Raw genomic sequence first — 109230 nt, forward strand, 5'->3', positions numbered from 1 at the left:
AGCCTTCAAAGTAATGATTGACGACTTTCATCTTCTCTTTTGGGTAAAAACTGCAAAAAGAAGACCGAGAAATTTTTATCATGAACTATTTAAGTCTATAATGTTGGCGAGTTAATATTGTTTAAGATGCACACAGATCTAGATGAATGGCACGTGCTCGTTCTAGCATCTTATTTTTTTTTAGCTATCAATGTTATGTATTTCCAAAACTGTTTTGCTATTTTCTTTGATATCTAGCTCCTACTCCATTGTCAAAATAATTGTTGTGTGATTTCATTTATACTTAAGTCGTTATTTATTTCCGTAGTTCTTTGCATTTCCCCTCTTATATTCCGTCCATATAAATAGTTCTTTCTGTTTCCGTTTCCGCCGTTTAGCAGCACCCCCCCCCCCCTTTTCTAAATGGCTGGATCCGCCCCTGGAACCCATATACTTAACTCCAAATCAATGTGTGATCAAATGACCTGAATGGAGTATTTGTATCTGTATAATACTGGAAATGAACTCAAAATACTGAGTAAAACTTATCCGGGAAATGTGTGTGCGCCACTGACTGTAACTAGTCGCGCGATATAACTGCCTTAAAACTTTCCACAGTTTTACAGTTCACGACAGTATTTGGTAGTAAGTTCTAATCACTGCAATGATAGTTTGGGGGAAAAAGAATGTTTATAAATGTCAGTATTTGCTGATAAAAGTTTTATTTGTTAGACGTTAGAAGTTCTGGATGGTCCAATCTAATTAAAAACCGATCTCCAGTGGCGTAGCTAGGTGTTTGTTACGTGTACGCCCGAACCTCGGCGAGGGGTCTAGCTGAGGGCCTAAGTCATAGCATCTGTTGGTAGTTGGTTCAACGTGGCGAAGTCCCCGTAAGCTAACAGGTTATCAAGAATGAGATACCGTTCCCGTTATTGAAAATTCTCATCAATAGCAACATACTTAAAGAATCTAAATGGTTTATTTTTAATGTTTTAAATTAGTTTATTCATCGTGTTGATTTGGAATCGAATGGTCATTGGATATAGAGAAAAGTCTTGAACAGTTTCTTTAAAATATGTTCAAAAGTATTTTTACTTTTCTTGGAATATCGACTCAACCCAATTTTAACGAAAATCTATTAAGGTTTATAAAATCATGTGAAAAAGTCCGAGATCGTTAAATTGAATAAAGATACCGTAAGTCCTTCTGTCAGATTAATACTGAAACAATGGAGGAAAAAATATACTTTCAAAATTTTGATTCAGACATTAATCAGAAAAAAGCTTCTTCCATCATAAAATCCAAAAAAGGTTTGACAAAGTAATTGATCTATAACAAACTTTTATCCCAGATCTACTTGTGCAACAATTTTTTTTTAATTCTAACAAGTGTGGACACAGATAAGTGTGGATAGTATATTTGGATGTTTGACAGTGTTTTACTGTATGACAAAAGGAGTTCTATGTTTTTCATATGGTGTTATTAACTGTGTTGCACGATGACAACCAATCTGAGCATTTGGAGTGTTATTTATTTAATATCCTTTTTTATGAGGCATGGAGGAAACAGTAATTGCATTAGTTACCAAATGATTATGATAGAATATGTTCTACATCTTTGATTTTGGATACATTTTGTAGCTAGGAGAGCAACATATAATAGGTGTATTTGTTCACGTTTTTTTATTTTTTCTAAATGGGAGATGATATCTAGATTTGAGAACATGATATAAGGAGCCTGTAATTCAGTGGTTGTCGTTTATTTATGTGTTACATATTCGTTTTTTGTTTATTTTTTTAACATAAATAATGCCATTATTTTTCTTGTTTGAATTGTTTTACATTTGTCATTTCCGGGCCCTTTTTATATAGCTGATTATGCGGTATTGGCTTTGATCATTGTTGATGGCCGTACGGTGACCTGTAGTTGTTAATTTCTGTGTCGATTTGGTCTCTTTGGTCTCTTGTGGAGAATTTTCTCATTGGCAATCATACCAATCATTTTATATGTTTTTGCTTACTATTTGTATGGTTCTATTTATATTACTTTGTGGTGGATCGTCAGTGTCATTAGTACATTTTTTTGTTAAAATGTCAAAATTGTTCCTCAGATTAGAATACATTTATTGGTTTTTAATATTAAATGACAATGTCTGACATGTTGCTTGGGGCTAATTGAGCAAGGAAGTAAACTTCTGTGCTGATTTTTATCAATTTTTTTTATTATATCTCCTCCAAACCTGGTCGAAGCAAAGTAACATTTTGACCAATATGAAAATGATTTCACCAAAAGAATCTTTGTGATCATGCTTCAAAGACCCATAACTGCTCCAAGAGTAATCTGATAGAATTTCAAGCATGTCAAGTGGATATTATCAACATCTACTTAAAAAGTCTTAATATGTTTAAATATCTAACAAGTTTAATTATTCAAAAGGTATTGCAAAATTATTCCTTTTCATTTTTTTTGGTTATATGGATACAAATATAAGTGATACATGTACCAATACAGAATTTGTTTGTATGAAAGTGTAGTAATTAACATTTACTGTAACAATGTTAATTCACACAAATTAACAAATTAACAAATGAATGAAAAATGTTGAACATGTATGATGAAATCAATTAGGCTAGATAGGCCTTATAATATTTTTTTAACATATTTGAAGGACCATTTACACTCAGGACCGAGTCATCAGTAGGCAGTACAGATGTATTAGAACAATCTAGTTTTTAATTCTAAATATGGCAAAATTAAACAGATAATTTCATCATTATGCTCTGGATAATCTTTTTGTCATGCACAGTTTCTGTCCAACTTCCATACAAAGGTTTGCTTACGGTATTGATATTTAAAATAAACACCTTTTAACCACATACTAATCCTAAAGAGGAAAGGGGGTCAAGAGTGACACCACCGACGAAATTTAGAATCGCATATGTCTTGCTTTTTCGACATATAGAAGTCACAGGCTCGACAAAAATGCAAACCACATATCGAATCACAGATTATAATGAATTCATTTAAATAGAATAAAAGTTGGTAGAATTCTCTGAAGATTCACAACTAGTAGATTCAGACTTTGAGAAACAAATCTATATAATATGATACCTTTTGTTGGAAAAGTAAAATTCGTCACTTTTATTCGCAATTGAAAAAAGATTTACAGGGCTGACGTACTATTTATATGTAATTTGTATCTTATTTAGATTAAAATATATTTTTTTCAAAATTCAAGTTTTCGCCCGGGCGTTTTGACGTAGGCGTAGCTACGCGCATGATCTCTTACTGCTCCCGTTTTCTGATATGTCGCGTGGGAGATCTAACGAAACCCGCTTTGAGGTCACATGTGAGTATATATATATATATGGAAGTGTTTAACGACCTTGACTGGCTATACAGCCCTCGCACGGTCGGCAATATGTGAGTGAACTAGAAGTTATGAATTTATAATGATATGCAAATGATTTGACGACCTATTAATAAGCCAATCAAAAAAGTTTATGAATTATTTTGACTGACGATTTCGTCGTATATAAAATGAGTTACATCCCTTTACCTTACGATAAACTTTCAAGATCGTGGAAGACTCAATTTCATTGGTCGAAAAAGACATATCTACGAGGTCACTCACATGTGACCTCAAAGCGGGTTTCGTTAGATCTCCCACGCGATATATCAGAAAACGGGAGCGATGAGAGATCGGTTTTTAATTAGATTGTGGATGGTCTAGTATTAAATTGAATATGATGTTCAGTGGGGATGGCTACCAGCTAGGTCGTTCACTATTTAGTACAGTAATACCAGTCGTTGTTCCACAAGAGGTTTCCATCCAAGGTCCTTCATCATGGAGGTGACACTGCTGGTACGTCTATAGTCTTTAAAAACAAATTTAGCTGCTCTTCCGTGTATGTTCTCTATGCGGTTAATGTCTTTTTGTAGATATTGGTCTCATGCAGTGCCCGAGTAATGTAAGACTGGGCGAACAAACGAGATGTAGGCAGTTTCCTTAAAATGTTTGTTGCAGTGTTCAACACGGTCCCGTCTGATAAATCCCAGTGTAGAATTGGCTTTGTTGTAGAATTTGTTAATGTGTGATGACCATTTCAAATTATCGCTAATAATTACACCTAAGTATGGATTTTGAATTTCATTGACTTGCTCAAATATGTGGTTACTTAGTGTATATAACTGTATGTGACCGGCTTGCCCAGTTGTCAAGTGAGGTCGATCTTTCTGTATTTGGAGTTGGTCCTTTTGTGTGTTGATGGTATTTTACAGTCCCGAGGCAGTCGTCGGCAACCATACGTACTTGTGATTTTACACAGAGCGGCAAGTCATTAATATGACATAGAGTATCCACAATATTAAACCGGCAACATAGATCAACATAAGCAAGACAGCCAGCGCAACCTTGAGCTTTCATAAAAGGTACTTGAATCATGACATATCCCTAATACGATCTGCAATGTAGTATGGTACATCAATCTGGAACACATGTATGAATCAATCGGGAAACCATATATGAAATGGGATGAAGACAAATTGGAACGTACTAGTATTCAAAACAGATTCATACGGCGATTTATTAAGAAAAACTACAACAGTCAAGAAACAGGGTCAGTTGCTAACATGAGACACCAGCTCGAAATGGAGACTGAAGCGCCAACCGTTATTGTAAATGGTTGGCAGATATTATATAAATATCAATTTTAAAGTCGAAGGTATAAAACTGTTTTGAAGTCCAAACTTTGATTAATCAAGAATAAGATTTGTTGGAATTAAATAAAAGCAGCTTTATTAAAAGCTAATATCATAAATAATAATTATGAATCAATTACAATATATCTAAATAGAATTGCAGTGTGCTACAATAGTGAAAATACATGAATAGTAAAATCTAGGTCACTTACTAAAAACAGTCGATCTGTCTGCGATCTAATTTGAAATGTATGAAGGTTACTATTAAAAGAATAATGCAAATAATCCTGGCACAACAGAGACGCAAAAGGAATTCAGAAGACACACGTCTGATCCTGATACACAATGTGGTTGAGGGTCTGGTGCTGGCTTTAACAGTCGACAATTTTGTCACACTAGCAAGACCAAAAAAAACCGATCAAACCCAAAAAATATTCAAATTGTGAAACAAATAATATCACTGAGCGACAAGTAACAATAACTCCAGAGGGCTTAAAATGCAAGACAGCAATAAGTCACAATACAAACACTCATTCTTTGAGGAAACAACCATTTACTAAAACAAATAATCCGCAATGCTTTTCAACATTAAAATGGTAGCATGCACTATAAATTTATTACATTGGGATACTATACGGCATATTTTGTTTTAAACAATGAACAAAAAGGCAAATATGTTACACATAGAAACAAGCAGTATGCTGGAGTTTCTTATTAACAACATAATTATTTGTTAAATTTGGAGGTAGAGTAAGAAATTGTCGGCCTTCCTATCGGGAAACGAACTGTGACAAGTGTGTCTCTTCTTGCCGACTTCTTCTTATTTTCATATGAATCGGTTTCTTCAGACACAAAACGAGAAGATATATTGAAGATGTTCTTTCCATTACAAAATCCAAACTTTTCTGATTTGGTTCAATTAATATGTACCCCAGAGTTAGAAATTAATGATACAACAGACACTGCTTCCACTGTCTCATTTTTAGACTAATACCTCGAATTTGACTTACACGGTCATCTCAGTACCAGAATCTATGATAAACGAGACGATTTTAATTCTGAAATTATCAATTTCACCCAACTTATTAGCAGTACACTAACTTTACCTGCATATGGGATATGCATTGTCCAACTGATTCGGTAATCAAGAGCATACAGCAACTTCTCAGACTTTAAAAATTCACCCGTGTCTGAACAGAAAGTTAATGAACCAGGGGTATGTCAAAGAACGTATCATCCTTTTTCTAACAAAACGTTCATCGGAAGCTACCAAAAACTTTTTGATAAATATTCATTATCAACTTCACAAATAATACAAGATGATGGTCCCCTGAATTATAGATTCTTGGTATACTAACGTTGTTTATCATCTTAATAAAGTGCTGTATTAGTAGTATTTTTTTATTTGCCTTTATGAATATTACTTTTCCTGTTTAGTCTGTTCTTTTGGTGGTATCCATTTGACGTGGCTCTGTACTTATACACTCCGTCATTCTGTTATTGTTCTATGCGTTTGTGTTTTTGTTTTCTGATCTTTCATTTTTGCTAATATACTTTTCCCCATTTCCATTCTCATTTTTATTTTTCTGTATATCTTTTTGTGTTTCTTGGTTACATATGACGTGGCTCTGTACTTACATTCAATCATTGTGTTATTTTTCAATGATCATTTCCGTATTCGTGTCTTTCGTTTTTGCTTATATGCTTTGAATGAGTGCCATATTTTGAATTTCTTTCTTCAAGTGACGTGGCTCTGTACTTGTACATCCCTTCATTGTGTCATGGTAAACGTTTGTTTATATATCTGGGTTTTTTTTATAGTGATTAAGATAATAACACAACGTTGACCTTATGTTTGCTTTTTTAACCTAATTTGTCTGTTTGTTGTTGTCAGTATAATTGAATTTTATACGGACTGTGATAAAAGTGAGAGCTTTAGCTAACTATAAAACAAGGTTTAATTCACCGTTTTCCACATAAGCAAATGCCTGTACCAAGCCAGCAATATGACAGTTGTTGTCAATTCGTTTGGTGTCTTTGGGCTTTTGTTTATGCCGTTTAATTAGAGACTTTCCGATTTGAGTTTCAGTATCTTTGTGATTTTATTTTTTACTGGAACCAACTGCCAGATACAGTTGTGCATGCATATTATGTAGAGACATCCGAGACCGCTAGAAAACCGCCAATAACAACGTCGCTATTCTCCGCCGTGTATTAAAGCCTAATAGGATTCTACACGTACCAATACAGATACAGATTAAGCAAATGTTACAAATTCTACATAAAAACAAACAAATGTACTGGGGAAACTAAAATTTCCATTTCCAATAAAAAAAAATGATTATCAAATATCTATGTGACTTTTAAAAGACCACTATGGAAAAATTGGGTACGAAGTATAGGATAGTTGTTTTGAATATAAATATAATAAACCAGAAAAATACAACTAGAAGCTGCAAGGATAGTAACAGTGCTTACAAAACTAAAAGTTTAGAATCCTTATATTTTAAAACGGGGAAACTCAAGCAGAACTATGCAAAATCTTTTAAAATCAATAAACCATGATAAGGATGTGCATACGGTCCAGTATGATTTAAATGGAAATGAGACATACACAAACTAATATAACTGCTAATTATCATTAAGGTTACCATTGGTAATTCATCTTAAACTAATACAATCACAAAGCTTAACATTTAAACTCACCAAAAATTTCAAAGTCAATAGACTATCACTAGAGGCGAGTTTAGGTGTGGGTGGGTGGAGACATGGTCCCGCCCGCCCTTTTCTGGACAAAAATCGGTTGATTATATATAGGGAATCACTGAAGAATGACCGGAGTGGGCCCCCACTTATGATCCGCCACTGATTACCGAGACATGGGGACAAATTCATCTTCATGGAAATGATATATATCAAAATGGTAATACAACTGCATAACACTTTTTATTGACCTACCACAAGTTGTTGCCCTTAAACTTAACTTGACAAACACTAATACAGTGTTGACGCCACTGCTGGTGGAGATTTATTTCCCCGAGGGTATAACCAACCCAATAGTCAGCTTTTTTGTGCTGACATGAATTATCATTGATATGGTTATATTTATAAATTAACCCAGGCATATATTACCTTAGCTGCATTTGGCAAAACTTTTAGGAATTTTGGTCCTCAATGATCTTCAACTTCGTACTTTATTTGGCATTTTTAACTTGTTTCGGATTCGAGCGTCACTGATGAGTCTTGTGTAGACGCAACGCGTGTCTGGCGTATATACAAAATTTAGTCCTGGTATCTATGATGAGTTTATTGTTACCTTCCGATACAGCACATACAAGTCAGGCTTATTCAACTTCGCCGAGGCGAGACAAAAAAATCCAAGCGTTTTAAAGTACACATAACAGGTTAGCAAAGAATTATAGAAATATAATTTTGTTTCCTCCAAAATATTTGGTAAAAAAGAATTGAGCATACTGAATTTACTTGGTACTTTTGGTGAATTTCACTTTCAAAAAGAAAAAGAAAAAAGAGTTACTTTCTGAGAAAGAAAAACATCGCTTTGAATTGTCTATCTTTCTGGCTAATCTTCTTTTAGTCAATTTTTACTTCTCGTTTTGAAATTTCTAGGATTTCGGTGTTTTTGTTATTTTACTTAATAGTTCTGTCTAATTCTGTAAGTCAATAAAATACACTTTCATTTATCTATAAGGAAGAGAGTTGTTTTCCTACTTTTTGGACCGGAGGGGGTAATAAAATTATTCTTTTCGCAAAGCTGGAACAAAACTTATAATATATATATGTATATATATTTGTTTAATTTGAGTGAAATCTTTTATTACTTCTATTATAATTTACTTCCTTCTGTCTTGTATTTGACAGTAAACTCGTCTTTCGGAAGGGATGTATCCCATTTATTTTTCATTATCAACAATGCAGCAAGTCGACCTATTTCATCGCAGGACTTTGCTGCATATCCGTTCCCGCCAACAGCTACGCCTAACTGTGAGTGAATGTGATCAATGTAGGGTCTACCTGTTGGAGTTTTCACTATAACACAACAATCACCGACATAAGATGACAGCTTTGGTCCTGAAAGTAAAACAGAACAACTTGTAGTTTACAGGAGGGTTACTTGAAATACGCTTCATATAATATACTAGAACACACCCGTGATATCACGGGTCCGTGACTGAATTAAAGTATATAACTATGCGCAAGCCTTATTTTAGTATTAGTATTGTCATCTGATAAAGTCATGCCGATTATAAGATACACAGTTTTTCTCTGCTTTCAAGTCTTTCTGTTTGAACCCGTCAAACTGAAACAATAATATAAATTATTTGGAAAATAAAAGGTCCTGGAATGGAGTATTTTTTAATCAACAGCATTGTCCTATATAAGTTATAAATAAAGTTGAATTCTTTGCTTCGCTGTTTTACGTCATGCCCACTAACAAATTGAAAACTGTACCTATACGCCTTATTTTTAGTCCAGATTTTTAGTATTCGTATGGTTATCTTAGAAAGTCTTACTGATTAAAATACTACAATAGGTAACAATTTGACAATTTAGTAGTGTCAACCCTGTGGTTATGACCCGTGTATATAGCATATTAATCCTGAATACAACGTTTGGTGGTGCGCCTGTCAGATGCGGAACGTACAGATACTATTGGTATCGGTAGCGGACTCGACCCGGAACTTCTTAATTATTGGTAATATTAATTACGTGGAAAACAAAAGGGCCTGGAGTGGTGTAATTTTTAATTTACACCTTTGTACTATATTAGTTATATATAAAGTTGAATTCTGTGATTCGTCGTTTTTACGTGATGACGGCTGACAAATTGAACCTCGTAATTTTAGTATTATAGATGTACAATGGTTAAACTTCTTTAATTACTCACAAATAATACAACTCATTGGAGTTCGATAAAACCAATATTCCCGTTATGAATTTTAAATGTTAAAAAAAGAGGGACGAAATGTCTCGTTTATAAGTATAAGTATAATTTGCAGATTTTTTTCTTTCAATTTTATTTTCTAAGATTTAAATTACTACCAATGATCATCATTCGCTTCCAAGTATTTCAAAAAATACCTAAATGAAATTTAAAATTGCAACAACCGGTTATTTTTTTTTTATATGAAGGCTGAATATGGTTCTTTCGAGTTTATCAAGCAATTATGTTCAAAGCAACATACGAATCGATAATGGATAAATTTCGTGACCGGCAATATTTGAGTTCCTAATAGTTTATAACACATGAAGTAAAAACTACAGGTCAAGTTAAAAGATGTCAGTCAATATCTTGTGTTTACACAGTAAAAGGTTAAGATTTAGTAGGACCAATCAGCATCAACAATTTAAGAAGGATCACATGAAAACCATAAAACTAACGCGATGTTGACCATGCCATACGGTTCAATATCTGGACCGTTGTGCTATATAGATACGTATCTATGATTATTCTGTGTAGGTCGTGGTGCTGTCTCATTGTGATTTCAAGAGGACCCATGGTTAATAGACGAAACAGGAGCGGATTTTTTTCGATTTCTGCTTCGATTTTTGCATTGAAGAGTTTATGCATATAACCAGAATTTCTACCAATCACAAATTGGCGTACGCTCTGTTTGAATCTTTGAACCTGTCACTGCGTTTTCCCCAACCCTCCTTTTTACCTTTAACAATATCTTTGATAATGGTAACTATGTCTTCGATCATTTTTTTATCACCTCTACTGCAGTACCAATGTTTTACTTCTGTTGCTGTCCTCAATATCTTAGGATAATCTGCACTGTCGTGACCTAACTTGATGTAATACTTTCCTGAGAAGATAATATACGTCTTGAATTTAAACTAACTTATAAAAGTTAAGATCACTTACATGGTGTATGTGTATTTGTGTCTCTGATGTATTGTTAGTGCATGCCCCGGAAATGGTAAAGGTTCCTTGATTCGAAGCTGTTACTGAATTTACCATCATCTGATTGTCTTAGAGAACATGATTTGAAAAAAAGTACAACGAAACACAGAAATGGGGAATGTGGCCATGGGACACAGATGATGCCCCCGCTAGCATACAACGCTTTATAGGAAATTAATAGTTATCAAAGGTACCAGGATTATAAAGCCAAACAAGTACAAAGTTGAAAAGCAGTGGTGATAAAAAAATTAATGAAGAACGGTAAAAGTGACACTACCCAAATTTGTACTTTATCCATCAAACAGGAAAACCAACGGTCTAATCTCCAAGAAAGGAAAAACGAGAAACACTTATGAAGCTCACCAACAAACATCAACTACTGACCATCAGGTTCCTGACTTAGTACAACCTTTATGGAAAGCCGTAGCTGCCTTATGTGTACTTGTTTTTAGATACGCTTATACTTTTCAATATATGCACATAGTTTTTCTATATATGCACATACTTTTTCTCTATATGCACATAGTTTACTTTATATGCACATAGTTTACTTTATATGCACATAGTTTTTCTCTATACGCACATACTTGTTCTCTATATGCACATAGTTTACTTTATATGCACATAGTTTTTCTCTATATGCACATCTGTTACTTATTCGTTTTTAATGCGCGTAGTATACGGTTGCACTTTAAATTAAATCGTTTTTCAATTGTGTTCATGTCTCTGGTGGTAACAATGTGTTCTTACAGATGAAATGACCCTATAAGCGCGATTGCAACCGTTCCAGTGCTCGGTAAATACCCTGTTACTTATTCACTTATACTACGTTTGTTGTACGTTGCACCTTTTAAAAAAAAATTCAATTGTGCCCATGTCTCTTGGTGTAACAATGTGTTCTTAGAGATGAAATGACCCTATTAGCGCGCATGTACCCGTTCCAGCTCTCGGTAATTAACCTGTTACCTATTCGTTACCTCTTCACTGATAATGCGTTTGTTGTACGTTGCACCTTTTAGAAAAGGATTTTCAATTGTGTCCGTGTCTTTGATGGTAACAATGTGTTTTAAAAAATGAAATTACCCTATTAGCGCGCATGTACCCGTTCCAGCGCTCGGTTAATACCCTGTTACCTATTCACTTATAATACGTTTGTTGTACGTAGAACCTTTTAGAAAAGGATTTTCAATTAAGTTTATATCTCTGGTGGTAATAATGTTTTCTAAGAGATGAAATGACCCTATTAGCGCGCATGCACCAGTTCCAGCGCTCTGTTAATACCGTGTTACCTATTCACTTTTAATACGTTTGTTGTACGTTGCACCTTTTAGAAAAGGATTTTCAATTTTGTCCATGTCTCTTGTGGTAACAATGTGTTCTTAGAGATGAAATTACCCTATTAGCACGCATGTACCCGTTCCAGCGCTCGGTAAATAACCTGTTACCTGTTATATAAAATTAAAGTATTTACATGTTTCTGCTTTTGCACATATTTTCCTTGGAGAACCCTGACAAATATGGTTGAAAATCAAATATGATGAATAAAAGATAAAAATTTGCTCTTCTTAATGAACATTTATCATTGTCATAGAAAATTGTAGATTAAAGCAATGTCCCTATTTTTTGGTGGCAGCTTTGTGACAAGTACAACTTTCTCTTAAATGTTAAATTTACTATTCTAATAAATTCAAACTCTGAATGTTTACACTGCCATTACACATGGAATATTTAAACAAAATCATCCAAAACGTACAAACAAAAATAAGTCTGAACATACTACACTACACATAAAAAGTATTACAAACGTGTTATAAGCGAATAAGTAACGAATAGGTAACAGGGTATTAACCGAGCGCTGGAACGGGTACATACGCGCTAATAGGGTCATTCAATCTCTAAGATCACATTGTTACCACCAGAGACATGAACACAATTGAAAATCCTTTTCTAAAAGGTGCAACGTACCACAAACGTATTATCAGTGAATAGGTAACGAATAGATAACAGGGTGTCAACCGAGCGCTGGAACGGGTACATGCGCGCTAATAGGGTCATTTCATCTCTAAGAACACATTGTTACACCAAGAGACATGGGCACAATTGAATATTTTTTTTAAAAGGTGCAACGTACAACAAACGTAGTATAAGTGAATAAGTAACAGAGTATTAACCGAGCACTGGAACGGTTGCAATCGCGCTTATAGGGTCATTTCATCTGTAAGAACACATTGTTACCACCAGAGACATGAACACAATTGAAAAACGATTTAATTCAAAGTGCAACCGTATACTCCGCGCATTAAAAACGAATAAGTAACAGATGTGCATATAGAGAAAAACTATGTGCATATAAAGTAAACTATGTGCATATAGAGAACAAGTATGTGCGTATAGAGAAAAAGTATGTGCATATATAGTAAAACTATGTGCATATGTAGAAAAACTATGTGCATATATAGAAAAACTATGTGCATATAAAGTAAACTATGTGCATATAAAGTAAACTATGCGCATATAGAGAAAAAGTATGTGCATATATAGAAAAACTATGTGCATATATTGAAAAGTATAAGCGTATCTAAAAACAAGTACACATAAGGCAGCTACGGCGTTCCATAAACCTTTATCTGGGCATTTAACATACATACATACATAGACTTCATACCTCAAAATATCAGAAACATAACTTTTAAAGTCGTATGACGGTCATGATTATATGCAACACACCGTCGTATGATTGAACACCTGCCACCCAAAGATGATATAATTTTGACCAGGACAAAAGAAGAAGTTTTTCCTTGATGGGAAGTTTTAAGATAAAGCAAACAGTACATTTATTTTTGCTGGGGCAAATTACAAAAAAATCTATGTATGTCTTTAGATACACAAAAAAAATAAATCACTATATTCTAATGAAATACCATCAGGATATTTAACAGGTGGCAGCATATAAAATCGCACTGTGTTATCTGGTCGTCGAATAAATTTTGTCTTCCAATCTGCAGCTCCAGTTCCACAATAAGAAATTGATGGCATATTGCTAAAAATGATTCAATTTTTATATAGAAATGTTTCAACATTCACAATATCCAAAAGGAAAATTTCAAAAGTTTGTTTACAAAAAAATAACAAAAGCTGCCTGAGATGGCCCTCATCCCTCATTTCCACGATTTAAAGGCGACATTTAAAGTGAACCGATTAACTTAGTTGAACATTTGTTTTACTATCGAATATGTCCTGATTTATAACGTGAATTATGCGAGGACCTATGATGCAAAATATCTGCCTGTTTGGTAATAAATGTGTCCTTTCTCATATCAGACGTTTCTCGTTAACATAACCTACCGAATTCAATTAGTGTTCTGCTCCATGCACCGCTCAGTTATAATACATAATTCATGTATCAGAGAAGTATAGAGAGTTGATATAAGATTTTTTTTGTAATGTTGTGCACATCATATGTGATGCCCATTTCTGGCTCCAAGACAGGAGGATATGCTTTTATCCATCTGGCCTTGGACCATATCCAGCATTGTTTCTAACAAATCTTTTTTTTCTTATTTGAGCACAAAACAAATAATGTTGGGGCTCTACAATATAAACAAATCATTTAATCGACCCGGAACTGACATCCAGTCCACATTTTGATGGGATTGGACTCCTTATGAGTCGGTGGATATTAAATAAACAGTATGAATTTTGAAGATAAAATCTAAGAAAAAACAGATCCCGTTCTGGCAAGTTAACTGTGATTTTTATAATTTACCTTTATATTGTCAGTTATTTTATGTTCCTCATATAACGGACTAACACCATACAATAATATGACAGTTCTCGTCCATTCGTTTTTGATGTGATGTGTTTTGTTATTTGATTTTGCCATGTGATTATGGACTTTCCGATTAAATTTCCTCTAAGTTCAGTATTTTTTGTGATTTTACTTTTAACATCAATTTTGTCAATCGTTTTATTTTACCAGTATTCAATTTTATTAAATAATCTTTGAATGTACATTACTACTTATTCTATAAATGCAGTTTTAATATACAACTATACCTAATGTTTTGGTAATCGTCTGGACTGATTTCGACTCTAGCTACAGTGATAGGACGCAAACATACATCAATGTTGACGTATTTCGGCAGGAGTTTCCTGAATGAAGTAAAAGCACCCGTTGCAAGTAATACTTTCTTTGCATAAATCTTTTGACCACTCTCTGTCGTAACACACATTATATATTCGCCATCAATAACACATCTCTCTACTTCGTTTGCTACCTCTTCAATCACGCGACAACCTTGTCTCTTGGCAATTGTAATTTGTGCTTCTATAAGACGTCGTGGACTTATATATCCAGAATTATTATTTTCGTAAATAGTTTCATCAGATTCGGAGAAATTCAAGTATGGGAAATGTTCTTTCAGTTCTTTGCTTGACCATAATTTCGCATTTATTCCATGGTTCTTGGCACATACCTTGTTGGTCCTCATATACTCTTTACCAGCAGAACCACATATAATATATCCAGCTTCATCATAAAAATTTATGCCTACAAAGTATAATTAAGTTAATATACAACGAAGACACAAATGTACCATATTTATAACAGGGTTTAAAGTAAAGTAACAAAAATACCAAACTTCAAGGAAAATTCAAAACGGACAGTCCCTAATCAAATGGCAAAATCAAAAGCTAAAGCACATCAAACTAATGTTCAAGGGTTTTTACCTGGAATGTGTGTGTTATACCATATGTGTAGTAAATTTTAAAATTATTTTTAAAAAGTCAGAAGAAAATTAAATGAATTGATTGTGAGAATTAACTCAAAGACAGCACACAAAGGTTATGTAGAGTTGATGAACAGGACATTTAATAGATATGAAAAAAAGTTGTGATGGGACGAACAAAGGAAAAACAACTTTTAAATACTATCAGAAATACCTGAAAAGTTCCGAAAACTAAGCATCAGAAATTATAACTTTCATGTACAACAAAGAGATAAAAAATAAATTAAAAAAATACCGAACTCCAAAGAACATTCAAAACGGAGTTCCTTATCTAATAAGTTAATAACAAAGTCAAAATGCATTAACCGAATGGAAACAACTATCAATCATATGCTGTACTTTATAAAGCCAGGCAGTTCCTTGTGTAGAAAAAGGTGGATTAAACCTGGTTGTATATCTAGCTAAACCTCTCACTTGTATGGCAGTCACATAATACTACATTGTATTGTCAACATGTCGGAACAAAACAAAAAGAAGGATGGACGTAGGTTTATCTTTATTCATTCAACAAAGGGAAACTAATTCAAACTTATTTGATTAAAGCATTTTTAATCATATGAAACTGAATGCACTAATTACTATACCTGATGAATGTTCTATTTCCCGATACCTGGCAATAGATTCTTTGGCAAGACTAGACCAAACAAAATCCGTGTCAGAAGACCTTGTAATTCGCCCCTCATCATAATGGGCACCAAATATATCTCTTTCAACTGATTCACTTGGGTCCTTGAAAAGTAAAAAAAAAAAAACAATCATTTGATGGATATTTAGAAGTTGTTGTGAAAAAGGAATTTTTGTATGTCAAAACTGGTACTATGACACTAACATTAACATAATCTGCTTGTTGTAATAGTGAAATTACGTTTGTCTGTTGTGTAGGCAAGACTATCATTAATATATTTAGCTTGTGAAATTTACTGTTTATTAAAAGTTGAAACATTCAAGACACTGAGGTTTTTTTCTACCCCCAGGTTTATATTCATTGCAATAGCCTTATTGGACACATTTTTTTGAAAGTTTCAGCGATTAATGCTCTTCAAATTTGTATTTGATCTGGACTGTTTTGATTCGAGCGGCTCTTAGTCGCATAAACTAAGACGAAATGCACGTCTAGCTTCAATATTATAAGACTGGTATCTTTGTTAAATTTTGGCTGTCATGGGCATGTCAATCTTGGAGTATTATTGAATGATAAGTTTGACCCTCATATATTGGTTGTAGGCTATAAGCGCAATCGACTTCGCTCGACCGGCGACTGGCCGTATCTATAGATGACATAAATTGCCTGTGATACAAGCAATCAAGCCCTTGATGAATGAGGCACAGGGACTAGTACTCTGTTAGCAGATTAAAATTTTGTTAATCAATGTGTTTTTATATTTTTTTATCGATAGCATCGTCAAATACGTTAATAAAGTAATACAAATAGACAGGAAAAACTAAAAAAAAAATATAAAAAACATTGATTAACAAAATTTTAATCTGCTAACCGAGTTCCTGTGGAATGAGGCACACTTTTAGCTATGATTCAGTTAATAATTCGGTGTGAGACAAAACTATGTTACCTCTGGTTCTTTAACTCCGATGAGGCATACTGTCCCTATATTGGTCCCATATCTTGCAGCTGCTGACCCAATACATCCAGCACCAACAATACAAAGGTCAAATACCATCACAACAACGACAGCCTAGATATTAAACTTATACTGTGTTTATCATAATCACGTGATGTTGTATACATAATTACATTTATGTACCAGCAATATATCATATCATCATTTATTGTTTTAACGTATTGAAAGGACAGAGTCCTTTAAATTGATAGTGGTATTTTAATTACTTTACTGAGCATGTAAACGAAGCGGCAGGCTCTGTATTTCAACCAAATTGTCTTTTTCTCTGTAAATAACAACATAGTATCGTAGGCAGTCTATTTATAATTCGCTTATATATATATATATATATATTTATTAACTTGTACAAATTATTAACACGTACTAGACATATATCCTGAATATGGTATTAGTATAGATACATATATGTGGGGGAAAAGACTCGACTCGTACCTGAAATTTAAACAAACCATTGATGATATGTACTTCAAGTATGTATTGTCTATTTCTTTCTAGTCTTATACATTTTAAATTATTTACCTAAACAAAAATTAGTATAATGAATTGGACATAAGTAAATCCTGATTAATATTAAATCAGCTCCGAAAAACATTACATAAAAATAAAATGTTAACATAAACATGCAATATTATACAACTTTAACCTTTGCATGAGGTCAATAGGAGAATATATCGACTTTAAAAAGTATATCATCTGAGGACAAAGTATGAGGTCGATACGATAATATATCGACCTAAAATTGGTATATCTACTGTAGTTTCAGACGAATGTACTTATAATACTAATTGAGTCAATGTTGTTGTGCAAAAAAGAAAAGACGAAAGATGGAACAAATACAAGTAAATATCATTTATCATACAATAGAAGTTTTTACTGTTCTAACAGCAACTGACCAACTAAAAGTACTGGTATCAAATAAATTAAGCCTTAGAAGTTGCTCACACAAACACGGTGACAACAGACACTGCTGCTATGAAATGACCTTTTAAATGCACTAAGAGTTATATTGAATACACGCTTTTCTTAGAAATAATATCCGGCTGACATAAAAACATCGTATCTAGTATATAAATATTTCAAACGCTTTCAATCTTCGGATCAAGTTATAGAAACATAGTAAAAGTAGTAAATTTAGTAAGTGAAACCTGTAAAAAAAACCACGTAATAAATTTCATGCGTACGAGGTGCTTTTCTGAATCTCCCTTCATCATGAACGCCTCAAAGCCGAATATTTGAAAGTCAATTGTTCGATTTGTTTCTGCGGACAAAGCTTCAAATACTATAATATTGTGTTTGTATGTAAATCGTATTGCAAAGAGTGTCTTGTAAAATTGTTGGGAATAAATTACACTCAGATAATCCTATATACAAAGATATATCGTTTGACAAGGAATCATACGTCCTTTGTTGTTCAAAGAAAATTGTATTGAACAGGACGTACCTTGTTTGTATTAAATATATAAGCCTCATTACATTCCGTGTATAAGCAACGGTTCAATACTGGCTCATCAGCATGTTCTAAGGACTCGTTCATAAGATTGACAAACACTATGTCCGCAGTCAAAGAAGGTCTTCAGAAATACGGCGAAACCGTTGACTCATGTAGTGGAATAACCATGATGGATTCTAAAAGACTGTTCAACTGTATAACTTTAAAACTAAATATTTCTCTGAAATTAGTTCCATAAAAGCCCTTGATAATCAACCCTTTATTTCACCAATTGAAAAATCGTCTTAAGGAAATAATCCACAATGTTTTTCAATATAAAAATGGTAGCATATGCTAATTATATAAATGTACTGTTCTTTGATACCATACGGCAAATTGTATTTCAATCTAATTAAAAACCGATCTCTCATCGCTCCTGTTCCTGATATGTCGCGTCGGAGATCTAAAGAAACCCGCTTTGAGGTCACATGTGAGTGACCTCGAAGGTGTGTCTTTTTCGACCAATGAAATTGAGACTTCCACGATCTTGAAAGTTTAACGTAAGGTCAAGGGATGTAACTCATTTTATTTACGAAATCGTCAGTCAAAATAGTTCATAAACTTTTTTGATTGGCTTATTAATAGGTCGTCAACTCATTTGCATATCACTATATATTCATAACTTTTAGTTCACTCACATGTGACCTCAAAGCCGGTTTCGTTACATCTCCCACGCGACATATCAGAAAACGGGAGCGATGAGAGATCGGTTTTTAATTAGATTGATTGTATTTATTATTTACATAAGATTTATGAGATCAATCAGACAATTATCAAAAATAAGAAAATCAAAGAAGCCAGATAATTTGATTCACATGTATTGATGATGTTCTTTCCATTAAAAAATCTTAATTTTTCTGATTGGTTTCCATTAACATATCCCCCAGAGTTAGAAATTAAGGATACAACAGACACTGCTTCTGCTGTCTCATTTTTAGACTTATACCTCGAATTTGACACAAGCGATCATCTCAGTACTAGAATCTATAACAAACAAAGCGATTTTAATTTTAAAATTATAATTTTTCCACATGCTATTAACTTCACCTACATATGGGATATACATTTCCAAACTCATTCGGTATTCTAGAGCCTGCAGCTACTACTCAAGACATTATAAAACGTCAACAATGTCTGAGCAGAAAGTTGACGAGACAGAGTTTTGTCAAAAAGAGTCCCATCCTTTTTCTAAAAAAAATTCAAAAGAACATAGCAAGACCGTGTTGATAAAGATTCAGTATAACTGTTCTGAACTTTTACTGTTGAATAATGTTTTGGTTATATTTTTTTTGCGTGGCTCGGCATTAATGAATTTGCTATTGTGTAATTTTTTGTATTCTTGTTTTTTAATTTTTGCGTATGTGCCGAGTCTACAGGTAGCGTGTCTATACGCAATTTTGTTTTTTGTTGACATAGTTGTTTGTTAGTTATAAGTTACAACACAATGTTGCCTGCTGTACCCCATTTATTTTGGAATTTATCCATAATACGACGTTTTGTTTTGCTCACACATTGTTGTCAATATAATGGAATTCTATGCGACTGTCATACAAGGGAGAGGTCTTGCTAGCTTTATATAAACCATGGTTTAATCCACAATTTTCTACATCGGGAAATGCCTGTAACAGATTTAGGAATATGACAGTTGTTTTTCGTTCGTTTGATGTGCTTGAGCTATTGATTTTGACATTTGGTAAGGGACTTTCCGTTTTTGAATTTTCCTTTCAGTTCAGTATTTTTGCTATTTTACTTTTTGCTTATATACTCCTTGGTGACATTACATCTTATCATTAGGCAATACTATACTCTGTAATGCATATTTACAAGGGGCATCGTGCTTTATACAGAGTACCATATTAACAAAGAGAGTAGTTCAAGTTCAGCATGTTAATTATTGTCAACTAAAGACGACCATTATTGGAGAACAATCAACTTCAAGTTTAATTTGGTACACATGAACACTCATTTTAATTATTTGACTACTAAGATGAAAAGAAAAATAAAAATGTTGTCAGGTGCAACCAAAAATAAGAACGATAACCAATTGTATCTTAAGACCATGAAGACAACAATAGTAATTTGAAAGTATCACTCACTTTCAGTAATTGTCATGCAAATAAGCCTTATTCATTGGATGTTAATCATAAAGCCACACACATTGAAAGCAGTATAGTATGTCTCCCACAATTACTTCACATTAAGAACTCGTTGAACTTCATTTAGATATCGACTAAATGATATATTAAGTATTTATAATACTAGAGATACTTTCCTTAACAGTCTGTGAAATAGATACCTAATGTATAGAGTGTACGCTATTATAGATATAAATATAAACACGAAATGTGCATTTTTGTCACTTTGAACTGAGCTTTCTTGGAAATACCTTGACATGATATATGTTATTGGTTGAAACATTTCCGCGTTCATATTTTACGAAGCTACATGTAAGAAGCGAAGTAAACATTGTAATAGGATTTGCAGTTACAGGAAGTTTTCATGAAGAAATGAGGATACATGCTTAATTAATTGATCGATAACTGTTTGACGAGGATACGTGTGGATTTTAGACAAATGGTGTTTATCAAAGAAAAGACTATCATTGTCAACCAAAAAAGACGAATGAACAAACGCGTTACAAACAGCAGTACAAAAAACATCACAAAAAGCAAGTTTTAGATTAAGTAAACAAAAGGCATACTAAATTACCGGGTGTTCTGGTAGGCTTCACAGTTCCTGCTAGGATATTCCTAGGCAGTACTTTTACTTAAATCTGGTGTAATTCGACGAACGCAGAAAGTTTTCATTTAGATGTGTTCTATTTGTTTGGTAATGGGTTATATTTGTTCAGTTATAATTCCTGGAAGAGCGGTTATTATATCTTATTTACCGTTGAAGGCATTTGTTTGTGGACATATATGCTGCATATTGTCGTGAATGCTATTTTATCCTCAACTGAAGAAAAGAGTCGTTTTGATTAAGACATTTCAATACTCAGATATTTGGCCCTGTCTCTAGTACTAGGTATAAACACAAAAATAGTGATTTTTTGGTTTTTAATTTTCCATTTATAATATTAATATTTAAGCAGATAACTATGCATTGTTAAAACCATATAGAGACATTTCATACTATAATTTACATGATTCTTTTCTGAACTTCACTTGAAAAACATTTTTGGGAATAGTAGAATCCCATATGTTTTTCATCATCATAGTTGCTGCGATTCTTCCAATTTCGTCGCTCGATTTTGCTGCGTAGCCATTTCCTCCAATAGATACACCAAGCTGAGAATGGATTGTATCAATGTACGGTCTTCCTGTTTGAGTCTCAGTTATAACACACCAATCACCGTGGTATCTGTCTAGCTTAACGCCTAGAAGGAAAACACAAATATAATTCCTATTAGTAATAAGACACCAATCATCGTGCTATCTGGTCCACTTAACGCCTCTAAGAAAAACCAAAAGATTTCTCACATGGTTAAAAAAAAAACCACCTCAATTCGCTGTTTATTGCGATCTGCCTTATTGATGCAAATTTCAGAGGTTAAAATAGATATGCCCTCGAATTGTGAAAACAAACCAGTTATCTGAACTACGTTTCTGTTATATGATCCGTATACGACTAAACAGAACTAAAACAACAATCAGAAATATAGAATTATTCCAAAAGTTTAGCAAAAAATGCAAACACAAGTTAGATAACACAAATTTTGAGCAACTCTAACCCTACAATGACCCAGGGATCAACTCCAGTAGTGTGCGAATTACAGATGGGGAAAATAGTTATATAACGTTACCCTAAATTACAAAACTTTGATATTTTGAATACTAATGCTTGTCTACCTTGGGAAGAGATTACCTTAGCTGTATTAGACAAAACTTTTAGAAATCTTTGGTCCTCAATGCTCTTCAACTTCGTACTTTATTTTGACTTTTTAACTTTTTTTTTATTCGAGCGTCGCTGATAAGTCTTTGGTAGACGAAACGCGCGTCTGGTACAAATACAAAATTTTTATCGTGGTATCTATGATGAGTTTATTACAAACAGTTTTAATTTCTCTTTCGCTGCCTTGTTTCATCAAGAATTAAATCTTAAGAATGGATGAGAATAACAGACCCTTTACAATATTCCTGATCAGCTCTGCTGTAGCATCAACTAATCTGTTATCTCCTCCGTGACAAAACCATTCTTTTACTTCCTTGGTGGTGGTAAAATGTTTAAAACTGGTATCGTGAAAGTGTCCCAACTTGATATAATATTTACCTAAAAAAACGCAAAATGCATTAAGATCAAGTTGTAAAAAGTAACCCAATTGGCCATTTGGAATGTTTCTGCAAGTAACTTTTAACACCGTTTTTGTTAGATCTAAACTGCTTTTGAGGTCACAATATATATCTAGTTAACCGAAAAAAAGAATTGACCTCTTGGTGTCTTTCTTTGGACTGAACATGATTATCGTTTATATATGATGTGGTATTTGTCGTCGATGAAATATATCTGTGTTCGTTCTGCAGTTTGCATGTTGTGTCTACTATTATATTATTTGTGCGTTTCTATGTGATGAACAGTCTTGTGTGTGTCTGTGCTGTATTTCTTTAACGTAGTTTTGTCATTTCATCGATATATTTTTAACATTGTCATAAAAGGAAACTTTAGCCATAAAAACAGGTCCAACCCACACTCGTTTCTTAAAATGTTCGGTACCAAGTAATGAATATGGTAGTTGTTATCAAATAGCTCGTTTCTATGTATATTGACGTTTGTTTTTGTTGCATTTCAATCTTCCTGTTGTTCCTTTGTTTTTCTCAGATAGTTTATGTGTTTTCCTTGGTTTTAGTTTGTAATCCGTATTTTTTTTTCATCGATTTGTGTCCTAAGTTTAGAGAACCCCAACACATCAATTGGAACCATAACTTCAAAATAATTATGGATTCCATTGAGGACTACGCCAGAGTATGGGCTAAGCGAGAAGAAGTTGAACTGGGCACTTTGTCAGAATGGGTTAAAACTATCAGGTCTCTGATAAAACGTCGCATTCACAAGTTGAAAAACTGTGTGAACGATCGACCAAAGTCCGTTTTCAGAGACAAAGAGGCCATGAAATGTCTATCATCTCTTCATGATAAGTATGTTGTTGTTCCTGTGGACAAAGCTTCAAATAATATTGTCTTTGTATGTAAATCGTATTACTACGAATGTCTTGTAAAAGAATTCGGTATAAAGGAGCACTCAGGTAATTCCACATACAAAGACATATCATTTGACAAGGATGAGATTTTAGCAAATCATAAGTCCTTCATGGCTTCAATAAACATTACATTGAACACCAAATCGGAGGACTTATCTTGTTTGTATTGGATACCAAAGCTTCATAAAATTCCGTACAAACAACGGTATATTGCTGGCTCATCTTCATAAAGAATTGTCCATTAGATTGACTAAAATTCTATCCGCAGTGAAAGGGGGTCTTCAGAAATACTATGAAACTGTTTACTCGCGTAGTGGTATTAACCATATGTGGACTCTTAAAAATTCTAAAGAACTTCTAGACAATTTTAAATCTCGGTCTTTTTCTGAAGTTAGTTCTATCAAAACTTTTGATTTTTCAACCCTGTATACCACAATTCCTCATGTGAAATTGACAAATCGCCTAAAAGAAATAATCCACAATGCCTTTCAACATAAAAATGGTAGCATACGCTATCAATTTATTACTTTGGGATTTCATAAGGCATATTTCGTTAATAGTGACAAACAAAAAGGTAAAACATGCTACACAGAAGAACAAGTGGTCAGTATGCTGGAGTTTCTTATCGACAACATATTTGTTGAGTTTGGAGGTAGACTTTTTCAACAAATTGTCGGCATTCCTATGGGAACGAACTGCGCGCCTCTCCTTGCTGACCTTTTCTTATTTTCATATGAATCGGAGTTCCTTCAGACACTTGTCAAAAACAAGAAGATCAAAGAAGCCAGGTTATTTAATTTCACTTTCAGATATATTGATGATGTTCTTTCCATTAACAATCCGAATTTTTCTGATTGGGTTCCATTAATATATCCACCAGAACTAGAAATTAAAGAGACAACAGACATGGCTTCCTCTGTCTCATTTTTAGACTTATACCTCGAATTTGACATACACATGCAGTCATCTCAGTACCAGAATCTATGACAAACGAGACGATTTTGATTTGGAAATTATCAATTTCCCCCACCTTAGTAGCAATATACCAACTTCACCTGCATATGGAATATAAATTTCCCAACTTACTCAGACTTTGTAAAACGTCACCAGCGTCTGAGCAGAAAGTTGATGAACCAGGGGTATGTCAAAGAACGTCTCGTCCATTTTCTAAAAAAGTTCATCGGAAGGTACCAAGAACTTGTTGATAAATATTCCGTATCAACTTCACAAATAATACACGATGGTCTTGAAGTATAGATTTTGCGTACTGACGTTGTTTATCATCTTAATAACGTGTTATATTATTGTTTAATTTGTCTTTATTAATATTACTTTTACTGTTAAGTCTGTTTGTTTTAGATATCCTTTTGACGTAACTCTGTGCTTATGTATCCCATCATACTTTGAACAACAAAATTATTTTATGATGTGACTCTGTACCTATGTATCTTGTCATACTTTGAATGACAAAATTATTTTATTTATTAATATTACTTTTACTGTTAACCCACTTTTTGTGATATACATTTGACGTGACTCTGTACTTATGTATCCCGTCATACTTTGAACCACACTATTATTTTATTTATTGTTATTACTTTAACTGTTAAGTATCTATTTTGCGTGACTGTATTTATGTATCCCGTCATACTTTGAACGACAAAATTATTTCATGTCTACCTGTGCGAATTTCAAACGCGCAATTTTACACCATTACTCAAAACCCTCCATCCTTGATGGGTGCATTTTACATAGACAAATAAAATCGTATAATATAAGCAAAATGAGGATGTTATTTGATGAATGCCTTTTTGTGCTTCTTCGTTACATTTGTTGTTTTTATAGTGATTAAGATGATAACACAATGTTGACTGCTGTACCCCTATTTTTGACATTTTTACCTATTGTGTCTGTTTGTTTTGTTCACGCATCGGTGACAATATAATGGAATTGTTGCGACTGTCATACAAGTGAGAGGTTTAGCTAGCTATAAAACCAGGTTCAATCCACCATTTTCTACATTTGAAAATGCCTGTACCAAGTCAGGAATATGACAGTTCTTGTCTATGCGTTTTTGATGCGTTTTGTTATTTGATTTTGCCATGTGATTATGGACTTTCCGAATTGATTTTCCTCTGAGTTCAGTATTTTTGTGATTTTACTTTTGAACACCAGTATACTATTGTTGCCTTTATTTGTAGGTTCAAATTTGTGGCATGACTGTTAAACAAACATTCAGCAACAGATGCAAAGTGATGAATTGAGGCCTACATAACATGTAAGCACATTGCAGACGGCAAATGCCATGTAACTCCCTAAAACACATTCCATTTTCTTTGAACCATTACAAAATTTACCACTGGTTAGTTTATCTTTTCATCCCCAAGTGATTAACTGTTTTTCCTCTCTCCGCCGTCAATTCAACTCCTTTTCGTAGTGCCTTATTTACTACCACTGGGTCGATGCCACTGCTGGTGGAGATTTATTTCCCCGAGCACAGTAGTCAGCACTTTTTGTGCTGACATGAATTATCATTGATATGGTTATATTTATAAATTATATGTTTACAAAATTTAGAATTTTTGAAATATTAAGGCTTTTCTACCTCAGGCATGGATTACCTTAGCTGGATTTGGCAAAACTTTTAGGAATTTTGGTCCTCAATGCTCTTCAACTTCGTACTTTATTTGACTTTTTTTTTTTTTTTTTAACTTTTTTGGATTCGAGCGTCACTGATGAGTCTTTTGTAGACGAAACGCGCGTCTGGCGTATATACAAAATTTAGTCCTGGTACCTATGATGAGTTCATTTGCTACGATATGAATAAAAATAAAAATCACAAAAATACTGAACTCCGAGTAAAATTCAAAACGGAAAGTCCCTAATCAAATGGCAAACAAAGGATAAAATACATCAAACGAATGAAAAACAACTGTCATATAACTGACTTGGTACAGGCATTTTCAAATGTAGAAAATGGTGGATTAAACCTGGTTTTATAGCGCTAAACATCTCACTTTCATGACAGTCGCATCAAATTCAGTTATTTTTACAACGATGCGTGTACAAAACAGAAATCATCGGTAAAATAGTCAAAATATGGTTACAATAGTCATCACTGTGTTACAATCTCAAGACAAAAAACATATACAAAAACACATCGCTTCATCCTCTTTTGGAATCGTCTGCGTTCCAGATGATATGCTGAGTGTTTCCGCCACTTGACTGCCCATTATACGAAGACATAGTGTCGTCGGGTCGTTTCCCAGTTGAGATTCTGACTCACAATGGGAAAACTTATATAATATAATAAAAGTCAAATTGTTTCCAGTATATTATCACATATTTTGTACTGATATGTACGTTTTTGTATGGCCAAAAATAGCCGGAAGTCACTTGGTTATCAGCCCTCGAAATCCATATCGAGCCCCCGAATTCAACTTCCGGTAACCTGTCAATCATGTAAACAAGTTGTCATTCGAAGCAGCTAAACGATCAGGAGAGACTTCTCACAGATCAAATGACGATGCATGTACATTCATACAAATGAACTCGAGAACACAATTGAAAAGAAATTAAGAAAGTTACGAATCTGCTGTAGTAGAAAAAAATTATAAAAATCAACAGCGGAAATCACAAAAGTTCCCGTAAAATTTTGACGTCATAAAGAATTTAGAAAATATATGACGCCACAATGGAAAAGTGAGTGTTGTATGACATCGAAAGTTCAAGTGGAACATATTTCCTCATCTAAGTAGCGATATGATGTATTCTTCCTCTGTATTAATTCGAAATGTAACACTTTAAGTCGTTTAATATTTACAATTCTGAGAATTAATATATTTATTGTTAATTATTTGTTAAACTTTTCACAAAACTTTGTTTACTCACTATGATGTTACTTTGTTAACTCACTGAGATGCGAACTTTGTTAACTCACTGTCAGTGATGCATTTTTTTATTTTTTTCGTTAAATGTTTTTTTGAATTTTTGTTGAAAATATCAAACATAATTTGGTAGATGCTATCTTTTTTTCTCATGCGTGAAAATATGTGATAAATAGATTATTACATGTCATTTTTAATATGGACCGTGGTATCAACCCACGACCCATATCAAGCCCTCGGGCTAAAGCCCTCTGGCTTGATATGGGAGTCTAGGGCTGATACCAGGGCCAATGTGGAAAATGTTATGTAATAATCTATAATTATCAACAGCCTTATCAAACTATTTAGAATATTTAATTTTGTGTCAGCCTAATCTGGATTTTATATGGTCAATAATTTCCGTTCTTTCACGTTTAATGGGTTTTTATCGAAATTCAGTCCACTTTAAAATGAATATTATACAGCTGTCATTTTTTTTAAGTGATATACCAAGTAAATATTACTTCGGCATAGAAATGAAAAACAAAAATTGTATTTTCGTTAGCGATTTAGTAGTTGGACTTATCTTTGAAGCAGTTATTTATTTCTTTTTCAGTCATTTCCAAGCTAGACGTAAACACATTTAAATACATTACCATCTGGATATTTCACTGGGGGTAGCATGTACCAACTAATATGGTCACCTTCAGAACGAGGGAATGATTTGGTCCAATCTTTCGCTCCTTTACCAGAATATAAGACGCTTGGCATTTTCCTGAAAAATGAAGTGTTTTGGTATATTCCAATAGTACAATTTTAGGACACAGCAATATCTATTTTTCATTTCGGCTTCCCAAGACTAAAAAATATGAAACAATTCAATTCAGAAAGCTAACGGATTAATGTATAGCAAAACCATTTACGAAAAACTAAAATGACAGACATGAACTAACGACAATCACTGACAATCAGTCCCGCACGCAGAAGATGGGGTTTTTAATTATAATGTCTGTTTGTTTTGTTCACACAATGTTGTCAATATTATGAAATTTTATGCGACTGTCATACAGGTGAGCGGTTTGGCGTCCTGCAAAACCGGGTTGAATCCGCATTTTTTTTCTTGAAAAATGGCAGTTTTATAAAAATAGTCCGTTTACAAGTATGTTGGCATTTGCTTTTTGTATACATATATAGCAGTTCAGTGTTTCTGATATTCTATTGTTTCCCTCTCATAGTTGATGTGTTTCTCTCGGTTTTGGTTTTTGACACGGATTTGATTTCGCTGAATCTATTTACTCTTGAACAGCGGTATACTACTGTTGTCATGGTATACTAATATATTCATTCTGTTTCTTTAAGCTCTCTTAAAGTTTCAAAGGTTTGAGTTATGTAACATGTCTATAGCTTGGGCCGTACCCGAATTTATCAGATTTATTTCTCGGTTATTACGCTGTTGTCATATTCTCGAGCAAATATGATTTGTTGTTTTAAGTCTCTTTAAACTTTTCTATCTCAATAGGTCTACAATATGTATAACTATAATCAACGGGTTCGTTATAATGTGGCTCGCTACGCTCTCGTAAGATTTCAAAGGTTTCGACTCCTTACTTTGAGTTTTAACGACTTTGACTCAGGGGTAAGCCTCGCACGGACGGTATGACCTCAACTGACTACATACAGAAGGCTGCTTATATATCATCGTTGAGGATTAGATCATACCGTTAAATCGGGCAATACTATATTCATTATTTGTTAGTAACAAGCGGTATTCAAACTCTCAGCGATTACCTTTGATGTTTGTTAGTTCTCTGATTATAAGGGGCGGAACTTCATATGGACCTGACACGATTTACTTAATCCATTCTTATATGTATTCGTTTCCTTCGAATCCGTCACAGAACTAACGAATGAACATACAACCCAACCACTGTATAACGCCAACTTAAAGAAGTTGGATATCATAAGAAAACTGCAAAAATATCAATTCTAGAGGTAGAGTTGTCAAACTGAATTTTTATGGAGCAATTTAATATTCGTTATTTTACCTTATTCTTCCCAAATCAGATTCTGACAGTTCAACCTTTGCAACAGTCAAAGGACAGAGGTTAACATCTAGTTGTAATTCATCTGGAAGAAGTTCTCTAAACGCGGTGAATGCACCGGTTGCTAATAAAACTTTCTTCGCCAAAATCTGTGAAGCGTCCGTTGAAATACACATAATGTATTCACCGTTTCTCTCAATGCGCCTTACGCGATTTGCTACCTCTGGTAAAAGAGTACAACCTTGGGCTGTTGCTTTAGTGATCTGGGCACGGATCAAACTTCGAGGACTAATATTCCCAGCGTCTTTGAATTCATAAACTGCATCGTCTGATAGAGAAACATGAAGAAAGGAAAATTTTTCTTTCAATGCTGCATTTGTTAAGTACGTGGCATCCATTTTCTGTGTCTTCACTACATCTGTTACTTGGTTAAGAAATTTGGACTCCTTCTCTCCTATCATTAAACATCCAATTTCATCATAGAAGGGAATTCCTGTAAATAATAAGCATAACTACGTCATTCTCCATTTATAGAAATGATTTTATTACCATTCTGATTTTCTTCTCGTACTTCACTTTATTGTTAGACTTTTGATAACTAATTTCTTAATTATCTTCAAAATAAGCGTGTCAATTTTAGGACGCATGAATTGAGTGCACAAGATTTATCATAATAATAAGATAATGTAACAAATAAACCGAAGGTTGCCGATTCCTCTGAAAAAGTCAACCTTTTTCTGTGCTGTTTCTGTATTGTTTTTTATGCTTCCAAAATGTTTATTTTATGGTAACCCTGATCTCTCATGTCGAACTTCGCTAACATGATGTGCTCCATGAATTCAGATTCAAACGTTGATATCATATCACAATATTCAAGCTAAGTACGTTTTTGTTTATCTTAATGGTGTCTTCTCCCTTAAAATTCATTCACAATTTTAGGTCTTCTGAAAATAAGTCATGTAATCACATCTTTATTAAGAAATTACAAAAGAAATTTTTAACTTTAACTGATTTGAAATGTTCTAGTATTAATCAAGTTACCTGTGTCTCTTTCTAGTTGTCTGTACATAGCTATTGATTTCTGTGCTAACATTGCCCACACTGGATCTGGGTCTGTGCATCGTGTTATTCTTCCCTCGTCATAATGGCAGCCAAATATATCTCTGTTATCATTCACATTTCTACTCTATAAAACAAGTTATTGATTACTGAACACTGTATATATTTTGTTATGTTTGTTGAAGAGCGAAAACTATGTGATTTGTTGGAGAGAGAAATAAAGGCAACAGTAGTATACCGGTGTTCAAAAGTCACAAATCGATCGAGGGAAAACAATTACGGGTTACAAACTAAAACCGAGGGAAACACATCAATTATAAGAGTAAAACAAAGGAACAACAGGAACACTGACGTTCAACAAAAACAAACGCCAATATATATATAGAAACAAACTATTTCATAACAACTACCATACTACATTTGAAAATGCCTGTTCCAAGTCAGGATTAGGGACTTTCCGTTTTGAATTTTCCTCGGAGTTCAGTATTATAGTGATTTTACTTTTTGTTACAGAACATTTTAAGAAAAATGGTGGGTTGTTGAACCTGATGTAATGGCTAGCCAAACCACCCAGTTTATGACAATGTTAAAAATATCGCTAAAATGACAACACTACATGATAGAAATACAGCACAATCACACACAAGAAAATTCATCACAGAAACGCACAAACAAATAGTATAATAGACGACACAACATGTAAACCGCAAAATAACAACGAACATATTCCATCAACGACAAATACCACATGATATAAGAAACAGTGGATATGATATTTTTTTATCTGAAAACAGGTCAATTATTTTTTTAAACATAAATGCCTGTATAGTGATTCTACCTGAGACTATTATAACACATAGTTCCAAATTTAATTGCACTTTAAACTGGACATTGGAAGAGGTCATGGTAAATCAAAGGAACTGTTCGTATTGCCAGTTATTACTTTTTCATATCATTTTTGTAATACAGAAAATATTATCAATTAACTCTACATTAGATATCGCATTCGTGTGAAATTTGAGAAATATTACAGATCATGAGTATCCACCCTTTAAAATGTTGTCATTTTAAAGAGAAAGTGAAGCATCTAATAAGTGTGTTTTGAGTATAAAAGTAACTTATATTCATATTCGAACCTTTGGTTCTTCCGGTCCAACCAAACAAACGCTTCCCCATTTCGATGCATGACTTGCAGCTGCAGTTCCAATCAAACCTGCTCCTACAATACACAGATCATATATCCGTTCTCCGTTCATCACTGTGTATTTAGGTAAATAATGATAATGCATCTATGACGTATTAGTTTAAATAATATAAAATATACTAGTCATCAAAAGAAACTTTACAACATTATGTGTATTATATATCAGATTATTTTTAATTTAATATGATATCTGATTAGTAATCATATGTCTGTTCTATGTTTCATTGGAATTTCAAACAAAGACGAAGAACAGGATATTCAATGGCTGTATTGGATAGCTAAACTACTAAGTGTCTTTACAAACAACGGTATATTTTTTGGTCCTCCAAATGCTAGATACAAAACCTTTTTCAAAATTATTACCATCAATCTTATCAGCAATCAAAGGCGGGCTTCAAACTTATTGTAACCCCACCTATTCTAGTGTTGGCGTGAATCAGATATAGATACTACAAATTTCAAAAGATCTTTTAGAGTACATACAATATAAGACTCTATCGTCTTGCAATAGTATATTTAAACATTTGACTTTTCTATTCTTTACTCAAATATTCCCCATTCTAAACTAAAATACAAATTGAAAGAGTTGGTCCTGCTTTGTTTCATAAAAAAATGGCCAACGTAGAAACAAGTATCTTATCTTAGGGAGGAATACATCCTACTTTGTAAAAACTCACTCTGATTCTAACAAAACAAAACTCTGAAACTTACATTATCAAGATGCTTGATTTTTTTCTTGCCAACAATTTGTTTCGTTTGGAAGACGTGTTTTTCGATAAACAATCGGCATTCCCATGGGAACCAACTGTGTCCCTCTTCTTGTCGACTCTTACCTTTGTTCAAACATGAACACCTTGGAGAAAAAGAAAAAGAAGTTACCAGTATTCTTTACTTGTAAGCAGTATTCTTTAACTTGACTTTCCGCTACATAGATGATGTTCTCTCACTAAATACGGGTAATTCAATATTTGGTGACCATGTTGAGCGCATCTATCTAATCGAAATAGAGATAAATGATACAACGGATACAGTTAAGTCTGCCTCATATTTTGACTTACATCCAGAAATTGACAATGAGGGTCGGTTGAAAACAAAACTTTAAGACAAAAAAGATAATTTCAACCTCCCAATTGTGAACTTTTCGTTTGTATGTACAAACATTCAAGCAGCGCCTGCATACGGAGTTTATATCTCCCAGTTAATACGATACTCCAGGTTTTGCATTTCCTATATTTTTTCCCTTGATATATGGTTAATATTCACATGGAAACTATTAAACCAAGATTCCCAAGTGGTGAAGTTGAAATCATCCCTTCGTAAATTATAAGAGTTGTTTTGGCCGTTACGAAATATCCGTTTCACAGATGATAGCGGATCTGTTTCTGAATTCGTAACTACATAATCCTGTCCCCTTTTCCCGAATGCGACATTCCTAATTAGACCGTGGCTTATGACCGGGTGTGTATTAAAATGAGCAACACGACGGGTGTCACATGTGGAGAGGATCTGCTTACCCATCCGGAGCACTTGAGATCACCCCAAGGTTTTGATGGGGTTCGCGTGGCTTAGTCTTTAGTTTGTTATGTTATGTGTGTGCACTATATGTATTATTCCAACCCAGAACCTTTGATGTGCAGCCTGACATAGAATCATATGTATTATTCCAACCAAGGACCCTTGATGTGCAGCATGACATGTACAAATAAAACAATACATTGTGATTTGTAACAGAAAAACATTTTTGTTGTACATTGAAATGAAATATTAAAAGTTCAGACAGATGTTATTATGATAGCGCTACACACGTTTCTTGTCTTTATTTTATATAAGTCCTTTAATTTAATTGTTTTCTGTTAAAATTATTTCAAACTCTACATCTTTTCAGTTGACGAGTATATATGTTTAATGTAAACGTTATAGTTTAATGAAACATGTCAGTTTAACCTATTTAATACTTATGGATATGGGGTAAATACATGTATGTAGATATATACGCTGTATCAACCTGAAAATGTAAACAAAGGATTTAATAGTTAAATACATGTGTGCACCGTATATATATATATATATATATATATACGGTGCACACATGTATGCTTTGTTAATGTTAACCATTGATTTATATAAGTTGAAAGTTGTGAAAGCAAACCTGTTTGAAGGATTGGTTATGGAAATTTTGACTAATAGACAATCAGTGTTGTAAGATGCTGTGCGTTATGACTTCATTTACCCTGTAATAATTTAAGAGTTATAACTTTTTCCTATAGCGTTGTCACTGCTTCAGTTGACTACAAATCGAATTTGTAGAAAATCTTACAAAAAAGTATCGGTCCTAATATTAACAGGGTGCATATTTTTTTGAATCGACTGAATCATTGTTTCATTTGGTGCATTTGGTATTCCCATTGGGAAAAGTGTGATGAACCGTTTTTCGTCAACTTGTTCCAGTTTTTGCATAAAGAAAACATAAAAATAACTCGGAAAGGGGGGGGGATAAATTAAGCTAGCATCGTTCATTAACGTTTCACGATATACAAGAAGAATTTGTGGCCCTGAATGCTCCTTAACTTCGTACTTAATTTGGTCTTTTTTTAAACTGTTATGGAATCGAGCGTTACTGATGAGTTTTTTGTAGACGAAACGAGCGTCTGGCGCAAATACACAATTTCAATCCTGGTATATATGAGGAGTTTATTTCCTACCTGATTCAAAGTTCAACTACGCTGGTCGCATCTATGTCATTGGACTTGAAAATAAAAGTTACCACAAATACAGTTAGATGTATCATGACTTACAGACAGGTAGAAAGAAATCGGCAAGGAGAATTTTTTGATAACCGAAATGCGAAATGATGCAAATGAGCTTTCAATTTTATGAAACAACAATCTAGCAACACGTGTACAGGATACATATTTTCAAGTTGACACGGTATAGCATGGCATTAATTTTAGTTCCTATTAAAAAAGTCAGCGAAAGACGATGGCTACTGTTTTGATGGACGTTTTTTAACCTTGAAGAAATTACTTAGAAAGTTAACAGTTTATATGAGATGCCCCTCAATTTCTTTCCCAAAAATGTCTGTCTTCTCTTTTTAGATAGAAATATTTTTTAATTCCGGATTAGGAATAAAAAAAAAATCCTCCGATCAGAACAAATTGAGAATTTTGTTAAGAACCTTCAATACAATATTTGTAAAACAGTTTAGTGCGTCCAGAGTGATTTTCTATGTTTACTTTCATCGGATCGTTCAAGGATTCGGAAAGGAATCCAGAGTTGATTGTTCAAAGGAGTTGCAATCATGTCATACACTGAAGTAAAAAGTCGAATGTTATAGGCGCATGTTTGATTATTCGATTGATTGTTCTCTGCTGACTGTCAAGCGACAAGTTGAAATTATAAAAAAATATCTCGGGTTTTGTTTCAGGTAGATGACGGATTGACAATAATCAAATAAATAGGTTCTGCAGAATAGGTTGACCAGAATGAAGGGCTCGAATTTCCACTTAAACTGGGGAAGAAGGGTATAGACATGGACTGAAATTTTCTAACATTAAGGATAACAGAAAGAGTCGTTGCATGGGTTACTAGTAATATATCAAAGATAATTCAATACACCAGACGCGTGTTTCGTCTACATAAGAATCATCAGTGACGCTCAGATCAAAATTGTTATATAGCCAAACAGTACAAAGTTCAAGAGCATTGATGACCCACGTGAAGAGGGTGTAGCACTCTCCCAACACTGGACATCTTATTAAACGTCCACATTCCAATCGAATGATTCTGTGAACTTGTGCATCCGACGATAACCAAACTAACGCCCTTCTTAAGCATATGTTTACTGCTATATCATGGAGGTCACACATGTCCATACCCAAGTCAACCTCTGAGGTTTATTCAAACAAATAAATAAATCCAACCTCAACTTAGGTTCAGAAAAACAGGTCGATCGATGGAACGAAGGATAGTCTATTTAGACTACAACTTTGTAAAGGGGATACTTAAATTACGTTATTGGATCCTATAGTATTGAGTGACATGCTGCATAATCAAACGAACACTAGACACCCCTTCTGTGCGAGTTTTACGGTTGGCGATATAGGTCTCGATGGTCACATTTATATAATTGGTGAGGCAGTAAATCACGGTCTCACTGCAATAATGGAGCCACGCCAAATTCAAGATATGCTTGTCAGTCACTGTCTATATCAGCCACTGTCGAAATAAGAAGATATGTCTTTTACTCCACGTCGATAAAAGATATGTCTATCAATCGCCAACAAAAGACTATAATCGTGGCTAAAAGTTTATTGTATTTTTGTTTTACTGGTATATATGATGAATTTTCCGTTGCGTATTTAGATTAAGAGTGTCGGATATTGTGAGCAGTAGAAACGAAACGTTCAGTGCTTTGATTCTGAAGGTCAGCATGATAACATGATTTGAAATGATTATCACCTTTCGGTTACAGCCGTCCAAAGTGTTTTAAAATCGTCAAGAACTGCACACATTCCGGGCAAAAAATGAAAAGCAGTTAAATGATGACAGACCCTTCACCGTGAACATGTTCCTGACTGGCCTCGGACTGTTATAAGGATATGACCTATCGGTATTCTGCCGATATTGGGTGGTGTTTTCGGTAGGATCATTTATTTATATCTATTGCTAAGCATTTTTTTTTTTTGCGTTTTAGTTGGCAGATATTTATCATTTCGCTTTTTTACAATATATTATTTGTCAAAATAAGCTAAGAAATTTCGCTGATAACTTATTCACTTGCAAGTGAACAATTCGACCTCATTGGATCCGTATTCATGTGACCTTTAATTAAATCCCTCAGCTAGAGATTGGTTACGCATGTATTAAATGGGTGTTTAGCCACTATAAATCAGTCCACTCGGGAAATGCATATGAGTGTCAGCATTGCGAAATGTTGAAAGTGAAACTGCGTTTCTTTAGTATATTTCAGGACCTCCACAATTCGATATTAGAACATTATTTAATCGATAAACAATATGAACAAAATATGGCAGAAACAAACTTGAAATGCAGCCAAGACGTCTATGCCTTTGTAACCTAACGGCTAGTGGACGAACTGGCAGTGTGGCCGAAACGTCTCGATAGCTGTAATCTTAGATTGTATGATAACATTAAATATAAATGAGTTCGAGATTTTAAATCTTTATATATCATTAATGTGACTGAATTTTTAACTGTTAAAGCCTTTTATTGTTACTGATTTTCTTTTAAATTATGAAAATTCAGCATTATATAGATTAGCAGGTGCTTGTTGTGCTGCCACCTATCAAAGATCACATGTATTACACGGATGGATTTGATTGGATAACAATAGATTAGGCCCCCTGCGAAGTCAAAATCATAACAAGCTTGTCCTTTTCTGCCATCATGGCGAATCCACGGAAGTTCAGTGAAAAAATAGCTTTACACAATCAAAAACAAGCAGAAGAAACTGCTGCTTTCGAGGCAATAATGCGGGATGTTACGCCTGTTACGAAGGTTTGTTATTATAGTCGCTTGAAACGCCTTATCGGTAGCATTCTAATTATGTCGACTAATGAATCGTGTTTTGTCAACATGAAACTAATTTTCGCTGTTATTTATTTATATGTAGGTCCCGTCGATGCAAAAGCAGCATCTTCAACTCCAACAAAACATAAGTACACAGTACAGAGCCGGGTCCTTACCAAATGTCAACCAGATGGTGGCAAATTCCGGTATAGATCTACAGGTGAGATATTTACGATGTTGACATAACTGTCGTCTCGTGTGATTATTGTTTACATTTTATAGATTATGTTAATGAAATATTATTGTTATGAAACATTATTTGAATTGTTATCTTTTATTTGATAGAGTGCATTTCAACATTTGGATGATTTGAGACAGATGCCAAACCGGATGGACAGTAGATTCCATGCAGTCAGAGACAAGGGGAGACCACTCGGTCCACACAGACGAGGATTTCCAATTGATAAAGCTAGGGTACACACAGTTTATTAACTTTAACTTATATGTTTTTTCACATCTAGCTAACAGGTTCTTTTGGTAAAATGTCTTGTTTGACTCAGGTTGATGTCACACTGACATAATTTTGAACACAAGTTGTATATGAAAACTTCTTTGATATTTTAGTCTGGGAAACAGTGATCTGGAAGGATTTTTTCTCTATGGGCCCAGGGCCCCTCAAAATTCAATTCAAGGGGCCATTTTAAAAAATAATGGGCCATTTGAATTGACTACAGTGGAAAAAAACAAGCATTAGCCTTTCAAAAAGGCGTAGTCGACTCTTAGCTGATGAAAATGGAAAGTGTTCTTGCTTTGTAGATTTATTCATTTACTAGAATAGCCACGTGCATCAATCAACAAATTTTACCACACACGTGAGGTCACACGTTATGAAGTAGTATATATCGTTTAACGTTGTTGTTTACAAAACTCCAGAGATTTGACTATTTATAGATAAAAGTTACCTGTGTACCAATATCATGAATATACATAATTAATGACCAGGCAAAATCTAATTGCTAAAATAGAGAGGACAAATCCGATACTCTACGGGATTGAAGGACATTTACTAGGTTTGGATTGTCCTAACCAATCAATGAACTTTGATTATTCACGTCTCGTAATATCTTCCAATCAGGTAGCAAGAAAAATTCACGCACTGACTGTCCATCGTTCAATTCTTAATATCGACTCCTAGGAGTCGATAATAAAAAGTGTATATTTCGGCAAAGAGATGGTGGTACTTACCTATATGATTCTAAATAATATCATGAATATTGTGCCTGTGGTTTTGTTATTTCAATTTCAAAGAATGTAAAATAACTTCTTCCAAACCAGACAATATTTAAGATAACCTTTATTTACAATGTTTCTACTGGTACTGTTGTCTTGTTCATGTTCACGTTTTTTTTTTACATTAAATTTGGGTCTTCGTCGATACCATAATTATTCCAGACGTTCCATATGAGAGGACGTATCTGGCATTTCCTCTGCACTTATTGTATTATTACTACTTCATCATGATGACAACAATAACAGTAGAGTATCATTAATTGATAAAACAAAACAACAATTCGCTGAAGGCATGTTTACAAAATGTCAAAACAAGACAAAGCCCAAAAAGTGACAAGGACAGTTAGTCGCCTTTTATGGAGACAAAAACTACATTCATAAAAAGGTTTTGGAGTTTTTCAATCGAAATAATAGCCAGCTGAACTAACTTTAAAGATAATAATAAGAGACAAATCTCGTCTGTACTAGCCAAATTTCACAAATTTAAACTTGTAAAAAATCATATCATGAATGATGGTTAATTACGTTTTGTGGGTAATCAGTTACACCCCATGTTTCTATTATTTCCATAGGAAAACACCCGAGATGTCCCAAAAATATATAGGTGCTCCTATCATTAGAGGAACATTACACAATTGTGTACACACACATGGCGGCACGGAACACGATCGGAAATCCATTTGACGATATCTAAACGAAGTGAAAAATATCGTGCGTCACATGGTCGCTTACATAAGTCACTCTATGTGCCATTTCTGGTCGATGTGCGCTATAGGCGCAGGGCGCACGTCCTTCCCGATCACTGGGGAAAATATCTTTAGTTTCTCAATTCATTATTGAGTCCAGTAAGTCAGTTATTTTTAATAAGCACAATGTTGATTGGATAAAGTTAACTGGGTAAATGCATATTGCTGCTCAGTATCATAATAAATTAGGACTTTCAACTAGTTTTCAGTAATGTAGGTACTGAGTATTGAAGTTATTTGAACAAATCACAATATAGTGTATTGCTGATTTTGGTGCAAATGGTATGTCTATTTCTGTCTGATTTATTTAAAGATGGCTGTGACTTAGGTTGGATAACTGTTTGACATACATTCACATTGCATACACATGCATATACATGTACATGTGTACCATGTACACTCCGACAAGATGATTCCAGCAATAGTTCCAGGGCATTAGTTATTATAATTTGCTGCAATTTGTTTTACTTGGCATAAATGATTTTGCACAACATTACTCAAGATAGAATTATAAGATAAAAAAGTTACTGGAAACTACAATATCTGACATGCTTGAATTTATGGCCAAATTGTAACAAGACAATTATAAAAATGAACTTCATGTAGGTCACATTAAGGGAAGCAGTGCCAGTAATGCCACTTCAATGACTTTTATATACATGTATAAGATTTCTTTAAATGGTGTGATTGTCAGATTAAGTTTTTATTAAATCATGGCAAAATGTTGTGTCTTTTTTTGGGGTCTCAAACTTGATACAAATTCATTGTTATTGTCCTTTTAGGTAAAATTTCTACTGGACAAATAAATCTCAACAAACATTGTTAGAATTAATAGTACTTTTTATTTGATCACTAATTGCACCATTTGAATACACCTTTGTAAACATTGATTTTCTATAGCTATCATGTATCTGGTTCTAGAAAAAGGGCACCACTCCTGAACAGAATGATTTAAATTAAGCTAACTTAGCCTTCTTATTTTATTCCCATGTCACTTAATTTTTGCATACAAATTTCCTAAGTGGCATTGAAGGACCTCTTCTGAAGTGATAAACAGTTGTAACAGAAAGATTTTTTTTTTCAGACAAATTGTTCCCCTTATGGATCAGCTTACTTGTCACCACCCCCAGACACCAGTTGGAGGAGGTAAGCAACAATCATTTTCTGTTTTATCAGTTGCTTTAATTTAACTATATACCAGTTTTATAATACTAATTATTGAGTGATCACACACTATATATGCTTGTAAAGTATTTGAATATAATAAGGTTTGACCTACATATAACACAATCAAATGAATGTTGTTTTTTTTGCTTTTGTGGTATTGCAATGGAATTTTAAGGCACACTTATCTTTTATACTTCATTTCGCATGTAAAATCAATGGTAAAGCGAAATCTGGGTTTTATTCAAATGTAAATTTTTTATTTTAATGGGGTAAGAGGTTCTTTTGTAAAATAATTATTGTTCATTTGCCTTAAAGTCATCATTCCTCTTAGAAGGGTCAATACTGTAACCATCAAATATTAATTTAAACTGAAAAAAAAGTTTTAAATGGCTTGACCAACCAGACTAGAAATACTAAATATAACATAAATTCAAAACATACAAATGTACCAATGTTACCCAAAATTAGTTCAAAACCAATAACAACCAATATACATTTGTAAAGAATTCATGCTCTCTAAGACTAAAGATTTAATCAATTTACATCCGAATTTGGTGTTGAGAAGTCATAGACAGTCTGAAAAAAACATAGCCTAGTGTGATTCTGAATTATAAGTACATAATATTGACAGGATGTAGGACCATAAATTTTCATAAACGAAAACCATTATACATACATAGTTTAATTTATGTTTTAATTAACAAAAGCAAAATCAATGTTTGTACCCATAAAAATCATATTCAGTGATCTTGCTAGTGTTTAATTGATATCTGTTAGGAATAAGTTTATTCAAAGGATCAATAAGTTTGCACGAATCAATTTTTAATTTAGGTGCTATATATATTATAAACAGCATATTGCAAAATTAATTCAAAACAATATACAGTGTATATCTTTTGAGCAAGATCTTTAGCAATATTTGTAGATAATTGTGGCTTCAAAAGGGATAACACTCTTCTGATTTTAGTAAAAGTAAGTCAAGTTCTGGCTAGAAACTTAAGGCAGTCTTAGAAAAAGTGCACTCTACTTTTCAGTATTTTTTTTACAGCAGCTTATCATTTACATTGACAAAAATTAATATCCCCTTTATTATGTTTTTGTTAACCTGTACTTAACTTTATTCTGGCTTAAAAAAAAATTGAAAACCTCAGTGCCTTTTCTTTTTAAGTTTAGATATAAAAAAAAAAGTATGATTTTTTTTATGAATAGTTGGGGGATGTCTATCCTGCTTCATATTGACTAATTATTATAAGAGGATATATTATATGTTGATTCTAAACAAAATTCATTGTCATCATAAATTTGTCTAGAATTTAACAAAGGAAGCTAATATAGACAATTCAATGCAAGTTGTGAGAATAAGAAGTTGAAGATCTGGAATATATAAAAAAGGCCCTGGCATGGGTATTTTCATATATATCTGTAACTTACAAAATTAATTTTAACCATAGCTAAAGCCAGTACCTGTAAACATGGGTTACTGTAAGGAATGAATACATTGTAATTTGAAGATTATCTCCCTTTGAAAGTTTGAAATTTGCTGTGTGGTCACTCATAATTTAATTAATGTTGTTTATTTGCTAATTTTATCTTTTGTCTTTTCACTCCTTTTTTATCCATAGATAGTCCAAGCTTTTAACAAACATTTGTATTATAGTTATTATTTAATTTTAGTTTAAATATTTTAGTTCTTTACTCCTCAAGTACATGTAGTGTTAATGTACACATAGCTTTTTATGTTGTTAAACATTCTTTTGTCTTGATATGTAAAACAAAACTATCATCATTAATCATTTTAATTACATAAGCCTGATTTAATGTCTGAAATTGTTTACTATTAAAGATAAGTAATGTTCATGCAATAAGCATAAACAATTAACATGTCTATACAAAATGAGTGAAAAAGAAATAAAGTTAAAATATTATGAATTTGAAAAAGTAAAGATCTATGCACTACATGATTGAGGTTAATTTAATTTTGTTTTTCCTGTAATCTGCCATTTTTTTTCTGGGAAACATAATAGACTTCTGTCCTTGACCTTTAACCTGCCATCCCCTTTTCAGATTATTCAGACACCTAAATGGTGCAAATCTTCCACGGTGAGTTTGAAGTTTCGCTTCATTTTCAAGCTATCCTGACTCAAACTACTTACAAAATAATCCTAACATCATACTAACAAAATATGAGGTATGAACATCTTTAAATTCTTCAGTGGTAACGATTGCTTCGTCAGATATGTATATAATTTCACTTTTTCAAGTACAAACTGTAAGGCTAATTTTTTATTTATTTGAGAATGATATGTGAATTAAAGCTTAACTTGAACTTGTTTTGAAATGTGATCAAATAAAAAAATATCCAAAAATTGATATTAAAATATCTGCTTTTCCAATGAATCTACCAGTACTTTATATACATTGAAATTTATTATTGATGAATTTTATAAAAGAACTAAAGAGTATACAGTATTCTGCTTTAATGAAAGGACTATTAAAAAAAGCTGCAACTCTGAAGAACAAAGAAGTTCATACCACATGCCATGTAATAGTCCTTTCTGTCTGATTATACTGCAATGTGTACATACATGTAGGAATGATGTTTATATGCAGCTTAGAATTACCTGCAGGGAGGTATACGATTAGAGCGCTCGTGCTGGTACTAATGTTTACTGTATCATGTGATCAAGTCATCCTAAGCTTCAGCTTCAGTGCTATATATGTCGATTTGTGAGAAATGCTTGATCATATTAGGATATTAACTTATAAATATTAATTGTTAAAAATTCATTTACTCTTATTACATATGTCACTTAGTGAGATCCGAGAAAAATCACTATTTCTTCTGTTGTTTCATATATAGTGAATGCTGGGGATAAAAGGTGATTCACTCTAATATATCTCTCTGTACACCATATATTTTATATGGCTAGGTGTTAAATCAGAGTGTAATCACCTAGTTTTCACTGGAATTAACTCAACACCAGTATGGCCTGAATCACTTTGTGTGTACTGTATTTCATGTATATAATCTAATGTAAAGAATGGTCAGTAAATAAGTCTTCAAAGGACATTGTTATTTCCACTGAAAAAAATGGCAGTGCCTTTATTATAATTTATTATATTTGTTTGGTACAAATTAAGATTCCCTTTGTCCTTGGATCCTCTGGTCCATGGTTAATATACAATTCAGAAATTGCTTTTGGATCAGTAAAGTGGCTAAAGTTTTCCAAGTTTGTGGGTTTGTCTGAATACGATACTACTTTACTGAAACATATATAAATTATTGCCCTTAATCACCAAGCATTTTACAAATTTATAGTTTAATTTGCATTTGCAAATTTAGTCACATGAACATGTATAACTGTCATGTATTTGTACATCTGGTGAAAAAAGGTAGTCAAAAGTATGTGTCAAGTAGAAATTAATTTACTAAGATACATTTCATACATGTGATACATGTTCATATAAACATTTATTTTCAAGTATCAATTTCTGATATGTTAAAGACTGGACTTTTTTTTATATGTACAGTAAATAGACCTGATACATTAATGTTATAGTATATAACCATCCACATGTATTAAGTGGTTAACTTTCATGTTTAAAGTTTCTATCATGTATTCAGTGCAGGTTAAATGTATAGTCCTCCATTGTTATTTTTCTCAGTGTACATATTGATAAACATGTCCCTTCAGGCTCTACAAATATTAAGTTTGATCTACATGTAGGTTTGAAATAGTGTCGTCATTTTGAAACATATGTATGTTTGTTTGCAATAAGTTCTGGTTTTCTGATGTACAAATGTAGAACGTATAAAAAGTTGATGATTTACATATTCATTGTACAAATTAAGGTAATCCAATGGTTTGGATTGTTGTTTTGCCATAGCTTATGATACTAGTTGTCCACCAAGGAACTTTCACATCATATAAATGTTTAGAATAAATTAATAGGTAAAAATTGTCCAAACTTGGTAGAAAGATAGGAAGATGTGTTATGAGTGCCTATGAGACATCTCTGCATCCAAGTCACAATTTATAAAGGTAAACCATTATAGGTCAGTCTTGTACTAATGTTTAACCATTAAAATGGAAAAAAACGATCCAACTATATAAAAAACAAGTACCGAGAAACACTTATGAACCACATCAACAAATGACAACTACTAAACATCAGATTCCTGACTTAGATTCGGAAAAAATGGATGGAAGGTCATCACTTTTGCTGTTTATCATGTAAAATGGTGCATATTTCTTTTCTTGATTGAGTTAAATGATTCCAGGGGGATACATGTTTATCATTGATATACTCTTTGACATAGTCTTAATACAGTAGATCACATCTCTGTTATTATTTAGCCAGTCTTAAAGACTGACATGTTTAAAAGTTTCCAGTGCAATTGCCAAATCTTTAATAATAAACCTAAGTTTGTACTAACATTCAAATTCACTGCTACTTGATCAAGTAGTAGACTATGCATAAACCCATGGTACAAGTAGTATAACACATGTTTCACTGCTGCATTATTATGTAGTAGACTAAGTCACTATGCATAAACCCATAGTACAAGTAGTATTACAAATGTACATATGTTTCACTGCTGCATTATTATGTAGTCGACTATGCATAAACCCTTGGTACAAGTAGTATAACATATGGTTCACTGCTGCATTATTATGTAGTAGACTATCATGACTATGCATAAACCCATAGTACATGTAGCATTACACATGTTTCACTGCTGCAATATTATGCAGTAGACTAAGTCACTATGCATAAACCCATAGTACAAGTAGTATTACAAATGTACATATGTTTTACTGCTGCTGCATTATGTAGTCGACTATGCATAAACCAATGGTACAAGTAGTATTACATATTATGTTTCACTACTGCATTATTATGTAGTAGACTACTGTATGCATAAACCCATGGTATAAGTAGTATTACATATTATGTTTCACTACTGCATGATTATGTAGTAGACTACTGTATGCATAAACCCATAGTAATATGAAAAATATGTTTTACTGCTACATGATGTTCATGTTCTAGTTTGTATTTAATTGTACTGATAACACTAGAAAATGTCACCATGTGTTAACCAACAATCATATGACATGTAATTAGCACTGTTCCACCACACCAAGCTTCGACCTAATGAAGGTATGATAAACTTAAGTTCAAGGCCTAGTTGAACAATGGGTGCAGAAAAACATCTGTCGAAAGAAAAATCTCTGTTGGTGAAACCTCCATTGTAAAGGTGAAGCCCGGTTAATTTGCAAGTGTTAATTAATATTTTACCTGATGATATCTATATTATAAACACATATACTTCAATATATGGAAATAAGAAGCTGATCATGTGACGACTGTATATTTATAGATTGTCGTTGGTCATCTCAACAAGAATGATTTACTTGCTTGAGCCTGTAAGGGAAAATGAGAAAATCAATCTAATTGAGATGACCAATGATAATTTGTTTATTGCTATTTTGCCTATGACGATGGTGCTTAATTTCATTGACAAAGGCAAGTGCGCCCCTAGTTTCTAGTGAGAATTTTCTTATGACTCTACTGTGCTGGGAAAGGAGTTTGATTATTAGTCAGTAAGATCAAAGGAAAATTTTGTAAAATAATGATAACCATGCTTATATGTTGATACACATAGGTTAGAATGAGTATTTATATTGGAGTAATGGGTAGATTATTAATATGAATAACAGAGCTAATAGTAAAGCATGTTGATGGTATTGGTAGACGACAGGTGTAGCATGTAGAATGACAGTTATCTCCCTTGCATGATGTGGTCCGATAACTCTGTGATGGGGCGAATTGGTTTAATTGGTCTCCCCAAATTGAGTTTACATTTACATTTTATACATGTGCCAGCTAGATTAATATGTGTACTATTAAATTTAGATTCCACCACTGCATCAAATGTGATTTCGTATTTTTCCTCTTGAGGCAGATAAAATTTAAAATTATTTAAACTTAACTGGGGAGAAATATTGTATAACACAAGATATGGTGGCGGAACCTATTTACTTTGTAATTTTTGAAGATAAGAAGATGAAGTTCTTCAGACAATATTTTCCATTGATTTTGATTTTTGTTTTGTATCATCTGTGAGACATAAGGCACAGTAAATTATCAAAATATTTTAAACATTGTATAAGGCTATGACCAACTGAAGAACAAACTACAGTTTCATTAAAGAAATATAATTAACTTGTGATTTATCAAAACCAAATTCATGAATTTTTATATGACCGCAAAAAATTTTTTGCGTCGTATAATGGTATCATGTCGTTTGCGTTGTCGTCCAAAGACGCATTTAGTTTCCAGACAATTACTTTTGTTTTAGTGAATGGTTCTCTATAAATTTTTACCAGAGGGTTGAATAGCGCTAAAGGAAGGTTGGGGTTGATTTTGGAGTTTATGGTCCCAATAGTGTAGGAATTAGGGGCCAAAAAGGGGCCCAAAATAAGCATTTTTGTAGTTTTCAAACAATAACTTGTGTTAAGTGTATGAATCTCTTTGAAATTATACCACAAGTTTCCATACCATGAAGGGATGGGTAGTATTAACTGGGGTTTGTTGCTAATTTTTTTTTGGAATTAGGGGCAAAAGGGCCAAAAAAGGGGGAAATCTAGGTTTTTCTAAGTCAATTTAAAAGCAGTGCACGGGAGATAATTCAAAAATATTTAACATAGAATGTTGGTTATGTTCTGATTTACCTTCCTTACATTTCTTGTAAATTATGTATAAAGAAATGTCAGGTTTTGGTCTAATTGCCAAAAAAAAAAGGGGGTGGTAGCAATTTTCATTATTTTTTTTTTTCAAATTTCTCAAATTCCAAATTTTTTAAAAGTTTGAAGAAGAAATCTTTTATTGCATAATATTGCACATTATATTTGTAAGATCTTGACATTGTTTTGTGTCAGAAACTCGTATTATGTCAAAAATTTGATCACAATCCAAATTCAGAGCTGTATCAAGCGGTCATATAAAGCTGCGCCCTGCGGAGCACCTGGTTATTATATTGCTATTTTTATACCCATATCCTAAGAATTGAAGATATACACTATTCACCATGTCTGCCTGTTTCTCTAAAAATATTTCTGTCACACACTTCTAAGGTACTACGTACAGAACAGAATGACTTCATATTTGGTAGGCAAGTTGACAGTGTAAAATTGTACTGTGAGAGCACTTTTTGAACTCCTAATGCAATTTGCTGATTCTTTAAAATTTTTTAATTTTTTTAATTATTTGATAAATTAATTGTGACACGTTTCTCCATCAAAAGTTGATCAGAATATAAATTTCATATATGATCATCAGCTTGACTGAAAATTAATGGTCCATAAGTTCTCACAGGTGGAAGTTATTCAGGTTACTTCAAAAACTAGTTATATATATCTAGCTTCAGGACACATACATTTGGTCTATAATTAGGTGGTGCCTTGTTACATATTGTCCTGATTCCATAACCTTATCCTTTGACCTACATTTTGTACACTAGGTAAATGTATTTTTAAATTTATTGGTTACTTGTAATGTATGATAGTCATATGGTTCATAATGGTTGTCAAATAAATTTCTAGTCCTAAACTTTGAAGCTCTCTTCCATCTAAATAGCAACAGTGAAAATACATGTACTTGTATATATGTGCATTTATGTGTTTATAAATAAATGTACATGTAGATAATGTATTTTGTAAACACTGCATAATTGATACACCATCAGATGAGAAGTGAATTATTATAAATTATTTATTGTTAGGAATGAAGTGCAATCCAATTTATACAAAAGAACATCAATGATTTTGCACATTCAATTATTTGCATAGTTGTTTAAATATTCTGTATTTTGAAACCTTCTGGTTATAAATTTACTAGAACTGTGTGTGTATCTATAGTTTTGATCAGTGGTGTAATATTTATTAATGGGTGGTGAAAAGAAGAAATTTAAAAGATTTTAAAGATTTTATTCAACCATAACATTCTTTGATAAAGTTATCTATCAATAGAGCCATCTGCATGTAAACCTAGCAGTTCATTTACATGTTCCATTTTGATAGAATAACTCAAAACAAAACAGCCTTCAATTTAAGCCATTGGTATAGGTCTGGTTTCAGAGGTCTTCATGTTTAGGTATATGCTTGGAATAAATCTTCTCATGATATAAAATGGATAACTTTGGAATGGCAGAATACGATCTGTGCAATGTGAAAAGTCGGTTAAAATCAGTGCAAACTTCTTGGTATTCTAATTACCACTTTGTAGTTGAATTGTGCCATCAAGATGAAGTTAAACCTTTTTTTATTGAGGCGTATTTCATTCATAAATCTCCTTGACATGTGTTTTTGAATGTTTGTAATCTGTGAATTTTTTACCATGTCATTAGGACAATTTACACCCACACTCTGTGGTGACAGATCAATACTCTATAAAACGACCAAGTCAACTGATTATAAAATTACATTCTTTCTTCATCCTTTCAATGTTCAGTTCATTTATATGTGATCTAGGCATGTGAGATATATTTTGATGTAAATTTCTGGCAGCTTGAATATATTTTTGGAGGGCAGGCTGTCATAAAAATAGGCTTAAATATTTATGAATTGAAAAAAAAATATATCGGTGAAATTGCACAGTGGTTGATTAAAGTACATTGATTATTGTCATACATCTGTTACGATGGTTTATCTTGGTCATTGACCTATGACATGAAATAACTAAATTTAATTATGAATTTTATGGCAATACACAATGAACCTTCATTTATTTGTATTCCATGATTATTAAAATAAAATTATCCGTGATATTTTGTTATTATAAACCATGAGAGACACAAGATCGACTTTATTAAAGATGTGCAAACTGTTAGTAAACTTCTCTCTAGTGTAGTATTTTTATATTGGCATTATGTTTTCTGGTCTGTGCATCCGTTTGTTTGTTGATCTGTCTCCAGCTTTAGGTTAAAGTTTTTGGTAAAGGTATTTTTTGATGAAGTTGAAGTCATATAAACTTGAAACTTAGTACACATATTCCTTATGGTATGATCTTTCTAATTTTAATGACAAATAAGAGTTTTTGACCTCAATTTTACGGTCCACTGAACATAGAAAATGATAGTGTGATTTAGGCATCCCTGTACTATTGACATATTCTTGTTTATTCTATTTTTATATGACTGCAAAAATTTTTTGCGTTCGTATAATGGTATGATACATTTGTTGTCCTGACAATAACTTTAGTTTAAGTTAATGGATCTCTATGATATTTTATAAAAAGGTTCAATACCCCTAATGAAAGATTGGGATTGATTTTGGGGATAATGGTCCAAACCATTTTCGAATTAGGGGCCCAAAAGGGGCCATAACAAGTATTTTTCTACTTTCAGGATATCAACTTGTGTAATAGTATTTCATTTGCTCTGAAATTGTACCACTATGTTTAATACTATAGGTAAAAATTTTGGATTGATTTTGGGGGTTGTGGTCCCAAAGGGTTAGGAATTACAGGCAAAAAAGGGGGCCCAAAATAAGCATTTTTGTAGTTTTCAAACAATAACTTGTGTTTAAGTGTATGAATCTCTGAAATTATACAACAAGTTTCCATACCATGAAGAAATGGTTAGTATTGCTTTTGTGTTTTTTGGCTCAAAATGATTTGGAATTAGGGGCAAAAAAAGGGAAAAAAAATTGGTTTTTGGTCAATGGACAATTAGACAATTTAAAAGCAGTGTAAGGGAGGTAACTCAAAAATATTTAATATTCTTCAATCTTTTTTTTCTCAAATCCAAATTTTTGAAAAGTTTAAGAAGAAACCTCCAATTGCACAATATTGCGCAATAGATTTGTAAGATCTTGACATTTGTTTTGTGTCAAAAAACTCATATTATGTCAAAACATTTGATCACAATCCAAATGCAGAGCTGTATCAAGCTTGAATGATGTGTCCATACTTGCCCCAACTGTTCAGGGTTCGACCTCTGTGGTCGTATAAAGCTGCGCCCTGCGGAGCACCTGGTTCTAAATTTGGAGAGATTTCTGACAAAATATCCTGAATTTGTTTGATAGTTTCTATAAGTATAAACAATGTTGCTGGTCTGTTTGTAAGTTTATGACTTTAATGTAGAAGGTTTTGGTCAGTCAGGTCACACCTAAGATTATCCTCACCCCCAAAATTTTGTATTTTACTCTTCTAATAAAGATATAAACAAATATTATGCCTACCCATGTCAGAATGAACATAGAATAAAGATGAATTTTGTCAAGTCTGTGCACTTTATAGCTTACTATAACAGACTATACTTTAAGGTACCAGTATGGGTTTTGTTCATTGTGGAAGACTGTACAGTGCCATAATGTTATTTACAACCTCTTCTTTTGGTCCCTAGTGGGAGGTTGTCATTTTCAATCATACCACATCTCTTTATTTATATAGAACATGACATAGAAGATTTATTTCTTAATTATCAAATAATAGGTCATCTATATTTGGATCATATATATGTGTCATAGAATAGTTTGACAGAAGTCAAATGATTCTCAATCAGTTTACATGTATGTTCATCCAGGCCCTTATACGGTTTCAAATTATTGCTGTCTGATATATATATATATATACAGCTTGAAATCCATGTTCTGGTTTTCTTGAAACTGTAATTTGACTAGGTTCAAAATATATTTGGCAGACAATAGTTTTAATGCAGACATAATAAGACATTTCTTTATCATTCTTTTTGTTTGTCATGAAAGATTTGTGGAGAACAATGCATGTTATGTGAAAGATAATAAATTATACCCGTATATGCCCACTGTGGTCCTAGTTTGGAAATATAATGTAGTGTATTGTTCTGATTTTAGTGTGAAAGGGGAGAGTATTGAATTAAAAGCATATTTGCAGACTTACACCCCCTTTAAGCTCTTTTAGAAGCAACTCCGTAAAAATTTATCTCATTGTTACATGTGTAAGTTAAGGCTGATCTCTTTACCAACCAAATAAGGCCTTCAGTTCCTGTGAAATTAAGTACTATTGTCTTCCTCTCCCCAAAAGTCAACCCCAATTTACTGATTCATATATTAATTTCTTCAGGTGAAAACAGATTCCTAGTAGAAGTTAAATGCTCAACAATCAATCAATCAGTACTGTTTATCTCCTCTTGGGAATAGCATTCTGTTTACATTTTATGTTACTTTTTTGTTTTCAATCACAGTGTTGAAGGCCGTACCTTGACCTATAATGGTTTACTTTTATAAATTGTTATTTGGATGAAGAGTTGTCTCATTGGCACTCATACCACATCCTCCTATACCTATATTTATTTATATATTATAGAATTAAAATATATTTCATGCTGTTTGGACTTTGGTCAAGTTAAACATCTGAGTTAATATTTATGGTATATAAGTTGTTAGATTGCTTAATTTTGTGTTTAGAATTTTGAATTTGATGAACCTCAGGGCAGGAATAGGTCACTGAGTTTATTTCATCTGTTAAATCCTGGTTAGTTTTCATATATGTAAGATGATATAGATTCACTGTAGTGCGGTGCTCAGTTGTGATTATCAGTTCTATACTGTTGTAGATCTACTGAAGTGTTGTGCTCAATGGTGATTATCAGTTCCTACAACATGTGAAAGTTTGAAGTGGAATCTGAATTCTTAACTTTAACCAAACAAATATATCTGAAAAATGCTACTTCATTATAAACCAGTATATACCATACTATCGCTGCTTATGTCTAAAGACTTTATCGAAAAGGATATTATGAAACCTTTGATATAATGATATATACCTAGAATGCATGCAAAATGTACACAGCAGATCACAAAGTCTCACAAGCATGTAACCCTACAGAACCACATCTGTCAATCTAGACCATACTTCCTTCTTATCCCTAGGTATTGAATGTCAGCACTTGGAGTGAAGTCTGAAAATACACCCCAATAGAACATGGCATTCAATATACACCAATGGCCACTGACCTAGGCCAAAATGACTGAAGGCCAAATGCTAAGGTTTTTTTTTTCAAAAGCCCTTTGCTTGAAAGATTTTTTTCTGATTCCATGCTATCTGACACTGCAGTAAAAGGACCTATAACTTATTGATTGAAAAATTGATTATCCAGTGTAAAATATAAGTGTGAATTCATTGATAGGAAGATGTTTTACACCAAGGCCCATTATTAAATTGTTAAGTAAAGAATATGAATCGTTGCCAGAGAAAAAATACTAAAGCAATGTTTATTTTTAATTAAAATTAGTGTTTATGAATATGCATAATTATATATGAAAGAATGTGAATAAAGTCAATAAAGAAATGTTCATAGGTGATAGCATAGATGATCATAACTTTTGTTTCTTTTGTAGAACAAATTCAGATTCTGCCATACACACCAGTACAATGGGGCCTTCAGACTTGGACCATATGAGCAGCCCTACCACACCTCCAGCACATAGAAGAAGTATGTATAATAAAAGCTTCTAGTATTCTTAGATCATTGTACCAATCATCTGCGACCCTCAAGCTTTATGTTGGCTTCCAAAATGAATAAAATTTGAAAAAAAGTATATTTTCAGGTAAAATATTACTGTTTCGAATAATATTGAAGAAACAAAAAACCTCTTACAGTCCCTTCTTACCTTTAACAGTTGTGACTGACCTAAATTTGTAGCTTTTTGCAGGATAGGCCATACAAATTGGCACATTTCTCTTATTGTTTCTTTTTTATCACACACTGTGCAGTATAATATTAAATTCGATTATTTGAATTGATTTTCAAGGAGGCATTTCCCCCAACTTTGTACCCTACTCTTCTTAACAGTCTGGGGGAAGTGGAGGGACCTACCCAAGAGTTGACCTTAAACAACTAAAGTTTGCTTGCCAATAACTTTTACCTGCATTAGATTTTTCTTCAAGCAAACTCTCAGATTTTGAGGTTATTTTTGAACGAATAAAGATCTATTACCGTTAAAATATTGCATTCCCTGTGTTGATATTTTTAGAAAAAGTTTTGTGTCAAATACAAAAAGCATTATTTGTTTAATGGTAAAAGTAGTATTTATGCATGGTTTTTTATTGGCTGGTTAAATTATCATATTATTTATGTTTCATTTGAAACAATTCTAAAGAAAACTGATATGTGATTTGTGATCCTTAACAAACTTAGACACAGAAAATCTTATATTACCATGTAATTTTCTACTAGACTTAAAACTTAATGTAAATTTTCCACTGATCTGAATTGACAATTTTATTTTTGAATGACCTTGGATGTTTTTGTTTGTTTACTTTGTACATTATAAGCAAAGGATACATGTTATTATGTGTGGGCACACATTAGGGAGACAGCAACCAATCAAAATAAAGCATAATGGTTTACTTTTACAAATTGTGACTTGGATGAAGAGTTGTCTCATTGCCACTAATACCACATCTTCTTATATCTATAGATTAAAATAAAGACATTAAAAAGTCTTCAGTGATTAACAATCACATATACCATATGAGTATAGCCTTGAGTCTAGACAAGCATCTATACCTTTACCCTATAGCTCTAAGTCCAAACAATTTGTAAACCTATCAAAGAGCAGCCCTCAACTACACATTCCAGATAGACTCATTGTAGATCAGTTAGGATGAAAGTGAGAATAACATTCATTCACATTTAGTCTGGTAAGAGAGTCGGCAAGTGGTAATTGTGATGGAATTCTTCAGTGTCAATAAGAAGCCCCTCAATCATCAACGTAACAAGCCTAAATGATATCTTATAAATACAATACGTGTGTTATGATAGTCATTGCCTGCTGGTCCTCGCATGACAAATGTAATTTATAGGGAAATCCTATGAAATGTGTTCCTCTTGATGCTGACATCTGTATCAGTCTTTAAGGTTTCCCCACAGAGTTTCATTGAGATAAAATTGTTCTGGATTTTATTCCCTTTGTATTAACCGATATTATTGAAATCAGGAAGTGATTGTTGATAAATGACACAGACTAGAACAATGCTTGTAATAACAATAACTTACAAAATACATATTGATATTTCCATGTGTACATGTATTTTGTTAACCTGATTAATCATGGATTTAAATCTTTATTATTAAATTAACATGATTTTTTTCAACAAATCAAATGTACATATCATGGAATATATTGATGATAATCAAAATAACAAATCTGTAGAACTTATATATATATATTTGTTCTGATTTGATAAGGAATTAAATCTGTTATCCCAGATTAACGAATAGATTTTAATCACAATTTCGTACATTTTATCTGTTATCATAAATTATAGAAATCACTGATCAGGAATAAGGAAAATATGATATAACTAATGCTACAGATTTGTATCACTAATTTATTCCTTGACAAATTATAACAATTTTAATATTAGATCACAATATTTCTAATTTGTGACATCAAATTCCAAAAATAGTTTAATGAAGATCCTGAATGGGCTTCAGCAGGTATCAAATATTGTGTTATATAAAACAAATCTGCTTTCATACTACATGCTATCAACATATATGCCTGTGTAGTGAGACTTTTGATTTGATTTTTTTTTTTTTTACACATTTTTTTAGCACCACTTTTGGGGTTATTTTGTTGCGGCCAGATTTTATTGGTAGAGCAAGCAGGAGTGCCCAGTGTAGACCACAGACCTTCAATAGGAAAACTGATGATCCTAGTCCATTAAGGTTGGGGTTGAGTGCACCTGCACGAGGGGGTTGAACTCACAATCTCAGTGTTGACTGGCTAGTATTTACAGTAGTAATTACTTAGACCACTCGCCACTGAGGCCCCTGAAGTGTGAAATGATAAATCTCTGAAACTTGTAGCAGAATCTCTACAATTGAAGTTTTCCTACCCTACTCCTGCCTCTTAGTGTAAAATATGGTGAAGCATTCATTTACTTAAATGATAGGTTTAAATATATTCTTTTACAGTTCTAGAAGTTGTTGGAGGAGACCATGGCGATCCAATGAAAAATTACTGGGATGCTAAAAAGGTAAATACATATTTTTTAATAAATAAATATAAACAGGGACAAAGTATACTTTAGAAATAAGATGTGGTGTAAATTACATTTGTACAAGGATATAAGTAATTATAGGGCAGCATACAGCCTTAAACAATGAGAAATACCATACTGTATAGTCAACTATATTTATACTGCATACAGTGCTATAATTTTTATGGAAACAGCTATTTTAAATCCCTATTTGAAAATACAGAGGGAGCCATGTACAACAACAATCTATAAACTCTTATTGCTGTTCATAAAACTTTATTTCTCTATAAAGGTGACAAATGTGAATTGTTGGGGGTTTGAATCATTTTAGATTTAATTTATATACGTGACTGTGTATATTAACAATAAAAATGAGTGAAATACTAACGGTTTTGTTTTTCACTCATTTTTATTGTTAATATACACAGTCACGTATGTTGAATTATAGTGTTTTGTTTATATTATGATATTCAGGATTTTGGATTAAAATCAATCGACCAAAACTTACCTGTATTATTACTGATCTATTTTTACACCTTATACATTATGTATCAGTATTGTTAAAACTTGTGACACTTGAAGAAGGCCATTTGTTGAGCCGAAATATTTGTCAACACGATTTTATAACAACATTTTCGTATTATTACATCTTATATCAGTACCGTTGTGCAAATCTTTAGACTGATATATATATATAAGCCTATAGAAATATAGAAATTCATATTTCGCCAAACATTGAAGTTTGTGATTCACCTATATCAACGAAATCAACAAATTTTGGCATCCCCCAAATAAAAATAATCTACAGTAAATTATCTCACATCTTTCTCCTCATAATGTGTGACATCTTTATGATAGATTACTGTGCTGACTGTCAATAACAAACTAGGATAATAAAAACATTGATATTTACACAGATTTTTATTCAAATCTATTATATATCTTATAAATAAATTTTACAAACACATTCCAGAGAAATCAATAGTACAAATGACAAGTTTGTATTCAATAAAGTAAAAAAATGTATCTTGTTGATTGTCTATGCTAATACACTCATAATATGCGATGAACTCCTATTTCAATTTTTACATTTCATATCCCATGGATAGTAAACAATATCCTTGATTTCTATTTAAATCAAATCTTCAATACAAATCTACTATCAAGGTCATTAAGTTCAAAAACGAGCATGAAAAGTACAACTTAATATCCTTTAAATTATCACCAAAAAATCAATAACGTGACATGATTTACCATTGATATCTAATAAATCATCTTTTATCATGGAAAGTCATACAATTTTAAACTTTAGGACTCTTTTGTTGTCAAAATAAATATGAAGTTTGTTTACAAGTGTACTGGTGTGGTTATAGCAGTTACCGATGATTAGTGTGTATAAACATCACAAGTAGAGTTCACATGTCTCCATGCACATTGTTTTTGTCATGAATAATGTAATTTATTGTGAAGTAAATGTGAAATATAAAAGTACAGTATGAATTAAGTTAGAGTTATATTTCCCCATAACTTGTTTCTGTTTAATGGTAACCATATTGCACTGGTAAGCAATTGAAAATATGAATTAAAAAGATTGTTTATAATTCTGTCAGTCTACATGTACCCACTGTTGTCTGTCATTGTACAAGTACCCATACTCATTCTGTCAGGATACATGTTCTCACAGTCGTTCTATCAATATACATGTACTCACAGTCATTCTGTCAGTATACATGTACTAACAGTCGTTCCGTCAGTATACATGTACCCATAGTAATTCTGTCAGTAAACATATACACAGTCATTCTGTCAGTTAACATATATCCCCCGTTGTTCTGTCAGTAAACATGTACTCACAGTTGTTCTGTCAGTAAACATATAGGCACAGTTGTTCTGTCAGTAAACATATACCCACAGTTGTTCTGTCAGTAAACATGTACTCACAGTTGTTCTGTCAGTTAACATATACCCACAGTTGTTCTGTCAGTAAACATATACCCACAGTTGTTCTGTCAGTAAACATATAGGCATAGTTGTTCTGTCAGTAAACATGTACTCACAGTTGTTCTGTCAGTAAACATATACACCTAGTTGTTCTATCAGTAAACATGTATCCACAGTAATTCTGGCAGTATACAGGTGGCATCACTTATATTGTTTCAAAGTTATGCCCCTTTGCAAAGAGAAAATCACTGAATTTTTCATTTCTGTTATCCACTAAGTTTGCCTCTACCAAATGTTTTGAAACTTATACACAATGCACATTACCAGAAAACACAGATCAAGTTTGAAATTGGATAGCATCACTTTAAACATTCTAGAGTTATGTCCCTTTATAATCTTATATGCAAGAGGGGCATCATCTGTGTCCCATGATAGGATACAGATCCCATCTATTTTTGCTTAATGATGAACAGCACAGACTATGTTGAACAGTAAATTGTTGTTTGCCTTTTTCTAAAATTATGTTGATGCCTTGTTTTATGAATCTTCAATGGTCTATAAGTTGGTATTCAGCCAGGAAATGCTCTGAATTCCAGGATAGTAAATTTTATGTAGCAGCTCAAAACAGAAATATACATATGAATGTTATATTAATATCTCATTTCAGTTACAGTCCAGACCCAAGTCTTGTGAAGTACCTAACATTAAGTAAGTAAACTTTATAATAAAATGCCAGTGGGCTTTCGACAAGGAAGAAAGAGGAATTGTCACAATGTAGATAGTTCCAAGTGCAAGAAATATTCTGTAATATTATTTCCATTGGAACAAATATTACAGTATTCTTCAACAACATGACTCTTTCCAACCTACAAAGTTGGGTAGGAATAATTTTAACAATGGGATTTACTTTCATCTAATAAACAAGCATGGTTGCTAAAATTAGTTCTTGATTCTTTATGAATAAATCAAGGTGAGTCTTTCAGACTCTTTACAGCCTCCAGTTTTAGGTTTTATTGATTCTTTCTGTACATGTATTTGTGTTAATATTTTAATCCGTATAAAGATGGAATACAGAAAGTTTATTATGAGGAGCTGTTCATATCACAGATTTACTATTTTAATACATGATACTAAGGGGGGATCCAGCCAAATTTAAAAAAGGGGGTTCCCAACCTAGGAGAAAGGGAAAAGGGGGGGTTCCAACTATATGTCCCCATTCAAATTCATTGATCGTCCAAAAAAAAAGGGGGGTTCCAACCCCTGGATCCACCACTGATACTTATAAGAATAAATAACTGCCTTGATTGCTTTGTGGTAGCATGCTGGCCTCCAGTGAAGTAGATTGTGGGTAAGGAACCCCAGTCAGGTCAAAAAGACTTGTTAATTGTTATTTGTTGCTGCTTAGCACGCAGCATTTAGGAAAGAGTAAAAACTTGTTGGCTGATACTGTGGATTAATTTATTTTTGTGGGTGCCAATTTTCATGGATTTAGGAAAAATTACAAGTAGGTGGATATTTGATTTCGTGTTTTTTTTTAAATATGCATACAAGCAAATAGGAAATTTGAGATTGTTGTATATTTAAATGTGTGGTTTACCTGTACCCACGAATTTCACAAAAATTGGTATCCAACGAATAATAATGAAACCATAGTAGTCAAAATAATGTGCCTGAGGGACATTGCAGACTGTTACATTGTGGACTAGCACATTAAAAATCTATCTCTGCCTTTTGATCATATTCCTACCACATAAACAGATACGGTACATGTTCTCTTCCTAAAACTGCCTTTGATTGGCCACTGGACATTAAACAACCATCCATCATTATCATCTAAAAATAAAATGTGGTTTATGATTGGTGCTGTATATAGATGTTTTATGTCTGTTTTTTGTAAATTTTAATGATAAAACAAGGAAAATTTACTTCTTACACAACTTAAATCATCAATTGTGTTTTTGCCTGTAAATTTTGTCTTCATCCTCGAAGGAATGTAATGTTATTACCTACAAAGTATAGAGGATGATTTAATGTTAATCTATTGTGGAAGTTTTTTAGACAGATACACTCCTTGGATTGCGAATTAACTTTAAGAGACCACAATTTATATGATATATTTATTGCAGTGTTTCCTCATTGGAAGGATTTAAGATTGATGTTTACGTAATTAGGAATTTTTAATGCCACAGGGCATACATACATTGTACTTACATACAGTACATGAATCATGAGTGCAGATGAAATCTAATCAACAAAAGATGGTCAAAATTAAAAGAAAAAAAGAATTGTGTATTTTTCAATATGTTAATCTTTTGAAAATGTTAGAATCTAATTAACACTTTTAAATATGTCTTTCAATCATAGAGTCTAAGAAAAAAAGTGAACAAACATAAAAATCATGAGGAACTTGTCAGACTAGGAAATAACAGACACTGGTGACCACAAGATACATGTATTTCCTGGTGTGCATACACGTGCTTAATACATACAATTTCTGTAATTAATTGTACCTTTTTTGTGTGTATTTTTTATGCCCTCGCCATAGTTGAGGGGGCATTAAGTTTTACCCATGTCCATCTGTATGTCCTTAATTGGTTTCCCTTCTCTAACTTTAGTTTGCCTAAACCTAACATTATGGAATTTATACACAATGCTTAGTACCATAAAACACGGATTAAGTTTGAATTTTGGTGGTGCAATTTTACCATTCTATAGATATGCCCTTTAAAATTGAAAAAAAAAATGCTGATTTAACGTTTCCACTCTTTAACTGTCATATGCCTAAACCAATTGTTGTGAAACATATACACACTGCTTTTTATCATAAAACACAGATCAAGTTTGAATTTTGGTGGCATGACTAATACAATTCAAGAGTTATGCTCTACAAATTATGGAAAATTGTTGATTTTTTGGTTTCTGTTCTCTTTACTTAAGTTGCCTCAACCAAATGTTATGAAACTTATACACAATGTTTATTGCCACAATACACAGATCAAAGTTGAATTAAAGTAAGCGTCAATTTTACAGTTCTAGAGTTAAATCCTTATATATTGTTGAATGCAAGCAGGGGCATGATCTGTGTTTCATGGACACATTCCCCATTTATTTTGTCATGACTAGATCATAATGAGCAATATTTATACTTGAAATATTTTGTAAGGTGAAAATTTTAATGAATTTATTTTTTTAAAAGTAAATTATTTCTGTAAAGTATTATTCTACTTTTAGCATTTATCCAACAGAAGAAGAAAATCATATAGGGCAAATGACTCATCTTCCAATCACCAGTAATACTGGTTCCTTGCCAGATTTAACTGTAGTCCATTTCCAGTCACCTCTTACAACACCAATCGATGCTGAAGAAGCTTATGGCTGTTCTCAGGGAAATCTTTCTCCCACAAGTGCTCACATGCAGGGTATGTGCCCTCAGCCTGGTAGTCCTACACAACAGAGCCCCAACCAAAGGCGACGGCCAGGTGGCCATCCTAGTCCACTTGTGTTGAGTGGTGGACCTCAGTCTCCTCAAATGAGAATGCCACACTCTCCTCCAGGCAGTGTAAGTAACAATATTGTCATCGTTTTATTCAGTGTATGTAACAATATTGTCATGCTTTTATTCAGTGTAAGTAACAATATTGTCATGGTTTTATTTATCATTGTTGTTGTCAGTAGCAAATGTAGCCATGTACATAATTAAAAAAAATATTAAAGTAACGGATGTCTCTTGCATATCAAGTCAGATTCAATATTGAAGCCAAAATTCTGTGGATTCTTTTATTTTGGTGTGTATAAATTAGATTTTTGTGGATCAAGAAAAGTTTTAATTTGGAATTCGGAGGAGTTCTTAGTTAATTAGTGGTTTCTTCATATAAAAGACTTGCAAAATTAAAAAAGAGATTCTGATGCATGCTGTGTCAGATAGCAGCATCAGAAAGTATTAACTTGTGATTTGGTACTTTTGTGGGTTACCCCTAGGGAAAGGTCATGGATATTTTGTATGCAGTTGCATTTATACATTGTAACATTGTCACATCTCATTTCCATAGATATTATTTGGCTCTTCCCCTACAGTCATGGTCTATTGACTTTGCAACTTTTGCTTAGTTTACATGTTAAAGTCAAGAGTTTAGGTCAGCTTAAATTGAACAACTCATTGTTATAGTAGTCAATGTTAATTTGTATGCAATTGTATTAGTATTGTCATTTCTCATTTCCACATGGATTATTTGGTCCTTCACCTTTAGTCATGGTTCATTTACTTGAATGTTTTTGCATGGTTTTCCTTTTTAAAGTATTGTCATCTTAATTTTAATATTTTTGCATTTTACTTAAAGAAAAATACATATAAGCAAGACATGTCTTTGTGTCAAAGGTTTATTTTAATTGTTGTTGTCAAAATATGATGTTGTTTGAATTGACTATAGTTAGATTAAAGTATCATGTATTTCGGTGTTAAATGCTTTGTTTTGTAGACCTAGTGTATACAGCGTTTGAATTAATTATAAAAATTTGAAACATTAATGAGGGCAGTCATTCCAGAATATATATGTATAAAAAGATTCCTTTGACAAAATAAATACACATTGCTAGTCTTTATCTCATTGATTATCAGAAATTTACCACCTTTTAAGCTTGATTTTTGATAATAATAATGTTTCATAAATTCTTCACTTTTACATTATCTGACATGTAAAAATTGATTGATTTCATTTGCTTGTACAATAAAAATGAAAACTAAAACCAAGCTTTTAATGCAGGTTCCAATTACTCAAATGCACATAAATATTTTAAAATCATGTAATAAAACATTCTTGGAAATTTAAAGCCAGAAGGATGTACCATATAATTCTGAATATATAGTTTTAAATTGAGAACTGAGTACTGTGTTATTTGAAATTTAAATTCCTAAATTGATTTATTATTATTTCTATTTCATTCAACAAAGTTTCTACAATAATATTTAATATCAATTTACTAATATTTTAGAAAGATTATTACAGCATTTCTGAATTATTAAAGAATGAATTGGGTGCTTTTCAATGGACAATGAATACTAGCCTTTTATTGTGTATTATGTTTGCACTGATTATTTTAAGTTTGCAAAGATGGATGCATGCAGATAAATATTTTGCTAAGCTAACTTTAGTTGTGAAATATTTTTCATTTTGACCAGTCTCCTTTGCTGAAAATCAAAAAAATGCACTGAGGATTCATTATTCATTGGGTATCAATTTTCGTAGATACCGTGGGTTATTTTAAACAAAGATTTCAAATATTCAAGGAGGTAAAAATTGCATACAGACTTGTATGTGGAAATTTGGCAAAAATCAAATATCCTCAAAATTTTGGAAATCTCTATCCCAATCGGAACTACTAGAGCCTTTCTGGTTGCACAAAGTTATTGTACTGCATAGTGAGAATGGCTGAGTAGTTATGATTGACCTCTAACCATGGAAATTGGTATCCCCGTTGGTAAGTTAATGAATCCTCAGAACTCATTCATTATCAAAGTATAAAGAAACCTGTGTCCATCCTTGTTGTAGATTCATTGTAGTATTTTGTGTGTGTTTTGTTTGACCTTTAGGTTGTGAACCCTGACCCTACACAACTGCCGCTGGATCCCCACATTAGGCAGCAGCAAATATTGTACCACCTTCAGCAGCAGCAGAGGCGTGGAGCCTCCCATCACCCCAACCCCCAAGTATCTCAGTCACACCCATCTCCTTCATCCAATCATATACAGCAGGGGTCTAGGGTGCCACAAGTTTGTGTTACTGCATGTGACCAAAATGAGACCGAGGTTAGTAATTCATAGTGTTCCAGATAATATCTGCCTTAATGAAGCGTAAAATTTGTCCTTGTAATAGTATTACAGCCGATTGCATTGAGTGTGTTTGTAAAGGTATTATCTTTGGTCAGCTTGCTTGTTAGCTGAACCGTGATGTCATTATTAGGTTATGTATACTACCCTCCTTTCAAAGTAACCTAGTCCTACAGACAGATGAATTGGTTATCTGTCAGACTAGTCTACTCTTAAAGGAGGGTAGTTTATATAATTTAATAATGACTTCACAGTTCAGCTAGCAAGCAAGCTAACCAAAGATACTACCTTTGCCTACACTCTCAATGCATTTGGATGTAATGCTATTATTGATTTTATAAAGTATTTAAAAACCATTTGTATATGTTTAGCATATTATTGCTTATCTTCTATAAAAAAAAGTGGGGAAATGTTCTAGTAATTGTTTTCTATAGAACCTATCATACATTTATCTAAAATTCAATTCGCAAATCCAGTTAAAGTTTAGATTATATGTTTGAGATATTCTGTTTTGTTTTTGATCTGTTTTCTGGGAGTGTAGAAAATGTTTTAATCTCATATTAAACTGAACAGTTTTACAAAAATAAATATGCAAGATCCTTTATATAATTCATTTCAGCTCAATTCAAACTTTTTGTGTATGTGGATCTGATTAAATTTTTTTACTTTAAATCACACAATCTTCATATAATATCTGGAACACTTATTTATGTTGTTTACATATATTTGTTTCTTTAAAGCATGCTTTATTATTTTTTATTCTGTTATTTCACTTGTAGATATTTCAGATTTAAAAATATCATGTCTTTCAGAAGTGTTTTATTGTCCACACAAAATATATTAGGCTCAAGGGTTATTGTGTGTGTATTGTTTCCACCAAATCAGTCTTGTACAAAATAGAATCAATATATAAAAAAATATTTTACAGATAGAAAATTCTTTAATATTGCATATCTTACATTTTGACATATTCAGGAATTTATAAAACTGTCTATGGTGGTACTCTTCAGTTCAAAAACATGTAAATTCATGACAGACTCAGTTTAGGTAAAGAGAACTAAAAACAATAACAAACTTCATCACTTTTGGTTTTTAGTTCTCTTGACCTAAACTGTCACGAATTCTACAACTGAAGAGTACCACTGTAGACAGTTAAATTATTAATGAGGATACAGTCTTCAGTGAAAGAGGGTTGAAAGATACCAGAGGGACATTCAAAATCATAGATTGTAAATAATCTTACAATGCATGGCCCAAAAAAGAAAAAGACAAACAGACAAATAATAGTTCTCAAGACACAACATAAAAACTAAAGACTAAGCAACACGAACCCCACCAAAAACTGGGGAGATCTCAAGTGCTCACAGAATCAGTGAATTAGACACACCATTGCATTTAATGATGTAAATTAATCTGTGGCAATGGCATAGTTGATATGGTGACTTTTAGGCTTATGGATAAATATCCTCAAAAAGATCAAGAAAGAGAAATGGGTTATACTCATAAGTTGATAACTAAAAAAATAATACTGGAAATAACTTCAGATCTTTCTACAACGTGCAACCAGTTTATAGTCAGAAAGAATATAAGTAATGGTAAAAAGATTGAATAACAAAAGAACAGGCTCGCTGACCATCAACAACTAATGTGACAATGAAAAGCAATGAAGTTATAAAATAGGTTTCATGAAACACTATTGGTCCTTGTGGGCTAACTTCTTACAAAACCTGAAATTTAACAATAAGTATTATTTCATTCATAATGCTGAACCTGTAAGTGGTAAAATTCGCAAATATTATTTAGCAGGTCTGATTATTACATGCTTGAGGCTCCGTGTTGAAGACTGTACCTTGACCTATAATGGTTTTCTTTTATAAATGGTGACTTGGATGGAGAGTTGTCTCATTGGCACTAATATCACATCTTCCTATATCTATTGAACTACAAATTACATGTGAAAATTTCCTAAATGTCCTCAATGTATTGCTTTTTAAAATTATCAAAATATTGTAAACAAGACCATAGCTTTTGTTTTATCTTTAACTTTTGTTTACTTATTTTGTAGCCATCATTATCCCACTATAGAAACAGTGTTTCTGATTCCAACTGCCAATCGCCCACATCACCACGGTCTCAAACATCATATTCTCCTTCACAGTCACCTGGTCTCACGCCGTCATGGAATAGTAATTCACCGTTTGTAGATAATTTTCAACTCCAGCAGCAACAACATCAAACGAATGCGTTACAGCATCAGTTTGAACAGTTTAACATGGTAAGTATCATTAGGTTTAAAAAGGACCAACAGTGCGAGGGCTGTAAAGCCAGTCAAGGTTGATAAAAACTCCCATCATCAAAATCATATAAAAAAGTCATTTATTTTTGCAGAAATAACAGTGTATTTTTTTTCTGACATATGCTCAAGCACAGATTTTCATTGTGTAATTGGTTAAAATGAATTCAGATTGAGTAAGAAAACAATTTATAAAATTTTATTGGGAACTTTGTAAAAAAAAAGATATTAAACTCTACTTTAGAATATTCAAAAAATTTAGACCACATACAATCTTCATGCTAATTGAGTCTGATTTTATTAAAAAAAAAAAAAAAAATAATTAAATAGATGTTACAAAGAAAATGGTGTTAAAATGTAGAAAATGTGGTTTAATTTTAATGAAAATATAAAGTTGAGGTGAAAAAGGTCAGTTGTAGCAGAAAATCTGAACTTTATATGTAAAACATCAACATATGGAAAATGCAGTTATCCTTTCAACTCAGAATATCAAGAAAAACTATAAAAGAGTATAAGCTTTAAATAAAAATATCTAGACCAAAAAATATTGTAACTCTTCCTTCAACTTTAGTGAAGATTGAACATTTTGATAATTTAATCTGTTAAATTGGATTTATCTTGATCATAATACCTAAATGTTAGATAATGTATTCTTTATAGCCTGGAACAGAAGAGATAAATGATACAATTAACTTTCAATATTAAATGCTCCATGTCGAAGTAATTATTGCCTTGAAGCCATATGCGTTTGTTTTGTTTCTACATATAGCTTCTGTCTTCATGAAACAGTAACTATGTAAATTAAGTTATTTTTGGAAAGCGAAATATGTAAATATTCAAGTAAAATTATGATGATATGATAAATCATAGTTCACAGAATGTCACTTGAAAGGTTACTAAGTAAAACTGACCTGTTGTAAATGTTAATGTAGGTGGATAGTTAACATTGAGATTTATTTCTTACATATACATGACAATAGTACCTATAATGATACATTACATATCTTCATATAACAATTGGAATATTTTTTACAGTTGATATCATTTTGATGACTATTTCAATGACCTTCCCCGTAGGTCATCGTCCAGCAACTTTGAATTTACAAACAATTTTCAATTTTAAGTTTTCTTCTTAAATAAGTTTGTTAGAAATCTCGTAATAGATCATTGATATTTAATGACTATAAGTACATATTAGTTTGACCACTATTATCTGGACCTGGTACTCTGCTTTCTGAAGTGGGAGAGAAATAGTGGATCTTCTGTTTATCCTTCCTTCACACAGTTGTATTGGCTTCTTGGCCAGAACCACTTGACAGAATTTTGTGGAAATATTACAGAATTTTACTCTTGACTGCACTGCCAAAATAGTGACAAAGAAATTGATAGTTCCTTCCATTGTAAAAATGAACTGCTTTGTTATTCGGTCTAACTTGCATAAGCAGATCTATGTACAAAATCAATCTTGGGAGTTGTCTGATTTTTCTTTTCAAATTTGTCTGCATATACTTTACCACATGTCTTAATTTTATCAGAACAAACTTATTGTGGTTCGGTTAAGACAGGTTTCACTGTTACTTGTTGAACTTGATTGATTTTTTATTTCTTTCAGTCACCTGATAACCATTACAATACAATAGAAACATCATTACATCAGAATGGAATATCACAGCAGAATTCTATCACAATGTCACAGGCCATGGGCTTACATCAGCAGCAACAGCCCTCGTATTTCAATCCTCAGCAAATAGACTTAATTAATCTTAACTCCTCACGGAGAGGAATCAACAATTCTGCTCAACATATGACTAACCATCATAATCATCATCATCATCAGCAAAATAATGACAAAATACCAGAAATAATATTTACAGGTGAGGTTACATTATCACTATATATAGGTGTGCTAGCTATCAGCACAATACAAATAGAATATTACGTAGACATCTAGTTCACGAAGCTAGATATGTAGACCAATAGCTGATGAGTACTGTGACTTGTTGTAGAAATACTAGATGTCTGTCCCAACAGATATGTCCGTATTCTCACACTATCAGTTTATGCCAGATTTTAAATGATATTTATATTAAGAGTTCATATCAGCAATGTGTCTGAGGAGTTAAAATTAGTGAAAATCAACTTATTTTAAGGCAATTATTCCCCCCATATGAAAATTGCATTGTTTTGTAGAAATTTAATAAGATTGATACTGAAAGGTTTATATTAGCATGATTTGTATCAGACCAGTTCAATTATTACATTAAGTGGTGCAGATCTGCTTACCCTTCCCTTGCAAATAAAAATTCTTTGAAAAATTGCATTGTAAGCGATCTCAAACCTATATTTCTTGTCATCGTTTTATGAAATTTATAATAAAAAGGTTAATATCAGAAATGTCTTAGAAGAGATAGAGGTCTAGCAGGACACGGGAAATTACAAAATAAAAAGAGAATTGCTAACGTACATAGAGTAAGTGGGATACGGGAATCTGACAAAACAGTAAGCAGGATCCAGGATCAGAATTCCCCAATTAGACCCCCTCTCAGGCCTACATTTATTGTTGGACATGAAATTTATAGCAAAAGGTATAAACCAGTAAGGTCTTTGATAAGTGATAATCGGTGATGTTCAACTGAAGAAATGTCCTTTTGAAATACAATGATATGAAAAACTGTATTGCACTTATTAATAAAAAGTTGAAAAGAACAAAATAAAATGTTGGAGTAACTGCCCTTTGTCAGGTAAAGGTAAAATATGTGCCTCTGCAGGAGACATTGGAGTGCTGTTCTTTTGTTTCATTTGGAAGACAAAATAAGTTTGTTGTTAATTGTTTAGGAAAAAATTTCCAAACCCATTAATTCTATATAAAAAAACAAAACCACCTTAGGGCATTAGTATAGTTCTGGAAACTGCACACAGAGTTCTATATTGTGTCACTTATAACTTAAGTCATCAGTGAAATAAACTATGACTATATGAAAGAAATCTGATTTTAATGGCAGTAAATTTCATTCCTTCAATTTATTCTAAATTATGATAGTATTTCAGATTCAGAAGTTACATTGATACTTGATTTGATCTAGGATATTGAGGCATTTGAAGGAATAACTGGTGTTCGACTTGAGGAGGGGGGGGGGGGAAGCCGGGGGTAGCATTTTGAGGGAGATTAAGTTTATTTCTTATAAATTATATAGTCAAAAATTATTTTGTTTTTTTTTTACCTTCTAGATATTTTAGACTTTAGATGTGCTGTTTCAAATTAATGATTCAGTGATTAAGTGAATAATTTGCTCTTCTTGATCAAACATGACCTATTTTGTATTACATTATTGTCAAAGCGGTACAATGCTAATAGTAAAGAAAACATCCTTTCTTGATAACTTGATTCATCAGTAATTTAAAATAATGTTGTAAAATTTTGCATATATATATATGTATATATATATTGAGAAGTATATGGTAAAACTGAAAAAATCCTTCTGTTGAGATAGAAAGTAATTAGCCATGGCTAAGGTTCATGTAATGTTCACTGATATTTCAGTATATACAAAGTAAAATTCACAGTCATTGCATTATACAGTTTTCTTGAAGAGAATGGATTAGTGTAATAAAGTATTTGAATATTCAAACCTGAATTGTATCTCTGAGATTGCCAGCACTGGTTTAGTCTTTGGCTGATAGTTCTTGGAAATATATGCTTGTAAAACAAGAATTCAGACAATCACTTTGAAATCAAAATAAAATATTGAGATACAAGAAGATTTATAAAATGAGCCTCTAATCCTATATATAAAATCAGTGCAAAAAAAAGAACTTGACTATGCGGTATGGGCTTTGCTCATTGTTGAAGGCCGTACATTGACCTATAGTTATTAATTTCTGTGTCTCATTGGCAATCATACCACATCTTCTTTTTTATATTGAAATGAAACAAGGAATTATTTGAATCTGGAATAATTTTGGATTCTGGAAATCTGATAAGAAATGTAATATGAAAACTAACCAAACTTAAGAGGGTTAGCCATGCACACATGGCTAAGGTTCACATGACATTCACTGATATATCAGTAAAAACTAACTATACCCCTTAGCCAAAGATGCATTGATTGGCAACCCTTCAAGAAGTCCTTGTCTTAACACTATATCAACTGTTAATTGGGAGTAATTAAGGGAACTACTTCAAATTTGCTCAAAATATAGGGAAATGCATAAAATTTAGAAATTTTAAATGAACTTTATCAGATATATGAGATATGACATTATTATTTATATGTGTATATTTCACAGAAATGGAGAATAATAAGGGTTTTTATGCAGTTTTCCATTCATGTTACATGCGTGGAAACTGACCTCTTAAATAATTCCTATAGAGGTTTTCTTGTAGCTATTTACATGGTTTGATCTAATATTAAGTACAGATTTTGATACAACAAAAAGTCAATTTTTCCATCCAAAATTTGCCTCAAACAGCATAGAAACTTAATAACATAGTATTTTTGTATGCTGTGGTTCATGGGTGAAGGAAGACTTCAGGGGAAAAAAATATGCAAGGCTTTGAGTAAATAATAAGCAAAATATTTGAGGATATAAATATATAATTCTTATAACGGTCTTTACATCAATAAACACTTTGATTTGTCATAAAAGAAATATAATACCTGTTACTTCTAAAATTACATTTATATCCAGGTAAATGTCTGTTTTTTCGGACAACCATTCTCAGTAGGGTCATGATAACTATAACCACACACATAATTCATTATTTACCCTATTTGATTAACAGACCACAGAACTGGCAATGAAGAAGTCAGTTTAGATGATATTTCCACCAATGCAATGTTTGATGGTGGATTTATAATCGGGGAACAAGGCATTTGGGTACAGTCACAAAAACAAGGTACAAAACAAACAAATGTTGTTATTTTGCGCTTGTTTTATTTTTACCTGTAGTGGAAAAGGGTAGAAAATGTTGATTTTCTGTTTTATTTATTATTTCTATGGGAATATTTCTAAAAGTATTTAGTTGTATCAATAGGATTAATGTGAGTTTTTCCTTATGTATTTTCTATTCAAATGTTAGTTTTAGAAGGGTTTCTTAGCTTCTTGACTATTTTGTTCTACCAATTTTATTACCTTTAACTAGTATTAAATGTTCATAGCTTAGACAGAGCAGTTACCTTGGCATATTGTATAATTGAAACAAAAATTATTCTCAATGCACTTCATATTAGCTAGGCTGTTCTGTGTGTTTGTCAATTTTTGCATTATTTTGAGTGCCTTGTAGCAGAAAATGTTCATAACCAAGAGAAAAAAAAACATTATGAAATAGAAACATTAGAATAATCTATGCATTTCCTTACATGAAATCAACATTTTTTTTATGCCACAAAGGTTTAATGCAGACTTCTTAATGCTAATGCTTATAAAACTAGAAGGCTTTTATATGATATTGTAAAATATAACATGTATTATTTCATCTAAATTAAGAACATAAAGCATCTCTGTTATAAATTGATTCAATAAAATTGAACATATTGTTGATTGTCGAGAACTATTATTTCAATAATGAGAGTCTGATAAATTATGATCAGTTGCGTCAGAAAAATTCTTATTAAAAAATCAAGCTCAGTATATTTAAAAACCTCACCAATTTGCATCAGTTAAAATTATATTTGCTTGAAGTATGAAAACTGCTTATTACTAGAATAATTCCTGCTTCAGTTGATTTATTTTCAATTTTCTATATTAAAGCATGTTTTATTTAATCAGTCTTTATATTTTACTCACCTTGCCTGCTTGTTTTCTTGAATTTAAGTTAATATCTGAATTTTATATTGAATGCCTTACTGTATAAAAAATATCTGAACATAAACTTGTTTACTGATAGCTTTAGTCAGATACCGAATACTATTTTTGACTTGTAAAAATTGATGGATGAGCTTGTGTTAAATGTCCATATATGAATTGGACGAGGACAAGGTGATGTGAAATGAGTATGGATATAAATTTAGAATGATAGCATTTAACTGCATCTTACACATGCCACTTACCCAAAATAAGGAGACCAGCATAAAATTCATGATAAGACATATCATTTACCAAAGAGACTAGAAAAATATACTTAATGGGGCATCATATACAAACTGCTTTCCAAACCAAAAGATCAGCAGACCATTCAAAAGAAGACAGAGGCTTGCAAATAATGCATAAGGCAGCTCTAACATTGCTGTCTTTTACAAAAAGGCATATTACACAAACACTTGTTAAACAAAGAGGATGGCAATGCATTTGTAAGCTAACCCTACAAAAGGCAGCCAAACCATATACTGTGGATTCATTTTTTTTTTGTGGGTACCATTTCATAGAGTATGGAAAACTTACATGTTCGTGGATATCAGATTTTTTTTTTGCCAAAGTCTGCACAAGCCTTAAGAAAATGTGTCATTCATTGAATATCTAACTTCCTGGTAAAACTGTACCCAAGAAATCCACAACATTGGTATCCAATGAATAGTAATGAATCCACAGTATAATTATAGGTTATCTTTAATCATCTCAACGAGATTGGTTTTCTCGCTTGAGCTGGTACGGCGAAAGCTAGAAAAGCAATAGACAACTTTCGAGTTCGATGCATTTCCGTCAAAAACTCTGGTTTCAGTGAACATCATTCGTGCGTTTAGGGGCATCGTCACTTCCATTCCAATGTTGAGCGAGTGGTTGGAAAATTATACTACTATATTGCACAATTTATTTGGCAAACTAAATTCTCATAATTGACAATCAGCACTAATGTCATTAGGGAATTTAGCTTAAGTACCTACGAAACAAAAATTATTTCTAGTTTATCCTGCACAATGACGATCACTTAGATGCTTGATGAATGTTGATAGTGCAGGGATACAGGCGACCACCTCTATCTGGTAAATGACGTCACAAAGGTGCGCCTAATTGACGAGTATTTTCCGGTGACGGATGAACTTGAAAGTGGTCTATTGAGTTGAGATGACCAATGATAATCTGTTTATCGCTATTTTACCTATGACAACGTTGTGAATTTCATTAGCAACATCACGTGCGTCCTTAGTTTCTAGCGATAGTTTTCCATCTCAAGCGAGTAGCATGATATAAAAATTATCACAAAAAAAGATCAAAGGAAAAATGCGCAAAATAGCGATAATAAGGTATCTTGCCTGAACTAAATGCATAAGAATGAGACGAGCAAACTAATTTCATTGCGGAGGGATTTTAAATAAGCTTAAGAGATAATAAAGACTGAGCAAGTTTTGAATTGGGTCAACAACTGTCAATTAAAAACAGATTTGTCCTATTCAACATACTCCTTGTACAATGGATACCGTAAGGTATTCATAGTTGAAGGTTTTGTAGGTTACAGTGATTTTTCAGCATTTACAATTTGAACAACAATTGACTTATAAATACATTACCAATTTAAATGTAATGAAAGAACATCCAATCATGTTCTAGTATGTGATAAAGGATTGCATTGTTACACCAATCTCTGTATCAATACTACTTATATGAAATTAAACTAGTTAGTTGAAAATGACATTTAACACCTATAATTGATATGACATACATTCAACATAATTATATTCAAATCTTTATTGCAAAAAGAAAACTCATACACATCTGATATGATACATGTGCTATTTGAATGCCACACCCTTTGCACAAAAATAGTTCTTAGCAACAATTTGTAGAAGGTTTCATTAGTGACTTGGTGCAATGCAATATTTGTACAGATTAATATGTGTCCGGAGGGGTATTTGCGAAAAATAAAACATTGAGAAAAGGTTAAATTTCTCTGGACAGGGAAATGTCTTCACAAGACTGGAATATTTTGCAAATACCACTACAGGAATCGATAAATCTGTTTAGTTACACACAAAAAAAAATGCAATAAAATGCCCAGATGATCAATAGTATATGTGAAGGGTTAATATATGGTCTACAAAATACCATGGCTGATATTGTAAAATAGGTAAATCCTTGTGCATACCACAGGAATTATTAAAGCTCATATCTGAAGAGAGATTCAATACTTGTGTTTTAAATTTTGAAAATAAAATCATGCAACAACTCAGGTATGTAAGACCAGAATTTACAATTTTTCACAGATGCAGAAAATATTATTGAACTAACAATTTGAAGTTGATACACAAATACATGGGTTGAAATAAAGTAGTTGCACATAAAATTCATACAATATTTTCTGTGTATGCTTTTACAATATTGAATCTGTATTGGAATATATATTCTTTGCCATTGTAAAGCAACATCATGAGTAGTACTTAAAATAATCTATTTAAAGATAGTCTAGAAATGGTGTTTACACGTCTTGACCTAAATTGTTTATTTATATTTTAGGTGCTGATGATTTGTATTGTAAACAGCAAGACTTTGCTAAAGAATTAGGAAATGCTATAACTGGAATGCCTGATGGATTTGATACGGACCTTTTTCCTTCTGTGGAAGCTTTAAAAGCTGGACTTGACCCATTAGATTTACAAGAATTGCAGTTGCTATCGGATCCTAATAATTTAACTGATCCAGCTACCGAAGAATCATTCAAACTTGATAGATTGTAGGATGCCATCACTTATTCTTCCTTGTGTGGTGACCAAGAACAGGAGGAGAAGAACCTTTATATTTTGGTGATCTGAAAGCTTATGACATTCCATCCTTATTTAATGTAAACCAACTTCATTAGGTGACATTGTCATTACTGTTATACATTGTGTAAGAGAAAGCATTTTAATATGGGCATTAACTAAGTCATAATTTGATGACCATGTATCTTTTTGTCTCTGCTGCATTTCCTAGTTAATTTGGATAATTGACTTTTCAGTGAGAATGATCCAATCAAATATACCATTGAAATGATCCTCATTCAGGGTAATAAAAATATTCAAATAACCTATTTTACAGAGAAAAAAGAAAGTGACATTTATTTGGTAGCATTGAATGAAGTGAGATATTATTTTAAAAAAGCCAAGTAGTGATACACAATTTCTCTTTCTAAAACAAAATGTTAAGCACATGATCAAGGATACAGAGCTTCGAAATTTTATGTGTTATTGTGATATTTTAAATTTCATCTTTGATCATGTGAATAAATTATATTTCTAAACATTTTGTTTTAGAAAAGGAATACATTTGTAACAGTTTAAAATAGATATGTAAAATTGTCAATGTATTAAGCTGAATCATGCTTTTGAAGTTTTAGAATGTAACAACAATATACACCTGTATTTAATGTAATATAAAAGAAAGTTGATGAATAGTGATGAAGTTGGTTTATATATAACCTTGACTGATGAAGTTGGTTTATATTTGACCTTGACCTATGAAGTTAGTTTATATTTGACCTTGACTGATGAACGTGCTGGATACTGTGCTGTTTGTTAAGTATTACTGTTATGTTTCTCGTTAATTGTTTGATCAAAGTTTATTTGTCATTTTTGTTTTGCAATAGATAGCTAGTGGTTGAGAAAGGGATTTTAAAAATCTCTTTCTGTGTATAAAAAAAGTACTGTAAATCTTATATGACATGTACTTTCTATATCTGACGCAGCGTTTTTATTTATGTTTCAGTCAATTGTTTTATTGAAATGGCATGGTGACACTACATATTGTTTTGAATATTATCTAAATATTATAAAGCTAGGATTATGACATCACAATTTCATGTTCTAATATTTGTTATAATATCATGTATTTCAAAGTTTTAGTAAGGACTAACATTGTATGTAACCATCCACTTTAGAGAGTTAAGGAGTCGTTTCTATTTGTTGAAGCACACTAATGCTAATGACTTTGGCTCTAACCAATTATGATGAAATGTAGCCAAAGCACTGGTGATAAAGTTACTGATTGATATGTTTGACAATGTAAATGCTTTGAATTCTTAATACTTAGTATTTAGTGTGACATGGATAGACTAATTGAGGAATCCAGATATTTTGTTCTTTTTCTAGACTTTATAAACATTATTTTTATATTTTGGGACAATGTATACTTGCTTCAACTCTAAATAACTAAAAATTAGTGTTGAATAGTGTAATTGCTGCAAAAAATTATTTTATTTCATTACTTCTAAAATATATAATATCCTTACAAAATGAAAGACAGGGAAGTTAATTGGCCAAAACAACATGTTACTTTCAATTTCTTCAGGTTTAAAACAGAAATCTCATTGACTTTGAAACATTTAAATTAAACATTAAGATCTTAGAATACAATTCACAAACAACTAAAAGTAAAAGTGTTGAATACACAAGAATAATGCATTTTTAAGAAATTCTGAAAGTTTTACTATTAAAATTTGTTATTTACCCCTTAAAGTTTGAATTAGAGGCTTTACAGAGAATGCACAGCTTTATTTATTTCACATAGGTCAGATTCCAAAGTAATGTAATATTGGATATCAATTACGGCTTAAATAAATGTTATTCAAGCATTGATCTAAATGGCAGCGTTTATCTATAATATTTTGTTTTAGTAATCATAAATATTTATTCTATATACAAGTTGATAAATTAATAGCAGACAATTCTGTAATATAAATATCAGTATATAAATCTGCTGGAATGAACTTGTGTGAGTGTGAATGCCATACCCAGTGAAGCATACAAGTGCTATATGTGTGAACATTGTTCATTTATTCTATGAATCATAACACAAAGTTTTAGATGAATCTTCTGAATGAATTATATAAGATATCTAGAGAAAAATATTTTGATACCAAACATGATCGTCTACTTCTATCAAACTGTATCTGTCATAAATAAGTGAGGCTTATTTTAGACAATAATATTTTGGAAAATTACTGAAATGATAAATAATAAAATTCTTTTGATTTTTAAGAATGATAGTTGCCATCAAAAGTTATCACAAAATATATAAATTTATGGATGAAAAATTGTGGTTTCAAGGAATTCACATGGACATATAGTAGTTTGCACTGTGTAAATAGTTTGTCAACTGAAATTATCTAGTCACAGTATTTTCTATACTAATCAGGAGTCAGTTTCACAAAACAACTTACGACTAAGATCTTAAGTATATGGAATTGTTCATGACTTACTATCAATCTTAATCGTAAGTTTTTTTTGTGAAACCAACTCTAGGCGTGCACAAAACACTGACAAGATAAGGCCATTTCAAGATGATAAATGTGCTGTTCGGTGTGAGCCAAGGGCAGCACCATGTTAAAGACCAAACTTCTACCTAATGGTTTACTTTTACAAATTGTGACTTAGACGGAGAGTTGTCTCATTGGCACTCATACCATATCTTCTTATATCTATAAATAAGAAAATATTGAAAGACATTTCTGCAAATATTTTGAAATATATTTAAAATCTTATAATTCTCTGACAGACATATAATATACCGGTAGTAAAATAAAAGGGATCAGTTGTTAAAAATGAACCTAAGGTCAATAAAGGTACCAGGAGCATGGGGCCATTTTACTAAAGATGCATTCTGAAAATGATAAACTCCTGTCAAAATAACAAAGTTTGCTTTAAGTGAAATAGAAGGGCTCAAGGAATTTTGTTACAGGGAGAAGTTTTGGTAAAGTTGAAAATAAATAATGGGACTTTTTCCTGTATAATTGTTGGGGAAAAGTGGAAGCTGCAAGTACAATTGTTAAAGAGATTTAACCTGTTTTTCCTTTTGTTTAGTCCATATAATATATTCATAGTTCAGATATGATAGGATCTCCTAAATGACTAGATAACTGATAACTTAAGGTTTTGTGTGTTTCATTTTGTTTTATCATCTCATATATGTAGGCAAATTCAGTCAAATTAGTATTTAAACAATTTTTAGTGCTGAGTAATTTTTACATCTGATTTCTTTCACAGTATGCCATGTTAAGACATGAAGAACATGTGAGAACATTTGCCTTCATTTATTGTCCATTTTCTTAATCCTACCAGTTAAATAACTCATCTGTGTTTATTACTTCAAAAAATTTGTAAATTGTAATGTTTTTTCGTGAGTAATTTGTCTAAATTAACATAACATAAACTTCATATGTACAAATGTAAATTACGAATCATGATATTACATTTTTTCATTACATATTGCTCATTAATGGTGATGCTGAGTATCATTTCTTCATTTGATGTCCCTCTAAATGTGCCCTTGTAGACTGTTAATGTAATCCCTATAGCTATATTCATAATTCTCTATTGAACACAGCTGCCTTTTAGTCTTATTTTATATTTATTTTGTTCTATTGTTAAATTTTTAAAAAGACTTGTTTTCTTTATTTATACTATAATTAATCTTTGAATTTTAATTCACCTGAAGAAAGGTAAGGGAGAATTTTTTTTGAGAACCTTGACATCAATATAAACTTGCATCTTCAGACAACTAAAAAGGAGATAATCTTGCAATGTGTTCATATAAGGAAGTAAATAGCATTACAAGAAGGTTATGAGACAAGTATTTCATGGTTCAATGATTTTGGCTATGGTTTAATGCCCCATAGAGTCTTGTGGAGTTTCACATAAACATTGATATCTCAGAAGCAAGAGGTAATGGAATTAATCAACTTGTTCAAATGAGTGTTAAGTTAAAGGCATCCTGGCAAAAGTGGGTTTCTGTTACCTGCTTTTCATGCTTCACTGACTTTGTAAAGATAGATAACAGAGTCATATTTTGACACCTTTAAATAAGAGAATCATCTCTATAAAAGGTCACTCTGACCTATAGTCTACACTTCATCGATTTTGGTCTGTATTACACCCAATTTTGATATTGCATCTTTATGAAGTAGGATAATTTAATCGTGTATTGAAATTAGGCTCGAGTAGTAACTGAGCATTCAGTCAAAAGAATATTGAGACATACTTTCCAATCATAGATTACCTATGTTTATATGTGTGTTTTCTTTAATAAACACACAAATAGTTTTGAATGGCACATATGTACTTTCTTTGTTAAAGAACAATCTATTTATGATACCGGTAACAAAAACTGTTGTTTCTTATTGCACTTTACATGTATAATACAAATTCTATTTATTTTTGTTGTTATTTATAAGAGTTTATTAGAAATAAATAGCTATAGAATAACACACACTGTGATGGTATAACAATTACAATCCATGACAAATTTACCTGTAATTAATAGGTGTTACAGGGACAAAGGTGTAGACTTGGTTGGTAAAGGCAAACAAAAAATGAAAGTACTTTATAAACAATATTCATTTTGCTTGCATTTAAAGGGGTTGATAAATTTGTTCAATGGAGTATTCCTTCAACTGTTAGGGGTCAATCATAAAAATTCTTACAGTCCAAATGATTTGGATCAACACTGTTAGATTTATTTAATTACCATTTTTTTTTTTAGAAAAATGAGTAAACAATATTGGGATCAGTTTTGGAAAATAAGAAAGTAGTTTCAAACTCAATATGGTGATTTATAAAAACAAAACAGTAACAGCAGGATTATTGTCAATTTTCATGTACACTATACAGTTTTGGTTTCTTCATTATCAGGGTTTCTCTGTCCTAAGAAATATACCTGTAAACAAACTTAATTAAAAAGCTTTTAAAATCAGGTAATCTGTTCATATTTTCATTACATTCTCACTTTGTTTATTTGAGAGAAATGAAGTTTTTAATATTTTTAACTTTTATTTCTAAATGTAATGATTTGGCGTAGAAAGTCTTTTTTTATTCATTTTTTTTACATAAAATCTTGTCATGGTTTGATATATAATTTGTTGTAAAGACTTTTACTTAATTTCATTATCACCTGTCCTAAACTCAATGAAAACCAGTCACAAAAATATAATATTTAACTGTTCTATTGATGCATTCATTAAAGGTGTAGTAGTTTTATATACAAAAAAGAAAAATGTAGATTAATGTCGACTTAATCCAAATAATAAACTTGTGTTTCCTAACATTACCAATATTTATGCTACTTTTTCTATCTGAGATTTGGTTTATTGATTACACACCATTTTATTTAGTCTGATAGTTTTATCCGAAGTAACTAATTGAGGATAAAATAATTGTCTTTCTACCAACCCTGTCATGAAAACAAAGGTATTTTTATTGTTGCTGCTGAATCACTTTGCAGCTCCAGATTTTTTAATTTATTGATTTTATGAAATTATTGTTTTCTTTATGTAAGATTATGTTGACTATGACAATAACATTTTTCTAGATTTGCTTCTAGTTGCTATAGAATATGTATAATTACTTTAATCACAGATTTAATTTTTTATTTATCAAAGTTTGATGTGAAAGCATTTAAATCAAAATCAGTGTTGTAAATTTGTCACAACCTTTAATCATATAAGCATTGGTTAAAAGCCATGATGTAAGACCATCTATGTCAGATTTATTGTACCTAGCTAAAAACTTATTTTGATCAAAAAGATACAAATTTTTAAAAACCTTTCAATTGAGGTAGCTGTGTTCCGAGGCTGCATTTGATTCTCTGATTCTTGTATTTATATGAACATACAGATTCTATTTTATTTCAAAGTACTTATTTTTATATGACCGCGAAAATGTTTGCGGTTGTATATTGTTTGTTCTATATTGACTTTGTGATAATTTATAATATTATATTTGTCTTTTTAAAAATATGTATATGTATAAAAATCTATTTTTCTGTTGACCAAATCTTAATCTACTTGTACCGGTAATCTGAATGAAATATGTACTGAGAAGATTGTTATAGTGTTTACTTTTCCCGTACAATATTTCTAAATCGTAGCTAATTTAGTATAGCCTTCTCATGTAAATACATCTTTTGTATGTATGTCCAATCTTTTTTTAGTCCGGCTTATTACCGTTGTAAAGAGGGATTCATCATTGTTGTCATCTGTTTGTCACATGACCGTTGTCCAGGCAGCGAGACTTCTCGTTAAACTGGAAATAAATATGTACTTACATTTTGATTTCTTGTCTTATTTATCACATGTTCATTAGAGGGATCTATGATACCCAATTGTTCTTAGATCTGTTATGCAGACAGTTCAATGAACCTTTACTTATTAAATAATTAGAGTAAGGGTTGTTGATCAAATTTTACTAATTAAGAACAAGATTTTGTTATACAATGTAATTGTAAACTACATTAAAATGTGTGTACACTGAACTCCTTTGAGCTGTGTAAGTTTTGCAGGTAGAGATATTGAGCCATTTTACTATTGTAATTTTTGAAAGTTGCTGAAATTGTAAGGAATCAAAATAGGCTTGGTTGTTTCATTTGTTGTCCGTCACACTTAATTTGTACAGGCATTGAAATATTTAAAAGATGTAAAAAGTAAAATTACAAAAAAAATTGAAATTCCAAAGAAAATTCAAATAGAAAAAAATAAAATCACAAAATCACTAGCTCTAACACTTTAATGGAATGGATAACAAGTTAGAACTGTCATATTCCTGACTTGATACAGGCATTTTCTTATTTAGAAAATGGTGGATAAAACCTGTTTTTATGTGTTAAGGTCAGGTGGAAGAAACCCACCTGTACAATATGCTATCAAAATAACAACGGAGAGACACATATCTGTGTAATCATTATATTTCTATTGAACATGGTGTTTACTGGCCAATTTATATCTTTTTATACACTGCCTGCAGTATGGTGGTGCATACTGTTTATGGTCTGCATCTGTCTGTCCTTGTGTTATAAGGTTACATCAACTTGAAACTAGAAACACATATACATTGTTATTAGAACTGTATAAATAACATTATTCCAAACTCTGCATTTAACCAGATTTTGCAGTTCACTGAACATGGAAATGAAATAGTGTGAGAGGGCATATTGTCATATGCACAAATATTCTCAGTAGCAGGTCTAGAAATTTTCATAATAAAGGTGAAACTTACTGACAGACGGGTCTGCTACAGTCATGCATCAGTGATTCCCTAAATAATCAAACAAACTTTCAAAAAGTAGGCCTGGGCTACCCTGTAAATCTGCTTCTGATTTTTGTATTTATTCAATTTAACTTGGAATCAGTTATATATGTTTTCAATAAGTAAACAATGAACACTTGAGATACCTTTGTGGGTACACATCCAGAATTTGACAAGTAGCCTATGATTTTGTACTGATGAAAGTCATACATGTTTTATCAAGCTTCAGTTCAATATGTGGATGTGTTTGGTCGATCGATCTTGACATCTGTTTTATAAAGGGTCCGGTCAGTCAGTAGATGTTTTTTGGTAAATCATCTTTGCTATCTGTTTTCTCAGAGTTCTGGTCATTAGGTTGATTTTTTGGTGTATGGATTTTGACATCTGTTTTATCAACAGTCTGGTCAATAAGTGGATGTTTTGGAGATTGACCTTGACATCTGTTTAATCAACAGTCGAGTCAATAAGTGGATGTTTTGGTAGATCGACCTTGACATCTGTTTTATCAATAGTCTGGTCAACAAGTTGATGTTTTGGTAGATAGACCTTGACATCCGTTTCATCTACAGTCTGGTCAATAAGTGGATGTTTTAGTAGATCGACCTTGACATCTGTTTAACAAGGGTCTGGTCAATAAGTGAATGTTTTGGTAGATCGACCTTGACATCTGTTTTATCAACAGTCTGGTCAATTAGTGGATGTTTTGGTATATCGACCTTGACATCTGTTTCATCCACAGTCTGGTTTATAAGTGGATGTTTTGGTAGATCGACCTTGACATCTGTTTTATCAACAGTCTGGTCAATATGGATGTGTTTTGATAGATCTACCTTGGGATGTGTTTTATCAACAGTCTGGTCAATGAGTGGATGTATTTGATAGGTCGACCTTGACATCTGTTTTATCAACAGTCTGGTCAATAAGTGGATGTTTTGGTAGATAGACCTTGACATCTGTTTCATCCACAGTCTGGTCAATAAATGGATGTTTAAATAGATCGACCTTGACATCTGTTTAACAAGGGTCTAGTCAATAAGTGGATGTTTTGGTAGATCGACCTTGACATCTGTTTCATCCACAGTCTGGTCAATAAGTGGGATGTTTTGGTAGATCGACATTGACATCTGTTTTATCAACAGTCTGGTCAATAAGTGGATGTGTTTGGTAGATTGACCTTGACATCTTTTTTATCCACAGTCTGGTCAATAAGTGGATGTGTGTGTTAGATCGACCTTGACATCTGTTTTATCAACAGTTTGGTCAATAAGTGAATGTGTTTGGTAGATCGACCTTGACATCTGTTTTATCAACAGTCTGATCAATAATCAATAAGTGGATGCTTTAGTAGATCGCCCTCGACATCTTTTTTATCTACAGTCTGGTCAATAAGAAGATATTTTAGTAGATCGACCTTGACATCTGTTTAACAGGGTCTGGTCAATAATTGGATGTGTTTGATAGATCTACCTTGACATCTGTTTTATCAACAGTCTGGTCAATAAGTGGATGTTTAGTAGATCGACCCTGACATTTGTTTTATCCACAGTCTGGTAGAAAAGAGGTTTGCTTTTAGAAGGTTGACCATGCCATCTGTTTATCAACTTTCTGGTCGATAAGTTGATGTTTTTGTAGATCGACCTTGACATCTGTTTTACCAACAGTCTGGTCAATAAGTGGATGTTTGGTAGATCGACCTTGGAATCTGATGAATAAGTTAGGTAGATCGACCTCGACATCTATTTTATTAACAGTCTGGTCAATGAGTGGATGTTTGGTAGATCGGCCTTGGAATATGTTCTATCAAGGGTCTGATGAATAAGTGGATGTGTTTGATAGATCGACCTTGACATCTGTTTTATCAACAGTCTGGTCAGTAAGGGGATGTTTGGTAGATCGGCCTTGGAATCTGTTTTATCAAGGGTGTGATGAATAAGTGGATGTGTTTGATATATCTATCTTGACATCTGTTTTATCAAGGGTCTGATCAATAAGTGGATGTGTTATGTAGATCGACCTTGACATCTGTTTTATCAACAGTCTGGTCAATGAGTGGATGTGCTTGGTAGATCGGTCTTTGAATCTGATAAATAAGTGGATGTGTTTGAAAGATCTACCTTGACATCTGTTTTATCAAGGGTCTGATCACTAAGTGGATGTATTATGTAGATCAACCTTGACATCTGTTTTATCAACAGTCTGGTCAATAAGTGAATGTTTGGTAGATCGACCTTGACATGTGTTTTATCAACAGTTTTGTCAATAGGTGGATGTTTGGTAGATCTACCTTGACATCTGTTTTATCAACAGCCTGGTCAATAAGTAGATGTGTTCAGTAGATCACCCTTGACATCTATTTTATCAAAAGTCTGGTCAATAAGTGGCTGTTTGGTAGATCGACCTTGATATTTGTTTTATCAACAGTTTTGTCAATAAGTGAATGTTTGGTAGATCGACCTTGACATGTGTTTTATCAACAGTTTTGTCAATAGGTGGATGTTTGGTAGATCTACCTTGACATCTGTTTTATCAACAGTCTGGTCAATATTATAAGTAAGACCTTGACATCTGTTTTATCAAGAGACTGGTCAATGAGTGGATGTTTGGTAGATCGCCTTGGAATCTGTTTTATCAAGGGTCTGGTGTTTATCAAGAGACTGGTCAATGAGTGGATGTTTGGTAGATCGCCTTGGAATCTGTTTTATCAAGGGTCTGGTGAATAAGTGGATGTGTTTGGTAGATCTACCTTGACATCTGTTTTATCAACAGCCTGGTCAATAAGTAGATGTGTTCAGTAGATCGACCTTGACATCTGTTTTATCAACAGTCAGGTCAATAAGTGTATGTTTGGTAGATCGACCTTGACATCTGTTTTATCAATAGTCTGGTCAATGAGTGGCTGTTTGGTAGATCGACCTTGACATCTGTTTTATCAACAGTCTGGTCAATGAGTGGATGTTTGGTAGATCGGCCTTCAAGGAATCTGTTTTATTAAGGGTCTGATGAATAAGTGGATGTGTTTGGTAGATCTACCATAACATCTGTTTTAGCAAGGGTCTGGTCAATAAGTGGATGTGTTCGGTAGATCAACCTTGGCATCTGTTTTATCAACATTCTGGTCAATATGGATGTGTTTGATAGATCATGGCCTTAACATCTGTTTTATCAAGAGTCTGATCAATGAGTGGATGTGTTCGGTAGATCTGCCTTTACATGTGTTTTATCAACAGTCTGGTCAATCAGTGAATATGTTTGGTAGATCGACCTTGGGCTTGACATCTGTTGTATCATCAACATTCTGGTCAATATAAAGTGGGTGTGTTTGGTAGATCGACCTTGACATATAGTTTTGGATGTTATAGTAGATCGACCTTGACATCTGTTTTATCTTTTTAAACAACAGTCTGATCAATAATTGGATGTGTTTGGTATACCTTACATAAATCACAGGAAATCGGCCATGTTGTTTTCTCTGTGGCAAAGCTGTTTTGATGAGTCTTCCTGAGCCGTGAAATCCAGCACAGTAGACCTTTCTTCCTATGATTTTTATAATTTGTCTTTGTTACAAGTTTTCCTGGCGTATTTGTTGTCTTTGTAATTGATCGGTTTACTGGTCGCCTCTTGCATGACTATCCATTATACTGTTGTTTTTTTGTTGTTGCTGTAAATACTTGTGCTTCTATGATTCTTCTATACTTGATTGAAACATTTGACATGTAAATTCTCCCAAAATTTTAGATTGCTAAATTTTTATAAGTTTAATTTAGTGTTAAAAATTCGTTTTGTATGATTGCATGCAACAGTTCGTGTCAAATATTGAAAAGCATTTGTCCGACTCCTTTAAATTCGTTTCGTTCGACAATTGGTAAAATCGGACATCCCACGTGACTGACGCCATTCGAAGAAATATTTCCCGTTTTAAAAATTTGCAACAAAACATAAAGAAAGCTGCAAGATGTATGAAAACGAAAACGACGGATCCCAATCGCCAAATGATAATACACAGCAAGAACAAGATCAAGAGCAAGAACAGAGGTTTGCATCGTCTATTCCGCCAGTACAATTTGATTATATTTGGTCGCGTTGTGCCCATGCCGGCCATGGACATAATTTGTTAGAGTGGTGAGGCCGATTCCTGCACCTTTTTCATTGATATACTCCTGTTTCTACCTTCCCCAAAATAAAGACGTCAAGTTTGGGTCGTCCATTAAAAGAATGAAATTAATTATGCACCTTTTTGCCTCTTCAAATTAAACTAATTCAACCGTAGCCGGTTCAAGTGCACTGCAACATAATTCAGTTAAGTTTCAAGGGGGTCTCATTGGGGGATTCAGATCCCACTTACTGTTTTTTTTCAGATTCCCATACCCCCCTTACACTATTTTCCTAAGCAATTCTCAATTTTTTGTAATTTCCAGTGTCCCGCTAGACTTCCTCACGGAACAGTTTGACTTTCCCGTGTCAGGCAGGGCCCTTAACTAGAAATCTCTCTATAGTGGCCGTCACATAAAATTGGCACCATGTTTTTTGTCAAAATGTTCTTAAATATCTACTGCGTTTACTAAAGATCATGTTTTTCAATTAGCGGAATCAAATATCATTCAAAAAATCAACTACTGTCCTACCTTTTAATGTGTTTGCACTGTATAATCCTGACCTTCACATAATCCAAATTATTTTGTATGGTGGAATCCGAAAGTGTTGCCGTGGAGTTCCACATGCTCTCCATTTTCTAATGTCTCTTAGAGCTTTTCGTCATCTTTACGTAACAAGCGCGAGAAATTGTATCATCAATGACAATGATATTACCGGAGAGTAACGAATGTTATGGAATAAGGGACCCTCATAGAAACAAAGATGGCGGTTATACAATGTAAATAATCTTGAAAAATGTGAAGGTCAGGATTATACAGTGCAAACACAATAAAAGGTAGGACAGTAGTGGATATTTGGACAGGATTTTACTTCCGCTAAATGAAAAACATTATCTTGAGTAAACGCGGCTGATGTTTAATTTTTTTTTGACGGAAAACATGGTGCCAATTTTACGTGACGGCGACTATAATTGTTTTGTATTTTTTAGTTGGGCAACAAAAATAACAGGAGAGCATGATTTTCCTTAAAAAAATGCTTTTCTCCTCTGGGATTTAAACCTGGAGAGTTGAAGCAATTTTAAAATTTCTGTTGGAACTTTAATTGTCATTTCGCCGGTAATGTTATGGTCTGAACAATGGTTTCAAGAACTTCATGATGAGTTTTGATTGAAGAAATTTGTTCAAACAATATTGTTCTACCGACCTATTAATTTGCCTTTTCGGCCATACAACCAGAAAATCTAATTTCTTTTAGCCAAAAAATTATATATCAGAATGCATTTTGAAGTTTTCATGTATTTCTGTAAAAAGTATGAGAAACTTGTTCAGTGATATTGGTCTAGATAAAATTAAAATTCAAGCCACCCAAGCAAATGTTCAAACCAGTCTTATTTATGATATCATAAGTATATTATTGACAGCACTATACACATGTATAAGAACTCAATCATGATCTTGTTTCATAGTCTCATCTAATCCTTGAATATTACAGATCAGTGTCGAGATCAAGATCAAGGTCACCAGTGAGAAGATCCAGAAGTAATGGAAGTAGGTCAAATTCTAGATCACCTGGACGGAACGAAAGACATCGTGACAGAGCCAGAAGAATTAATTTGATCTCTAAAAGAATTATAATCAGTAATATTCCATATGAAATGAAGTGGCAAGATATTAAAGACATTTTTAGGAAAGAAGGTGAGTTTTATAGCTTACTTGTAATATATAGTGTTAGTCAATAGTCATATAATTTAGAAACTTAAAACTTTAGCAAGACACCACCTTCAAAAAGAGACTGACTGATCTCAGGTGCTCAATACCAGATACCATAATACAAAATAATACTTGTTATTGCTAATATAATAACCTTTCAATCTGCTGCTATATATATATGAATACAGCCATTTCTACTATGTAAAGATAATAGTTAAACCATAGAAGATTAAGAAGAACCACAAAATTAGTCTGTTAATTCATATTTAATGATTATCATACATGTAGTAGATAGAGCAAAACTCCTAAAACCCCTTTTGATATGCCAGGACATGCTCTCTATTACTTTATAGAGAGAAAACAATAATAATCTTAAGTGTTCTGATATGAAACCATTTAGCTATAACACATAACTGGTATTCCATTAAGGAATTAAATTTATATATATATTTTTTTATATTTACAGTTGGAGATGTTACTTATGTGGAATTATTTGAAAATGGTCAAGGGAAATCTAAAGGCCAAGGGTAAGATACAGTTAGATTCCTTTCACTCATAACTTTTTATATTGGATAATTTATTTATTTTTTACAGAGTTTAGTTTTTATACGACCGCAAATTTTGAAAAAATTTTCGTCGTATATTGCTATCACGTTGGCGTCGGCGTCGTCGTCGTCGGCGTCGTCCGGCGTCCGAATACTTTTAGTTTTCGCACTCTAACTTTAGTAAAAGTGAATGGAAATCTATGAAATTTTAACACAAGGTTTATGACCACAAAAGGAAGGTTGGTATTGATTTTGGGAGTTTTGGTCCCAACATTTTAGGAATTAGGGGCCAAAAAGGGCCCAAATAAGCATTTTCTTGGTTTTCGCACTATAACTTTAGTTTAAGTTAATAGAAATCTATGAAATTTTGACACAAGGTTTATGACCACAAAAGAACGGTTGGGATTGATTTTGGGAGTTTTGGTTTCAACAGTTTAGGAATTAGGGGCCAAAAAAGGGCCCAAATAAGCATTATTCTTGGTTTTCGCACAATAACATTAGTTTAAGTAAATAGAAATCAATGAAATTTAAACACAATGTTAATGACTACAAAAGGAAGGTTGGTATTGATTTTGGGAGTTTAGGTCCCAACAGTTTAGGAATTAGGGGCCAAAAAGGGACCCAAATAAGCATTTTTCTTGGTTTTCGCACCATAACGTTAGTATAAGTAAATAGAAATCTATGAAATTTAAACACAAGGTTTATGACCATAAAAGAAAGGTTGGGTTTGATTTTGGGAGTTTTGGTCCCAACATAATAAGGGGCCCAAAGGGTCCAAAATTAAACTTTTGTTTGATTTCATCAAAATTGAATAATTGGGGTTCTTTGATATGCTGAATCTAACTGTCAATATATATGACTGTGTATATAGATTCTTAACTTTTGGTCCCGTTTTCAAATTGGTCTACATTAAGGTCCAAAGGGTCCAAAATTAAACTTAGTTTGATTTTGACAAAAAATGAATCAGTTAGGTTCTTTGATATGCTGAATCTAAAAATGTACTTAGATTCTTGATTATTGGCCCAGTTTTCAAGTTGGTCCAAATCGGGGTCCAAAATTAAACTTTGTTTGATTTCATCAAAAATTGAATAAATGGGGTTCTTTGATATACCAAATCTAACTGTGTATGTAGATTCTTCATTTTTGGTCCTGTTTTCAAATTGGTCTACACTAAAGTCCAAAGGGTCCAAAATTAAACTTAGTCTGATTTTAACAAAAATTGAAATCTTGAAGTTCTTTGATATGCTGAATCCAAAAATGTACTTAGATTTTTTATTATGGGCCCAGTTTTCAAGTTGGTCCAAATCAGGATCTAAAATTATTATATTAAGTATTGTGCAATAGCAAGTCTTTTCAATTGCACAGTATTGCGCAATGGCAAGAAATATCTAATTGCACAATATTGTGAAATATCAAATTTTTTTTAATTAGAGTTATCTTTCTTTGTCCAGAATAGTAAGCAAGAAATATCTAATTGCAAAATATTGTGCAATAGCAAGATTTTTTTTTAATTGGAGTTATCTTTCTTTGTCCAGAATCAACTTAAATCTTTGTTATATACAATATACAATGTATATTCACTTTTTACTACCAACTGATAAATTAAAATAATCTTTACCATTCAGTGATAACAAGCAGTTTTTTTACATCTTAATATTTTATGATGTATTTAAATGAGTAGTTATTGTTGCAAACTCCATTAGAAATTTTAATTGAGATTAGTTTTGGAATAAGGGAAAGGGGGATGTGATTAAAAAAATTGGGTTCAATTTTTCTCATTTGAAATTTCATAAATAAAAAAGAAAATTTCTTCAAACATTTTTTTGAGAGGATTAATATTCAACAGCATAGTGAATTGCTCTAAGAGAAACAAAAATTTTAAGTTCATTAGAACACATTCATTCTGTGTCAGAAACCTATGCTGTGTCAACTATTTAATCACAATCCAAATTTAGAGCTGAATCCAGCTTGAATGTTGTGTCCATACTTGCCCTAACCGTTCAGGGTTCAACCTCTGCGGTCGTATAAAGCTACGCCCTGCGGAGCATCTGGTTAGTGCTGTGAGGAGACAGTAGACTGCTGTCCCCTGCTTCATGTTTATACTCTTATATCATAAAATCATTTTGCATACATTGTAGTCCGTTACAACAATCTTCTCTGACACATTTTTGGTCAAATTTCAACAAACTTGTCCAGAATCATTATTAGGTCTACCCCCTTTTTAGCTCACCTGTCCCGAAGGGACAAGTGAGCTTATGCCATCATTTGGCGTCCGTCGTCGTCTGTCGTCGTAAACTATTTCAAGAATCTTCTCCTCTGAAACTACTGGGCCAAATACTTTCAAACTTTAACTGAATGTTCCTTAGGGTATCTAATTTATAAATTGTATCCGAAGTTTTGATCTATCAACAAACATGGTCACCATTGCTAAAAATAGAACATAGGGGTCAAATGCAGTTTTTGGCTTATAACTCAAAAACCAAAGCATTTAGAGCAAATCTGACAGGGTTAATATTGTTTATCATGTCAAGATCTATCTGCCCTGAAATTTTCAGATGAATCAGACAACCCGTTGTTGGGTTACTGCCCCTGAATTGGTAATTTTAAAGAAATTTTGCTGTTTTTGGTTATTATCTTGAATATTATTATAGATAGAGATAAACTGTAAACAGCAATAATGTTCAGCAAAGTAAGATTTACAAATAAGTCAACATGACGGAAATGGTCAGTTGACCCCTTTAGGAGTTATTGCCCTTTATAGTCAATTTTTAACCATTTTTCGTAAATCTTAGTAATCTTTTACAAAAATCTTCTCCTCTGAAACTACTGGGCCAAATACTTCCAAACTTTAATTGAATGTTCCTTAGGGTATCTAGTTTGTAAATTGTATCCGAAGTTATGATCTATCAACAAACATGGTCGCCATTGCTAAAAATAGAACATAGGGGTCAAATGCAGTTTTTGGCTTATAACTCAAAAACCAAAGCATTTAGAGCAAATCTGACATGGGATCATATTGTTTATCAGGTCAAGATCTATCTGCCCTGAAATTTTCAGATGAATCAGACAACCTGTTGTTGGGTTGCTGCCCCTGAATTGATAATTTTAAGGAAATTTTGCTGTTTTTGGTTATTATCTTGAATATTATTATAGATAGAGATAAACTGTAAACAGGAATAATGTTCAGCAAAGTAAGATTTACAAATAAGTCAACATGACGGAAATGGTCAGTTGACCCCTTTAGGAGTTATTGCCCTTTATAGTCAATTTTTAACCATTTTTCGTAAATCTTAGTAATCTTTTACAAAAATCTTCTCCTCTGAAACTACTGGGCCAAATACTTCCAAACTTTAATTGAATGTTCCTTAGGGTATCTAGTTTGTAAATTGTATCCGAAGTTATGATCTATCAACAAACATGGTCGCCATTGCTAAAAATAGAACATAGGGGTCAAATGCAGTTTTTGACTTATAACTCAAAAACCAAAGCATTTAGAGCAAATCTGACGATGGGTAATATTGTTTATCAGGTCAAGATCTATCTGCCCTGAAATTTTCAGATAAATCAGACACCCCGTTGTTGGGTTGCTGCCCTTGAATTGATAATTTTAAGGAAATTTTGCTGTTTTTGTTTATTATCTTGAATATAATTATAGATAGAAATAAACTGTAAACAGCAATAATGTTCAGCAAAGTAAGATCTTCAATTAAGTCAATTTGACCAAAATTGTCAATTGACCCCTTAAGGAGTTATTGCCCTTTAAAGACTTTTTTCACAATTTGTTCATCATGTTGACTTACTTTAAAAAATCTTCTCCTTTGAAACTGCTGTATCAATTTCAGCCAAACTTAGGCTAAATGAGTTTCAGAGTATCTAGTATAAATTTATATTTTATTTCCTTGTATGTCAAGAAACATAGCTCCTATGGCTAAAATAGAACATAGGAGAAAATAATTATTTTTTTTGGCTTTTGAAGAAAATAGGACGATCCAAAAAACATTTAAATAAATTGAAAAGCCAAAATAATCATTGATGAGAGATTTAACCAAAAGAATTAAGGTGAGCGATTCAGGCTCTTGAGAGCCTCTTGTTGTTTTTGTTTTAAAACTTCTGACCTAATTGATTGAATGATGAAAAGTATGTTTAGATATTGCATCTATATATTGTATAAAGGTTGTTAATTTTTTTCTAGGGTTATTGAATTTAAAGACAAAGACACAGCTAGAAAAGCAATAGAAAACATGCACAGATATAAAATTAAAGACCGGAACATAGTTGTGAGAGAGGTTTGTATGAACAGCAACTGTTTATATTGTTTAGTGTGGGTATCATCATGTGCTGATGGCCCAAAAGTTTAATTTATAAAGTATACAATTGTGCAATGAAAGCTCAAAAAATCATTATCTCTGAAGCTGTTTTCAAATTTTAAAGAAATTTACAAGTAAATTTCTAATTTTAAAGTCATATGATCATTTAAATTTAACAAATTTATACTCAATAAACTGTATATTCACTAAAAACACATTATAACTTTATTTATTTGTTTTTCACAGGAGAGAGAAAGTGACCGTAACATAATTGGAGGACGTGGCGTAATGGGAAGTGGGCCTTCTGGAGGTGGCATGGGAGGAGGAATGATAGGAAATATGGGTGGAGGAGGAGTATCACCTCAAGTGTTATCTCAATTGGGGATTGATGGACCAGTTACTAACCAAGTGTTTGTGTCAAATGTACGTATTTTTAATATGTCCAAGGGGATTGACACTTCTCTTTAAGACAAACTTTGCCTTTATAGCTGTTGCATGACAATAATCATGGATAGGTCCTTTCTTGAATACTAAAAGCGATATGGCAACTTTATTTAGGATGATATCTCATTTGTATTTAGATTAAATTAATTTTGTTAAATATAAGACATTTCTAAAGATTCACGAGCTCTTAGGAGTTGTTATACAGATATCCTTGCCTTTTCCTTAAGATATTTTTTAATTCCCGAGGTCTTTTCATGAAACTGCAAGCCTTGACCAAGTCAATTGAATTAAATCTTAAATGCATACTGTTAGTAAACAGCAATGTTTGTATTTTCAGCTGGATTATAAAATAACTTGGAAAAAATTGAAGGATGTATTCAGACTTGCTGGAAATGTAACAAGAGCTGAAATAAAAGAAGACAAAGATGGAAAGAGCAGAGGGATGGGAACAGTAACTTTTGAAACTCCATTTGAAGCAGTTCAGGCTGTTTGTATCCTTTTATACATAACGCTAGGCATAAAATCCATTTATATAGTGAAAAATTAATAGGTCGCTCTCTTGGACTAGGAGAGCTATAAGCATCACTGGGCCAATCATTCCATTTGGACATTATGGCTAAAATAGAAGACAAGGGTAAATTTATTATCATGAAAACCATTACAGATCATAAACAGACAGAGAATTATAAAATAGTGAAAAATGATTAGCATATTTACATCTTCTTGAATGAAGTTGTCAATTTACTTCTATGAAGAATAAATGCCTTTAAACATGTTAAATGACAAAATGAGACAACTATATACCAAAGTTCAAATGTAGTGAATATAAGGAATGATAGGCAACCATACAGCCTTCAGCAATGAGAAAACCCAATATTGTAATCAACTAGAAAAGGCCCCAACATGGAAAATATGAAATAATCCAATTGAGAAAAGTAACAGCATAATTTAGAACATAAAAATTGACCTTAACCTATATACAGCCATGTTTAATGGACAAAGTCTGTATGACAGATCAATGAGAGTCAAGATGGATGCCATGGGAGCTGCAGATAAATCTTCATCCATGCCACTACCAAGTAAGATTTCACTTTTATAACTTCATGTATACTTAAAAAGGTTCTATTGCTAATGTATATTAAACACTAAATAACATTTTAGAAATAACTTCGTTGAAACAATGCAAAAGAAAGTTACTGATTTTTTTTAAAAGTTTTATTTTGTTTACATCTATTAAAATTCAATCTGATGAGAAGGAAACCCTTGTATATTTCCTACATCAAGTTAAATTTATTTATAGGTGGCCTGAAAGGAATTGGTGCTGGATTGGGACCAGGTGGTACACCCTTACAGAACCAAAATACAAATATGGGATTTTCAGGTTAGTAGAAATGTTCTGGAAAATGAGGTCCTTTTACTGAATAAGATATTCAAAAAAAGGAATTCTATCTATAAATGTAGGGAGCTTTCTAGAAAGTATATTTATTGTTTTTTGTTACAAATATAAAATACATTTGATCCACAGAAGTCCTTTATATATTTGCATGTAGTTCACAGTTTTGTCTTTTAGAAGTTTTGTGTATCTTATTTCTTCATTTGTATCTCTGTGATAGACATGATAGATATAAAAAAATGTGTCAATTATTTGCATATAAATCCCTCTATCCAATATTGAAATGCAAACTAATTCAGCTTTGGTAAAAAGAAATATATGTTAAATACGAAAAATATATTGTCCACATGTGTCAAATCATTGTGTTTATTTTCCTTTTTTGCAGGAAGTGGTGGCATGGGTATGGGAGGAGGAATGGGTGGGGGTATGGGTAATATGGGCAGCAGTAGTATGGGTGGAGGTATGGGCAACATGGGAATGGACAGTGGTATGGGGATGGGCAACATGGGCATGTCTAATATGGGCAGCGGTATGGGAGGGGGCAGCAGCATGGGCATGGGTAACATGGGATCAGGCAACTATGGCAGCAGTGGAATGGGAATGAGTATGGGCAGCTCTGGTATGGGAATGGGCAACATGTCCAGTGGAATGTCAGACTATGGCAGTATGGGAGGCAACTCTAACTATAACTCATCAGGATATGGTAGTAGCATGTCTGGTGGCATGGGTGATGGTATGAGAGGAATGGGATCTGGCATGAATAGTGGCAGTTCTATGAGTGCTTATAGCACAGGAATCACTGACTTAGGTGGATCTATGGGAGGTTCCTCAGGATATGGTGGAGGATCCGGTCGTAGTGGAACACAATCCTACTCCACCAGTAGTGGCAGGAGTGGTGGTGACAGAGATAGAGATGGTGGTGGTAATAGAAGCACACGCCCAGACAATTGTACAGTTGTTGTAAAAAATGTAAGTACTTCAACTTCTTTCATTTACCTTATACACTGATTGATAAGGTTTTAAACAATACATTTTATAAGGGTACTAGTCTCAGAGTTTACTTGATTCTGATTTTGATTATTAATAATATAATTCGATATTACTGGAATAATTATTTAAAGAAAAAAAAATTGTTCATATTTGCTAATTTGCTTGGTTGTTATAACATGAATTGGTAGTGTGACTAGTAACTGTAGACTAATATTGTTTGTTAGCACATTAACAACTTTTTAACATAGGGGTGAATTTATATAAAATTTACAACGAATGAAGTATTAGCTACTTGACATACAACATTAAATAATAATTCAAAAAAAGATGACAAGTTTAATGTTGAAATTTTATGTCCCTTTCAGCTACCATGGAAAGTTACATGGCAAGATTTGAAAGAAAAATTCAGATCTGTTGGTGAGTTTGTCAATGCACATGTACATTAATCATATAAAATCAAAACATATATCCTTAAAATAAAATGTTTTACTAAAAGGAAAGTGCTATTCAAGTTCCCTCTCCCCTGTTAAAGTAAATTGACAAGATGGATTATAGACAAGATATTAACCAATATGTAGATATAAGAAGACGTGGTAAGAGTGGCAATGAGACAATGTGTTTGATTTACTGATGACTTTATTACTGTGGAAAGTAAAAAGCAAGCCAGCCATCTTTTGAACATTTTTTGCTTAATATTTATTTGCAACTCTTCTTTAACCCTTAGAATATGTGAGACAAGATTTATCTACTGTTCTAGCTTTTGTAACAAGACAAAAAAATGATTTGTTTTTTTATGAAAGGTACCCTTGGTATATATATGTCTTAATTTGTGAAGCTCTTGAATATGACTTCACCTACGGTAATACTACTGATTACCATTCTAAACATATTTTGTTAGTATTGAGTTAACCTTTTAAATTGTAAGTATAATTTATTGTAGCTGATGTAAAATTTGCTGAAATCAAGATGGAGAATGGAAAGTCACAAGGCTGGGGACTTGTCAGATTTGGTTCTGCTGATGATGCACAGAATGCTATCTGTATCCTTTGTTTGTTTGTAGTTGTCTTTTCTTAACAAACAGTGGTGCCTTGAGTTTAAAAAGTTAAAGAAAAGCTAATGAATTTGTTTTATAAAGTAAAAATTATTTACAAAAGTTATAATACATAGAATTCTAAATAGTAAACAAAAAAATTTTGAAATCTAGTTTCTAAATCTATTGTTTAAATCTGAACTTCTAAAATGGCTCTGACAACAGAAATTTGTAGTAATATTTTGTTAAGTATATATAGTCTGTTGCTGATTTTCTTTAAATTTATATACAAATAAGAGAAATGAACAGAATTGGAAAATTTTGTCAATGGTCATTTGTATGCAGCTCTACAATTACTGACATGTTTTATAACTTGTTTACATCAGGAACAAAACAAATGTAGACTTTCTGCTGATTTTGTAGTAGACACAAGTCATTTTTGTCTGGTGGAGATTACTATAGAATATCAATTTTTAAGGTTTAAACGATAAAGATTTTTTTTTAATTCCAAGTGATTTATTAATATTATACAATGGATATGCCGCTAGACCTTAACCATTGACAGCTATGATGAATAGGACCAGGATTGATGGCAGAGAGGTCGATGTCAAACTGTACCGTTAAAATAATGACGGTACGAGGATATTAACAATTTTATATGGAACTTTCATTTGGACCAATTGTTTTCATTCGTTGTCGAGCCCTATCTTGGAAAATAGTGGTCATGTATTGTGGGCCCTTTAGTTGACTTGTAAAGTTGATTAATGACTTTGTGGATCTTTACACATTTATATGTATTGATAGAATTTGTATTTTTAGCTATGAGTGGTTGTCGAAGAGGGCAACCATGGTTGTTGAAACATTTTTAATTTCATTGTCATAATTTTTGTGCAATTGTGCCATTGTTAATGGAATCATTTCATATGTATGTAATCATGTTGTTTTGGTGTCCACCATGCTGAAGAATAAAATTCATTTCCTATGGTTCATATTTTTACTTGGTTACAACTCAACTTATTTCAACAAGAATTCTAGTTTTTTTTTTTACTTTTGGGTATTAGTGGGTAGCTTAAATTATAAATTCTAATTGGTTTTGCCTCGAAATTCTTCTATTTGATGTGGTTAGCAATCAGATCAATAAATACAAGTCCTTAGAAAACTTGGAAGTTACTTTCATTGTCAAATTTATCATTTAGTATTTCCTCCAAATGTTTTCTTTTTATAAGTCTGATGTGAAGTTATTCTTGTTGAAATTTGTATTAATTTGTCATGACTGTTTAATTATGGAATGATACTATATGTCTTGTTCTTAGCAGTTTCAGGATTTGATTTTGTCGCAGGACAGGTAGAATTGATTTGTATTTGCTTTAAAAATCATCAGCTTTGGAATTGATCTTAGATTGAAGTCAAATGCAAGCATAACAAATTCAAATGAATAGAAAAATAATATCTAGTGATTGATTTGATAAGAAAACACTTTCTGATCGGAACAAATGCGGATGTTGGCAGGCCAGGTTCCTGCTGATTTTTTTCTGTATGATAGACTTATGTTAAGGCAGTAAAGGCATTTTGAAAAGTAAAGTACTTGATGAACTGCTTGTGGATTAGGTACTTTCTGCCAGGATTCACTTTGCTAAAGTATTCCAAGAATTGGTACATGATGATCAGATGTAATTATTATCTTCAGGACTTGCATTATATGTTGAAAGAGATTGCTGTAAAACTGAACTAAAAATAGAATACTAAATTCAGATGGCGTTGAAGTTTCCATGGTTGATTCAAATAGAATATCCAAAGACTGATGGCTCATAAGTTTCCATAGCTGATTTAGATCTGATTTTGTTGGAATTATATAAAAATCCATATCTAATTTATTCCAGATAGGTTTTTAAATCTATGGAAAATTGGAAGTTTGTTCTTAAAATGTGATTACCAAATAAGTCTCACAATTATAGATGTACTGATTATTATGGTTTTAAATAATTTTAGATATTATACAATTTTGTACTGAGTGGATTCTTGTATAAATATATTCGGTGATTGTAATGAATTTGATGAGTATTTTGATGTTGTGTCTTTACATTTTGACAGATTTATACTTTTTTGCTGTTTGCTCAGTATTTCTGTAGCTAGAAGATTGTCTGAGGAGAGAGATTCTGGGTTGAATATTGGGGTTGGGTTTATGGATTAGGGGATTGGGAATGGGATTTGAAAGTTGAAGAAGTTGTACATTGTTTACTCAGAAGTATCTATCCTTTGTGTCGTGGAAAGATGGTCTCCATAGATGGATCTACTTGTTCATTCTCCCTTTGGAATGATATACAGAAGGTTTGGTAATGTTTTATATTTTCCTATTTTATTGCTGGTTCAAGGTAAATATTGCTGTTTTATATTCATAAATGTTTGTGTGTCTAGAAAACTGTATGCTAGGGACACGAAGTCGGAGGGTTTTATAGTTTATAATCTGTTTCACACAGTCAATTTTGCATGTGTTAGAAAATCGGTGAAATATTATTGGAAAAAAGTTTTGAGCAGAGATTTTCATGACCGGAAATTATAGTTGGTCAATCCTAGAGAAAATTATGCTCAGTTAAATTGTAAATGTTTGATAAGAAAAAATGAAAAACTATAATACATCAAAAGTTAATTTCAATATTTTATTGATTTCTCAATTAAATGATGTCAAAGTATAACTGACAAATTTTCTTTGAAACAATTTTGAAAAAGCAAAGAAATTGTTTATATTTGATAATGTATTGTTCAGATTTAAAGCATTTTATACCTTAATTTTAGGTTCCTTTTCACCTCCTTTTGAACTTCAAAGGAAATTGACACAGTGATGCATCCATGCAAGATGTCACATTCTGCACATTGCCAGAAATAATAGACAGGTATTTATATCAACTAGATTTTGATACACAGGACTAAACTCATTTTTCAGCTTTGTGACATGAGGGTTTGAAATTTAAAACCAGCATGACAAAAATCCTATTTTTACATGGTATGTGTTCTGAATACGGTTGAATCTGGAGCTTTAATATCTGATGGAAAAGAATCAACAATTTAGAAATGTTGTATGATTTGCCAAACTAATCACATGACTAATTGTTGCTTTCCGGTGTACAAATCAACCAAAAACCATATTATTTATTGTTAAAAGTAAATTTCAACTTATGTGCACAGTATTATACTGACAATGATTCAATGAAAATTGTTGTATTCATAATTATTATTTGCTAAGTAACATTATTAATTATTGATTATTGATTATTTTGCAAATTAATCATTCATGTTTGTCATTACAGGATATGGAAGTAAGAGATAAAGCGATTGGCAGATTGTCAATGGAGAAGTTAGAGAAAAAACCAAACTTAAAAGTATGTTTGCTTGCTAAAAAGGAGAGATACAAAAGAGAAATCTCAATCTATATGTTCAAGAAGGAAAGATTACACCATGGTCAAAGATCAAAAACAATGCTGAATTCACGAAATAAAACACTAATAATAAAGATTGAGTGATACAAATCCAACCAAAAATCAGGTTTAAACTGTTTCTGTGCCACAAGTGGTACTGTCACGTTGCTAATATAGAGTGGAAAAAATACTGTAGTTCATGATATAAATCACATCTCCTATGAACTGATAGAAGAGAATAAATTCAGGTCCTAACAAATAAATATTTTCCTTTAATTTATATGTGTAAGTTGTGAAATCCTTTATTAGATAAACAACAGACCTGTGACTTTTCAACAAATCATGAAAATTTGAGACCATTGATAAAAGGACACATTTCTTTGTAAACTTATAATTTGTGAATGAGTGGTATACTGAAGTGAAATATTTTTTTATCATTTCAGGATATATATGCAGATCCAACAGCAAATGATAACTGAACACAAGATGTATTGATATAGTATCTCCTGTAGACTTGTGTTGGTTTTATATGAATGTTGGATTCCTTGTTGTACTACAAAAATCCGTCAAGTTTGTTTATATTGGGAACTGTACTGTACAACTATCGGCTATATTCATTTCATTGACATCTTGCAACATTTTTTTATTTCTAAATGCAATAATAAATATTGTAAAACCTGTGATTCTTGTTACTGTTACCTTTTTTCAAAAAATCTTTACCACCAAATTTTGAAATACATGCTGTCATGAGAATTTAAAATACTGTAAAATTCATGAGTGCATTTTTGATTGTGATTTTTGAAGAAAGACAGAATATTTATTAAGGGCATACGATACAGTTACAGGGGAGGTAATGCTGTTGCTAACATAAAATGTTATTTTCGCGACTTCAAACTGTGACAAATTTGGAAAAGATGCATTTTTCGACTGATTTTTATCCTTCAAACTGATTTAATTTGAAAACGAGTGCATGGACCCCCCCTTTTTTTTTAAATGACATTTTGTTTCATTTTGCATGGAGATTATGTGGGCCAAATTTTATAAAACTGTAAATAGTGCATTTTTTATAATTTTGATAAATATACAGCAAAAAATGACATTTTTTTCTCAATTCATGACCATTTGATAAATATGTGTTATTTCTGAATAAAAAATGCATAAATTTTTATGATACTTATAAAATACAGAAATTACAAATTATTTAACAAAAAACAATTTTGTGTTTATCTTTTAAAACAAAAAAAGTTATGGTTTTCTTTCGAAAGGGAAAATACGGCCATAAATCCGAATTTTGAGCAAATATACAGAATTTCGACCTTATTTAACTCAAAAAGTAGCACATGAAGGTATATTTTGTATTACATATTTGATTTAATCAGGTAAAAAATAGCCTTATGCAAATTTTCATCAACTTGTAAATACAGGATCAAAATTGTATTGTATGCCCTTAAGGGAAGTCTGTAAACCTATGTATGTATCAGATATCTGAATGGACGTTCTTGTTATTGCGTTTCTCACCTTGTCACATTATTCGTATTAATTAAAACCTCACAATAATTTCTGAATTTACAGTATACTGCTTCTAATATCATAAACAGTATTGAAATGATTCTTTGTGGACTGATTCATGTCTCTGAAACATAACAAAGAGTTGAAGAAAGAATAAAAGATAAATTTCTCTATAGTCACTTCTACCAGCCTAGCAATTCCAATGACAGTCAGGAAAATAATCTTTTTAACAAATGACCCTGTTTATGGGTGTTTTTTTCTTGTCCAAAAAACCTTCCTGCAGTCAACATATTTATACCAAACTGTTTTTATACTCTAGTTTTAAACAATGGGGGTATACTGTTTTACCTCTATCTGTCTGTCTTCCGTCTGTCCGTCCCATGAATATTTTTTGTTGCATTTTTCTCAGGAACATTACAGATTTCTGAAATTTGGTTTCAGGGTTTATATATGTCAGCTATACGGTGTGATGCGTTTTCAGATTCATCACTCAACAATTTCCTGTTCAACACTTGCATCATTTTACACATGACATCCAAGTTGAAAATTTTGTCACATTTTTCTCAGGAACTACATTTCAAGGATTTCTGTAATTTAGTTTCAGGATTTATATAAGTCTGGTATACTGTGTGACGTGTTTTCAGATTCTTCACTCAACAACTTCCTGTTTACGGTACCGTCATGTATTTGGGCGGGGCTATCATCAGTGAGCAGTAACTCACAGTTTCATTTGTTACTGAGAATTCAAACAGCAATTTGTTATTACTTTTGAGATAAATTGAAAAAATACCAACCCTTTTAAAGATGCACACTTAAAAGAATGGAAAAAATTCACTGTAGTATTGAGTAATGAGATGACTGTTTTGTCATGAAGATGTGATCTGGGTTTTGTCTGAAATAATGAGGACAATGTTTTTGGATTTAAACAATGTGATCAAAATTTAGTTTATCTTAAACAATGAGGTCACTGAAGCATATTGAACAGTGAGGTCACTGTAATACTGTATTCTCTTGAACAATAAGGTCACTGTAATACTGTATTGTCTTGAAAGATGAGGTCACTGTATCGTCTTGAACAATAAAGTTGCAGTATTGTCATGAATAATGAGGTCATGGTATTGTCTTAAACAATGAGGTCACTGAAGCATCTTGAAGAGTGAGGTCACTGTATTGTCTTGAACAATGACATCACAGTATCATCTTTAACAATAAGGTCACTGAAATACTGTATTGTCTTGAGTAATGAGGTCACTCTATTGTCTCAACAATGACATCACAGTATCATCTTGAACAATGAGTTACTTTTATACTGTTGCCTTGAACAATGAAGTCACTATCGTCTTGAACAATGTGGTCACGGTATTGTCTCAACAATGAGGTCACTGATGTCACTGTATTGTCTTGATCCCTTATGTCATTGTCTTGAACAACTAGGTCACTGCATTGTCTTGAAAATTGAGGTCACTGTATCATCTTGAACAATGAGGTCACTGTATCGTCTTGAACAAAGAGGTCAATGCATGGTCTTGAACAATGAGGTCACTGTATTGTCTCAACAATGAGGTCACTGACGTCACTATATTGTCTTGAATCCTGATGACATTGTCTTGAACAATTAGGTCACTGCATTGTCTTGAAAATTGGTCACTATCGTCTTGAACAATGAGGTCACTATATCGTCTTGAACAATGAGGTCACTGTATTGTCTCAACAATGACATCACAGTATATCTTGAACAATGAGGTCACTGTATTGTCTCAACAATGACATCACAGTATCATCTTGAACAATGAGTTACTTTTATACTGTTGCCTTGAACAATAAAGTCACTATCGTCTTGAACAATGTGGTCACGGTATTGTCTCAACAATGAGGTCACTGATGTCACTGTATTGTCTTGATCCCTAATGTCACTGTCTTGAACAACTAGGTCACTGCATTGTCTTGAAAATTGAGGTCACTATCGTCTTGAACAATGAGGTCACTGTATCGTTTTGAACAAAGAGGTCAATGCATGGTCTTGGACAATGAGGTCACTGTATTGTCTCAACAATGAGGTCACTGACGTCACTATATTGTCTTGATCACTGATGCCATTGTCTTGAACAATTAGGTCACTGCATTGTCTTGAAAATTGAGGTCACTATATCGTCTTGAACAATGAGGTCAATGCATGGTCTTCAACAATGAGGTCACTGTAATGTTTCAACAATGACATCACAGTATCATCTTGAACAATGAGGTCACTGTAATACTATTGTCTTGAACAATGAGGTCACTGATGTCACTATATTGTCTTGATCCATGATGTCATTGTCTTGAACAATTAGGTCACTGCATTGTCTTGAAAATTGAGGTCACTGTATCGTCTTGAACAATGAGGTCACTGTATCGTCTTGAACAATGAAGTTCATGGTCTTGAACAAGGGTGTCACTGTATTGTCTTGAACAAAGAGGTCACTGTATTGTCTTTAACAATTAAATCCCTCTTTGTTTTAACATAGAAACTATTGTTTTGTCTTGAACAATGAAACCACTGATTTATCTTGAATATTGAAACCTGATCTCAACCTCGTTATATGGATTGGTGATGAAGGCTTATATTGCATGATTCGGTATGTTTCTCAGATACTGTAAGCTGTAAATCATTTATGTTTAGTGTATGGAATGATTGTAAGGTGTACATGACGGGCAGGGTTAAACTGATCTTGACCTTTTCAAGATTAATTGGTCAATGTTGAAAATTGTGGTCTGTTTTGGCTAATACTTGAAGCATTTGGTCAACTATATTTGGTGTATACATAGAATGAATGTAATGTGTACATGTCTGACTAGCAGGCAATATGCCCTTCACTTCTTTTCATGTTTAATTTGACGATGATTTTGTTAGTAGGTCTATTTCTAGGAAACCATGACCAAAAGGACATTTATATTTAGTGTTTTGTAAGATTATAATTAAGTAGTACATTTCTTTTTGGAAGTTTTCTTGTGACCATGACCCCATTTTTATTGTTCATTGTCAGTGCTAAGTTTTCATGGTTTTATCAAAATACTATATATATATAAGCAATTTGGTGTATGGAATATAAATTAATAATAATAAAATGTACATGTGTCAGGGACTCTGGGTTCATGTTACCTTGACCTTAATTTCCTGGTTCTTTGGACACTGTTAATTTAATTGTGGTTTGGTTTGTTCCTCAGGTACTATGGAAATCATCAACTGTCAACACAGAGATATGTCTGGCTTTTTTGTAAAAGAGGGGCAAAATTACCAGAGGCACATTCAAACGCATAGATTGAAAATAGACTGACAACTCCATGAAAGAAAGAAAAAGACAAACAGACAAATAATAGTACACAAAACTCAACATAGAAAACTAAAGACTAAGCAACACAAACCCCATCAAAAACTGGGGTTGATCTCAGGCACTCCACAGGTACACAGATCCTGCTGCACATGTGTCACCTGTCGTGTTGCTCATGTTAATACAAACCCTTTAAATAGTCCTAATTCTGTAGGTAACATTCATTGTAAAAGGGAACAGGATTGTAGTTACAACATAAGAACATATCCAATATCATCTGTGGAATTGATGTTTAATTTTGAACAATGTTAATTTCATCTTTTGTCTTCAACAATGAGACCATTTTTTGTCTTGACCAATGTGACCACTTTTTTTGTGTCTTGAACAATGAGCTAAGTGACTTTTTTGCCATGAACATTGTATTTATTGTATTTTGTCTTATGACTATTACTTTGATGTCACTGATCACTTGGGTAACTTTATGGATGTTAATAACGAAGTCAATCATGGTTTAGAGTAGTATAGGTATGTGTGTTGAATAGTGTGGTCTGCATGACTAGTATTTGAAAAAAGTATTTACACTCTTTTGATTTAGCATGGAACGACCATTCTTTATTCTAGTTTGGAGAGGAGAGAGCATTTGATCTGATAGACAATCCATTTCCATCTGTTGGTTTGCTTATTTTGTATACAATTATTTCTGAATTTTGTGTTTGCAGAATATTCATTTTCATCCTGTTTTGGGCAATATTATCTCTTTTCGATTGTTACCAGTCCAGCTTAAATTGAATGGTCATCCCCTAATAAAGAAAGTGCAAAAATTAAACATATATTTTAAACCCTGCAATAGACATGTAATTTTTGCTGCCATGTCACTTTGAAATAGATGCTCAAATCATTTCATCAATCATAACTGTCTTTATTTTCAATATCACAGAAATTTCAATAAATAAATATTTTCTTGATTACAACCAATTATCAATTTCATATCTAACCAGTAAAATGACAAAACAAGTGAAATAAGCGTTCACACAACTGGGGAACAGATAATATAATGTGAACAAAGATAGATGTAATGTTAAAAACACAACACAAACTGTTTCTGAAAATGATAAACAAGTCAGGGGTACCTGTAGTAATTATTTTAAAATGCTTCCAATGTTTATAATAGTTATGTTAGACATGAATGATCATAAGTGCTAGCTTTTATTTATATCAAAACATTTTTCCCACAAATTTCACACATATTTGACTGTAAAAATAAAATAGGTGATGTTGTTTAGCACAGGAAAAGATGTATCGCTGGCCCAATTTGGAACATCAGTTATCTCAAATTTTGCCTTTAAATGATTTATAGATATAAATTATGAATATTTACTGAGATTAATAGGGAGTGTTGCAGAAACCATTTTTAAGTTTAGATATATATTAATGAGAGAGAAACATGTTGCGAATACCAGAATTACTTGAAATATGTTTCAAATAACTTTATACTGTCTAAAATACAAACATAAATGGATATTATAAATTAAAATTATACATTTCTGTGGAAAATAAGACAAAAAAAACCTATTTAATTTATATTAGCGTCAAATAAATAAGTGTCAAAACTTAAGCAAAAGTTTTTAAGCAAGTCTGATATACTAGTACCCCTAATAAACTTTCGTATGATATCTATCCCTTTAGAAATGTACAAGTTTGCAATGACCAGGCATACTGGACTATTATTATTTTATTGGTGTAAGAACTTTTAGTACCATTAAGGAATTCAATAATCACAGTTCTTGTGTCCCCATTTTTCCTTTGTATATGAATTGTACAAAATCATAACTTATCATTATGATTAATGTGATTAAAACTCAGACTAGACTTCAAGGAAAGTTTGAACATAAAAATATGCAATACTGTAAATTCAGAAATTATTGTTATATTTTAAATAAATGTGAACCAGGTGCTCCGCAGGGCGCAGCTTTATACGACCGCAGAGGTCGAACCCTGAACAGTTGGGGCAAGTATGGACAAAACATTTAAGCGTGATACAGCTCTGAATTTGGATTGTGATCAAATTTTTGACATTACATGGGTTTTTTTTACACAAAACAAATGTCAAGATTTTACAAATCAATTAAAGATTTCTTCTTCAAACTTTTTAAATCTAAAATTAAAAATTGAAAATTAATTGCTATTGCACAATATTGTGCAATTAGATATTTCTTGCTATTGTGCAATACTGTGCAATTGAAAATTTCTTGCTATTGCACAATACTTTTTAAATCTAAAATTAAATAGTTGACACAGCATAGGTTTCTGACACAGAATGAATGTGGTCTAATGAACTTAAAAGTTTTTTTTGCCTCTGAGCAATTCACTATGCTGTTGAATATTAATCCTCTCAAAACAAGAATGTGTCCTCAGTACACGAATGCCCCACTCGCACTATCATTTTCCATGTTCAGTGGACCGTGAAATTGGGGTAAAAACTCTAATTTGGCATTAAAATTAGAAAGATCTTATCATAGGGGACATGTGTACTAAGTTTGAAGTCGATTGGACTTAAACTTCATCAAAAACTACCTTGACCAAAAACTTTAACCTGAAGCGGGACAGACGGACGGACAAACGAACGGACAGATGGACGGACGAATGAACGGACGGACGAACGAACGGACGGACGGACGCACAGACCAGAAAACATAATGCCCCTAGGTGGGGCATAAAAATGTTTGAAGAAATTTCCTTTTTATTTATGAAATCTGAAATGAGAAAAATTTAAACCCCCCCCTTTTTTTTCACATCCCTGTTTCCCTTTTTCCAAAACTGATATCAATTCAAATTTCTAATGGAGTTTGCAACAATAACTACTCTTTTAAATACATCATAAAATATTAAAATGTAAAATAAAGTGCTTGTTATCACTGAATGGTAAAGATTGGTTGGTAGTAAAAGTGAATATACATTGTTTATTGTATAAAACAATAAAAAAAACTTCATCAGCAACATTTTATATTGGCAAATTTCCAATGAAGTTATTTACATAAAGTTATTGGCAAATAAAAATAGAAAATGACATCATAGTCATGTCTGGCAAATGTCCAACATACATTATCTAAAAACATTTTAGATAAGATAAGGAAAAAAAGCTTCATCAGCAACATTTTATATTGGCAAATTTCCAATGAAGTTATTTACATAAAGTTATTGGCAAATAAAAATAGAAAATGACATCATAGTCATGTCTGGCAAATTTCCAACATATATTATCAACTACTATTCTATACAAAGAAAGATAACTCCAATTGAAAATTAAGTGCTATTGCACAATATTGTGCAATTAGATATTTCTTGCTATTGTGCAATACTGTGCAATTGAAAATTTCTTGCTATTGCACAATACTTGATATGGAATCCTGATTTGGACCAACTTGAAAACTGGGCCCATAATCAAAAATCAAAGTACATATTTAGATAAAGCATATCAAATAAGCCCAAGAATTTAATTTTTGTTAAAATCAAACTTAGTTTAATTTTGGACCCTTTGGACCTTAATGTAGACCAATTTGAAAACTGGACCAAAAATTAAGAATCTACATACACAGTTAGATTTGGCATATCAAAGAACCCATTTATTCAATTTTTGATGAAATCAAACAAAGTTTAATTTTGGACCCCCATTTGGACCAACTTGAAAACTAGGCCAATAATTAAAAATCTAAGTACATTTTTAAATTCAGCATATCAAAGAACCCCAAGGATTCAATTTTTGTTAAAATCAAAATAAGTTTAATTTTGGACCCTTTGGACCTTAATGTAGACCAATTTGAAAACGGGACCAAAAATTAAGAATCTACATACATAGTTAGATTCGGCATATCAAAGAACCCCAATTATTCAATTTTTGATGAAATCACACAAAGTTCAATTTTGGACCCTTTGGGCCCCTTATTCCTAAACTGTTAGGACCAAAACTCCCAAAATCAATACCAACCTTCCTTTTATGGTCATAAACCTTGTGTTTAAATTTCATAGATTTCTATTTACTTATACTAAAGTTATGGTGCGAAAACCAAAAATAATGCTTATTTGGGCCCCCTTTTGGCCCCTAATTCATAAACTGTTGTGACCTCAACTCCAAAAATCAATCCCAACCTTCCTTTTGTGGTCATAAACCTTGTGTTAAAATTTCATTGATTTCTATTTACTTATACTAAAGTTATTGTGCGAAAACCAAGAATAATGCTTATTTGGGCCCTTTTTTGGCCCTTAATTCCTAAACTGTTGGAACCAAAACTGCCAAAATCAATCCCAACCTTCCTTTTGTGGTCATAAACCTTGTGTCAAAATTTCATAGATTTCTATTCACTTAAACTAAAGTTATAGTGCGAAAACCAAGAAAATGCTTATTTGGGCCCTTTTTGGCCCCTAATTCCTAAAATGTTGGGACTAAAACTCCCAAAATCAATCCCAACCTTCCTTTTGTGGTCATAAACCTTGTGTTAAAATTTCATAGATTTCTATTCACTTTTACTAAAGTTAGAGTGCGAAAACTAAAAGTATTCGGACGACGACGACGACGCAGACGACGACGCCAACGTGATAGCAATATACGACGAAAAATTTTTCAAATTTTGCGGTCGTATAAAAATGCAACAGTATCAGAGGTTTGCAATGATAAACTTGCATCTAAATTTAAATACTGATTTTGCTTCTCATATTATTTGCAGTTAGATTCTGATTTTATCTTACATTTTATCAGTAATCAGTGATTTGCAATAATAAAGGCACACATGAATTTTTGAATTTACATTTTACAGTAACCTATAGTATACATATAGTGAAATTATATAGAGATAGGCGTTC

General features: G+C 32.4%; 4 protein-coding genes across 8 annotated transcripts; 2 read left to right on the forward strand and 2 right to left on the reverse strand.

Moving 5' to 3' along the window:
- Window positions 1-7972: 7972 nt before the first annotated feature.
- Window positions 7973-17121, reverse strand: LOC143071843 (monomeric sarcosine oxidase-like). Its single transcript, XM_076246450.1, has 6 exons — window positions 16962-17121; window positions 15978-16122; window positions 14663-15155; window positions 13528-13646; window positions 10362-10508; window positions 7973-8769 (listed from the first exon to the last, which is right to left on the reverse strand). Exons 1-6 carry the CDS (start codon window positions 17067-17069, stop codon window positions 8525-8527), a joined length of 1257 nt encoding a protein of 418 aa, XP_076102565.1. The 5' UTR covers window positions 17070-17121; the 3' UTR covers window positions 7973-8524.
- A 4437-nt stretch (window positions 17122-21558) lies between these two features.
- On the reverse strand, window positions 21559-31969 carry LOC143071845 (monomeric sarcosine oxidase-like). The gene is made up of 6 exons (XM_076246451.1): window positions 31817-31969; window positions 30663-30807; window positions 29625-30114; window positions 28236-28354; window positions 22642-22788; window positions 21559-21895 (listed from the first exon to the last, which is right to left on the reverse strand). Exons 1-6 carry the CDS (start codon window positions 31967-31969, stop codon window positions 21651-21653), a joined length of 1299 nt encoding a protein of 432 aa, XP_076102566.1. The 3' UTR covers window positions 21559-21650.
- A 5267-nt stretch (window positions 31970-37236) lies between these two features.
- On the forward strand, window positions 37237-74466 carry LOC143071846 (CREB-regulated transcription coactivator 1-like). Of its 4 annotated transcripts, XM_076246452.1 has the most exons (14): window positions 37241-37401; window positions 37517-37633; window positions 37759-37887; window positions 40534-40595; window positions 42681-42716; window positions 53003-53097; window positions 55588-55649; window positions 58261-58301; window positions 60825-61152; window positions 63181-63396; window positions 65483-65692; window positions 67323-67584; window positions 70494-70607; window positions 74099-74466. In XM_076246452.1, exons 1-14 carry the CDS (start codon window positions 37291-37293, stop codon window positions 74317-74319), a joined length of 2004 nt encoding a protein of 667 aa, XP_076102567.1. In that variant the 5' UTR covers window positions 37241-37290; the 3' UTR covers window positions 74320-74466. The 4 variants fall into 4 exon arrangements, with proteins under 4 accessions (XP_076102571.1, XP_076102567.1, XP_076102569.1 ...); XM_076246456.1 differs by lacking the exon at window positions 63181-63396 and having other exon boundaries at window positions 37237-37401; XM_076246454.1 differs by lacking the exon at window positions 70494-70607 and having other exon boundaries at window positions 37242-37401.
- An 11027-nt stretch (window positions 74467-85493) lies between these two features.
- On the forward strand, window positions 85494-100236 carry LOC143071847 (myelin expression factor 2-like). 2 transcript variants are annotated; one of them, XR_012976984.1, is made up of 15 exons: window positions 85494-85665; window positions 87217-87419; window positions 87901-87961; window positions 92172-92265; window positions 92533-92709; window positions 93068-93221; window positions 93714-93809; window positions 94031-94111; window positions 94509-95092; window positions 95479-95530; window positions 96054-96152; window positions 96709-96777; window positions 98937-99034; window positions 99449-99520; window positions 100000-100236. XR_012976984.1 is itself a non-coding variant. In XM_076246457.1 (12 exons), exons 1-12 carry the CDS (start codon window positions 85586-85588, stop codon window positions 96765-96767), a joined length of 1740 nt encoding a protein of 579 aa, XP_076102572.1. In that variant the 5' UTR covers window positions 85495-85585; the 3' UTR covers window positions 96768-97127. The 2 variants fall into 2 exon arrangements, 1 of the variants encoding a protein (XP_076102572.1); XM_076246457.1 differs by lacking the exons at window positions 98937-99034; window positions 99449-99520; window positions 100000-100236 and having other exon boundaries at window positions 85495-85665; window positions 96709-97127.
- Window positions 100237-109230: the final 8994 nt, after the last annotated feature.

The sequence above is a fragment of the Mytilus galloprovincialis genome, chromosome 4 (genome assembly GCF_965363235.1).
Source record: "Mytilus galloprovincialis chromosome 4, xbMytGall1.hap1.1, whole genome shotgun sequence".
Taxonomy (NCBI): Eukaryota; Metazoa; Mollusca; class Bivalvia; order Mytilida; family Mytilidae; genus Mytilus; species Mytilus galloprovincialis.

Bases quoted from the DNA above. Each gene is read 5' to 3' on its own strand.
- LOC143071843 (XM_076246450.1), bottom strand. From the start codon at position 17,069: ATGGTATTTGACCTTTGTATTGTTGGTGCTGGATGTATTGGGTCAGCA. The intron at 16,123-16,961 runs GTAACATAGTTT...TTACTTTTCAAG, and splicing joins TCGGAGTTAAAGAACCAGAG to GACCCAAGTGAATCAGTTGA. The intron at 13,647-14,662 runs GTATAGTTGTAT...AATCATTTTTAG, and splicing joins GACGATTACCAAAACATTAG to CAATATGCCATCAATTTCTT.
- LOC143071845 (XM_076246451.1), bottom strand. From the start codon at position 31,969: ATGCATTATCATTATTTACCTAAATACACAGTGATGAACGGAGAACGG. The intron at 30,808-31,816 runs GTTCGAATATGA...CTTGTTTTATAG, and splicing joins TTGGACCGGAAGAACCAAAG to AGTAGAAATGTGAATGATAA. The intron at 30,115-30,662 runs GTAACTTGATTA...TATTATTTACAG, and splicing joins ACAACTAGAAAGAGACACAG to GAATTCCCTTCTATGATGAA.
- LOC143071846 (XM_076246452.1), top strand. From the start codon at position 37,291: ATGGCGAATCCACGGAAGTTCAGTGAAAAAATAGCTTTACACAATCAA. The intron at 40,596-42,680 runs GTAAGCAACAAT...TCCCCTTTTCAG, and splicing joins CCAGACACCAGTTGGAGGAG to ATTATTCAGACACCTAAATG. The intron at 67,585-70,493 runs GTGAGGTTACAT...TTTGATTAACAG, and splicing joins ACCAGAAATAATATTTACAG to ACCACAGAACTGGCAATGAA.
- LOC143071847 (XM_076246457.1), top strand. From the start codon at position 85,586: ATGTATGAAAACGAAAACGACGGATCCCAATCGCCAAATGATAATACA. The intron at 94,112-94,508 runs GTTAGTAGAAAT...CCTTTTTTGCAG, and splicing joins TACAAATATGGGATTTTCAG to GAAGTGGTGGCATGGGTATG. The intron at 95,093-95,478 runs GTAAGTACTTCA...TGTCCCTTTCAG, and splicing joins GTACAGTTGTTGTAAAAAAT to CTACCATGGAAAGTTACATG.